The sequence below is a fragment of the Taudactylus pleione genome, unplaced genomic scaffold (genome assembly GCF_031769625.1).
Source record: "Taudactylus pleione unplaced genomic scaffold, aTauple2 ptg000120l, whole genome shotgun sequence".
NCBI classification, from domain to species: Eukaryota; Metazoa; Chordata; class Amphibia; order Anura; family Myobatrachidae; genus Taudactylus; species Taudactylus pleione.
This window is the reverse complement of record NW_028284522.1, coordinates 3,944,512-4,088,690: the sequence shown is the minus strand read 5'-3', so window position 1 is coordinate 4,088,690 and position 144,179 is coordinate 3,944,512.

The following is a 144,179-nucleotide window of genomic DNA, read 5'->3' as shown; positions in this document are numbered from 1 at the left end:
GGTGATCTAGCCTGAGAGCGGTGAGTAGTCCTATATCTTTATAATGACAGCTTATTTAAATGTCAGTATGAGATGTGGGACCACCAGGTATGAATGAGAGACACAGAAATATCACAGACTCCCCTGTTGTTTGTTGGAGCTGTCGGCCAGTTACATATAAGGACACACATTGAAAGCTATTCTCACTATTCTATGCCTTTTTTAAGGAATACACATAAAATAAGTGACACACTTAGGTTGCTAGTCAAAACATAAACATAAAATACATATTTTGCTATAGAAGTGGACCTGTCTCTTCTGTGAGGATCTCTTGTAATACTATATAATATACTGTATATATCTATGGCTTATTTTTCACCGCTTGTCCATCAGACACTCCTGTTGGTTGGGTTATTACCTTGATAACTGTGGTAACTGCTGCCCATTTGTCCTATATCAGGGACTATATTTACAAAAGTGCGGGTTTACAAAAGTGGAGATGTTGCCCATAGCAACCAATCTGATTCTACTTATCATTTATCTAGCACATTCTAGAAAATGTTAGCTAGAATCTGATTAGTTGTTATGGGCAACATGTCTACTTTTGTAAACCCGCACTTTATATCAGGTAGAAGTACCTGCATGGTGCAGTGGGAAGGACACAACATTACTATTAGTGCAGTTATCATACTGACAGTGCTTCCTATCTGTTCCTCTGCTTAAGATCCAGAATGAGGGAGTTATTTTCTTCTCCCTACCAGCTTTGAATAGATGGTAATTAGCAAATGAGAACCTTTTACAGATGTAACAATCCTCTTTAAGGTTAATCTTAATTAGATACATTTCATTTCTGCATGAAAATAATAAAAATAAATGACATGAAAAATTATTTTTCCCATTGATGAAGTCACATATTAGCTATAATAATATTATAAGATTGTTGTGTCTGTCTGTTAGTTAAAAGTTGGTGTAAAAACTACTGAACCAGTTTTCATGAAAACTGCATCACTATGTAGTGAAAACTCCTATAATCTGCACTTTGTTTCATCTCGATCTGTCAAGTTAAAGCTGAGCAATAACAAAAACAAAATGTATCGACATCATCAGTGCAAGAGATAGGTGTGGCACCATGCGTGCAGCCAGTAAGGGGTGGAAGGAGAGGTGTTTTGGGCCGGCATTCACTTGAATGGTATAGGCTGCATCGCAGTCTGTGAACAGGGCACACAGTGACATTGGTGTGAGTGGTGTGTGAATAGGATAGGCTACATCGCAGTCTGTGCACAGGGCACACAGTGACATTGGTGTGAGTGGTGGGTGAATAGTATAGGCTACATAGCAGTCTGTGCGCAGGGCACACAGTGACATTGGCGTGAGTGGTGGGTGAATAGGATAGGCTACATAGCAGTCTGTGCGCAGGGCACACAGTGACATTGGCGTGAGTGGTGGGTGAAGGTTCTGCTGGCACCAGTCTGTATAGCGCTGCGGTTCACATGGGCCACTCCAGCGACAAGGCCCCTATGCAAAGCAATACAACTAGAACTTCTCAAATAATAAAAAATGCTGGCAGCAGTGATTGCATTGTGGGCGAAGCCACGGACAACAGCCAGTGTATAATAAAAGGATACTGTATACTGTGTACCTCCAATGTAGATATAATATAGATATAGAATATAGATGCACTGTTTTTGTGCTTAAAATATGCTAATATCTCTGGTAAATAAATTAGTACCACTGTACACAGAAATATTAATAAAAATAATGGCATCAACAGAGAAGCAGCCTTCTGACCATCAGGGCAGTTGGATCTTGGAAGAGAGGTTGAGTCCATCTGCAGTAAGGGGAGAGTGGGAGCGCTGGTTTGTGAGAGGGTCCAGTGTCTGGTGACAGGCAGCACCGTATCAGGACTGCAGTGCGTCTTTTGCTGCACTGCCACCCCTTTTGCTCCCCCCCACCCCCCCCTCCCCCTGAGCACTTACCTTTTCCTCTGGGAGGTGGGTGGAGGGCGATGATCTTCGTCGGCATTGCTGGTGCGCCGCGCAGCACTGCAGGAGGTCTCTTCCTGCAGACCTCTCCAGAGCCGGGCAGTTCATGGCCTGTGCAGCTAGAGGATTCCACCCTGTGCGAAGGCACCGACCGCACCACCCTCCCTACGTCCCTGGCGACAGGTCTTGCCTAAGCTGGAGGATATGGGGAGTAAACCTGGTATACCTAAAGCCCCCTGAGTTGATTATATCACTGATCACTATCACACAACAGCCTGTATGACCTTAACAATCACATCTGTAATGGCAAAGTCTAGAAATCATCTCACAGAAAACCTAAAAGACAAGAGACACTATACATTTTTATGGTTAATAAACTACTTGGTGATTTCCAGTATAATGTTATCACTATGGGTGTACTCAGAGCCGTAATTAGACATTTTGGTGCCCTGTGTGAGAGAGAGCATTGGCGCCCCCCCTGCCCCCCCACCTCGACCCCACCTGACTACCTAGAAAAGAATCACTAACAAAACCACCCTCTGCTCTTTCTTATGGGATGCCTTCTCACAGACTTAGCACCTTGTCCCCTCTTTTCTCTGTTGGGAACCCTTCTCCCTGCTATAGCACCTTGTTTTTCTCTCTCTCTATCCTGGACCTCTTCTCTCTGTCCTGGCACCTTGCTCACTCTCTTGTGCACAACTGGCTAAAGAGACTAAAGGCATACATCCACTAAAAGACATCAAAATGACTGCACGATTATGACATTGTAATCGTGCAGTTGTTTGTCAGTCTGTGATGTGCCTACATTGAACGAGCAGACGTTCAGTGTAGGCTCATCAATCATCTCCTAACATGCTGAACATGACGTTATCGTCAGGTTGTCCAGCATGTTTGCCCGATGATAGATGTCTAAACGACCAGTGGGAGCGCGCATTGCTGGTCATTTTAGAAAGTTTTCTTAACGATTTGCAAACAATTTGCAAACAAATTATGAACGATTCAATGATAACGATATTGTTATCATTCAATCGCTCAATTTAATCGTCTAGTGGATGTGTGCCTTAAGGCATACTTGCAGACTTGGGGGGCGGGCCGGGTTTCAGCTGGAATTAGGCCCCGCTCCTTTGCTGGAAAGTCCGCGAGGAGGGTCAGGACTAAATGATGGGATTTGCGCCATTTAGCTCCACCCTCTGCATACGGACCCGCAAATTTGTCCTAAAAGCTCTCCATCCTGCCCACTTCACTAGGAAGTGGGCGAGATGCGGGAGATATGCCTACTCTTTTGGGGGTGCGGGGGATTACTCGAAAAATCGGGAGCCTCCCGAGACTCCTGGGAAAGTAGGCATGTATGGACTAAGTGTTGACCTGTCACTCACTGGGAGTGGCACTGGGACCTGGTTCTGGCTGCCTCCGCCATGGACCTGGCTGTCACTCACTGTGACCGGACCTGAAAGTACCATACTCGATACCTCACCACCGCCACCTATTGCACACTTCACAGTGCACCAGACCCAGTGACCCTCACCCAACAGATCCTCACTGTGGGAGCCTGGGAGGAGAGATGTCATGATGTAATGAGAGATGTCATGATATAATAACGACTCTCCCGTCCACTGCTCAAAGTGGGAATTTTATAGTGGGGGTATGGAAATTTTAGTTGAAACCTCCCTCCCCCCTGCTTTAGGGATATTGAAAATAAGAATTAGCCTTTGCTTCCCTCTCCCACCCCCCCCTGCACCTCTCACTGCCTAATTCCCTCTCCCACCCCCCTGCACATCTCACTACTTCCCTCTCTCACCCCCCTGCACCTCTCCCTGCCTAATTCCCTCTCCTACCCCCCTGCACCTCTCACTGCCTACTTCCCTCTTCCACCCCTGCACCTTTCACTGCCTACTACCCTCTCCCACCCCCCTGCACCTCTCACTTACTACTTCCCTCTCCCACCCCTTGCACCTTTCACTGCCTGCTTCCATCTAACACCTCCTGCACCTGAAACTACCTTCTTCCCTCTCACCCCCTACACCTCACAGTACTCACACTACCATGCCCCCTGTACCTCTCATGTTTGTTGTCTGCACTGCCAGACTGTTTCTCCTCTTCCCTGTCCCCTTAGCTGGCAGTGGGCTCTCCATGGGCAGCTTGGCACAAAGCAGGGGCTCAACTTTCATCGGCACTGGCCGAGACCGGCACTAAGCAGGGACACATCTTTGATTGATGCTGGAAAAGAGTATTGGGTCCCAGCAGCGGGGCATGAGGGCAGATATGGCGGCAGTTTAAACTTTGCACCGACCGTGAACAATCGCGGTGCAGACCGGCAGCTAATCAGAAGCAGCAGTGCGGCTACTTCTGATTGGTTAGCGGCCGGTACCAAATTTAAAAGTCCACCGTCAATGATTTTTTTGAATGGCCGCCGGTCCACGATTGTTTTGCTGCCGGCGACAAGTATAAACTGTCGCCGCATCTGCTCTGACTGGCGCCGGAGCTGATTTTCAGCCAGTCAAGCCAGTGCATTGTTATTAATAGTAGCGGGTGCCCGGCGGAGAGATTGCGGTGGGCGGTTCCGCCATCAGGGTTGTTGCGCTCTGTGTGGTGGCACTGGCCACACCACCCTAGTTATGGCAGTGGGGGTACTGTTCTAAGCATGAAAATGTGGCCAGAAATCAATAAATAAAATTTTCAGAGTTTAGGCCAAATTTCCATATGTACCAAGCTCCCGAATGTGATAAATTTTTAGATGGCGTTACCCAAAAGAAGCCTATGGGCTTCTATTCGCAGTTCTTCTGGGAGAGATCCTTCCCGGTGTCCCCAGAGGCAGTGCGTGCCATTCTGCGCATGCGCAGAGGGACTTCTGGGTACTAAACCCGGATGTCCCTCTATTCAACCTTTTATCGGGAGAGCTGTCCTTTGCGATTTTAATCAGATTTCTAAGTACATACCAGTATAATTATCCCCAGTATGTATACGATAAGTGGAGGAATGTACCAAATCACAGATACAATGCATAGTACATCCAACCCTATAGGTGAATCGCTATCTCATATATCATTCCTTATTTGATGCATATGGAAATTTCACTTATGAAATCAAATACCCCAGGAAACACTTCTTTAAGTTTGAGTGCATCACAATTTGGAAGATTGAAATTACTATTCAGATTAATTTCAGCATGTTGTATCTTTACAGCACTTTTAGTTATTATAGTGTGGTGTTATCATAGTGTAGCTTGATTAGAAAGACATATTGAATACTGAATAATATAAATAGAGTTTTGTGATAGTAAATATTTCTGTGTAATAGATAACATACCAAATTAACCAGTTTGTAAGATACAGCACTTTAATGAAACCAATATGTAAGGCATTATTTATTATCCAGGATATACATGTTATCTATGACACAATTATGCAGTATGTAGGGCGGATTGTGTTGACTTGAAAAATACAGGTCATCAAGATGAGTATATTTGCACTAGATATATTCCATAGTATGGATTATATGAGTTTTCTGGTAGTCATGCTGTGTGTTTATGCTTGGTTAGTGTTTGCACTCCATAATACTATTATTTTTTTATATAAAAAAGAGAGGATACACCACAAATGTATATCAAAAGCACATTTTATTACAAATATGCATATTACAGACAAGCACATAAATAACTTCTGCACAGGGAATAAAAACATTCAAACTATTAACTAGAATATATAACGTAAAATGTCTGACTGAAGATTTCTACTATCAGGAGAGGAAGTTGGCAAGAATGAAAGTCTGCGGAGAGCCATTAAAATGTGGATGTAATATTTCTTTAGATTGTGATCCAGACAGGAGCAAAACTCATCTCAGGTTTCTAAATAATGGTCCTAGAAGGTAATTTTTTTGTTTTTAATTGTGTGCACAGATTGCATTTTTTCTAGCATTAAATAGCGAAACTGATTTTAGTCTAGAACAAGTCTAAATCTGAAATATGGTATATGTATATATCTATAAATATAGTAAAGTTTCTAATAATTATGACATCAGAACATATTATTTATTTATACTAGGGGTGTGCACCGGCCACTTTTCGTGTTTTGTGTTTTGGTTTTGGATCTGGATCTTTCTTCGTGTTTTGGATCTGGATTGGTTTTGCCAAAACCACCCTTCCGTGTTTTGGGTTCTGGGTTCTGTGTTTTGGATCTGTATTTTTTTTAAAAAAAGCATAAAAATAGCTAAAATCACAGAATTTGTTGGTTTCTCTGCTCCTATGCTATTATTAACCTCAATAACCTTAATTTCCACTCATTTCCAGTCTATTCTGAACACCTCACACCTCACAATAGTGTTTTTATGTCCAAAAGGTTGCACCGAGGTAGCTGGATGACTATGCTAAGCGACACGAATGGGCGGCACAAACACGTGACCCATCTAGGAGTGACACTGCAGTGGCAGACAGGATGGCAGTTAGAAAAACTAGGCCCCAAACTGTACATAATGCAAAGAAAAAAAAGAAGTGCAAGATGGAATTGTCCTTGGGCCCTCCCACCCACCCTTATGTTGTATAAACAGGACATGCACACTTTAACAAATCAATCATTTCAGCGCCAGGGTCTGCCACACAACTGTGGCTGAAATGATTGGTTCGTTTGGGCCCCCACAAAACAAGCTGGCAATTAATGTGTCCCTGCACAAACTGGCTCTACGGAGGCAAGATGTCATCCTCATCCTCCTCATCCACCGATTCCTCACCCTCTTCAGTGTGTACATCCTCATCCTCACAAAGTATTAACTCGTCCCCACTTGAATCCACCACCACAGGTCCCTCTGTACCTTCTGGAGGCTGGTCTCCCTGGAAGAGCTGATAATTCATTTTGATGAACATCATCTTCTCCACATTCTGTGGAAGCAACCTCCTACGCCTTTCGCTGACAAGGTTCCCGGCTGCACTAAACACTCTTTCGGAGTACACACTGGAGGGGGGGTAACTCAGGTAAAATAGAGCCAGCTTGTACAGGGGCCTCCAAATTGCCTCTTTTTCCTGCCAGTACAGGTATGGACTGTCTGACATGCCTACTTGGATGCTGTCACCGATGTAATCCTCCACCATTCTGTCAATGGTGACAGTATCATATGCAGTGACAGTAGACATGTCAGAAATTGTTGCCAGGTCCTTCAGTCCGGACCAGATGTCCAAACTTGGTCCTGCCTGCCCTGCATCACAGCCAGCGGGTTGCTTAGGATACCTAAGTTTTTTCCTAGCAGCCCCAGTTGCGGGAGAAAATGAAGAAGGAGCCGTTGACGTGTCACGTTCCGCTTCAGCTGACAGTGTGTTCACCAGCAGGTCTTTGCACCTCTGCAGGCTTGTGTCGGCCGGAAAGAGAGACACCACATAGGCTTTAAACCTAGGATCAAGCACGGTGGCCAAAATGTAGTGGTCTGATTTCAACTGATTGACCACCCTGGAATCCTGGCAAAGCGAATGAAGGGCTTCATCCACAAGTCCCACATGCCGAGCGGAATCGCTCCGTCTTAGCTCCTCCTTCACTTTCTCCAGCTGCTTCTGCAAAAGCCTGATGAGGGGAATGACCTGACTCAAGCTGGCTGTGTCTGAACTGACTTCACGTGTGGCAAGTTCGAAGGGCTGGAGAACCTTGCACAACACGGAAATCATTCTCCACTGCGCTTGAGTCAGGTGCATACCCCCTCCTTTGCCTATGTCATAGGTGGATGTATAGGCTTGTATGGCCTTTTGCTGCTCCTCCATCCTCTGAAGCATATAGAGGGTTGAGTTCCACCGCGTCACAACCTCTTGCTTCAGGTGATGGCGGGGCAGGTTCAAGAGTGTTTGCTGGCACTCCAGTCTTCGGCACGCAGTCGCTGAATGGCGAAAGTGGCCAGAAATTTTTCGGGCCACCCAAAGCGTCTCCTGCACGCCCCTGTCGCTTTTCAGAAAATTCTGCACCACCAAGTTTATTGTGTGAGCAAAACATGGGACGTGCTGGAATTTGCCCAGATGTAATGCCCGCACAATATTGGTGGCGTTGTCAGATATCACAAATCCCCAGGAGAGTCTAAGTGGGGTAAGCCACTGGGCGATGATTTCCCTCAGTTTCTCTAAGAGGTTGTCGGCGGTGTGCCTCTTACTGAAACCGGTGATACACAGCATAGCCTGCCTTGTAACGAGCTGGCGTTTCTGAGATGCTGCTACTGGTGACGCTGCTGCTGTTGCTGCGTAAGGTGATACATCTACCCAGTGGGCTGTCACAGTCATATAGTCCTTAGTCTGCCCTGTTCCACTTGTCCACATGTCCGTGGTTAAGTGGACATTGTGTACAACGGCATTTTTCAGGACACTGAGGACACTTTTTCTGACGTTTCTGTACAGTCTCGGTATCGCCTGCCTAGTGAAGTGGAATCTAGACGGGATTTGGAACCGGGGACACACTACCTCCATCAATTGTCTAAATCCCACTGCACTAATGGCGGATACCGGACGCACGTCTAACACCAACATAGCAGTCAAGGCCTCAGTTATACGTTTTGCTTCAGGATGACTGCTGTCGTACTTCATCCTCCTCGCTAAGGACTGTTGGAGGGTCAATTGTTTAGTAAAAGTAGTGGTGTTCCTACTTCCTCTCTGGGATGATGAACGACTCCCAGCAGCAGCAACAGCAGCAGCGGCAGCAGTAGGCGTAGCAATGCAGGATCCTCCAGAGGAATCCCGGATAGGAGAGTCAGTCATGCCAGTGACATGGCCTGCAGGACTACTTCCGATCCTGACTAAGGAGGAAATTGACGAGGAGGGAGTTGACGGTGTGGTTTGCAGGCGCTTGGATACAACAGGACAACGGGATTTAGGTGTCCCTGGACTGCTTACGGTCTTAGCCAAAGTTTCTGAACTTGACAGTAACTTTTTATGAACGCGCTGCAGGTGCCATATAAGGGAGGATGTTCCTAGGTGGTTGACGTCCCTACCCCTACTTATTTCACCTTTACATATGGTACATATGGCAAGACAGTTGATGTCCGGATTTGGATAGAAATATTGCCAGACCAAAGAGGTGGAATGTTTGGTCTTCTGCCCAGGCATGACCGTGATGGGCTTTTTCATCCCACGGACAACAACTGTCTCCCCCAGAGCCTGATTTAAACAAACCACATCACCATCAGAATCCTCCTCGCCAACTTCCTCCTCAGCGCCTGCTACACCAGTATCCTCATCCTGTTGTACTTCAACAGTGACATCTTCAATTTGCATATCAGCAAGTGGACTGTGGGTGCTCCTTTCAGCACTTGCAGGGGGTGTGCAAATGGTGGAAAGAGCCACCTCTTCCCATCCAGTGCTGGGAAGGTCAGGCATCGCAACCACCACCACACTTGGACTCTCCTTGGGGATTTGTGATATCTTCTTAGAAAGCACAGTTCTTCGCTGTGCTTTTGCCAGCTTAACTCTTTTGATTTTTTTAGTGGGAGGAGGGCTTCCATCGTCATGTGAAGCTGAACCACTAGTCATGAACATACTAGGGATCGACCTTAGCCGTTCCTTGCCACTCCGTGTCGTAAATGGCATATTGGCAAGTTTACGTTTCTCTTCAGCTGATTTAAATGTCTTTTTCAAGGTCATTTTCCTGAACTTTGCCATTTGGGATTGTATGTGCCCTCTACTATGACATTGGGCATCGGCCTTGGCAGACGACGTTGATGGCATGTTATCGTCTATGTCATGACTAGTGGCAGCAGCTTCAGCACTAGGAGGAAGTGGTTCTTGATCTTTCTCTATTTTATTTTTATCGGAGAAAGTTTGGTCCTCCATTTATGGTATATTGATTTGATATATACGTGCGGCTAAACACAGAAAATAATTTTTTTTGGGGTTTGGACTGGAGTGTACTTTCGGGGGTTACAGCACCCTTAACGGTCAAGCCAGCCGGCCCTTTACTTATGACACAGGCGCACGCTTGGCACTACTTTGTTGATGCACGTGCGGCTACTGCGCACACAATTCACAAACACAGAAAATAATTTTTTTTTGGTTTGGACTGGAGTGTACTTTCGGGGGTTACAGCACCCTTTAACGGTCAAGCCAGCCGGCCCTTTACTTATGACACAGGCGCACGCTTGGCACTACTTTGTTGATGCACGTGCGGCTACTGCGCACACAATTCACAAACACAGAAAATAATTTTTTTTTTGGTTTGGACTGGAGTGTACTTTCGGGGGTTACAGCACCCTTAACGGTCAAGCCAGCCGGCCCTTTACTTATGACACAGGCGCACGCTTGGCACTACTTTGTTGATGCACGTGCGGCTACTGCGCACACAATTCACAAACACAGAAAATAATTTTTTTTTGGTTTTGACTTGAGTGTACTTTCGGGGGTTACAGCACCCTTTAACGGTCAAGCCAGCCGGCCCTTTACTTATGACACAGGCGCACGCTTGGCACTACTTTGCTGATGCACGTGCGGCTACTGCGCACACAATTCACAAACACAGAAAATCATTTTTTTTTTGGTTTGGACTGGAGTGTACTTTGGGGGTTACAGCACCCTTTAATGGTCAAGCCAGCCAGCCCTTTACTTATGACACAGGTGCACGCTTGGCACTACTTTGTTGATGCACGTGCGGCTACTGCGCACACAATTCACAAACACAGAAAATAATTTTTTTTTGGTTTGGACTGGAGTGTACTTTCGTGGGTTACAGCACCCTTTAACAGTCAAGCCAGCCGGCCCTTTACTTATGACACAGGCGCACGCTTGGCACTACTTTGTTGATGCACGTGCGGCTACTGCGCACACAATTCACAAACACAGAAAATAATTTTTTTTTGGTTTGGACTGGAGTGTACTTTCGGGGGTTACAGTATCCTTTAACGGTCAAGCCAGCCGGCCCTTTACTTATGACACAGGCGCACGCTTGGCACTACTTTGTTGATGCACGTGCGGCTACTGCGCACACAATTCACAAACACAGAAAATAATTTTTTTTTGGTTTGGACTGGAGTGTACTTTCGGGGGTTACAGCACCCTTTAACGGTCAAGCCAGCCGGCCCTTTACTTATGACACAGGCGCACTCTTGGCACTACTTTGTTGATGCACGTGCGGCTACTGCGCACACAATTCACAAACACAGAAAATAATTTTTTTTTGGGTTTGGACTGGAGTGTACTTTGGGGGTTACAGCACCCTTTAACGGTCAAGCCAGCCGGCCCTTTACTTATGACACAGGCGCACGCTTGGCACTACTTTGTTGATGCACGTGCGGCTACTGCGCACACAATTCACAAACACAGAAAATAATTTTTTTTTTGGTTTGGACTGGAGTGTACTTTGGGGGTTACAGCACCCTTTAACGGTCAAGCCAGCCGGCCCTTTACTTATGACACAGGCGCACGCTTGGCACTACTTTGTTGATGCACGTGCGGCTACTGCGCACACAATTCACAAACACAGAAAATAATTTTTTTTTGGTTTGGACTGGAGTGTACTTTCGGGGGTTACAGCACCCTTTAACGGTCAAGCCAGCCGGCCCTTTACTTATGACACAGGCGCACGCTTGGCACTACTTTGTTGATGCACGTGCGGCTACTGCGCACACAATTCACAAACACAGAAAATAATTTTTTTTTTGGTTTGGACTGGAGTGTACTTTGGGGGTTACAGCACCCTTTAACGGTCAAGCCAGCCGGCCCTTTACTTATGACACAGGCGTACGCTTGTCACTACTTTGTTGATGCACGTGCGGCTACTGCGCACACAATTCACAAACACAGAAAATAATTTTTTTTTGGTTTGGACTGGAGTGTACTTTGGGGGTTACAGCACCCTTTAACGGTCAAGCCAGCCGGCCCTTTACTTATGACACAGGCGCACGCTTGGCACTATTTTGTTGATGCACGTGCGGCTACTGCGCACACAATTCACCAACACAGAAAATAATTTTTTTTTTGGTTTGGACTGGAGTGTACTTTGGGGGTTACAGCACCCTTTAACGGTCAAGCCAGCCGGCCCTTTACTTATGACACAGGCGCACGCTTGGCACTACTTTGTTGATGCATGTGCGGCTACTGCGCACACAATTCACAAACACAGAAAATAATTTTTTTTTTGGTTTGGACTGGAGTCTACTTTCGGGGGTTACAGCACCCTTAACGGTCAAGCCAGCCGGCCCTTTACTTATGACACAGGTGCACGCTTGGCACTACTTTGTTGATGCACGTGCGGCTACTGCGCACACAATTCACAAACACAGAAAATAATTTTTTTTTTGGTTTGGACTGGAGTGTACTTTCGGGGGTTACAGCACCCTTAACGGTCAAGCCAGCCGGCCCTTTACTTATGACACAGGCGCACGCTTGGCACTACTTTGTTGATGCACGTGCGGCTACTGCGCACACAATTCACAAACACAGAAAATAATTTTTTTTTTGGTTTGGACTGGAGTGTACTTTCGGGGGTTACAGCACCCTTAACGGTCAAGCCAGCCGGCCCTTTACTTATGACACAGGCGCACGCTTGGCACTACTTTGTTGATGCCGTGCGGCTACTGCGCACACAATTCACAAACACAGAAAATAAATTTTTTTTGGTTTGGACTGGAGTGTACTTTCGGGGGTTACAGCACCCTTTAACGGTCAAGCCAGCCGGCCCTTTACTTATGACACAGGCGCACGCTTGGCACTACTTTGTTGATGCACGTGCGGCTACTGCGCACACAATTCACAAACACAGAAAATATATTATTTTTTTAGCACTTGGGGGGAGCACCCCTGATGGACAGAGCACCCCCTGGACAACACTACAGCACTCCTTTAGGACTGGGACACTGCACAGAACTTTGGAGTGGACACAGCCCCTATGGAGAACTGACTGCACAACACAGTCCAGCCAGCCCCTATGGACTTTGAAGTAGTGGACACAGCCCCTATTAACAACAGCAGCACAGCACAACACAGCCAGCCCCTATGGACTTTGAAGTAGTGGACAACAGCAGCACTACACTACACTACACTACACAGCCCTAACTCCCACCCTCCCTCTTCACTGTCCACAGCCGAGTGAGAAAATGGCGCCGACGCGGGTACCTTATATAGGATCCAAAACCCGCGAGACTCGGAAGGCGGGATGATGACGTTTTGCCTCGATTTCAGATCCGAGTCAGGCGGGAAAAGTCGAGCCTGACTCGGATCGGACTCGGATCGGGGGGGCTCGGGGGGGTTCGGATTTCAGAAATCCGAACCCGCTCACCCCTATTTTATACCAATATTTTTATACAAATATTAGCAAATATATTTGTGTGTGCGAATACAATATATGTGTGTCGGTGTATTTGTACTAATGATCATATTAATTTTGAAGGACCACTCTTTATAATACAGAACGGTGGTTACCACCAATATCCCGTCTCCTCCGGCCTTGGAATCTGTATATACTGTAGTGTAAATGATCTTTCATCATCTGGCTATCTGCTTAAATCATTGTGTTTTGACAGCTCATCTACCTTCATCCTCAATCAGAGCAAAATAGGAAACCTTATGTGAAAGCATCTGTGGAAACCTTCCCCTTATTTATGACAGCATTAGAGAAAGTGTCCAATGTCAGTTACTTTACAATAATAGACGTTCTTTTGTACCTGGGGTGCAGGATTTCTTGGGCATATTCCTCAGTGGTATCTATATACCTATTGCTGCTTGCTTCATTACATACAGATGCACAGCAGTGCAGACAGTAATAGCTTTTCTTAATTAAATAAAGTTAAATGTTAATTAGTCAGAAGATTTGATTTATATCCAGAACATGAAACTCTTTTTTTTTTTTCATAGGCTAGATTACGTTCAAAGAACAGGTTGTATAATCATTCAGGAACTTTCCATATTTTAAGGCTTTCGCTGAGACTTGTGGTAGTATCTAATCGCCATAGAGAAAAGATAGGTCTACAGATGTTTTCAAGATGTTACTCTGTCAGTAGCAGATTATCCCCTGTAGCAAAATCTCATTAAAGTGCAATTTACAGAGCTCTGCTGATGTTGCCATCAACCAAAATTAAACGCATTAATTTTTCAAAGTTCACACAAGTCCTTACATAAATGATGTAGCAGTTTGCTAGAACAATTTACAGAAGTGTTATTTGCAGAATTAACCTACATTAACAGAACAAATGTTTTAAGGGTATAAAAAAAAGTCTGGGCAGTGAAATTGCAGCTGCTCGTGCTTTCTGTTAGGTGCCGGGCACAAAGAGGTGTCAATAATGTACTATGCCTGCCTGCTGGGTGAAGACTTGGGAAGAGAATATTGGAATTTGAACAATCGCTTGAAAGAGTTAAGCCTGTAATAAAGCAATCACCAGTTGGGGGCACCTAGTGAGCCCTTAAATCCTGTTTTGGAACATCTGCAGTAAATGCCTTTTAAAGTATTCTCATTTAGGCAATGTGTTTATGTAGCTCATGGTGTGAATATTCTTCTTCAATAAATTGCTAACATTTTTAGTTCTTTATTGTCACAGAAAGTCAGCACTTGATCCTTTAACTAAAGTACCCTGAATGGCACGCACATTTTCATCTGACCCACGGCTATGAACACCCAATAAAGCAATTACATTTCGGAATGGTGATACCTCGGTGCCTGCATCTTACAATCTTCTGTTTGTGATTAAGTCTTTGTCATGTTTGTATTTTTTATTATTATTATTATTATATCTCTGTGAGCTGTAAACAGTACTAATGGGATATAGTGCAGCCGAGTTAGGATAGAATAATAATGCTGTCTGTGTGCTGAAAATGTATTGGAGTCGCACATTAACAGTAACGGTATTCAAGGTTTCAATTAATAGATTCTTGGTCAGTAAGCATTACTGAAAGTTTTGACAACAATACATTTTTTTTTCAGACCAATATTTTAGTGGAGACTTGTACTATTCAGTGGTACAGCCTAAAATTAATTAAATTAAATAAACTTTCCAAAATATTGGTTGCAATGTAGTCAGCACTGAGGCAAAGGATATGTACTTATATCATTTAATAAAGAGTTTGATTTATTAACTGGTGAGCCAACCAGTACTGCATGAGTGGGTCTCAATGGTCTCTTCTGAGCATCTCATGCCTAATTTCCAGGCTCTAGAAAAGCCTACGCACACTAGGATAGGATGCAGAGTTGTGGAGCATATCTTTTACACTGCACATGCTACAGAACCAAACATGGTTGCTACGACTTTGTGTTCAAATCAAGCCAAAATTGAAAGAGAGTGAGCTGTTACTGTGTACTGGACTGATTGTCCAAATAGCAGGCTGCACAGGGACAGTGTTTGAAGGCTGCATGAGGTCTGTCGTCTGCAAGTTGTGCATTGATGGTTTAGAGTTAAAAGAGAAGCAGGTATATTTGAGTCCAAAAGATAGACAAGTAAGACATATGATAGATATAGGGGGGTATCCAATTATCCCTGAACATTGTTCGGATGCTAATGGATAGCTGTGATCGCCGAAAAACGAGGATTTTTTGCTGATTATCCTCGCTTTTTGCTGATGTTTTTTTTCACCCTATCCTATTATTTTGGTAGAAATAACAGGATAGTTCTCCCGAAAACACATAGGACCCACGATACGCTTGCGGACCTATGTGTTTTTGCCATTTAGGTGGTGGTGGATTATTGTTTGGGAAACATCAGGTCCCGAAAAATATCCACGGTAAGTGCTGGCGTCGGGCGACACTACTGGGCTAATAGGATATCCCCGCCGTGATCAATTAGCGGTGCTACTAATTGGATACCCCCCATAGTGCTCATACTATTATGTCAAAATCAGTAAAATTTTGTCCCATTAATTGGGCAGCACAGATGGTGTAATGGTTAGCATTACTGCATCACAACACTGCAGTTGTGGGTTCGTTTCCCACTAGGACCCTAACTGTGTGGAGTTTGTATATTCTCCGTGTGCTTGCTATGGTTTCCTCTGGGTACTTCGGTTTTCTGCCACACTCCAAACAAAAATTAACCCTAGTGTGTAAGTGTGTAAGCATGTGGTAGGGAATATAGATTGTAAGCTCCACTGGGGCAGGGACTATTGTGAATTAGCAAATATTCTCTGTAAAGCTCTATGGAATATGTGTGTGCTATATAAATAACTGGTAATAAATAAATAATTCTCACATACAAAGAGTAAAATATGAAACCTCAATACAGTATAACGCCTTGAGTCCTATTGGAGAAAGAGTGCTCTATAAATAAAATTATTATTATTAGGATAATATGCATAAGAGCAATGGTTTTGACATGGTGTTCTCTTAAGACCACTACCACTTTCTTTAATAAAGAATTATACAAATTATGTAATTTAATTCATAAGAGCACAAGTTTGCATCATTAGGAGCAGCTGAATAGAGAAAGGGTGTTCCTTGCTAAGTACAGAGTTATACAACGTAGTGCTGTCATGTACCTCTTATGCAACATTGCATGCAATTGTAGATAATGTATCTGACATTTCTTGGCCACAACAAAACTCATAATTATTTTAACCCTAAAGAATGGTAAACGTAAGTGTGGCTTCCAGGGGGTAAACTCACTAAAGTGAGAGTTTGTAGAAATGGAGATGTTACCCATAGCAACCAATCTGATTCTAGCTATTATCTTCTAGAAGGTGCTAGTTAAATGTTAAGTAGAATCTGATTGGTTGCTATGGGCAACATCTCCACTTCTAAAAACTCTCACTTTAGTAAATATACCCCCAGGAGTCAAGGAAAGTTTGTTTGTTCATCTGTCCTTTGTTAATACTTAAGTTGGGTACACACATATCCAATTGTTGGGCGTTCTTTTGATTGTAACATGCTCATTCAATACCACAAGAGTGTGTATGCACCTTCAATCATATTTTGTCGGATGAAAACTGGCCGATTTGAAAGATCGCATCTTATGTGTCGTTTTATATTCATGCAATTCGACTGTGCCATTTCGTACTAATAAGTGTATATGCACTGCCGACCATTCTGCCTATGCTGCTGCTACCTTCGTGTCTTTTCATCTGATATTTTAGGCAGATGGTCATCGAAGTTGGCAAGTTTGATTGTAAAGGTGTACGCATGTATCAGCAGTGTGGTCTGGACTTCCGAACAGGAGTGAAGTCAATTGAAACATTGCATCGAAAGAGTGATTGCAAGGTGTGGACCCCGCTTTATTGTAGCCGTATCACCAGAATCCCCTGACAATGATCAAGAACATTTTCTGCCTCTGAAAATGCATTAGGCCACTCACACCAGAGCACTATATATTTTGTTTTTTACCATCTTTATCACTGGAAGGAAACAAATTGCCAAATCTCAGACTGGAAAATTAAAGTCCACTCCTGACTGATGTCTACAAGCCTTGGGATACTAACAACAGCAAGGGACTGCCCAGGCTGCAGATTATTCCATACCCTGATGTAACTGCTTCTTTATCCCTAAATAAACTGAGTAGTTCTGGTAATTATATCTGTGCATCTTGTATGCTTACTAAACAATATTTCTCCAGTAACTGAACTTTGCATTGTCAAAACGTTTGACTCTGGTGGACTAATCCTCTTCCACATACAATTGATATATAAATCCTGTATTGTATACTTGTTATGCTTTATAATGTGCATTGATATGCAATTTTGTTTTTAATTGTGTTTATTAACTTATATATATGTATATATATATATATATATATAATATTTACACATTTCCTCATACAGTATTATATTCATGCCAATTGGTTTAAGGGTTTATGCACTTTGTGCACCATCAACTTTCTTTCCTTGTCCTCTCAAGGGGAGTCTCTGTGGTGGTTCCAACACGTTTCATCTGTGCATAGAGTGGCTTCCTCAGGGATTAGAGCAGCAAGTAACATATGTGTTTTATAGAGGTAATTTCTTTGTTCTTGCTGCCACCTATTAATTTGACTGATAGATCAATCAAGTGGCCAAAAATCGAGATTCGGTTGCATAGTTGGTCAAGTAGTTAATTTCCCCTTTGAACCTGGGAAGATGTTAATTCCTTTTGGGAAACAAATAAATACTGTGGGGCTGATTCTGAGTCGCATGCAAAGTGACTGTAGTTGTGGGCAGCCCTGAGGTACTACATTATGCTAATGACAATATCTATTTAACTAATGCTGACATTTGGGAAACCAGTGCCGCCCATTGATTTCATACCTGCTGCCACAACCATCATCATTAATATCTGCACTTGCACCAGCCCCATGCTGGGTGCTAGAGATCAGTCAGAAACAGGCTTCCCTATCGCATATGTATGACTCAGAATCACACAGGGCTTTTGATACAGTCCCATGGCACTTCCACAAGTCAGGGCAGTCACATGCAATCACTTTCCTATTTCCCAGTTCCCACCCCGAAAAACCCTATTTTATGAAAAGACAGATCCAGCCAAGTTCCGTTCCACTCAGAGTGGTATTATGCAAAAACTTGCAGTTTGCGTCTGTGAAGAGAGATCCATGCGACTAAGAGACAGCCCGGATGTGGCTAATAGCATTTATGTACTTGACTATATATTGTAATAAAAAAATGTTGAAACATTATGCACTGAGACCCCTGCATCTCACTCCACTCCCAGTCTGTAATGCAAAATGTAAGAAAGCCACCTGCCTTGCAGAGGTTAGTGTATTACCTATACATATGTCACCCCGGCAGCACACTGACATCACCTAGAGTTACAAAGATATAATATCCCATTCAGCAGGTACTGTATTGCACATAGAATATTATAAATGTAAGGTATAATCCTGCAGGCAACATTTCAGAATGTCACGGCTTAATTTACTATAAGTCTATTGTGACCCTTTACTGGAACATAGATCCTTATGGAAGACTGATTTCTGCTTTGTGCTCATCAGTTCCTATGCCTGTAAGCTCCAGGTAAACAATTTAGACTCAAAGGGTCATTAATCTAAATCAATGACCCACCTGGCTCCTCGAGTTGGTTAGATATACTCACTAAGGGTATCATATAGCAGCTGGCTGCTCACAATTTACACCATTTATTTCATGGGAAAACATTTGAAATACAGAGCAAGGGAGTTTAAACTACACAAAACCAATAGGCTTTCACACTTCTTATTTCAAAGCCCGGATACAACAGGAAGATGATACAAAGGAATCACCTTGAGCCATTGTAACAATTTCCAATATAGTGTATATCTAGCCTAACAGGAGCCAAGATTATCATTGCTTTAGATTAAATTATTTTTAGGTTCAAAGGAATTTAGCTAGATAGTGATTGTGTCCTTTAAAATATATATGTAAATACATCCATGGCAAGGTGTTAATGACATTGATGTTACATTAGAATACCTTTTATTGATATTGTGTATATTAATTATATTATTTCAAGAGTCCATCAACATACCTGTCACAAATCTGGGTCTTAGCATGTCTGACAAGCTCAGACACTCCTTCATTGCTGTATCCAGGCCTGTGCGGAACATTATTTGGCAATCACATGATGCACTGATGCACCTATGTGCTTACCTGGTCAGCCAGACCAATGGCTATTCACCACACCCTATTTAAACCAGTTCCTGTGAGCAAACCATTGCTTGAACAACGTGTTCCTTCCCTGGATAGTTCTAGGCTCCAAGTTTACTCCTTGTATCCTGTGATTGTGTTCTCTATGATTTTATCTGCTACTTCATGGGCTCTCCCTATTTACCCCCTTCGCTGAGTATCATTTGCCTGCCGGCATCGCAGACCTACTACTATCAGCCGCTGTGTTCCATGATCTGTCAGTGCTGCAGCGTCCATGCTGCATACATACAGACCTGTTTCCATCTGCCACTGTGTTCCGTTACCTGTCAACGTCAGAGCTCCCACACTGTATACAGACATGCTCCGGCTGCTTTGTCACAGCCAGCAAGTATACTGCCTATCATCTGCTGCTGTGTATCAACACCAATCTGCACGGCAGCTTCCACGCTGCATACCAAGATACTACACCTCAGTGCAGCCGCGGTCTTAATTCCATCAAACCGCTGCGACAGTGCAAGCAAGTTACCTATTCTGTTTTACTGTGTGCTTGGTGGATTTTCAGGTTATTGGGTTGAATTCAGTATGATTGATCCTGACAGCGGCATCCCGGCAGCAGTGAAAATCCCAATCATCCCAAGGTAAGTATTTCCTACCCTATTCTGCCCCCTAACCCTAACCCTCCCTTAGGGGTGCCTAACCCTAATTCCCCCTCTAAGTGCCTAAACCTAACTCCCCCTTCCCCGCCGCCTAAACCTAAGCCCCCCTGGGGGTTCCCTAACCTTCCCCCAGGGTTGCCTAACCCTAACCCTCCCTTACCCTAGCCTAACCCTAAACTCCTGGGGGATGCCTAGTCTTAAGTCCCCCCGAGGAACCCTAAACCTAACCCTCCCCCCCGCGCGGCTGTCTGCACCCGGCGCCCGGCTTACTTTTGATCGATAAGCTGGGTATCTGGCTCCCGGCATAGGTAAAAGGACAGGCATCAGGATTTCGATGCCTGTCATTTAACCCGTTGCCGGGATTAGACTGTCGGGAAGCCGATGGTCAGGATTCCATCCGTCAGTTTCCCGACTGCTTCCCATTTGGTTATACTTCTGCTGACTTTGCATTGGTTTTCCTGTGCTATTGTCTTGGGCTGGTTCATAGAAGGGTGCTGGTTCCAGAGCTAGGGTTCAGTGTGCAGAATACAGTCTGTACACTGAGGTGTTCATTAGCTGTATTACCTATCCTGACTCTCAGTTTCTGAGTTCCTCACTGGTTCCAGTACCTGCTCTTGCATCAGAGCAGTACCAGAGTTACAGCTTCCTCAAGTTGTACATTGACTACATACTCAGATTCCTGGATTGAGTTCTGAGTTCCTATCTACCAGTAGTATACTTTTCTGAGTCTTGGAGTTCACCCTTGTTGCTGGAGTGTATCACTGGTATTGCTTGCCTTTACAGGTCACTAGGCGATGGGTCGCACAGTGAACCTGGTCTGTTTACTCCAGTTCCAGTCCAGTATCCTTGCATATGACAAGTCTGTGGTTCCTACACTAGTGTACAGTACCTGTACTCCTTGTTTCACTCATGAGCAAGAGTTACATTAAGCCTCCTCGTCTCGTCTGCACCTCTGTTCAGTCCAAGGGATCTGAACCGGATCTATAGAATACTCAAACAAAAATACAGATCCAAAACACAAAACCCAGAACCCAAAACACGGAAGGGTGGTTTTGGCAAAACCAATCCAGATCCAAAACACGAAGAAAGATCCAGATCCAAAACCAAAACACAAAAAACGAAAAGTGGCCGGTGCACACCCCTAATATATATATATATATATATATATATATATATATATATATATAAATATATATATATATATACATACAACATTCAGCAACAAAGGGTGGGTGGTACGAATCCCTGCAGCACTTCCACTTGCATCTGAGTGGGTGAAAATGGTCAGGGGCACAGAGTGGGTGGTGCAGCGGGTACTGATTACTTGGACCTGGGCTTGTTGGAGGGCCCGGTTCCACTGCCCACACCCTGTCCCTTACCTAGGTCTCCCCAGCCCTGCACATGCTGCAGCTGTCTCCTCTGTCTGTGCAGAGAGGGGGGGGGGATTTGCAGTGCAGCAAATACATTTTTGTTAAGGAGACGTAGCCATGCTTACTTTTATTGGGCAAATGACTGGGGCCTGGCAAGACTCACTACGGCCCCTGTAAATTGTAAGCAATTAGGTATACACAGGTTGGAGAAGTTTGCCATGGGTCTGACGATGGAATTGTAGGTTATTGAGAGGTGAATTTATGCAACGCTCCAGATTATACAAGAATCTCCAGACTCTTTTACCAAATATAGGGCAGATGCAAATCCTCATTCATAGTGAAGATAAGTACTGTACTTTCACAAGCAGATGTATTGGGATCTCAAAACAGGCAAAGATCTGTATTTTATCCTGAACACACAATGTGGCCGCAGTTGCTGCTGAATTGCGAGTGACTCTAGATCATCCAGTGATCTAAAGTAAGTAAATAGTTCAGTTGAATTTCAAGTTAATTGACAATTAAAACAATGTTTTAATCTCTGCAATAATAATTATTAAAGATAACTATGTTGCTAATAGTAGAAAGATATGATGCTTTAGTTTACAACTAATTTTATACTTTAGAATGTGTTAATATCATTTAGGAATAATCTTATTTTTACTTATTTGATTTTTTCCCTGTTAGGGAAAGTAAATCAGAATATATTTTCTTTCTGATTATGCTGTTACTTTATGGATTTTTAATAAAATATATTGGGGCTGATGCTGCAAGAAGTGTTGTATGCATTTTGATCCTATGCTTAGGCTGTAAGGGAACGTTATAAATGCAGGCAAAGTTTAGCAAGAGATTCAGCGCAACTGCTTTATATGCAGAGTGGGACATAAGTGTAAATATGTCAGTATTTAGACATATATTTGCCTCTAGTATAGGTCTGGTGAAGTGCATACTGATGATGACTAATACATAAACTACCTCATGGCTAAGGGACAGCTGCACCACAAGGAATAGGTGAATATATATATATATATATTTCCATCCAACTCAACATCAGACCCATTAACTGTACTCCTTAGGGTATACGGTTATGATGCCGGCGGTCACAATGCCGACCGCCGGCATCTAGACTACAGAATCCCGGCGAGGGTTAACTAACCTACACTGGGAGACCGGCGCCCGGCATCCCGATCGAAGGGATGCCGGGCGCCGAGCGTGGACAGCCGCAGAGGAGGAGGGTTAGGTTTGGGGTTCCCTGGGGGGGGGGACTTAGGGTTAGGCTAGGGTGAGGGAGGGTTAGAGTTAGGCACCCCCGGGGGAAGGTTAGGGTTAGGCACCCCCTCGGGGGACTTAGGTTTAGGCGGCAGGGAAAGGGGGTGTTAGGTTTAGGCACTTAGAGGGGGGACTAGGGTTAGGCACAGGGAGAGGAGGTTAGGGTTAGGCACCCTAAAGGAGGGTTAGGGGGTAGAGTTCGGTTAGTAAGTACTTACCTTCTAGACGATCAGGAATTCCTTCCATGTTGGGCTGGCGCTGCCGGGATTTGGCCGGCGGTGTATCATACCGAATCCATCCTAACTTACTCCATGCACATGTGGATATAAAAACCTAATTATTACCAAGGCCATTAATTTTATTATGAAAGTGGAAGAGTAATAGAGAACCCACTTTCAAGAACCTGGTACCACTTTTTTTGCACTAAAAGCTCCCATCCAAAGACAGCACCTTCCCCTGGTGAAGTTATTATGTAACTCAGAATTTTTCAATTGCTAATGTTAGCATTCAGCAACCCATAACAATTATACAGTAGCATTGTGTTTTTATTTCATTCAAAGCGGAAAAGATCTTCAAATAGCAAAAAAAAAAAGGTGTTGGTACCCAAACAGCCACACTCAACCTTTCATTAGACTGCTCTGAAAGCCAATAACTACCATTGTTTGTAATAGATATTACAACAGGTGGAAATGTATCTGTTCAAGCTCATGATCCTTATATAATGTAACTATTTTACTATTTACATTTCATATCAACAAATGTAGCAGATTATATTTGCATGTGTCTTACATTTTCTCACATATGTTAATGAGAAGTAATTATTCATTTTTACTGTAGTGTGTTTCATTAAGTCATAATGTCAGTCTAATCTGTTTGAGCTGCATGTACTTCCTATTGCTTTTAAGTTAATTTAAGCCACATTATATACAAAATTAAATGTAACATTTATGACTAGCCCCTTGGGGTTCAAAGAAAATACTTTATTAGATAGAAATTAAAGTACTAGATGCAAATAGTGTTACAGCATAGAAGAGACAATTAAAGTGATTTGTAAAATGTGTGTTACCTTATCCATACACATATTTCATTATTAGTACCCAGCAGTCAGTGGGGCATGTTGTACAGACACTGTCTTAATTTTAATGAATTGACTACATTGGTGAATTACATCCTTCGCTAAATAATTGTATATTTTCACTGTTCATAGGTATTATCTGGATTAATAAGAACATGCATTAGTAAGAATTAAATGGAAATACAATTTTATTGCAGATAATCTATTAAACTGATTAATATCATATTTTCTAGGACATAAATACTTTAATATTTCTAGGGCCACTTTCCTGATCTACTGTATATAATAAGTGAGAAAGCTTCCCTGTCTGTCCATCTTTTGTCCTTTAGGCAAGGCCAGAGTTTTGGACCTAGCTCCACCAAATGTGGCATGGTGGTGTAGCTTGAACAGGATTAGGATTTTGCCTGGGCTTGAACACCCACACAATACATAGGCTGTTATGATGTAAAAGGCTACACATCCCTTAGGAGGAGCTACTGGTCTCGAAGATAAAGTGCTAGTTTGACAGAAAAAATATGCCAACCAGGCAGAAAGGGCCACCAGACTTTCTAAAACAGCTAAAAATCAGGAAGAGCTGTCAGGTTACTTTAGGAATAGCTGCTAGATTCACAAACTCCCAATACCAGAAGAGTCTGTCCTAGCAAAAGATTGTATACTGCCAGAGGTTCTGTACAAGCTGTTAGAGTAACTGAGAAAGTCCATGTCCATACCATAGGAACAGAGGGGGCACAGGTTCAGACCAGAGAAACAGAGGGAGGCTTAGTCATAGGACTATTCATAATAGTAATTATGTGGACTACAAGTCCCATCCTCAATATCTTCTTCACAGTGAGAGTTAGATAGGTCATTATTTTACCTACAAGAGACTGATTACCTACCTAATTAGTATTTTCTCCAACGGTAATGTAGTGATTGTAATCAGGGATGTGCAGTCAGGGTAGGCAGAGGCTCCCCTGTCATACTGCTGAGATTTCATATAATAATTAATAGAATATTGTAAAGAAGATATTTATAACTTTTAAACATCTTCTTTGTTTATTGTAATAATTTTTATAGTTAACACTCACCAGCTGTGTGGAGGTTTCTGGTACTGCAGGGAGATGAAAGATGAGGCACTAACAGCACAGCCTCACTTCTATATTGTCAGACACTGCTTGACGAGCTCGGGGGTGAGGCCACACCATGTGCAGTAAGCTGCACAGAAAGTGAGCTAATAGAAGCATGCCTTTGAGTATGGGGGTGTGCCTTGAGCACTGATGAACACCTTGGATGTGTCATGTGACCAGGAAGTGCACTGCAATGTTTAGAGATCAGAGCTGAAGTCAGCAGCAGCAAGAGAAGACACAGTGATGCAGGTAGGAGAATCAATGGACACTGAAGCTTAGTGTAGTGAGGTGAGTAGGGGGTGAGACAGGCTCTCAGGACTCAGACTCATCTACATGTATGCCTCCGTAGCCATTGACCTCACCACATGTCACTGTTGTAAATTATATATTTTATTACATTATCTTCTTTAGGTTCAGGACCTTATTTATGGTCTAGATATGTACTTTAGCAAGAGTTGCTTTCCATTTCATCTACATCTAAATATGACTCAATTTTTCCACAGATCTGTGCAAAAATATCACAGACTGCAGTCTATTAAAACAAAGGAGTTTCTTGCCAATACTCCAAAGATGACAATTATAATGAAAACAATGTTTCAATATGGTGCTATATGAAATTACTAAAGAGAATACAATGACATCACGTTTGTGTGTATAGTGGACATGAAGTACACATTAGGCAATGATTTAGCAAAGAGTGTAAGTTTTAATATAATACTGAGGGGTCTACTTACTAAGCAGTATTAGGAGACAGAGTGAAAAGTGATAAGAAAGTGATAAGGTGCCAGCCAATCAGCTCCCAACTGTAATTTTTCAAACACAGCCTGTGAGATTACAGTTGGGAGCTGATTGGCTGACACCTTATCACTTTCTTATCACTTTTCACTCTGTCTCCTAACACTGCTTAGTAAATAGTCCCTTGAATGTTTGCCACATACTAGATACCTAGACTATATATATCTTGCTTGTAAAAAACTTAAAGGCATTCTACTGTGACCCTGCCTATGCACAACTATTTAACTGTTATAGGATACGGATAAGTTAAATTGTTATCAGTTATTCCCCTTCACTATATACAGGTTGAGTCTCCCATATCCAAATATTCCAAAGTACGGGAATATTCCGAAATACGGAATTCTTTTGGCATGACTGAGATAATGAAACATTTGATTTTTCATGGTTCAATATAAACAAACCTTGTCTAAGGCACAAATTATTAAAAATATTGTATAAAATTACCTACAGGCTGTGTGTATAAGGTGTATATGAAACATAAATGAATTTCATTTCTGTACACAAACTGTGTTTGAACCACAAAATTATTGAATATATTGTATAAAATTAACTGCAGGCTGTGTGTATAAGGTGTGTATAAAACATAAATGCATTCTGTGTGTATATTTGGGTCCCATTCCCAAGATATTTAATTATGGTATGCAATTATTCCAAAATACGGAATATTCCGTTATCCAAAACACCCCTGGTCCCAAGCATTTTGGATATGGGAGACTCAACCTGTATTGTCATTTTACATTTCACTGTTTGTTATTGTTCTGTTAACTTTCATCTACCAATACTTTGTTTTATTGTTATTGTAATTTCCTAATTTTGTGGTTACATTATTAATTAGATTACCACCTTGAAAAATTGTAATAAGTGACCCACTACTTTTCAGGCCATTATAATACATTGCCTTAAATAAACATGCAAAGTGCACACTTAATTCTAGCTTGTAAATACATTCTAAATTATTATATTATTCCAGGATAACTTTATCATACCAACATATATTACAATTGTTCCTGAAATTAATAAAAATAAATGTACACTATATAATAAAACATGCCAGACTATGGACCTTCATTCTGCTTTGCGATATAGGGCCTGATTCACTACCGAACGCAACTGCAAATGCAATAGCAATTGCGCACGAAGTTCAACTGCGATAGTATGCTAATCCATTGTCATCGCTATAACGCCGCAGTATAACATAAGTACACCCACTTTACCTTACATACATCCGCAATGTTTAGCAGACTGCGAAACCATCAGCAACATCGAGTACCATCGCAGCCTCACACACTTTTGCACAAGCTCTGACCTTACTCAGAAATTGCTAACTTCATCGCACACTATGAGTCCTCAGGCTGTGTAGGGCATCTCAGTGGCTAATTTATGCTCGCCCCTGCAATGACGTTTAAATGCACTGGCGCGCCTGCGTTTCACCGACCACCCCCCGATCACCACCCACAAACGCCACTTCCTGTCAATCACTCTGTTATGGGTCTGCGTGGACACTGTGATCGCAGTCCCATTCGCAGTGGCCAACTCATGCACGCGCACTGCAATGCATCCACATGCGCAGTACGCAACAATCGGCGTAATCGCAGTTGCAATCAGTAATTAATCAGGCCCATAGTTAGAGTAGGACTTGGAACACTTCAGAACTATTTCCATTGGCGAAAACACTGTCGATAGCCAAGTTGACAGCGTTATGTTTACTGGACAAATTCGTCATGGTACATAATGGTAACCGTGTCAACATTATAACTAAAACATAATGCTTTATGATCATGTTTAAAATTATAATGCTGACACAGTTAACATATTATAAGCAGCATTTCTACTGCATCGGCATTGTTCTGTCAACATTACCCTGACGACATTTTGACTGTCGACAACGTTCATGTTGACAAAACATATGTAACCTACAGAATAAGGTAAATTTTCTGTGGAACAGTTTTTAACATTGTCCTTAACTTTCCCACTGCTAAATTTAGTGACATATTGTACACCAAATATTAGAAGTCAACATTGGCAAAATCTTCCTCCATATATACCAATGGAAAACGCCTCAGCGTAATATCATATTTCTGATACATATTTACATAATACATAAACTATGCACAAAAATGACATCAGTTTTGTCATTGTAGTTCATAGGCATCTAGGTGACTTGAAAACATTGTTCAAAAAGGAACATGTTTTAATGATAATTCCAAGACTCCAGGCTCCTGTGCTTAGTTTTGCTGATGTTTGCATTTCCGTATTCAGTTCATCTCGCTGTCCATTGATATTTGTGGTTTCTAATTTCTAGCATGTTATTTATACTATTTTTCTTCAGCTGCACATTTTTTTTTAATTGTATGTCCTCTAGTAGCTCTTCATCTTCCTTTTAGGTCTATATTTCAATATACCGTAGGCTGTTGATCATTAATCTTGCATAGGTTTATACTCATATTTCAATATATCTAGTTTACTATTTATATTGTTTGTGATTCATGCATGAAGTAATACATAAAAAACACTGGTGTTACTATGTAGTGCAAACAAATGAATTGCTAGGAATCAGTTTGAGAACTAGCAAAGGAAAGTGACTTCCCCTAGTACTCAGCACATACCAGTCTTGCAGTTATCTGTGATTGTTGTTTTTTTTACCAACTAAAATATTCTAAGTTAAACATGTAATTCTGCAGAAACCAATGCCAGCACAGTTACCAGACTCTTAATTAATCACAACTAATGAACTGAGTTTTTGAGAAATACAAAGTCTATGAACCACGAATTATATGACTTTTCTGGGGACTAGTGTTAGGATAAAAACATATCCATATTGCAAGGTTACTGTTTGAAAATTAGAATTGATTTGAGGGGAAATAAGAAAGAATATAAAACGAATCCCTTACTGTTATTTTATTATTCCGCCTTCTTTGATTGAAGGATAGCATAATTTCCATTGAAGACATTAAAGGGGTCACTTAGAGTTAGAAACATTTGTTTTGATAAAATACATGTAAAATGCATAACGCAAACATACATGGTACAAGTTATTTTGATCTGCATTTATGTGAAGATACGTAAAACTTCCTTTTTATTTGTTGCAGTAAGAATGACCGGCTTATGCGCTGATAAAATGTAACTAAGTAAACAGCTACATTCTACAAAATACATTTTTAGTTTTCAACCGGTATATATTTTAATCACATAAACAAACAAAAAACAATAACACTTCTTATGTAGCGGAAAGTTAATAAACCAGCTCAGAACTTTTCTGACTGCAGGTAAATATTGAAGGTAGAAATGGCCATTACAATACACAGTTTGGTAGATGTTTAGTACAAGTTTTAGACCAAAATAAGAAGTTAGGAGAGGTCAGCAGATTTGGGCAATTCAGAAAAAGTATAAACCTTACTTGTCAGTTAGCAGCACATCATAGCAATATACAGAGATGATAAGTACTTGCGATTATGTGCACCCTCGGGGGTATAATAATTTCTGTTCAATAGAAAGAATTTGTTCTCTATTCTTATTCTTCTAAATTCCACTTCTCATGAAAGTCATATGGTCCTGGTTTCTAATTTCCACAAACAGGGATTCTCCTCAATCTGTATTCCGAAAGTCCACAAACACCAATTTTTTCGTACTGTGGTATCACTTATATTCCTCCACGAGTCTCGACAGTAATCCGCTCTTTACCACTTGTGTTCTTTGTGCGCCTCTCTCTTCCGGATGGGAGCTTCCGGTTTGTGTTACGTGTTCGCGGCTTGTGTAATGCCACTGACGTGATGTTAAAAGTAAACGTCTTTAAGCCTCCTGGTACCTCTGTGTATAATGCTGTTCACACAGGGCAGTCACCATCAGCAATTCTCCACTGAACAGTGTTCAGGTTTCTCTTTACTATTTTTGTATACAGAGATAAGGAGACCCCCTGCAGTCCCATTTATCAAACTCTTTGGTCACTGCACCAAACAAATCAGAATTCTGTAAATTTGTTTTGTATACAGTTATGTTAAAATACACTTTTCGGGGTTGATTATGGAGGCAATTCAATTGTTGTGTGGGCAGTGATAATTAATTTGGTGCCCAGTGGTGCAATTCAATTGTGCTGGGCGCCCATTATTTATCGCAGACTTTATACCATATTAAACCAGGTTCAGGCATGTTAAATGGCTAAACCCATCTAAAGTGCTGGTTAAGGCACCCAAACTGTAATTAGGGTGAACTAACCAGGGGTTAATTGCACATTTTTGCTCACACCCTACTATGTGAGCAGAAATGCTATCGTGCCTGAATGGGCACCCTAACAAAATAACCACTGAGAAAACAATTGAATCGCCACCATGCATCACATGCTGCTGTGACTGTTTTTGTGTCTTTGCCATAGTTAAGTCTGCAACTTTATGCTAATGCTTGTATCAGCCCTTCCCCTGGGGTACAAGCCTCTGTCTGAATGTGTAAGGCCTGGTACACTCACTTTGAGCATCTTTATATGCTGAAATACTGGATGACATGTCTCTAGACACAACTATTGGTTACTCCATCAAAATTTGCCCCAGCCCCAAGATTGGTGCACATAACAGTCAGAGTAGGGCTTCTCAATGTAAGCTTCTAAGTTCGGAGCAAAACCCTTGACACTCCCATAACACGCCCATTAGAGAGACTATCTTCATGCATCTATAGAACAAAGTACAGCTGTAATCAGAATCTCTGATTCTAAACTTTTCATTGGGTGTTAAAATGCATTGAAAATTATTTTTTTAATTTTAAAGTTAAATGAAAATTAAATATTCATTGTGCTTCGGAGCACCATTTATTTTTTATTTAAGTAGAAAAGAAATTAAATAAAGGGAAATTGTAATAAAATAGAATTATAGCCCCAATATTTGAGGGGGGAGCTGTTGCCCAATCTGTGTTTTCATGACTCGTGGTTGTAAGCTAACACAATGCTAGAATAGCTTTCACTCCCTCTGTAGGGAAGATGATGAGGGAAAGTTCCTACATGCATACAGCATTTGGGAATTGTAAAAATGCTTCAATAGTATTAATCCATATTTATAATTAAAAAGGTTTTCTTTAAACATGCTGCAATAACTACAAAAGCAAATGATGTATTTTGATAACATTAGCAGCCATATTGGTTTCCAGGTATTTATAAAATGTTATATTTCTGGCTAAACCAAACAATAGGCTTTAATTGAAATATTTTGTTTTATAAAAAAATTTCCACTCCCCCAGTGAAACCTCCATTCAAATAGAAAGATAAATAATTCACATGATTTTATACTGAAGGCTCAATTTGTACAGAGAGCTCAATCTTATGCCATTTGGGATTCATTCACCCTCTAATAGAAAAATCACAGCCTATAGCAATTCCAAACGGCTGTAATTCAATCTTTGAAGTTCCACTTTTGTTTCTTCACGTCAATTCACATACTATTTGTAAATGATAATTTTGTATCATTTCCAGTGTATAAGAAGAGATGGGACAATGGCAGATAGCTCATTCTGTTGTGTGGTGCGATTATGGTAAAACTTTAAATTCTAGAATTACTAAAAAATAATATGGGGAATTTTATGCAGGACACCTAAAGCCAGATTTTGCCGCACAGAATTCCTTTGCTGAATACAGAAGAAGGTGAAAATGTTGCTCTCTGTAATCTGTCCTCCTAAGGTGTAGTTCTGATAGCTACTGTAGCTTTGTACTGAGTTGGATTTGGATTGCTAAAAGGCAAACTTTGCCCAACACCTTTTGAACTACAGGGTTCTTAACTTTACTTTAAAGTCTGGGACTTCTGATGACATTAGTGATATACAAAGCTACAACATGCATGATGTACTGGTTGTACATACAGCTTCAGTCTTTTGTAGCAGGGCTCTTCTATCCATAATATCTACTACTGAACCTGTACTGGTTAATCATAGCTTCTATCCCAGTAATTACTATAACACATTAATATAATTTTAGCATGTTATTAAATAAGTCATTAATAATTATAGTACTGTGTTACCTATGTATTGAACTCTTTTGTAAACGCCCTAAATAAAAAAATGGTCTTCTGCTGTATATTTAATGCACTTGGATATCCAGTATTATGGAAAGTAAGATGATAATAATAATAATAATAATAATAATAATAATAATGAGCTATAAATTTTATATTTATTTAAAAAAGTGATTTCATGTACTATTATTTATCCTGAAGAATATCAAATTAACTATCAAGTTAAATATTGTAAGATCTTCTTTGTGGCTATTCACACTTTAATTAAATGCATTTTTCAATATTTAAACATATCAACATGCTCTTATCACTTGGTGAATTGTTGGTAGAATCAAATTCCTAGTCTTACCACTTTGCATATCCACTTGTCTTTTCCCCACCTGCTGTCTTATGTTATATTTTTAAAGTGCTATCTATTTATAAAAATAAATAAATAAATTGGTATCATCTTGTGTTGTTTCATCCTTAAAGTGAAACCATTTGGAAGAAAATTATAGGTCCCAAGTGTTAAACTTCTTTGCATATTAATTTTGTTAGCCTTACCTCCTGCAGTCCATAGCTGTACAATGCCTGTTGGATAATACACAAGCCAAATTCCCTCCCTGCACATTAGTGTAACAGACATATCTGTGGCGTGTATATTATTTAAAATTGAAAGCTGCCTTGATCTTCCAGACTTAATATCATTGTCTGTGAAGCATGCGCTAGTCTATTCATTTTGCATGTATAAATTTTGTGAATACTTATCAATTTAATTCACACTAGAGAATAGTCAAGCTTCTCCTTGTAAAGACATGTAATCTGTGCTACTGCTAGCAGAACCTCCTCATACATATTTTCCAGGTCAGTATTCCTGCTTTATCAGTTTATGTTTACATTTAAACACCTTAATGGAATCTATATTTCTTATTAACAGTTGGGATCATTTCTATAATAGTTGTTTCAATCAGTTTCCAACAATCTCCAATGGGTAATTTACAAGACAATACTTAATGCATATACAGTTTATGGTCAACTATTCCTAATTGCATAGACCTGAAGATATAAAAGTGCACGCCCCATCTCAGCACATAAATGATCCATATGTTCAGCTGATGTACATTGTTATTGTACTTTTGAAGGTACCACTTAAAGTGATTTTGTATAAGGTAAAATTCCTTCAACTACCTACAGTACTATGCTGACTCTCAATAATTTAAGCTTGGGCAGCACTGTTGCAATGTGGTTAGAATTGCTGCATGACAGCTCTGGGGTCTTGGGCTCGATTACCACCAGGGTCCTATCAGCATTGAGTTTGTATGTTCTCCCTGTTTTTGTGGGTTTGTTCCATGTACTCTGTTTTCCTCACACAAAGTCCAAAAACATATTGAGAGATTCTGACAAATATGGACCCTGGTATGTGTCTGTTATAGGGAATTTAGACTGTAAGCTCAAATGAGCATGTATTCAAGTGAATATCGTGGAATAGCAACTGAGTGTATCCAAGGTGGCAGCCTCACCCTTTGCAAAATATGTCAAGTGTTTTCAGTCCTACTGGGAGAAAAACACTACATAAATGAATGATTATTATTGTTGTTATCACTATTATTATTATTTTACATGTTTCCAACATAGCTTTCAGTTTTGAATTACTCCAGAAAGTAAATAGACAACTGGAATCTTTTTAGTGTGTAGAGCTATAGAAAAAATACTCGAATGCTTGCATAAGGTTGAGAGATTATAAGCACACTTTTTTATTGGAGCAAGTCTAGTTAGAGTTGGTTTGGTGTTGAACATTTATAATTGGTTGTTTCAAGTTGTCAATCAGGATAGCTAGCCCATTAGCTGCTCCGTTTTGGCGGGGTTTAGCAGTGTTATATTAAGGCTGGAGGAGGTGTTAATTTCCTCTTTCCAGTTTGTGATCTCAGACTGTTACGTACACTGTGTCACTATATATAGTGTGGTTTTGCTTTCTGTCCACAAGATGTGTTTGCTTTGCCGTACCTTTATTACTTCATATTTTCCCTCTCTTTTCCTTTCATTGCTTTAATTTCATTCCTCCCCCCCCTCCCATATTCTGCTGTCAGCACACCCTCGTTTCTCCACTTACCCCTATTGCCTCACCATGCCCCGTCCCTGCCATAATTCTCCCCCTCCCCGCCACCTGGTAAAAGCAGCGAGACTGCTAATGGTCACCGCTGGTTCATCTGTCACCCGCGGTGCGCATCTGTCTTCGGCACTCACCGGCCCCTGCCCCTTGTCAGCAGCAGCCCGCCACCCCTTGTAGCCAGTCCCATGCAACCCTCGCCGACCCCTTCTCCTTCCAGCCTGCAAACCTGACTGACAAGGAGCTCGGCGGGCGATTCAGGCACCCCCCGCCTGCTCGCATCTTAGGTCACCGCCAGAGTTTTCAGTCAGGCAGCCCCGCCCACCAGGTCGCAGGTTCCAGGAGCTGGGGGGTTAAATATATCGCAATTAAATAGCTATGCAGTCCTCTCCCAGGGGCCATTTTGGTAGGCAGTTAGGCAGCTGTCAGTCTTCACCTGGTGGGGACTCCCTTCACAGGCTAGTTGCTCCACCTGGTGTGGGCTCTTTTCCCAGGTTAGTTGCTCCCATTATTCCCCCTCCATCAGCTGCAGCAGGTGCACAGGTGCATGCTTTAACTTTTGTACCCATGCCCATCTTCTATTGGTCCCCTTATTTTAACCAAGGGATGGGCCAACAGCCTATGCAAACTCAATTTGCGGGTGTTAGTGAGCAGTTTTGTGCCCCCCCTTTGCTCATGCAGAGGGACAATTCACGCAGCAATATATTGCTGCCCCTGCACTTTTTAACCCTTATGCTCAGCAGGTGTAATACGTGTCTGGCCAACATGCAAGCCCGCAACAGGTGGTCCAACACCCCTTCCATAGGCTCCTCCACCAGCATTGCCCCCTGTTCCAATGCAAGCATTACCACCAGGGCGGCCCTAGCCCAAATTTTTTGGTAAGCGAGTATATTTTTAGTCGCCTCCCTATGCAGTGCCCCTTTTACAGTGCCCCTGGAAGTGGTCCCCTCTGTGCAGTGCACCTTGTGCCACCAGTAGTAAGCCCCGTATATAGTGTCCCCAGTAGAAGTCCCCCTATGCAGTGCCCCCAGTAGTGGTACCCCCTATGCAGTTCCCCTTGTGCCCCCAGTAATAAGCCCCTTATATAGTGCCCCCAGTAGTAGTCTCCCCATGCAGTGCTCCCAATAGTGGTACCATTTATGCAGTGCCCTTTAAACAGTGGCCCCAGTTGTAGTTCCCCCTCTATGCAGTACCCCTAGTATTGCCCTTTATATAGTGCCCCCAGTACTGGTCCCCCCCTTGTAGTGCCCCTAGTAGTAGTACCCCCTCTTGTAGTGCCCCAAGTAGTAGTCCCCCCTTGTAGTAGTGCCCTCATTGGAGGTTCCCCCCCTATGCAGTGCCCCCAGTAGTAGCCCCCCCTTGTAGTACCCCCAGTAGTAGCATCCCCTTGTAGTGACCCCAGTAGTAGTCCCCCACTTTTGTAGTGCCCGTAGTAGTAGTCCCCCCAGTGGAGGTTCCCCCATATGCAGTGCCACCAGTAGTAGCCACCCCTTGTAGTGCCTCCAGTAGTAGCCCGCCCTTGTAGTGCTCCCAGTAGTAGTCCCCCCTTGTAGTGCCCCCAGTAGTAATCCCCCCTTGTAGTGCCCCCAGTAGTAATCCTCCCCTTGTAGTGCCCCCAGTAGTAATCCCCAGTAGTAGTCCCCCCTTGTAGTGCCCCCAGTAGTAGTCCCCCCTTGTAGTGCTCCCAGTAGTAATCCCCCATTGTAGTGCCCCCAGTAGTAGCCCCCCCTTGTAGTGCCCCCAGTAGTAGCCCCCCTTGTATTGCCCCCTGTAGTAGCCCCCCCTTGTAGTGCTCCCAGTAGTAGACCCCTTGTATTGCCCCCAGTAGTAGTCCCCCCAGTAGTAATCCCCCCCTGTAGTGCCCCAGTAGTAATCCCTCCTTGTAGTGCCCCCAGTAGTAATCCCCAGTAGTAGTCTCCCCTTTGTAGTGCCCCAGTAGTAGTCCCCCCTTGTATTGCCCCCCCTAGTAGTCCCCCCCTTGTAGTTCCCCCAGTAGTAGTCCTTCCTTGTAGTGCCCCCCATAGTAGCCCCCCCTTGTAGTGCCCCCAGTAGTAGCCCCCTTGTAGTGTCACTAGTAGTATCCCCCCCTTGTAGTGCCCCCAGTAGTAGCCCCCTTGTAGTGCTCTCACTAGTAGCACCCCTTGCAGTTCCCCCAGTAATAGTCCCCCCCTTTTAGTGCCCCCAGTAGTAATCCCCCCTTATAGTACCCCCAGTAATAATCCCCCCCTTGTAGTGTCCCCAGCAGTAATCCCCAGTAGTAGTCTCCCCCTTGTAGTGCCCCCAGTAGTAGTCCCCACTTGTAGTGCTCCCAGTAGTAATCCCCCCTTGTAGTGCCCCCCTAGTAGTCCCCCCCTTGTAGTTCCCCCAGTAGTAGTCCTCCCTTGTAGTGCCCCCTTGTAGTGCCCCCAGTAGTAATCCCCCCCCACAGTAGAGACGTAATAAAAATTAAAAAAACATTTACCTGAAACCCTGCTCCTGCTCCTGGTCCCGCTGCCGCTAACAGTTCCTCCGTCAGTCCTCCGGGCTGCTTTGCATTATGGGAGAGATGTCATGACATCTCTCCCATTACCCATTGCGGGAGCCGGAAGATGCCCGGCTCCAGCAGTGGGAGCAGCAGTCGATGAGAGTCTGTCTGACTCTCATCAGCTGCTAAAGCAAACACACAGCTGCCAGTGCCAGTGGCTGTGTGTTTGTCACTGTGTAGTGCTGACTGAACTCTGTCCGGTCAGAGCTACACACGCGGTACAGCTGTGTCACAGAGACACAGTCTGCCCGCGGCCCGCATGGTACGCAGCTGAGGCGCCCTCCACTATGTGGCGCCCTACGCAGCTGCGTACCATGCGTAATGGGAGAACCGACTCTGATTACCACCTCAGCCCCCCGCAACCCCATTGCCACAGATTGTGCTGACACCATAAGTTGCTGCTAGTGTACTTGAAGTTTCTGTCTCTAATGCGGATGTTTCAAGTTTGCAGGCTCCTTTGGTTCATACGGTCGCGGCTACTTCAATATCCACATCCATAGCGCAGAAGATCAGTTGTCGACGTGTCAAAGTGCGGTGGGTGCAATGAGGGACAGGCTTCTACATCTGCAGTTGGGTCAGTGGTCCCTTCGACATCTGGATCAGGTGAGATAAACGCTTCAGCTAATGTTAGCGTTCCGATATTGCATTCTGAAGAATCTTCTGATTCTTCTAGCTCCGCACAAAAGCCGCGTAAGCTAATAAAGTACTTTGTGCAGCAATTAAAGTGCAAGGCCAAAAGTCCTAAAAGAGCAGGTAGTGTAGCAGCCCGTTCAGCTCCAGGTGCGTCAGAGGATGCGGTTCACTACTCCAACACAGCAGTTTTGAGGGGGGTTAGGTCCAAGGTTAGAGAGCAAATAAGAAAAGGTCGGTATATCGACATGTTCGCAATCACTCATGATGCTAAGAAGGCATTGGATTTGGCAAAATCTGGGGGACTGGCAGCAGAAGAGACCAGGAGGAGTTACCAGAATTGGCTTTCTTGGATGTACGTATTTGCAGCTTGTTATATTGAAACACGGTCAGCTGAGTGTTTGAATGTATTAAAATATTTGCATTCATTCGAAGGCAAGTACGTTTCTGCCAGATTTAATGTCTGGAGGCAATATGACAAGCTTTTTAGAAAAAAGCAAGGTGGGCAAAAAAGTTTTAATTTTGGGTTCAAAGACGTAGAGGTGTGGCTGGAGGTCATGCAGCATGCTCGGCCCATTGTGGGGCGTAAGCAGCTGTGTTGGGCGTAAGCAGCTGTGTGGGGCGTAAGCAGCCCTTTTTGGCCTGACTGGGATTTAACACAGTGAGAAGAGGAAAGTGTTATGTGATTAACAACGCACAGTGTGGCAGAGGGACAGGCTGCTGTTATCGACATGTCTGTATGCATTGCAGGGGAAGTCACCTGGCAAAGTACTGCAGTCGTCCCGGTGGTCACGCAGCGGGAAAGGGAGACCAGCACCCTGCTTCTAAGTATAGCTATGTCTCCAATAAATGTTGATGTTTTAGATTGTTGGTTGAGCCGTTATCCTCTTAGGGAGGAGGCGGAATTTTTATTACAAGGTTTCAAAGATGGTTTTAGACTGCCGTTAGTTTGTCCAGTTTTAGTTCAAGCCAAAAAGAATTTAAAATCAGCTACGGATTTACCAGAGGTGGTTGCAGAGAAAATAGATTCAGAGGTCAGATTGGGTAGAATCTTTTACCTCACCTCCATTGATAGATCTTTGTATTTCACCTTTTGGTGTGGTGCCAAAGAAGGAGCCGGGGAAATTCAGGTTAATACAATACTTGTCTTACCCGAAAGGTTGGTTTGGTGAATGACGCTTCAGATCCAGAGGATTGCAGCATCACTTACCAATCATTCGAGGATGCCCTTAGTATCGCGCAGGGTTTTGGGAAAGGGGCTTTGTTAGCAAAGATAGATATTGAGTCTGCTTTCAGGTTGCTTCACCTGCATCCCTGTTCACTTAGATATATGGGTTTTAAGGTAGGCAGTTCATACTATGTAGACAAATGTCTGCCTATGGGCTGTTCTATTTCTTGCTCCTTTTTTGAGTGTTTCAATTCCGTTTTGCAGTGGTGTGCTCAGGCGGGAACTAAACAGTCAGGTGTTTTCGACTACTTAGATTACTTTTTACTAATAGGGCTGAGTGATAGTGACATTTGTAGTGAACTGGTTTTTTCGGTTCAGACATTTTTGTCAGTAATGGGAGTTCCCATTGCTCGGAAAAAAATGGAGGGGCTGATCACCAGATTGTTTTATCTTGGTATTGAAGTTGAAACCGTTTTGGGCCTGTGTCGATTACCCTGTGATAAGGTGCAGAAGCTTTTGTTTCAGCTAAAAAGGTCTCTTTGAAGCAACTGCATTAATTGCTAGGTTTGCTCAAAGGTTGGAGCGAGCCTACGCAAGTGTATAAAAGCCCCACTATATGATTCGCCTTTCTGTTGAAATGAAAGTTGATTTTAAAATATGGTTGAGATTTCTACTGGAATTAAATGGGGTTCACATTTGACTTCCACATCTGGTGGCCAATTCCTAGCTTCAGTTGTAAACGGACGCATCAGGGGCATTAGGTTTTGTTGCTTTCTTTGAGGGAGAGTGGTGCGCGGAGGCTTGACTTGAGTCTTGGCGTTCTGAGCGTTTGACAGGCAACTTACTTCTTTTGTAACTGTTTCCAATTGTGGTAGCAGTTGAGATTTGGGCTATAAAACGTAGCAATCGTAGAATCACATTTTGGTGCGATAACTTGGGGCTATCAATAATCAAAGGTCAGTTTGTCACCAGGTGCTAAGGCTGCTTAGGCATTTGATTTTTGTCTGTCTGACCAGGGATATTGATTTCACGGCTAAGCATGTCCCGGGTGTTGAGAACGACATTGAGGATGTTTTATCTCGTTTCAATGGGAGATGTTTAGGATGCTCGTGCCTGCAGCGGCGGTTCATGGTTTGTCTTGTCCTGATAATGTTTGGCAGATCATAAGGCATTGAGGGGACTCACATTGAAGGCACTTACTCCAGGTACATTGAGAAGCTATTCAGCGACTTGGAGGGAATGGCAGGCCTTTATTGCAGACAAGGAAGAGGGTAAGAATCTATAGGATGTTATGTTGGAATTTGTCTGGCGTTGGCACGAGAGTTGTCATTGAAAGGCGTCTATGTCAGGTGCTTTAGCAGACATTTCTTACTTTTTTCGTAAAAAACAGTTTGGTCGATCCTACTAAGTCGTTTATTGTTTCTAGAGTGCTGAAAGGTTGGGCGAAGGAGCAGGCAAGGTTGGGTGTTTCTCGTAGGCCTATTGATACAGGGATGTTACAGGAATTGGTAGTAGCAGTATCAGGCATAGCTAAGGATGATTTTGAGTCCATTTTGTTCAGTTTAGCTTTCACACATTTTTTGGGGCTTTAAGGGTGGGAGAGTTAACAGCATTTAATAAGAAGTCCATTAACACAGGGATACTTTTAGATAATGTTATAGTTAAATCCAATCTATTTCTTTTAAAAATACATAGATCAAAGACAGATCAGATGGGGAGGGGGCGTTGGATCTCTGTCCCTTCACATCCAGAGCCGAGCATACGCCCAGTAGCTTTAGCTAGCCATTACAATCAACAGAGACCTAGAGGGGGGTAAAATGGTTAGCACATGCAGATTTTCTCCTCTCTCTAAGTTCCAGTTCACAAGCATTTTCAATAGTTGCCTGATAGCTCTGGGTTTGCCATTGGAACATTACGGCACTCACTTGTTCAGGATAGGCACAGCAACATGTGTAGCAGAGTCAGGTTATTCTGCTGAGGCAATTAATCAATTAGGTAGGTGGAAGTCTTCTGCTTACAAGGGTTATATAAGAGGTGATAAATTGCAGAAGTAGCGGTGCTCCCTGAAATTTTGTTCTTTGGGAAACTCAGGACCTTAAGCTACCCACCACTAGGGGGATTGGAGTTCTTTTCACTTTTGCCTTCAAAAGACATAGAGGTTTTTTGTTGTTCACATCCATCTGGGTCACCCAAACAACTCAGTTTTCCCATTCCTTGGTTAAAAGTTTAAAGATTATACGTGACTAAAGCCTTGTTATAAATCTTTCACATTTCAGGTTTTTTGGGGAAAGCTTGTCGGGTGTGGATTATAGGGCATTTTTTTGTTTTCTGGGCTAGCAGACATCCTTGTGCTAGGTCAGCCCCTTGCGGAATCCGCGGGATTGACTTGAGAGGGTTTAGGTGGAGTGGGCTTTTGGACCTTCTTTGGCATTCAGAGAGCAAGTGGGGGCCCCAGACTGTTTAGTGCTCCACATAGGTGGTAATTATCTGGGTACGTGTAAAGGAGTGGAGTTGATTATTGCCCTTAAGCAGGATTTGAAAATAATTGCAGACCGTTGGCCGCAGGTTAAACTATATTGGTGAGAGGTCATCCCACAGAGGTTTTGGCGTGGTACTCAAAGTGGTGCAGCCTTGGATAGGGTTAGGAGAAAGTTGAATGCTGCAGTGTCCAGGTTTGTAGTTGGTTTATTCAGGCGTGTTATAAGGCACCCTCATCTTCATTATGAGGAGGAACATTTATATAGGCCAGATGGGGTTCACCTCACAGGGGAAAGTTTGGAGATATTTGTCACAGCCATTTTGTCTTGCCTGGAGTAGATCTAGAGGTTAGGATTTTGGTGGTGTTATGTGGTAATTTGTCCACGTTTTGTTTGGCAGAAAGCAGTGCTCCTTGGTGGCTCAATTTAGCACAGCAGAGCTTGGCTAGCATTCCCCCTTTGAGAGAGGTGAGTTGGTCACTACTTTATGGGAGGACCAGGTCTCCATCCTAGGGAGGGACCAGCACTGTGCTATTTAAGGGAAAGTGGTACTACCCAGGATGGTTTGCACACGGGGTGGAAACTCCACACCATTTTGGTAAATAAATCCTTATATGGGCTGTGGACCAAGGGAGCACTGCTTTTTCACCACCAAGCTTAATTCTAATTTTAAGTTGATATTAATAAATTTGTCTGTGACCTCTTTTTCCAATTTATACAGTTGTCGTGTCGTGTTGTTATTTATTATTTAGTTTAAGCTTAAGAATGGTGTTAAAATAATAAAACTAGGGGTGCCCCACAATACACTGCGTTATGTAACACTATCTAGCTGACCTAATGCACTGTGTGATGAGTTTTAAACTATGTGTTCTGAAAGTAAATAACTGAATGAAAATTTTCTATATTTCTTTTTCAGGATTTAACTTTAATTAATGATGAAGGCAAGTTCATGCTGACACTTGTAGAGCCACATGTGTGTCATATATAAGGTGCCTCCATCATTAATTAATTAATTAATTAAGATGGCTTTAAGTTATACATAATGGGCCTGATTCAGAGATAGATGACGAAGCAGGCGCAACTTTATGCAACTGCTGATATAAACTCTTTACCTGGTGTACATCTGTGTGGCCAAATGTGCAAGGACTGAGACGCCCACTTTCAGCATCTGTGCACACTGTAATATTGATTGGCACATCCTTAGACACCATCATCATAGGTCACTCTGCATAGAGCAGCTAACAGAGAGGCAGGCAGAGAAAGATGCTTCCTGGCCATAAGATCAGCCAGGCAGCATTCTCTACCTTCATCTCAGCCTGCAGCCAGACAGCAAAAACTGGCAGCAGGCTGATTGGTGGATGGCTGGTACTATCCATCATTCAGAGTGCTGACAGACATTTACTGAATGGAAGCATGTGGAGAGTTGGCGGGACCACAGGAGGGGTAAGTTATGATTTTTACTTTCATTTGGGGTCTTATTTTTTTCCATTTGTGTGTGTGTGGTGGGGCATTGTCAGACCAGGAGTGTTCTTTTATTAATTGGGGGCGGATGCCATTTGGACATCCGATCTGGGGTCTGATTTTATTAATGGGGGGGCAGTAGATGTCCTATCATAGGTGCCCCAGTGCATTGCTTTGACAAGAGCCTACAGTGCTGTTAAGACAGTCCTGTGAGCAGGTGATGTGACCATTAATATATTTTGGTTAGTACCGAACAAGAGAAATGAATATTCCAATGTATTTAGGAGTACAATAGAAATGTGAATGAGAGATACTGTATTTATTTAAAATAAATGTTTTTTTAATAAATATTGTTGATGTGCTGACTACTGTGTGTTTGTATGTAGTCACCAGTCCTGGCAAAGAAAATGCTAACGGAGGTTCCTACAGGACCTGGTTGCCACAGAGTGTTAGATGCACCAGCATGCTCAAGCAGTTAGGCCATAGGCAAACACAGGGGGGTTTCCAGTTGCCTGGAAACCCCCCACACCATGACCACAATATAAATAGTAATATAATAGAATATTACTAATGCTGAATGTTCTTCAAAATGAAATAATTAGCACCACCTGTGGATCTTTTAACATATGTCATCCAGTAATAAATATACGTGTTCATCAACTAGGAGATCTAGAAAACATGCACTGTTAGGGGTGCACTGCTATAGACCATCAATAGGGTCAATTATTAATACCATATAATAATACACTATCCATTGCATAACAAAACCAATATGTGTATGTATGTCCAAGGCAGAGCTAGGTTCTTCTGCTACTCCCCCAGACTCCCGGACTTGCTCCCATACTCCCATAGCCCTACCCTTCTGCTGCATTTAGTGTGATCACTGATCCTGTATGTGCTGGAATTATGAGATACAATACACTTTGTATGATATTGTATGCATATTAAAGCTGGATTATGTCAACTAAAATCAAGAATTTGGAAACCCCCCTCTGGAAATCCTGCGTTTGCCACTGTAGGCTGCAAAGACTAGTTGGAAATTGTACTTCCATGTTCTTTAATAACATTTATAGTATATAACTTTTACATATTAACCCAACCCACAACGCCCAGGGTGTTAGGAAGGGCCCAGTGCTATTCATCATTATCCTGTTTTTCCCTGTGAGGTTTTGCACAAATTTTGCAGACCAAATTGCCCTGGTCAATTCAGCACTATGCTGACCAGTCTGCGCTTGGTGCATATTATTGGAGGATCCCTCTAAGTGTGACCAGGCTTGCCTGATGTTTGTTGGTTTTATATTGGGGAACCCTTCGCTGTTTGGGCCTGATTCAGACCCGTTTGCTAGGATGCGTTCGCACGCAGCCATCAGCAGCTTAAGTATGCAAAGCCCGCGATCGCTAGTAAGACATTAGCACGCCCACCAGCCTGAAACAAGACACCCACCAGCCTGACACAAGACACCCACTTCCCTCATCACCAGGAAGTGTATTAAACAATCGGTAGCATCGAGTAACATCGGACCCATACGCAGCACTTGTGGCTGACCATACCCTACCACAAGTGCTGCTGTGTTTAATTCAGCCATGTGACATGTATGCTGACCCTGCGTCTTAATTATGCATACCTCTGAAACGGCATTAAGATGCACAGACACGCCTGCGTTTGCACCACCATACCCCCGTTACCATCGACCAACCCCTGTCACCACCCAAAAACGTCTCGTCATGTCATTCATGCCTGCAGATTGCAAACATCAGGATGGCTATGTGCGAACGCAGCCTAACGAATGGGTCTGAATCAGGCCCTTGGTACCCTGGTATAAGCACTGGTGCTAGTTGCAATTTTTTTAAATGTATTATATATTTATTTATTAACGGCTTTAAGCATATCTTTGTGCAGCTGCAAAATTGCACAGTATTTTAATATGTACATACAGTATCTTGAGATATGTGTAAATCAAATTAGGTTGCAATTTTGCAAGTTTTAATTTTACATTTGTGTTCCAAAATTGTGCCCCACTTGACTTCAGGCCCCAATGTGAATCCCACTCTAGTGATCTTACTTGTTAAACTCTAAAATTAACTGTATTTCCCTAACAGTTTGATTATGGTATAGATGCATGTTCTGCTAATTTTTAATTCTCTCTTACATTTCTCATAACTACTGTGCCTGATTCAGACCCGCTCGCTAGATGCGTTCGCACGCAGCCAAAGTATGCAAATTCTGCGTTCGCACGAAAAGGCATTAGCACGCCCGCTATGTCTTGGTGTGCGATTGCAGTATGTATTTAGACGCCCACCAGCCTGTCTTAAGATGCCCACTTTCCCTTAGTGATACACGTCATCTCCAGGAAGTGTATGCAACAATCGGTAACATCAAACAACATCGGACCCATGCGAAGCACTTGTGGCTGACCATACCCTAACGCAAGCACTGTGAGTGCTTCAGTGTGTAATTCAGCCATGTGACGTGTACTTTGACACTGCCTCTTAATTATGCACGCCTCTGAAACAGCGTTAAGACTCTCAGACAAGCCTGCGTTCGCAACACCACACCCCCGTTTCCATTGACCAACCCCTGCCACCACCTCCAAGCGTCCCATCCTGTCACTCAATCTAGAGAGGCATCTATGTATAAGGGATGATCGTTTTGCAATCTCATGGACTGGTTCGCGCACGCGTATTGAATCTTATACGCATGCGCAGATACCAAACATCGGCAGGCTACATGAGAACGCAGCCTAGCGAGCGGGTATGAATCAGGCCCTCAGTTTGTCTTGTCCAGGGGACTCACAAATATAGCAGATTACCCAGATTTGATAAGCAACACTAGATATCCAGGGGTGCAGCAGCACAAATGAGATGATAATTTAAATTAGACTAAAAGACAATTTAAAAGGAACCTACCTACTGTATAAACAATCAGAAACAATACAAAATAACACGTTTCAAACTATTCACTTGTTAATATTATGTACTCCCAGCAAATGTCTCATCATAATTCTTAAGACATGTGAAGTATTTACAGCAGGATTTTTTTTTTCCCATTTAGGGCGGTATTTAATTAGTTTCGCACCCAGGGAAAAGTTTTGCCTGCCTGACTTTTTGCCGACATCGCGTGTTTTAGACGCGTAAACTTATCGTGCACGTCCCCGCTTTCTGCCGTATTCAATTCCAAAACAAGCGAAAACAGCAAGAGGCGAATACAGAACAGGCAGAAAGTACTGTCAGACTTAGGGAAATCAGCCTTACCCCCCCAATAAGATGCACTAACATTGGGGATCAATGTAGAAGTGTTCCAATAGCCCTAATAAAACTAATTGGGGTACTGAAGTTGTTTAAAATCCTTCTTATTAACATCCTTGCAAAAGTGGTGAAGAATAGAATTAAGCAGTATTTTTTGGTGAAAATAATTGGTCCCATCAAATTCGGAGTGCTTGAAAATGGGTACTAGCATATTTTAATGTCTCTACAGTGAAGTTTTAGAAAAGTGAAACTCCTCCATCATACAAGCACCTGCAATACCCAAAACACTTGGCCACTTCTTAGAGCACCCTCAGAAGCTTATTTTGCTAGTTTTTGAAGTTGTCCCCTCACTTTTGGCGATATTGAGGGGCATCCTGGAATTTTTACATTTTTTCTTTGGGTGATATGTCCTTTGGGGGGTTTCCCAACATCTGCACCCCAAAATATAGATTTTACAATTTTTCTCCTGCTATTCTGTGGAGAAAAAGTATCGCCTATTTCAGTGCCTTGACTTTCCGCATAGGCAAAAACGGAATGGAATTGAATATGGAGTAAATAAAAAAGGCGAAATTATCACTAAAAACCATATGAAAATGGCTTTTTGCTTCTAATTGAATACGGCCCTTAGTATATTGGCTAATGACTACATTAAAACTGTGTAATGTGGCCTGATTCAGATCCGGACGCAATTGTCGATGCTTGTCACCTCCAGTACAGATTTCCTCTGCATATATAGTGCCTGATTAAGAGATGTACGTTCATCCGGGTATGAACGCACATCTCTGATGTTAAAGGGTCTGTGCCTGCGCAGTACCTGTTCTGCGCATATGCAGAACGGGTCCTGCGATCTCACTTGCAAACCCCCCCAAGCAGCAGTATGATTGACATGCTGTGGTGCTTGGGGCGTGAAACAGGGGTGTGCCTGGGTACCCTTCCCAGAAATGGAGTCATGTCGCCTCCATTTTCTGGGAGGGACGAGGCCAGGGTCTGTCAGCGATTGCAGATTCCTGTCCTCTGGCATGACCAAGAATTGGCCAGGCTGCAGGAGGCTTCAGCTCCCACAGCCTGACCAACAGAGCAACCATCACAGCAACCAACCTTTGTGGGGCTGTGTAAATCTGTCCATCTATGAATCAAGCCCAAAGTCTGTACTTGCAATAGTTACAACTTATCTATGGCTGTGGGATTCTTACACATACATGCCTACACTCTCAAAGGGTGCAGGAGACTACCAATTTTTTGGGTAGTCCCCCACACTGTCAAAAGAGTGGTCAGATCTGTTCTGTTCCTGGTGTGTGAAAACAATTGCCAGTGTTTTGTAAAGGATTTGAACATTTTTTTTGCATAGTTTGTTTTCCAGTGGCAGTCACTGTGTGCGGTGGTATCCCCCCATCATCTGCACCACAAAAATCATAAGTGGATAAAAAACAATTTTTAGCTGGTGTCAAGAAAAATCTCTTTTAATAAAACTAAATTGATTTAAGAAACAATCTCTCCTTTCTTTATCCCATTGCTGTACATTCACTTGGTGTGGTTAGGTTGAACAAAAGTAGCTTTACTCCTCTCCTGGGGTCAAAAATAAAACCAATCATGAATCAGTCAATAGAAGAGCAGATGCAACCCAATACTAGTGCTGCCAGTCTTAGTACTTCATCAACCTCTACAGTACTAAAGGTGGTTGATGGGAAAGAGGGTTTAAGGAAGGACAACTGAAATCTAAACAATATTTCACAATCTTAAAGAAAACATCACCTATAACAATAAAGGTAAAATTTATTATATAAAAACATAAAATTTCCAAGATGCCATAGAACACATGCAGTAGCATGGAAAGGCTCAGACCATGGTATTTTTTTGCAAGTGGTGGTCCAGTTACTGTTGTCTCATGAACTAGAATGCCGATTGAGGAAGTTAGGGCCAAACACAGTCAGGCATCTTCTGTAACCTCAAATCCTTCTTGCTGAGAGGTGTCACAAATAAAACAGGCAAATCATGGGCAAAAAGAACACTAAGGGGTAAATTTACTAAGAATCGAGTCTGGGAGAGTTTGATTTTTTCAACTCGATTAGCTTCACCTAAACTGGGGTGATTTGAAGCTCCTAGGACTCTCAAATTTACAAAGAAGGGAGTTTAGCTGAGAGTGAGATGGCCGATGGAGAAGCAGAACGAGATTTCTATGCCGAGTAGCAGGGTTTGCAGGAGATTTCTCCACCGAGTAGCAGGTTTTGCAGGAGATGACTCACTCGAGATTGCAGTGTCTTATCTCTGCAAAACTCTCCTGAGCAAGAAGCCTGCACATATCAGTGAGATATGTGTAAGCTGCTTGTGTTGTACCTGTTAAAAAAGGGGTTAAAAGTGTTTTTAAAAAAATGACATAGCCCCCCCCCTAAAGCTTAACCAGCCCCAGGCTTGCCAGCCTGTCCTGGTTTCTAAGATTACGGGGAACAGAATGTGTAGGGTTCTCACATAATTTAGAAACCAACACCAGGCTGCAGGGCCAGTCCTGATTTTAAATATAGGGGGGGGAAATTGCGTAGTGTCCCCCCTATATTTAAAACCAGCACCAGACCCAAAACAGCCAGGCTGTAATGCCACAGCCCAGAGACCCTTTCACCGGGGCTCCGGATCCAAAGCATTAGCAGCCCAAGCCGGTCAGGCCAAGTCGGGGATCTCAGGTGAGGTGGGGACTACCGCTGATTGGCTGGCGGGACATGCAAACCCTGTGCAGTCCCATCAGCTGGCATTTGGGAGGTATTAGTATGTGTGGCAACACACATACTGATACCCGGTGCATGGTGCGGTAAGATCGTTTTTTTGTTTTCAAAAGTCCATGGATTACTACGGAGACCAGTGCCAGGATATAGGTGAGTATGAAATCTGGTATAGGTAAGTATGTGTGAATGGGTAGGTGTGTGGAATAAAGTTGTACTAATCACGGTGTGTGTTTCGTGTTTATTTAACTATTTAATTTACAGTGGGGGTACAGGTGCCGCCCATCTGCTGGCACTTGTAGTTCCACAAGTGCCAAAGGGCAGGCATGCTGGCACCTGTAGTCCCACTGTAAAATACAAGAGTTTACTTAAATTTCCCCACTTTATTACCCCTGTACCCAGCACTCCAGGGGAGCGGGGTAGAGCCACAGGGGGTTAAGGGAAGCTGAAGCCTGGGGTTAAGGGAGAGGGGAGACCCCTTTTTTGGGGGGTCCCCACCTCCCCGGAGATCCCTTGCTTAGCCTGACCAGCTTGGGCTGCTAATGCTTTGGACCCGGAGCCCCGGTGAAAGGATCTCCGGGGTGTGGCATTACAGCCCGGCTGTTTTGGATCTGGTGCTTAAATATAGGGGGGAACCTACGCAATTTTTTCCCTCCTATATTTAAAATCAGGACTGGCCCTGCAGCCTGGTGTTTGTTTCTAAATTATGTGAGAACCCTACACATTTTGTTCCCCCGTAATCTTAAAAACCAGGACAGGCTAGCAAGCCTGGGGCTGGTTAAGCTTTAGGGGGGGGCCTTTGTCATTTTTTTTCTGATATTTAAATTTATTTTCTATATTTACAGGCAGAAACATACATGGATCACAGCGAGCTATGTATGTTTCTGCCAAACTCTCAGATCACAGGCAGGTGTATTTTTTTCATGAGTTTTTACAGGAAAGCAGGAAAGTTTGCCCATCTCATGAGAGTTTAGAAACTCTCTGCTTGGTATATTCCAGAATCCTATCTTCACCAGTGAAAAGGTTCTCAAGTTTTGCCGATGGTGAATTGAAGAGAGTTTGCTAACTCTCCTGTTTTTTCCCGTAGCAAAGAAGATCTCTCTCCTGAGTTTGACATTAGTAAATTTGAGAAGGGGAAAAACTTCCCAAACTCTCCAGAGTTTGCAAACTCTCCCAAACTCTCAGCTTTGTAAATTTACCCCTAAGGCTGGATCCCTGAGGAGAGTGTAAGGGTGTCCACAAGTGTTATGTGTGAGTCTGACATTCCTGACACTGTAATTGTAGAGAAGTCTCCTTCCACCATTTCTGCACCCACTACAAATGTGAGGACAGTCAAGTAAAATTCATGATGACCTAGAAACTGAGGATGCTACTGTGGCTGTGCAACAGGAAGAGGGGGATATTTGTATATCTGAGGAGGTTGATGATGAATGTGTTGGACAAGAAGAAATTGATAAAATTTGGGAGTATATTGTTTGTGTTAATGAAAGTCAGCCACCAGTGACAGTTTCAGTTCTTTCCAGTGATAAAAAGAAGAAGGCCATTCTCATGTCTGGGCATTAGACAAAAAAAAGCCACCTCTTTCATTTGGAATAATTTCTTCCCAAATTCTGACATTTGTAAAGCCATCTGCACCAGTTGTGAGGCCAAAGTAAGTAGAGGTATGGACATTAACAGTCTATGAACCTTCCCCCTGTTTGCAGTTCATGCAAATTATTTATCAAAATCTGAAAAATCTTGTAAAATAATAAGCAGTCCAACACCAGCTACCAGCAGCATGGGAAGATCTCTACACATGCAATCTGCCAACAGCTTTATCATCAACCTCCTCATTAATGATCAGAGGTAGTCCTCCTGCATCCAATTTGCAAAGGGTAACAAACTCCTACCTTCTCCAGGATTCCTAAAAACAATGATTGCACACTAGGGTTGCTGCTGGGGGTGAATCTTCATCACAGAAGGGGACCAAGAAGACTAGTAGTTTAAAACAACAATAATTTGCAAGAGGAATCAAGTATGACATCCACCATCCTGTTGCACAGCAGATAACTGAAGCCATGATGGCTATGTTAGCATTTTATCTGTGTCAAATATCCACCATCAATGCATCTGGTTTCTGGTTTTAAACAGTTAGTTGTGTCCTGCTACTAAATTCCTTCTCAATTCCATTTTACCAGAACAGCAATTCCTCACCTCTACCTGGACATTTTAAAAAATATATTCTTGGCCTAGAAAATGCCATTGTACCTACTTTCCACTTCACCACATATATGTGGACAAGTGGCACTGATCAAACTAAAGATTACTGATGGTGACATCCCACTGGGTGGGTGTATTGCCTTTAGCAGCAACAGCAGTATCTAAAATACAATGCCAGATAATTCACAATCAGGATACTCTCTCTATTATAGGCTTCACTAAGAGCCATACCAATATTAATCTATTGGAAAGACTTCGGGATGTGATAGTAAAATGACTTACCCCACTAAGACTCTCTTGAGGTTTTGTAATTTCCAATAACATAAGAAACATTGTATGAACTTTACAATTGGGTAAATTTCAACATGAACCATGTCTTGTGCAGACAATAAACTTGTTAGTTCAGAATTTCCTAAAAAATGAGAGGTGCATGCAGAACATGCTGTCTATGGCCCAAAAAATGTATGTAGAAGATTGCAGCAACTGCAACAACAGTTCCATTTGTAATGCCATCAACTGAAGCAAGAGGTAGTAACACCCTTTATATGCTTCAGCAACTGGAGAAACAGCAACAAACCAACCAAATGTACAATATAACCTATTACATTTACAAGAGGAGGAGGAATTTTACCATAGTCCAGCAGAGTGAAAAATATTCTTTGTTTTATGTAAGCTACTGAAGCCATTTGAAATAGTAACCAGGTGTTTCCCTTAATGAAACTAATGGAAAAGCAGCTAGAAAAGCTGAAGGAGGAGATTAAACAAAGCGATTCCACTAAGTATTTTGGACATGTACTGTAGATAAAGTTCTTTATTCACATCACAATTACCAAAGAGTTTGCAATATCTTGCAATTAGATTACTACATATAGGCAACCATGCCTGATTCCAGGTGTTTAAATTGTACATAATGTTTTTCTTTCTAACTTGACACAGATCTTAAAAGATGCAAAGAGCTCTTTGTGAGCAAGTTGCAGATCAATTGGGGCATGAGACGACAGTGTCTCCTTCTACAGTTTCTCCTGCAAATACTGCTGCTGCCAGGATTAAACTGACCATTTTTAAAGAGACCCACTGGTAATGAGGATGAGTCAACTTAGTGCACCAGAGTGAAACAAAATTATGACATCTGGTCAGGTTAAAAGAATTGCTCACAATTATTGACAGCTCTACCATGACTCAATCTGATACATTAAGCAGCAATATAATGGTGAAGGATTATTTTAATAACAATGTACAAATTAGCTTATCACTTTCCCTTTAAATCCAGATGTGTCCTCATACATCTAGCCTCCTTGCGCGTTAAACAGCCTTTCTAATTGCACCATGCCATGGCGTCACTCGGTAGCACAGAGCGTCTTTTCATGTGACTTTTTACCTTCAAATGCATTTTATTTGCACAGCAATGCGAATAGATAGCACAAGCAGCTTCTGCTGATTAAAATGATATGCGCAAGATAAACCCGCAGTTGCACACAGAACATAGGCATGCTGCATATCATTTTAATCAGCCGAAGTTGCTTGTGCTACATATTCACATCACTGTGCAAAAAAGACGCATTTGAATGTAAAGAGTCGTACGAAAATATGCTCGGCGCTACCGAGTCACGGAGCTCCTGTGTTATGTGTAGTGCGACTTGTAATGCACGGAGGATAGATGTATGTAGACACATCTGTATTTGAAGGAAAAAAGGCAATTGGAGCCTCTTGTACAAACTAGCTTTGCTCTATGTTAGCTGCCCACCCTCCAGTGTGTATTTGGAAAGATTATAGCACAGCTGGAAATCTTGTGAGTGATCAGTGTTAGGAGGCTACTTCCTAAAAATGTGGAAAAACTGTTGTTCTTAAAAATGAACTACAAATTCTATAAGGAAGACCTTTTGCTGCCAATTGCAAAATATACAATAAAAGGATTATCTGGAGCGATCCTTAATGCCAAACAAAATTTTGGGTCAGTACCAATAATTTGGCATGAGAAGTATATTTACTACCAAACTGAAATCTTGAGATCTAATTATGTCAGTGCTGTTTAAAGTGATTGACTATGTCTAACATTCTGCAAACTCTAATTATACCTGCAAGAATCTCTCCATCTGGTTCCGAAATAATAAAATTAAGACCAAATAAAATTGAAAAATTGATCAAAACAGCAGGTAACCTTGAAATGTGATAGGCAACGGACTGCATCTTATTTATTTTATTGAGGACCCCCTGTGCAGTGTATATGCATTTTTTAATTTTTATACAATATTAAATTGCTATAACACCCATTAGCCCTAACCTAATCAATATAACACTAAGATGCATTTAATCATCTCCTACATTTTCAGTCATAGTAATAATAATGAGTTGTACTATACACAGTGTTTTATATATATATATATATATATATATACATATATATATTTACATACAGTATACAGTATATGTAAAAAAACAGATTACTTAACACACCGTAAAACAATTTAATGATAAAGCACATTTATATACCTTTAAATTTGAAGATGTATGTGTGTTTTGGGAGGTGTTTTCAGTTAGACGAGTGAAAGGTTTTGCAATATGATATATTGTAGTCTCAAATCAATTGCCAACATAAGGGAAGTTATCTCTTTTGGGAAGAAACATATTTTTTGTACAGAATACTACACATAGTATTTATTCATAAGAAATCAAGATGAGTTTATAGAAAAGAGTGAAATATTATTTGCGTTGCCATTCCATGAAATACTTTACTGCACACTACTTGATGTAACTGATCAAAGTGGGATAAGACTGGAAACTCTGAAGACCAAATTCTAAAGGCTAATCATACAAAAAGGTGAATATCTCATGGAATAGTAATCATTTAAGCCCCAACTAAAACTAGGAATTTGGTGAAACATTTGGCAAAACCTACAAATTTTGCAATGCGTCTGACTTTCTGCCTATGGTGTCTATTGTGAACCAGTGGTTCTGTGCATGTAGATAATTTCAAAGACCAGGATCACTGTTATATGACATGATGCAGATGAAAAAAATTAACCACACAAACACTCTCAAGGAGTGCTACAAACTACTAAAATTAAACAACCTTCCTTGTGAAAAAACAAAACAAAATTTAAATACACCCCCCACACTCACCCTTACAAAGTAATCTTTAAGAAATGTTATATAAGTGACCATAGAAGGTGTGGAGTGCTGGGGTAGGGCCTGCAAACAATACACCTATTATATTAATTATTAATTTTAACTTAGATATTGGACAATTAACCACCACACCTGGAAGTGACTTCTACCCTTGAGATTAATCCATTTCCTATATGTTGGGGAATACAAACATGACAAGCTAGGGATATGCTAATTTGGAGCAAATATACATTTGGATAGTTTGGCCTGGAGGAGTAGAAACAGAAGTCTGGGACTGTATCTATGAATAATTTGTAACTAATGGAGACTTGAATGCATTTCCATCCAAGCATACATGTAAAATGTGTGCCACAAAAATGGTGCATTCTCTTGGTTATGTTGAATTGCTCATAAAATACAGTAAACTCAGCATTGTGTTGAATGCATATGCATAGAGATAAGTTTAAAACACATAAAATGTGCTTTAAATGTATGTTTATGGGGGCTAATACTAACAAAAGTAATGTCAGGAACAAGTCATTGAACTATCTTCCCTAAAAATGTCACAAGAATGGCAAAAAAGTTTGAGAAAGATTGAAAACCCCACTTTAAAAGATAGTTTTGAAGAAAAAGAGCAGGACATCAAGGGTTTTTTTTACTAAGAGTTTTAGGAGACAGAGTGAAAAGTGATAAGAAAGTGATAAGGTGCCAGCCAATCAGCTCCCAACTGTCATTTTTCAAACACAGCCTGTGAGATGACAGTTGGGAGCTGATTGGCTGGAACCTTATCACTTTCTTATCACTTTTCACTCTGTCTCCTGACACTGCTTAGTAAATAGACCCCCAAGTATCTTAGGGTATTTAGCAGAGCCAATATGAGGAAGTGACAGCTGTCACTGCAAGGAGACAGGCATGCAAATGTCTTCCATGGTCTTGAAGGATCTTGCAGAATGTGATATATTAAGAATGGATATAAAAAGAAGAGCACAAGTTACACAGCTTAGTCTGATTGTACCAGAAAGAAAGTAAGAAATAATTGGTTTGAACAAAAAAAACAGTACTTGAGCAAGATTTAAGGGGGTATTTAACAAAGCTTGGAGAAGATAAAATTGAGAGAGATAAAGTACAAACCAATAAGTTCCTAACTGTCATTTGATTTTTTAAACACGGTCTGTAAAATGTAAATGAGAAGCTGCTTGGTTAATACTTTACCTCTCACAATTGTATCACTCTCCAAGCTTTAGGGACATACAGGGGGATGTGTCAAGCTTTGAAGAGAGATAAAGTGCAGGAGTTGCTCAAAGCAACCAATCAGCTTCTAATTGCCACTTATTATTTATTTATTATTTATTTATTAACAGTTTCTTATATAGCGTAGCATATTCCGTTGCACTTTACAATTTGAATCAACATTAATAGAACAAGACTGGGTTGTAAAAGACAGACATAAAGGTAAGAGGGCCCTGCTCGCAAGCTTACAATCTATAGGGAATTAGGTGTTGATACACAAGGATAGGTGCTACATATTGCATATTGGTCCAGCCCGATTGCAGATGTTCTTGGTGAGCTGTATGATCCAGTCACACTGGAAAGTTGGCCTAGGGTCAGGATGATGTGAAATTGAAGAGAGAGAAAATGTGATATGTGTAAACTATAAGAGAGCAGTTAGATAGGGAAGCTATAAAGGTTATGTGGGCGGTTCTGGAATCTGATAAGCTTGTCTGAGTTTTCAGAGAAAGCTGGAATGTTTGGAGACTAGCGGAAAGTCTTATTGTGCATGGGAGAGCATTCCACATGGTGGGTGCAGCCCGAAAAAAGTCTTGTAACGCGCATGGGAACAAGTAATGCGTAAGTATGAGAAACAGATCGTGTGCAGAGCGGAGATGTCGGGTTGGAAGATATTTTGTGATAAATGAAGAGATGTATGTTGGTGTGGTTTGGTTAATAGCTTTATGTGTGAGTGTAAGTATTTTATATTCAATACGGTAGAAGACCGGCAGCCAATGGAGGGACTGACAGAGTGGGTCAGCAGACACTGAACACTTGTTGAGAAAGTTCAGGCTCGCAGCTGCATTCAAAATGGATTGTAGTGGCAAGAGTAGTAAGGAGACTATTGCAATAGTCAATGCGGGAAATAAATGAGTGCAAATATTTTGCACTTCACAGACTGTGCTACATAAATGACAGTTTAAAGCTGATTGGTTCCTTTGGGCAGCTTCTCCACTTTATCTCTCTCCAAGGCTTGATACATCTCCTCAAATAAAAGAAAGATTATTTCATTGAACCATTTGTCTGAGAGAGATTGTGCACAAATTGCTGTAACATTAACTGTGATTCAATAATTGCGTAAAGAAAAGAAGATACATCTATTTAGTTATTGCTTACTCATTTCAAATGGGTAAAATGAGAAATAGTGAGATAAAAATGATGAAACAGATTCTTAGATAAAAATCTTGAAAGAAAGCAGCTCTCAGTAATTTCAAATTCCAGGGGAAAGCTGTACCAGAAAAGAAGCTTGGACAGTTACTCAGTGAGGAAAAACAATTTTTGCAATATATGAAGAAGAACTGGTCCATGCAGAAGCAGGGTCTTGTGATAAAGAGTCCAAAGCTCCAGCCATGTGCTGCTCCCTAAAGGCACTGTTGGAACTTAAGGCTGAATAGGAAAAGTGAACCACTGAATGAGAGGACGGAAGACTGTTAAAAGGATTATGTAGTACGAAACTACGAAAACATGAAACCAGGCGCTTATAGAGAAATATGTAACTTCAATTTGTTAATAGCCTCTCTGAGCAAAGTGTGTCCAAGACAGGTGAATGATAATGTAAAATAACTCATCCAGGCTTTGGAGAGTGAGTGTAATAAGCTAGTCAAAGAAAAGTGTTTGAGTTTCAACTTAATGCACCAAGCCATGTCACAATAGGCTGTGTCCTCATACAGCAGAGAGCAGTGTGTCTACTGAGAGCGATCAATCCCATTGACTGAAAATATAAACTGTTCATTCCCTTTCTGCTATAGCCATGCTGAAGTTGTACTCTATCTAGAAATGAAGCACATTAACATAATACTTTACTTTTAGCAGACCACACTACTGGTGCTTTATGATATGCTGCACGCACAAAATTAGTCTCTTTCCATTTTATTAACTAAACTACATTATTAATATTTTGTTTATGCAATTTAAAGATTAGTTTGAGGAATCTCCTATAGCAGAATTAAGGTAGCAAAATTGTTATTTGGTGAAAGATTATTGTCTTTTAGAAACTCGGTAAAACCAAAATATTGGAACAATTGATTGTTTTAATTATTTAATCAAACACAAAGCAAAATATTTGCATATCTTTATTACATATTATCGCTCTTGCTGGACTTTTCAACAGAACCACATAAATAATTGACACAAACCAATGGGCAAAACTGTAAAATAACATTACACAACAGCCATTTTGCAAATGACATGATATATATCAATCTACATGTAATGTTGTGCATAGAATCCATATATAGCATCAGAAATGTGATATCTCGTAAAGTTTTTGAGATATTTTAAAAATTAGAAATGTGAAAATGAAAGTATTTAATCACAGCATGTGCTCTGCAAGACTCCCTTCTGTCTGCGCTATGTGGTACGCAGACTCCTCATTCTCTCTGTCATAAGAATCCTCTTCTCAGCTTCCTCATTCAGAGGGGGAACTAAGCAGGAAGCTCCACAGACTATACAATGACCAGTATAAACCAGGGGGTGTTCTCACAGTGGGCTGCTTCGTGACGGAGCCTCTGTATCCCAACACTCTGGCTGATGGCTGATCACCATGTGGAGAAATTTTGCCCTTACATCACTGCCAGTGACCAGTGCAAGTGGTGATTTTACCTTTACTTTCATTTCTCCATTTTAAATCAGTGGTGTTGTTTTCTTCTGTTTGTTTTTCTGCATTGTAATGGCAGCCGCTAAAATTCATGGGTGTGTAAACCCTCCTGATAACTTTTGTTATGGTGCCTTGATAAAGAAGGCTTGTAAAATATACTTTGACTGTGCTCTTGGTAATAGGATAAAATATGGGGACTTCATATTTCTTGCATAACTTGCACAACTAATCTGACAGAATTGTTGAAAGGAAATTTGCTGTATGATGCCATTTGTTGTCCCAATGGTATTGCATGAGCCTTGTGGGCATATTCAATTAGGTGCAAAAAAAGTCCTGTACCTTTTGCATGCCTGACTTCTCACCGTCAGCACTGGTTTTCCATGCGGAAGTATCACGCACGTCCCTGTTTATCCCCGTATTCAATTAGATATCAGCGAAAACTGCACCCTGCGAATTCGGACCTGGCGAAAAGTACTGTCAAAAATTGGGAAAAACCCTCTGTACCCCCCAAAAAACTATCTACTAACTACTAAATATCATAGGGGATCACTATAGGGGTGTTCTAGTACCCCTAATGAAACTATTCTGGGTTTGTTTTTTCTTCAAAAGCTTGCTATTAGCGTCGATGGTGAGTGACAGCACGCCCCCTTTGGTGGGCATGCCGGGGCGTGGCTGCCAGACAGAGGCGTTCCCATGGGAAAGCCTACCGGCCCCACTGACATCAGTAGTCACCGAGACCCTACCGCAGGGTCTCGTCGCAAGCCCGATGGTCGTGATGGTCTTGACCATCGCGACCATCATCATGGACGCTCGCTATAGCTGTGGGTGGTAACCCACAGCTATGCAAGCATCCACGAGGCCGCTCCATTTTCAGGGAGGAGGGCCCTGATTCAGAGCGAGCGCTCTGGTCAGAGCGTCCGGCTCTGAATCAGGCCCTAAGCACGCTATCAAATATTCCGTGTATTAAGTGTCTTTAACGCTAAAGCCTGTTCCTGTACCTCATGTGTGTACCAGTGAATCGGGGACATCAGAGGAAAATCAGAAGATACAGAAATTACAGTGGATTATCACCCAAAACTCAAGAAACATCATCTCATAGCATAGAACAGGAGTAATTAAATGATTTGGGTAATGACTTCTCCGCTGAGCTCTAGGCTGCAACAGTGGAACCTTCTGGCTCAAGGTATGACAATTTCAAGTTTAAGAACAATAAACTTTTCTTTGGTCACATTTTTTGAAAAGAAAAATTGTATGTGACTGTGTACTGATGTTAATGATTTAATGTTTGCGTTTCTTGTTCAGAACAAAACTAGTGAGTGGCAACTGTTTATTGATTCCTCACAGAACAGTCTGAAAGCAGCATTACTCCACAATGGGAAGAATCTCCCTTCAGTACCTCTGGCCTATGCAGCGGTCATGAAAATTATATAAGTATAGCTGTATTGTTGGAGGAAATCATAAGGATCATGGATGGAGTAAAGCAGCGTACACACTTGGTGATTAGGAAAGACAGTACGATTACGACATCGTAATCCTACAGTAGTTTCTGATCCCCTGTAGTGCCTACACTGAATGATAAGTTGTTCAGTGTAGGCACCCTCTATCATCCCTGAACATGGCCAATCAGTCGTTATCAGCAGATTGTCCTGCATGTGCAGGCGATGATAGATGTCGGAAACGACCAGCTGGAGCGCGCATCGCTGGTCGCTTCCGACATTATAGTGCGCGATTAATAAATGATTGAACGATTACGATGTTGTACTCATTCAATGGCTCATCAATATCGCCAAGTTTGTATGCTGCTTAAGGATCATGGATGGAATCTTAGTTGTGACTTAGGGGGAGATATATCAAGCCTTGAAGATAGATAAGCTGGAGAGAGAGATAAGGTACCAACCAAACTGCTTCTGTCATTTTACCTAATGTGTTTGAAACATGACAGTTAGGAGCTGATTGGTTGGTACTTTAACTCTCTACACGTTATCTCGCTCCAATCTTTGATGAATCTCCCAAATCTCCAAACTGCTGTTAGTTTTGAAAGGTAAATTCACAATGTACCTACCAAAAAAAAACCCAAGCGCTGTGAGAGAGCAGCTGGAAAAAGGGGGTGTCAGCCCCTAAAGATATACACAAAAGAAAATATATATAAAATCCAGCACTAAACCTAAAAAGATCAATGGACAATTTGAAGATAAATGCACAAATTTAATACACTAGCCTTATAGGCATATAAATATATAACACAATCAAGAAATACATAAAAATAAAAATATAAAAAATATATTAATTTAAAAACCATACACTAATGTGAAGAAATCATTGTTCATCTAGTAGTTAGATGGAAGCTCCTTCTGTTATTTTTCACAGTCAAATGGCTATAAAAAATCAATATAGGACTGAACTTATCCTTAGGCGAATTGATTACCGGGATTTGAATTAGGTATTTATCCCAGTTCCTGGGCACATGCAGTGTCCTATGCAGTTGTAAATGGGGCTGTTGTCCTCCTCCAGAACATCAGTAAAATGCCAAATCAGCGGATGTTGGAAAGTCCAAAATAAGTAATCGCCAGATGACTGAAAAGGAGTGTCTCCATGTAGAAAATATAGCTCAACGCGTTTTACTGGTTAGAAATCTGTCCAGCTTCCTCAGGAGCATATCTCAGAATGATCCAAAAAGACATATATATATGGTTCGCAATTAAAAACTGTGTGGCACATGGTGGCTTAATTAATCAATTAGAGCAATATGACAAATATAAACATCAAAACAAACTGTCCATTAATTTAATAAAATCCATACATCAATGATTCATAATCCTGCATGTCACATATAAATTAAATCCCAAACAAAAGATATATTACCTTGTATCTCATTCATAATCAGACCTCCGTGTCACGTGACCGAAGGTCACATGATGCGGAAGTCAAACAAATAAAGATCATACAATACACCGCACAAGAATAGAGAAATAGTTTCTTAAAAGAACCAACAACGTTCTTAACAGAATGAAGAGGGGGACATCCTACTTACGATAATGTAAGCACAACACAAAATAATCTTACAAATCTACATTATTATGTATCATGACATCATGACATCAGGACGTCTCTCCCATAATGCAGAGCACGCCAGCCCGGGAGGACTGATGTGCGGATGGTGGCAGGAGCAGGAGCCAAAGCCGGAGCATGGATTCAGGTAAGTGTAGTTTTCTTCATTTATTTACTGTTCCTGTTTTACTTATGGTGTGTATTTGTCGGGGGGGGAGGTGAACTACTACTACTGGGGACACCACTGGGGGGCTACTACTGGGGGCACTGCATTGGGGGGGTGGACTACTACTGGGGGGCACACTGGGGGGACCTCTACTGGGGGCACCACTGGGTGGGGCTCTACTAGGGGCACCACTGTGGGGGACCTCTACTGGGGGCACCACTGTGTGGGGACTACTACTGGGGGCACTACTGGGGGAGACCTCTACTGGGGGCACCAGTGGGGGAGACTTCTACTGGGGGGGACCACTATTGGGGGCACTGCATTGGGGGACCACTACTGGGGGCACTGCATGGGGGGAAGTTACTACTGGGGGCACTATATAAAGGGCACTGCATTGGAGGGGACTACTACTGGGGGCACTATATAAATGGCACTGCATAGGGGGGATCTCTATGGGACTGCATAGGGGGGTCTACTACTCTGGGCACTATATAAGGGGCTCACTACTGGGGGAGGGACCACTAATGGGGGCACTGAATAGGGAGGACCACTACAGGGGACACTGGATAGGGGGGACTGCTACTGGGGGCACTATATGAGGGGCACTGCATAGGGGGTCTACTACTGGGGCACTATATTAGGCATTTACTACTGGAGGCACAAGGAACACTGCACTGGGGGGACCACTACTGGGGGCACTGGATTTGGGGGACCACTACTGGGGGCCTGCATAAGGGGGACCACTACATGGGGTACTGCATAAGGGGGATCACTACTGGGGGCACTTTATAAGGGGCACTACTGGGGGCACTGGATATGGGGAACCACTACTGGGGGCCTGCATAAGGGGGACCACTACATGGGGCACTGCATAAAGGGGTTCACTACTGGGGGCACTGTATAAGGGGCACTACTGGGAGCCTGCATAATGGGGACCACTACTGGGGCACTGTGTAAGGGGCACTACTGGGGGCCTGCATAAGAGGGACCACTACTGGGGACATTGCATACTGGGGGTACTGTATAAGGGGCACTACTTGAGGCCTGCATAAGGGGGACCACTACTGGGGGCACTGCATAGGGGGGACTGTAGAAGAGTATATGGAATGGAATAGAATGTTCAGAGTGACGAGAAAAGGGTGTGTGTCATGTTGACATGCCCCATTTTTAAGTGATAATGCCCATTTCCGGCACGCGCCTTCACCACTTGCACATGGGGGGGTCCTTTTTTACATTTGCCCTGGGCTCCAAATACCTTAGTTATGCCACTGCTTCCTAGATATGTATACTTAGTTATAAAGCTAAAAATATACTGTAAACTGAATAATAGCAAAAAATATTTGGTTTTATTGTATTATATATTGTATATCCATCCTTTCTCATACATTATGTTCCTAAGTCTGCTAAAACCATTAATACAGATTTTGAAGTTATACATTTCAATTTTTGTTTGCTATAATAACATCTGGCAAGCAGTGATGGATCACACATCTGGAGGGGCATCATGCAAAGTAATGCATAATATTAGCTTTGATGCAATATCAGACAGCTTAGCTGCCTCCTGCACCTTGTGAGGCTCGTCAAAATTTATCACCGCTTTGAATTTTGTAACATCGTCAGCTGTTTTGTCCCTCATAGGCAACAGCTATGTGGTACAAAGAGCCCACCAAACAGCAAAGCAATCATTGTAATTCTGCAAATGTTTTTACTTTTAGGAGTAATTTCTTATCTGACAATGTGTAATACTCCTCTTCTGCCTATGAACAACATATCATCAGGAGAATTCACTTTCTCTGTATAATTGTCATTGCATAGGCTCTCTCCATTCTGGGGCATGCTGGGGAAATGTCAAGATTAGATAACACACTTGCCAACATTTGAAAACAATATGAAGTATAATTATTGGAAGAGTGCAGCAGTGAGGTAACAGTCTATGCTGACCTACAGCTTTAGCAATACCACATCTAGTAACCACCTATGCTCAAATTCCTCTTATTGTTTCCCAAGGTGATCCAGGATCTTTCATACACACTTCTAGGGTTTCAGCTGAAATATATTTCAAAGTATATTTTAAGTTACAGGTTTTACTGATAAAAACAGACATACACTGCAGAGTCTGGAAATAGTGCCCTCCATGAAAACAATATCTAGAGGTTGGTTGCAATGACCTAAGGGGATGTACAGTAGTTATGAGACCAGCAGCCGTGATGCTGCCGGTCTAAATCCCGACAAAGGGAAGCCCGACAAGGGACTTGAACTATACGTCGAAATACCCACGAGTATCTTAATCGTGATGCCGGAATCCAGAAGGACATCAGCCTGAACGAAGGTAAGCTGGGTGTCCTTGGTGAAAGCCGGGGGGGGGGTGAGGGTTAGATTTAGGTTTTGGGGGGGAGGATAGGGTTAGACACCCCTAGCGGGGAGGGTTAGGCACCACTGGGGAAGGGTTAGGTACTAAGGGGGGAGAGTTACGTTTAGGCACGAAGGGGTAAAACTTAGGTTTAGGCACTAACATGGAGGATTGGGGTTAGGGTGCGGGGTAGGGAGGGTTAGGGTTAGGCTGCAAAATGGGAGGGCTATGTTTAGGGAGAGAAGGGGAAGGGTAAGTATACTTACCCAACCCCTGTTGGGATACCAACCATTGTTATTTTAACAGGAGGCATCCCGACAGACGGCATTACATACCAATTCCATCCTTTAGACAATTTGCATGTTGACCATTAAAACTTGGTGACCTTTTAACCCTGTTGACGTTTTGTCAGTCGATCTTTTGTCCTTGTTGGCCTATTGCATGTCGACCATTTGGTGTTGACCTTTTGAATGACAACCTTTATTTTGTCGATTTTTTATTTTACACCCGTCCTGAGAATAGATAATATGTGTAAGCTAGAATAGTGTTCTTAAAAAAATAGTATTGGGAAGCTAGAACAGTGTCCTGAGAATAAATCGTTTAGGGAAACTAGAACAGTGTCCTGAGAATAAATAGTATGGAATGACCAGTGGTGAAATGAGAGGGTAGGAAGGGGGCTGTCGGGGCCTGTACCCTGTGCGCTGGTTGTGAGTATAGACACGTCCCTTTGAATGACTTAGGCTAATCTGACTCCCTGGATCATTGCCTGATCAATCTGTCAGGCAGCCTCAGAACTCAGGGCCTCATTCAGAGTCGGTCATTGCGGCTGCACGGTCGTAAGGGAAAAGGGGCTGGATATGCAAATGATGCACTCACAAGTTGCGTCCCTAAGATCGGATCGTTAGCTGGCCGACCAAGGGGAGGATGCGGCCGTAAGACAAAAAAAACGCCCCCTTCTCGTAAGCATTACACGTCATCTCCGGGCATATAAGGATTAATCGAGGCCATCGGGAACCATCGGAACTGGTCGTAGAGCTTAAGGTTGACCATACCCTCTCGTAAGCACTATGATCAGGTCAGTGTACAAACCACCCATGTCACGTGTGCCATGACACTACTTTGTTAATTATGCACTCCCATAAAACGCCGTTTGCATAATTAGGCACGCCTGCGTTCGGATCTCCACTCCCCCTTTTTCAAGCACCTTCCCCTGTTACCACCCACAAACGCCTCATTCTGTCACTCAAACTACCAAACTGGCTGTGTTCAAAGAGAGAGAAATTTCTGATCGTAGCAGCTAGTTTGCGCATGCGCATTGCAAACTTTACGCATGCGCAGTTTAGCGAACATCGGTGGCGTACGACTGTGCGGCCGAAACGACCGACTCTGAATGAGGTCCTCAGTGCTGAGTGAGGAAGTATGTTCACTTCCTATCTGAGCAGCATAGGAGCCCACAGCGGAGTGGTAACAGAAGCCTGACGCACAGCAAAAATAAAAGAGGGGAAAATGAAATAAATATGGAAGTTGGAGGCAATGACCATGATATGGAGGGAGGGGACAATGAGAGATATATGGAGAGGCAATGTGAGATATAGAGGGACAGTGAGATAATTATGGAGAGGCAGTGATAAATATGGAGGGAGGTGGCAATGAGAAATATATGGTGGGGCAGTAAGAGAATTATGGAGGGAGGGAGCAATAATAAAGATTTGGGAATAGAGGGCATTGGGGTAGATGTATTATAGCGGCACATAACGTGCCGCTATAACGCTTCCCGCTTCGCCTCTTTACCGAGGCGAAGCAGGAAGCACTACCGATGAGATGTATAAACATCTCATCGGCCGGAGAGGGGGAGCATTAACTCCCCCCTCCGGCGCTACCCGCTAGAGACAGCAGCGCATCAGCCTAGTGCTGATGCGCTGTGTCTCTGTCCCGGCCGGCTCCACTGAGCATGCGCAGGATCTCGCAAGTATCGCGAGATTCCCGCGTGGAGCCCTGGAGCCGGCAGCCACCGCAGCAGGGACAGCGCTGTCCCTACTGTGGGGATAGGACAGCGCCAGGCTGTAGCTGTCGATAACGACAGCTACAGCCGGCCGAACGGTCATGCGTTATGACCGTTCGTACATGGCCCTGCCGTCGGCGCTGCTATCTTGTAGATAGCAGTGCCGATAATGACAGGGGCGCATAGCGCCCCTGTCATTTACCGCCCAGACCCCGATCATACATCGGGGAAAAGCGGTATCAGTGTGCTGATACCGCTTCAGGGCTTCATACATCTCCCCCAATGAGAGCTATGGAGGGGCAATGATAGAGATAAGGAGAGCAGTATTTGGGGATGTTACAAATGTTTGTACTGTCTTACATGTTGATACCTATTGGTTGGTGACAGCTTTAGCCATCTATTTAGAGGCAAACAATATAGTATCAGATATAGACTTAGGGCTATATTCAATTAGAGGCAAAAGTCCGAGGTCGGACTTCACGCCATCATCACCGTTTTCCTGGGGATAAAGTATTGGGCGCGTGCCCGCATATCCCCGTATACAAACAGGAATCGGTGAAAACGGGACCCGGCGGAAAGGTAAGTATCGAAAAGTCCTGTCACTTTTAGCGAAATCAGCCTGTCACCCCCCAAAAGATGGTATGACAAGGGGGATCACTATGGGTACCCCCGAATTGGCCAGCTAAAGGTATTTGAGCTTTTCAAACGGTGTCGGCAGGTGTTTTTATGCATATTTGTAAAGGTGGTAAAGAATAGCATTTAACAACATTTTTTGGGGAAAACAACTAGTCCCATCAAATTTGGGGTACATGAAAATGGGTGCAAGCATATTTTGAAGTCCCTAAAGCGAACTGTTAAAATTCTTCAAAAATCCACCTGCCACAACCAACCTCATTCTAGAAAACACCTGCCGCATACTTGGAGACCCCCCTGAGTCTATTTCGCTAGTTTTTAAGTTTATCCCCAAACTTTTTTTTTTCGTCCCCAAAATGAAACCACTTTTTTTGGGGTGTCCTATGCTAATTTAAAAATTTTTTTGACACAGTTAACTTTTAGGGGACATTCCATACTTTTTTAAAGTCTGCACCTCAAAACCCAATTTCTGCACTTTTATCCGCCACCTATTCTATGGTGAAAACTTATCCCTGTTTTTTGAATATGGGGATAAGTGAAAATGGCGAATAAGTGAAAATAATTGAATACGGCCTTTAGTATCACTACACACTACATTGTATATCTGATTAGTTGTCCTTACGGGTTGTGTTATGTAGGGAAAATGGATAGGACACTACGGGAAAGAATGGCTGTACATCGCTCGTCCATCTGTATGGCAAACTCCTCTGGACAGAGGTACCAGCCTGTGGCAAGGCATTTTGCACAGGCTGGCCACAATTTGGCATCCCTCCAGTACATGATTATTGACCATATCCCATCCTCATTGAGGAGTGGCTATAGGTCATTGTAACTGCTCAGATGCTAATCGAATTTTAATCTTAGATTAGATACATTGACACCCAGGTCTGAGTCTGGGATTGCACTGTTTTTTGGTTAGATGCTGCTCGGGCATTATAACCTGTTGTTTAATATGTAATAGGCTTAATAATTATTAAATATATATTGCAACATTTGTATACATATACGGATATGGGACACATATTAGCTGTTATCTTTGTCTATTATATGTGATTAGGCATATCTATGTCAGGTATATTTATGATATATGGCTATGGACACTACATGTTACTCTGTTGCCATTCAGTTTGTTGTTATGTGTCTATGACTTCGCCAGCCGATGGACCGCATCATCATTTGGCGCGCTCTTTGGCTTCCTGCTTACTGCTATTACACGTGGGGTGTTCGGGTATTTAAGGTGATTGGCTGTATATGTATTATTACCCTGATGACTATAGAATAAAGCTATCGAAACGTTGGAATATTTCTGTCTAAATTTATTACCTGACTGCCGCCGTGTTTGGATTGTATATATAAGAAGACAAATGTGCATGAAAGATACTGTATCTGAAATTACATTTTTATTCCAAGGTGTCAGCTAACAGAGTATGAAGAGCATCAGTCGCCTTATTTTTTCAAAACAATATGTCTTCTATTCACTGTCATGCATGGTGTGATATGACTTCTGCTTAAATAAATTGCAGCAAGTACCTTTACCCCAGTGTGACTTGAAACAGGGGCATGACATGTGGTCACGCCTCCAATTCCTCATACTCCAGGGGGGTGGTCATGAGGCCATGCCCCCTTTCATGCACGCACCTTTGGTGTGCACACAATGCCTTCTTCATGATATTCCAATGTTGGGGGATATGTGCAAGCAGTATGGGGAGATTGGAAAAGGCGTCCTGTATGCTTTCAGCAAGGGGAGATTGGGAAGAGTGTCCTGTACAGTATGCTAGCAGTATGGTAAAGCTGAATCCTGCAGGGTCAGATTGACAATGGCACAGATGGAACTACAGCCCTGGACTTCATTTAAAAATAGGCCCATCATCATGACGGCATTAAGATGACCAGCTGTCCATGACAGCACAGTTGGACATAAATCATACATTTTAAAATTGTTTTTCTAGTTTTCTCACAAAAATATGTTTTTTTAACATGGCAGAATAAATATATGTTAATAACTGTAATTATGTTAACTCCTTTGTGTAAAATTACTTTTATTTATATGTAAAGAATGAAAGTAAATTGTCTTTATAATTTAAATAATTACATATTCCCCTGATCAGTGTCTAGAGCAAAACATAAGTAATAAAAGTCTGCTTACAATATTTACATCACTTATTTTTAAAATCATATTTCCCTATACATTTCTTGATGGGAACAGAAATTTATGGTTAACAAAATAAAAATAATATATTGTAAATATAAACTGATACTTTGATAAAGTCTCTAAGACTAAGGGGTCTATTTATTAAGCAGTGTTAGGAGACAAGGTGAAAAGTGATAAGAAAGTGATAAGGTGCCAGCCAATCAGCTCCCAACTGCCATCTCACAGGCTGTGTTTGAAAAATGACAGTTGGGAGCAGCTCCCAACTGTCATTTTTCAAACAAAGCCTGTGAGATGGCAGTTGGGAGCTGATTGGCTGGCACCTTATCACTTTCTTATCACTTTTCACTTTGTAAATAGACCCCTAAGGGGTCTATTTACTAAGCAGTGTTAGGAGACAAAGTGAAATGAGATAAGGTGCCAGCCAATCAGCTCCCAACTGCCATCTCACAGGCTGTGATTGAAATTAGACAGTTGGGAGCTGATTGGCTGGCACCTTATCACTTTTCACCCCTGTATGAGTCAGCAGGACTCCAGTTCCTCCATTAACTGCTATAGGGATTAGGGCTATAGGGACTAGATGAGCTGATCTTCTGGATTAAAAATATATGTCTGCTTTCTAGTATTACTATTTGGGATGTGGGGGAAATTATTTGGGTTGCTGGAAAAAGTCAAGGGCATGAGGGGAACAATTTGAGGTGTGAGGGGAACAGTATGAGCAATAAGGGGAGCAAGTGTGAGGTGTGATGGGGCAGTGGGGGAGATGTACTAAGCCTTGAAGAGAGAAAGATAAAGTACCAACCAATCAGCTCCTAACTGTCACTTTACAGGCTGTGTTTGAAAAATGACAGTTAGGACCCGATTGGGTGGTACTCTATCTCTGTCCACTGTCTGTGAGCTGTGGGGGAAGGGAGTCAGCTGTGGGGTGAGCGGTGAGGTGTGATGGGGCAGTTTGAGCTGCGGGGGAGGGAGTGAGCAGTGGGGTGAGCAGAGAGGTTTTATGGGCAGTGTGAGCTTTGAGGGGAGGAAGTAAGTGACATAAAGCCTTTAATCCCCCCATGTGTAAGTGTATTTGGTTTCCAGAAATTCATAACAGTAATTTTTAGAATAGCTCATAACTTTCAGCAACAATACAAGAAAGATATTGCCCAAGATTTCAGTGGCGAACTCATTTTCCTGAAGTGAATTTATAGTATACAGTAGTTGGAAAGCACGCCAAAGGAACGTCTTACAGAAATCCTAGAACTAGGACTTTATGGGATGTTTCCCAACATCACAATCACAATTGCTCTGCACATTTTCCTCAGTTTGCCAGCATCTGTTGCTTCTGGTGAATGAGCGTTCAGTGGGCTGAAGAATGTACAAACTATCATCACTTAACTCTGGGACAAGAATGATTGACTGGGCTGGTCATGCTCAATATTAACTGTGACGTGGCACAAAAGTTGGATATTTCCAAATTGTTGCTGCATTTGCAGAAAAAAGCTAGAACATCACTTCTAATCTGAAATCTCCAATAATCCTTTACATCAGTATGTATACAGTATTCTTTTGTACATTTTAATAAGGTTAACCATGATTTAGGTGCATTTTTTATGTTTTTTCAAGAAAGAAGGAGTGGGGGCCCCTTAATTTGGGTTTCCCCGGGATTCTATGAATCCCTGAAAGGGCCTGTATGTCACTATAATCAGAGGCATAACATGCGGATAGTCATCGGTATGCTAAGTATAGCAAAGTAGTACAAAAACCTCTTAAATGTAATAATGTGCAATCCTATATAATAGCTTATTGTTATTAACATCTTAAAAACATCTTCTAAGAATCACAAGTGAGTGGTAAATATGTTTGGAAGAATGCGGTGCATTTGAACTTGGGCACTTGCATAACATTTTATAGTGAGCAGCAAGGGAAATATTTGTGACAGCAAACTGAGTAAGACACGCATTAATGCAATGCAAAGAATGTGTTTCATCTCAAGGCTCTTTCGCAATAGGAAAGCCAATGCCCTTTAACGATAATAGTGATTATCATTTCTGATTTACAACATGTGGCTTGTTTATGAGCTGTTAGACAAGTAATTAGTCCACCAATACAATATTTTAAATTGCTCCAGTCAGCACTACTGAACTGTGATAGTTACTTGCAATATTTATTACACATCTGTAATGCAAAGATCAAGTGGGTACAGTCATTTATTTCTGCAGCCAGGAAAAGGTAGGATAAAGTCATGTCGCATTGCATTCCTATAAACTTAGGTTTGTGTTCTTAATGTAGTAATTCAAAATACTTGATAGTTGCATTAGTTTTAGTTGCATTAGTGATGCTTTCCATGGCTTCATTAAAGAGAATAAAAAAAATGGACACACTGTACATAAAAATGAGAAGCAATAAAATTAAGTGTACATCAAATGTCATAGATGAAGGAAAGCACACAAATGTTAAACAATATATGTGCCCTACTAAATAAATATTATAGCTTAACTTAAATGTACGGGTAAAATAAGTATTGAACACATCAACATTTTTCTCAGTAAATATATGTGTAATGGGGATATTGTAATTAAATTTTCACCAAATGTCAGCAACAACCCATGTAATCCACATATGCAAAGAAATCAAACCATAGACAGGGGCGCCGAGAGGGTTGGAGCGGGTACTTATTACCCGGGCACGGTCTTGCTGGAGGGGCATGGCGGGGGCCCGGGTCAGGCACCGCTCCCCCTTCCTCTTACATCACACTAACCTAGCACACGCTGCTGTGTGCTGGGCTGCACTGGAAGACTGCTCGCAGCTGCTAAGAAGCAGCCACAGCAATCTCCTATGCCTATAGGGGGAGCGATGAAGTTGATTGCGTCCCCCACTGGTTATGCGCCAGCCTGAGGGGGCTCACTGCACCCCCTTCGCCAGCGCGCAGCAGCGCTGCAAAACTAGTTTTTTTTAGACCTAAGGGGCCATGGCCACGCATCCCTCAATTAGACCACCCCCCTTATTTACCGGGGCCCGGCGCAGCTCTTGGCGGGCCTGACCATAGATGCCCATTAATTAAGTTATGTGTAATAATGTGAAATGACACAGGGAAAAAGTATTGCACACACTTAATGACATCTATTTAATACTTTGTACAAAAGCCTTTGTTGGTAATGACAGCTTCAAGACGCCTCCTGTATGGAGAAACTAGTCACATACATTGCTCAGGTGTGATTTTGGCCCATTCTTCCACACAAACAGTCTTCAAATATTGAAGGTTCCATGGGAATCTTCTATGAACTCTGATCTTTAGTTATTTCCATAGATTTTCAATTGGATCCAAGTCAGGTGATTGGCTGGGCCATTCTAACAGCTTTATTTTCTTTCTCTGAAACCAATTGAGTGTCCTTGGCTGTGTGTTTGGGATCATTGTCTTGCTGAAATGTCCACCCTCGTTTCATCTTCAGCATCCTGGTAGATAGCAGCAGATTTTCATCAAGAATGTCTCGGTACATTTTTCCATTCATCTTTACTTTAATCACATGAAGTATGCCAGTACAGTATGCTGAATAACAGCCCCACACCATGATGTTCCCTCCTCCAAACTTCACTGTTGGTATGGTGTTTTTGGGGTGATGTGCAGTGATATTTCTCCTCCAAACATGCTGTGTATTCTGGCATCCAAAGAGTTCAATTTTGGTCTCATCTGACCAGACTATATTCTCCTAGTATTTCACAGGCTTGTCCAAATGTTGTGCAGCAGCCTGGGTTGTTACTGATATTTGGTGAAAATGTTATTACAATATCCCCATTACATATATATTAACTGAGAAAAATGTTGATGTGTTCAATACTTATTTTATCTGCTGTATATTGCGCAATGCCGATATTCACACAAATGGTCTATATCTTTCAACTGTGAATACGACTAAGTTCTAAAAATCTGCTTACTGCCAGGCCCGGCGACAGGGGAGGAAAAGGGGACACCAGTACTGGATCCAGGGGTCAGGGGGGCCCCGAGCATTCAGGGACAGAAAAAAATGGGGCTGCTACAGCTATTAATACTTTTTAAACTGCTGTTCTGTTGTAGACAGAAATCTCACAGCTGCAGCAGCAGTCCAGCAAAAGCTCCTCCCACTGTCACCCTTCCTTCCTTCCCCCCAAGTCAAACACTGGTCACACTGTGACACGCAAGGGCCGGTGTACCTCTACCTGAGCTCCAGCAATGACAGTAACCTGTTCTCACCCCTCCTGCTTTCTGTTCCTCTCCTCTCCCTTCAGCTTTCCTGCTGTATGTCTGCCAGTCTGCCACCCCACCCTCACAGCACCCACGACCACCCTTCTCGCGGGACCCCCCATCCTCCCTGTGAATCGCTTGATCTTCCGTATTCCCCACACTCCACCTCTTTAGGTCTTCCAGCTGAAAAGTGTAGAAAGGGTAAGTGACTATGTTATTGTAATTTTTTATATCATATATATGTATGTATCTGTATTTATACATTATACATATATATATACATATATATATATATATATATATATATATATTATATATACATACACCAAATAGATTGGCACTATACATAAAATATAGAAGTGCTCACCAAAATGCAGTCACTCCGGGTGCTCACCAAAATGCGGTCACGCCAGCATACATACAGTTCAGAACAACGGGCGCCACTCCTTGGCTTTGTACAACATGACAACCGGACTCTTTCCCTTTACTCCAATGTTTCAGAAATGTATTATTTCTGTTATCAAGGGTGAAATAATAAATTTCTGAAACGTTGGAGTAAAGGGAGAGAATCAGGTTATCATGTTGTACAAAGTCCAGGATTGCTGCCTGTTGTTCTGAACTACATATATATAATTATATATATATATATATATATAAAGAATTGTCATAGCACATGTAGACAAGGGCACTCTCCAAAGTAGAATGCTGATAATTGTTTCTTTATTTTAAACAGGTGAATCAGACATAATTAGTCATCTATCATTTGATAGATGACTAATTATGTCTAATTCACCTGTTTGATGTAATGGCCTGAGGAAGGTCCATAATGGACCGAAACGTTGACATATAACCTGAAGACTTACTGTTTCTTCATTGAGGATGGCTTTGTAGCCTAAATAAACAGTTATCTGCATTTTACTTTGGAGAGTGAACTTGTCTACATGTGCTATGACAATAATTTTTTTATGTGGATTTCAAATAATCCTAGTGGCACCCCCACCTCTAACACCACTACTTACCTTTGGGATCTCAGCTGTCGGGATATATATATGTATATATGTGTATATATATATATATATATATATATATATAATTGCGCTAGTGCCTTCCTAGGGGATATCAACTCCAACATACAGCTAATGGTGGCCCACTCAGAACATCAGAATAAATTACAGTATTTCTGAAGATGCTGAGTGCCGCCATTCCTTTTTGCTGTGTGTGTATGTATATATATATATATATATATATATATAGTAGGATATGTGTTTACAGGCAGGATTTGAAATACAGTGACCCAGTTCTGGGTTTACATACCGGTGTATGAAATTTTGACAGGATGTGGTCATAATCCCGACCGCGGACATTCCGGCGTTCAGAATGCCAAAGCCGGAATCCTGACACTTGTCAGAATCCCGGTGCCGGCATCCCGACAGCTGAGATCCCAAAGGTAAGTAGTGGTGTTAGAGGAAGGGTTAGGGTTAGGCACTAAGGGGGGAGGGTTAGGTTTAGGGTGTGGGGAGGGGGAAGTTAGGTTTAGGCACTAAGGAGGGAGGTAAGGTTTAAGCAGCGGAGAGGGAGGGTTAGGGGTATGGAGAAGGGGGGAGGGTTAGGATACTGACCGACAGGTGTAGGTATCCTAACCCTGTCAGGATGCCAGCACCGGGATTCTGACCACCGGAATCCCAAGGGTGGGATTGGGAGCCCCAGAGATATCAGTGTATCATGCCCCAAGGTTTCTGCCAGACCTGCTTACCGTGCATGCGTACCCTGTCTAGGAGATGTGCTGGGCGTTTCTCAGTGGTGACTGGGAGGAGGCAATTCATTCACTGAACTGGTTGTGAACTCAGACGCTTAAGTGTTCACATTGGCGGTCATACTCTGACAGAGATTCTGCACCTAGCTTGGGGTTATGAGATTCTGCACCTAGCATGGGGCTGGTTCAATGGTTCGATGGTGTAATCGATGGTTGTGTCTAAAGTCGCACCAAACGATATTTTAGCTACTAAAGAAGACACTCAAAGTGGGCTTCTTAATCCTTGCACATGCATATGCATGGATGTACAACAGGGAGGGCTTGTAGCAGTTTTAGCATAAAGTTGCACACGCAACAATGGCAAAAGATGCTAAACAGGCAGCATCCAACTCTGAATAAGTCCCTGTATGTAATTTAGGGGTCTGTGTACTAAGCCTTGGAGAGAGATAAATTAGATGGAGATCAGCTAGGAGCTGATTGGTTGGTACTTTATATTTATCGACTTTCTCTCCGAGGCTTAGTACATAAACTAGTTAATCAGCTATCAGCTTCTATATTTGTGATACCAAGTACATGTATGGTACTTTTCATTAAATATTTTGCTACCATGTAAAAGGGAGTTTATATTTAAGGGGCCACACAGCCACATCACATCACTTATATTTCTCCCCCCAAAATTAAATTTTTCCTAGCTTTCAAATATTCAAATCATATTGATTAGTATTTACAAATGTATATTGGTTATTTTAGAATTGTACTAGTGTACTAGAGCGTATCAATTTTTGTTCAATATTCATAACATAATTTACATGTTATACTCATTTTGGGACAATCTAATCTAAATCTCATTAGCTCTGCCATTATCTAGGTTTTACCATGTTCAATCATCTAATTGCAAAGTGGAGGTTCTAGCCATTGTTGATACAATCGAGAGACATCAGAAAGGTAACTTCAGGGTGGGGAATAAAGATAATCGGCTGGTCCTTACTTGGGTCCGGTCCTTTGCCATTATCTGTTGGGCACTGCAGGGAAAAAATCACTACAATAAAATTATACAGTCACAACCACTCTACAATATTACGCAGTGGGTAGTTTAAATTACATATTTTCTGGCTTTAGTTGTAGATGTTTATGTACTCTGTGTGGATTAAAGATGCCCCCAGTATATAAACTGTCACCTGGTCTTCTGACCAAAATGCTGGCTGCCTGAAGCCTGAGTTGATATGTGCCCCCGGTGCTGAGTGTGACTGGGGTGCCTAAAAAGCACCTGGTGATAGCATTTCACCTTTGCATTTAGTATGGCACTTTGCACAGTGCACTTTTTTTTATCAGGGAGCACTATCTTTCCTTTGCACTAGGCAAGGATAACTTTAATATTCTTGCATTTTTTTGCACCCTTATCACACCTTTTCACATTTTTAGTATGTGAAACATTTTTTGGAGGGTTTTGGCTGCAACCCTTATGGGCCATATTCTCCCCATGTTTTTGGAGGTGCTTTCATAAGTAGGAGAACTGAAGATTTACAATGCACTGGGTCAGGGCCGTAGCTAGGGTAGTGCAGCCGGTGCCATCGCACAGGGCACCACAGGTCAGGGGGCGCTGTTTGGGCTTGTCAAATTTCTGTTTATTATCATTCTCACTTGTAGCTTACTCTTATTCATCCCCAGCATCTCCTGGCCTCCCCTATCTCTTCCCTGGCCCTTCCCCATGAGGCCATTCCCCTTTTTTGGGTGCATTATGTCCCTTTGAAAAATGAGGGGGGTACCAATGCTCTTTCTGGCACAGGGCACCAAAAAGTCTAGTTACGGCTCTGCACTGGGTGATAGTGGAGCATGCACCTCAGTCTTCAACAATAATAAAACAGTCTGTACAGGGGTAGATGCGCTAAACCTTGGAGAGTGATAAAGTGGAGAGTGATAAAGAACCAATCGCTGGGGTAAGTATGGGAGCTGGGGTTGGATGAATTGACAAGGGGTGTGAACAGCAGTGAAGGGGCAGGGCCAACGGGGGAGGATACTCAGGTTACCCAGTATATGCTGGGTCTAATAAACTGGACTATTCATCCATTGTTAAATGCAAAACAGTTTTATTAGTATTCGGACTTTGCAATAATTTCTGCAATTTAATGAAGGGAATTCCTGATCTAGTCACCATCAGTTTGTTCATCCACTGGTAAACAGATATTAAGGTAGTCTTTTTTTCCTTAAGTTTTAATTGAATGTGTGAATACATTTTTTACAGATATTCAGCTGCAAGCACTAATCAAACATTTACTGTAGTAGCGCGGAAAGGTCACAGAGAAGGTGGTCTTAATGTCATACTGTGCCTGCAGTTTGGAGGAGAGAGTCTGGGTAGCAATCGCAGCCTTACTAGACTTACCTTAATCTTTGCATAATCAAAGCTAATTGAAAATTAGGTTGTACTCTTAAGACTCTTAAAAATATACAAATTATGATAGATTCAGCAAGCAAGTCATGAACTATTTGAAGTAAATAAAGAGTGACATCTGCTGGTTTTCTTAGCAAAATGCTCAAACTGTATTTATATATAAATAATATGTGTTTATGTATGTTGTTAACGTTTATTTATAGGGCGCTACAAGGTGAAATTACGTAAATACTTATGTTATGATGGAGGTTTATTTTACACATGGAAGTTTTGATTGTAATACATGTACAATCACCAGCTTTTAACTTACAGTATCACAAGTTCTGTGAATAATTCTTTGTAAAAAACACTTTGGTTATTTTCTTCTTCATTATTGACTATACTGTATACATTTGTATAAGTTATTCATCCCTTAACACATTGTACATTTTTAAATGAAATATAATTCTTCCCCAATTACAATGTACAGCAAAGCAATTAATGAAGCCGATTGTCAATTTATTATTGATTTCACAGCACATAAATTCTGAATTGTTTTGCTTTATGACTTCAACATTTTGCAAGTAAAAATGCATCATCTTATTTGAATATTAGTAAATTATGTCCCAGAATAAGATGATTATCAAGGTCATTTTTAATAAATGACACCATTTATGTTGACATTTTCGCATATATGTTTTAATATGCACAATTGCTATTGTCTGGGCTCCTAACGGTATAATATGACATAGGAAATACTGTAAATACTGTAGTGGCAGAGCCTGACAGCACCTTGGCATGATGCCACCCCTTGTCTTCCATTGCTGCCTTTTGACCTTTGTGCTCACTGTACAATGTGATCCATATGAAAACAATGACACATTGGAGCTCAGCGTACTATCACCCCTAACACAATGAAAATCCTTGTGCTAGTGCTGTACTTGAGACCTATTACACACTAGTCACCTACAAAAATACCTGGGACTGTAGGTCTAAAGTGATACTGTATTTACTATGTACAGTGCATCCGGAAAGTATTCACAGCGCTTCACTTTTTCCACATTTTGTTATGTTACGGCCTTATTCCAAATGGAATAAATTCATTTTTGTCCTCAAAATTCTACACACAATTACCCTATAATGACATGTAAAAAATTTTTTTTAGATTTTTGCATATTTTATTAAAAAAGAAAACTAGAAAATCAAATGTACATAAGTATTCACAGCCTTTGCTATGAAGCTCAAAATTGAGCTCAGGTGTATCTTGTTTACACTGATCATCCTTGAGATGTTCCTACAGCTTAATTGGATTCTACCTGTGGTAAATTCAGTTGTTTGGACATGATTTTGAAAGGCATACACCTGTCTATATAAAGTTCCACACTTGACAGTGCATGTCAGAGCACAAATGAAGCATAAAGTCCAAGGAATTGTCTGTAGACCTCCGTGACAGGATTATCACGAGGCACAAATCTGGGGAAGGGTACAGAAAAATATCTACTGCTTTGAAGGTCCCAATGAGCACAGATGCCTCCATAATCCATAAATGGAAGAAGTTCGGAACCACCAGGACTCTTCCTAGAGTTGGCCGGCCATCTAAACTGAGCGATCATGGGAGAAGAGCCCTAGTCAGGGAGGTGACCAAGAACCTGATGGTTGCTCTGTCAGAGCTACAGCATTCCTCTGTGGAGAGAGGAGAACCTTCCAGAAGGATAACAACCATCTCTGCAGCAATCCACCAATCAGGCCTGTATGATAGAGTGGCCAGACGGATGCCACTCCTTAGTAAAAAGCACATGGCAGCCCACCTGGAGTTTGCCAAAATGCACCTAAAGGACACTCAAACCATGACAAACAAAATTATCTGGTCTGATAAGACAATGATTGAACTCTTTGGCTTCAATGCCAGGCGTTATGCTTAGGAAACTGGGCACTGCTCATCACCAGGCTAATACCATCCCTACTATTATTCTTTAACCCTCACTTTAAATTTGACACTAGTGTGATGCCATGGGGAGGTTCTACTGGGTTGGCCAGGGGGATCCCATGCCCTATATTTGTTCCATGGGAGTGTTAGGGACCTGCCTGATAGAGGTCACCTGGAAGCGGTGGTCAGGCCCATAATTATGGCCATTATAATGCAAAGAACCTCGTTGATGCTATGTAGCAGTTATATTATTAGGTTCCGCATGGTTAGAGTGTGCACTTGCATTTGTCTCTTTGTGCTTGCAGCACTACAAGTCTCAGCACGTAGCACCTCACATTGTGCTTAGGGTGTGCAATCTAGGGCCCCTCCCCCTATGTATATGCATTCCTACAGTGAAGCATGGTGGTGGCAGCATCATGCTGTGTGGATGTTTTTCAGCGGCAGGAACTGGGAGACTAGTCAGGATAGAGGGAAAGATGAAAGTAGCAATGTACAGAAACATCCTGGATGAAAACCTGCTCCAGAGCGCTCTTGACCTCAGACTGGGGCGACGGTTCATCTTTCAGCAGAACAACGACCCTAAGCACACAGCCAAGATATCAAAGGAGTGGCTTCAGGACAACTCTGTGAATGTCCTTGAGTGGCCCAGCCAGAACCCAGACTTAGTTCCAATTGAACATCTCTGGAGAGATCTGAAAATGGCTGTGCACCGATGCTTCCCATCCAACCTGATGGAGCTTGAGAGGTGCTGCAAAGAGGAATGAGCAAAACTGCCCAAAGATAGGTGTGCCAAGCTTGTGGCATCATATTCAAAAAGAATTGAGACTGTAATTGCTGCCAAGGGTGAATCAACAAAAGCTGTGAATACGTATGTACATGTGATTTCTTAGTTTTTTTTTTAATTAAATAGGCAAAAATCTCAAAAAAAAACTTTTTACACGTTGTCATTATGGGGTATTGTGTGTAGAATTTTGAGAACAAAAATGAATTTATTCCATTATAGAATAAGGCTGCAACCATAGGCAAATGCAGGGGGGGTTCCATCTGCCTGGATCCCCCCTCCCCAGTACACACATGACCACAATAGAAATAGTACATGACCACAGTAGAAATAGTAATATAATAGAATTTTGCTACTGTTGCATGTTCTTCTCAGTATCACAAATGAAATAATTAGCACCACCTGTGGATCGTGTAACATGTATCAGACAGTAATAAATAACCTGTGCACCAACTAGGAGATCTGGAAAACATGCACTACTAGGGATGCACTGCTATAGAGCCCAATATGTACATATATGTCCAGGGCAGTACTAGGTTCTTCTGCTGCTCCTCCAAGCTCCCGGACTTGCTCCAATACTCTGGAATGGTGCCCACATCTAAAATAAAAACATCCAGCTCAGGAACGATGGCCTACTGCTGCATCTAATGGCTTATTGTGATCTCTGGTCCTGTATATGCTGGAATTATGATACACAATACACTTTGTATGAGGCATATTAAAACTGGTTGAGAACTAATTCTACCCTCTTCATAGACTGGCCACACTCACTCTAAAATCAAGCATTTGGAAACCTCCCTCTAGAAATCCTGCATTTGCCACTGGCTGCAACATAACAAAATGTGGAAAAAGTGAAGCACTGTGAATACTTTCCGGATGCACTGTACAGTCACATTTCCTTTGTAGACATAATAGTCCAATCAGTTCATTTGAAGTGAGTCCCAAATCTGTCTAAGTAGGCCAGCTTTGCAGACTATACAGTGCAGAGGGTACCAATATAGGGCAGAACATTACTGTCAAATGTAGGTTCATGATTTAGCTGCAGTCAGAAACAAACAAATATACCACAGGCACAGCATTGGAAAATAGTCACTGCAGGTTATAAAAAGAGGTAAGGGAAGTTAGCAATCAGCAAAGTCCGTCAGAAGCAGTTATAACAAAATATTCTGCTCGACTGATAATTGTACCCTGCAACAACTATCAATGGTATGCGTGATTGTGCCATGCTTGGCTATTTGTTGGACAGATCGGTCAAAATGATGGAAAGCAGCATTGTGATATACAGTATGTGATAACAACAGGTATGGTAAGAAGAATAAGATGAGAAGGAGGTGTTGCGGTATGGGGAGGATTGTTACAGTTACACATAGTAGATTTTGGATTATAAGACAAAATGGCCTTTATGGCTTATGTGTTCACTGATGAGCTAAGCTTGAAAGTGATGTAGCTGCTAATGCTGCCCCATTGTACATCACTTTAATTTCTTATGCCAGTTGAGCTGGCTTTCTGCAGAGGGCATAACAGCATAATGTCCTTATAACTTTCTACATTAATAGGATCCACTAATAAGATCATGGATATCATTACGATGATGACAAATATATGCTGAGATCAGATATCTCACAAGGGAAATTTTAAGTTCAAGCATTTATCATCCTACTGGTTAGAGGTTAAATATAATTAAGGTCATCATCATCTTAAAAAGCTAATTAAAGCTATTTTTTTTCAGCCAGAAAGATGACCAGTAACCCTAAGAGCACACATAGTTCATTCACATATCACAGCAGAACTATCATTTTCTGTTTTGGAAATTAGCAATTTTGTTGACCTAGAAATAGAAACGCCAAAAAGGTAAAAGCAGCCCCTAAGTGAATGATATTGTATTTATCAGAGGGTCTAAAGAAAGGTTTATGGTCATGGTACAGGTTTCATCTCAGCAGAGGATACAGTGTTGCACTTTATTCTCTTTCTTCCTGGAGAAACATAATAAGAGAGACATTCTGGGAGAGTCACGATGTCTACATTCAAAATGTCGCCATTGTCAAAATGTTGAAATCGAAAATGTCGCCATTGTCAGAATGTTGAAATCGGAAATGTCGCCATTGTCAGAATGTTGAAATCGGAAATGTCGCCATTGTCAGAATGTTGAAATCGGAAATGTCACCATTGTCAGAATGTTGAAATCGGAAATGTCGCCATTGTCAGAATATTGAAATCGGAAATGTCGCCATTGTCAGAATGTTGAAATCGGAAATGTCACCATTGTCAGAATGTTGAAATTGAAATGTCGCCATTGTCAGAATGTTGAAATTGGAAATGTCGCCATTGTCAGAATGTTGAAATCGGAAATGTCGCCATTGTCAGAATGTTGAAATTGAAATGTCACCATTGTCAGAATGTTGAAATTGAAATGTCTCCATTGTCAGAATGTTGAAATTGGAAATGTCGCCATTGTCAGAATGTTGAAATTGGAAATGTCGCCATTGTCAGAATGTTGAAATTGAAATGTCGCCATTGTCAGAATGTTGAAATTGGAAATGTCGCCATTGTCATAATGTTGAAATTGAAATGTCGCCATTGTCATAATGTTGAAATTGAAATGTCTCCATTGTCAGAATGTTGAAATTGGAAATGTCGCCATTGTCATAATGTTGAAATTTAAATGTCGCCATTGTCATAATGTTGAAATTGAAATGTCTCCATTGTCAGAATGTTGAAATTGGAAATGTCGCCATTGTCAGAATGTTGAAATTGGAAATGTCGCCATTATCAGAATGTTGAAATTGAAATGTCGCCATTGTCAGAATGTTGAAATTGGAAATGTCGCCATTGTCAGAATGTTGAAGTTGGAAATGTCGCCATTGTCAGAATGTTGAAATTGGAAATGTCGCCATTGTCAGAATGATGAAATTGAAATGTCGCCATTGTCAGAATGTTGAAATAGGAAATGTCGCCATTGTCAGAATGTTGAAATTGAAATGTCACCATTGTCAGAATGTTGAAATCGGAAATGTCACCATTGTCAGAATTTTGAAATCGGAAATGTCGCCATTGTCAGAATGTTGAAATTGAAATGTCGCCATTGTCAGAATGTTGAAATTGGAAATGTCGCTATTGTCAAAATGTTGAAATTGAAATGTCGCCATTGTCAGAATGTTGAAATTGGAAATGTCGCCATTGTCAGAATGTTGAAATTGGAAATGTCGCCATTGTCAGAATGTTGAAATTGGAAATGTGGCCATTGTCAGAATGTTGAAATTGGAAATGTCTCCATTGTCATAATGTTGAAATTGAAATGTCGCCATTGTCAGAATGTTGAAATTGAAATGTCGCCATTGTCAGAATGTTGAAATTGGAAATGTCGCCATTGTCATAATGTTGAAATTGAAATGTCGCCATTGTCATAATGTTGAAATTGAAATGTCGCCATTGTCAGAATGTTGAAATTGGAAATGTCGCCATTGTCAGAATGTTGAAATTGGAAATGTCGCCATTGTCAGAAAGTTGAAATTTGAAATGTCACCATTGTCATAATGTTGAAATTGAAATGTCGCCATTGTCAGAATGTTGAAATTGAAATGTCTCCATTGTCAGAATGTTGAAATTGGAAATGTCGCCATTGTCAGAATGTTGAAATTGGAAATGTCGCCATTGTCAGAATGTTGAAATTGAAATGTCGCCATTGTCAGAATGTTGAAATTGGAAATGTCGCTATTGTCATAATGTTGAAATTGGAAATGTCGCCATTGTCAGAATGTTGAAATTGGAAATGTCACCATTGTCAAAATGTTGAAATTGAAATGTCGCCATTGTCAGAATGTTGAAATTGGAAATGTCGCCATTGTCAGAATGTTGAAATTGAAATGTCACCATTGTCAGAATGTTGAAATTGGAAATGTCACCATTGTCAAAATGTTGAAATTGGAAATGTCGCCATTGTCAGAATGTTGAAATTGAAATGTCGCCATTGTCAGAATGGTGACATTTCATTAGCCTTAGGGTTTGGGTTAGAGATAAAATGATACTCATCAATGTCGACATGCTCAATGCTGACATTATGAACATGTCGACATGTTCAATGTTAACATTACGATCACGTTGACATTCACATGTTGACCTAATGAACGAGTGAACATGTGATTGTTGATAAAACATATCACACCCTACATGGGCCCATTTGGGCGCTCTGGTTTCCTCCCATAGTCCAAGTAGTAGAGAATTTAGACTGTAAGAAACAGGGGCAGGAATCAATGTCAATGGTTAAATATTCTCTAAAAAGCGCTGTGTACAATGCTGGTGCCAGACAAATTAATAATATAATAATAATAATATAATAATTTCAGCGTTACGTGGCCAGATCATAACAATATTGTATTTTAAAGTGTTTTTAATACTGGTTAGTGCATCTTTAAATGTCACCATATGTCACACCAACATAACCTGCACCAGCCCTATGCTAGGTGCTGATATGAGTAATGAGCTATGTGCGCATTTAAGTTTCTGTGTACACAAAAACTGCGGTACACCTGCAACACTCCCAAAACACTCCCATAACACTCCCATAACACTCAAATAATACTCCCATAACACTCCCATAACACTCTCATAACACTCACATAACACTCCCATAACACTCCCATAACACTCTAATAACACTCACATAACACTCCCATAACACTCCCATAACACTCCCATAAAACTCACATAACACTCACATAACACTCCCATAACACTCCCATAACACTCACATAACACTCCCATAACAAACACATAACACTCCCAAAACACTCACATAACACTCCCATAACACTCACATAACACTCCCATAACACTCCCATAACACTCACATAACACTCCCATAACACTCACATAACACTCCCATAAAACTCACATAACACTCCCATAACACTCCCATAACACTCCCATAACACTCACATAACACTCCCATAACAATCACATAACACTCCCATAACAATCACGTAACACTCCCATAAAACTTCCATAACACTCACATAACACTCCCATAACACTCACATAACACTCCCATAACACTCCCATAACACTCACATAACACTCCCATAACACTCACATAACACTCCCATAACACTCACATAACACTCCCATCACACTCCCATAACACTCCCATAACACTCCCATAACAGTCATATAACACTCCCATAACAATCACATAACACTCCCATCACACTCCCATAACACTCACATAACACTCCCGTAACAATCACATAACACTCCCATAAAACTCACATAACACTCCCATAACAATCACATAACACTCCCATAACAATCACATAACACTCCCATAACACTCCCATCACACTCCCATCACACTTCTATCACACTCCCTTAACACTCACATAACACTCCCATAACACTCCCATAACACTCCCATCACACTCCCATAACACTCACATAACACTCCCATAACACTCCCATAACACTCACATAACACTCCCATAACACTCACATAACACTCCCATAACAATCACATAACACTCCCATGACACTCCCATGACACTCCCATCACACTCCCATAACACTCCCATCCATAACACTCCCATCACACTCCCATCACACTCACATAACACTCCCATAACACTCCCATCTCACTCCCATCACACTCCCATCACACTCCCATCACACTCCCATAACACTCCCATCACACTCCCATAACACTCCCTTAACACTCCCATAACACTCCCATAACACTCCCTTAACACTCCCATAACACTCCCATCACACTCCCATCACACTCCAATAACACTCCCATAACACTCCCATAACACTCCCATCATACTCCCATCACACTCCCATCACACTCCCATCACACTCCCATAACACTCACATAACACTCCCATAACACTCCCATAACACTCCCATAACACTCCCATCACACACCCATAACACTCACATAACACACCCATAACACTCACATAACACTCCCATCACACTCCCATCACACTCCCATAACACTCCCATAACACTCCCATAACACTCCCATCACACTCCCATCACACTCACAGAACACTCCCATCACACTCCCATCACACTCCCATCACACTCCCATAACACTCCCATAACACTCCCATAACACTCCCATAACACTCCCATCACACGCCCATAACACTCACATAACACTCCCATAACAATCACATAACACTCCCATAACACTCCCATAACACTCCCATAACACTCACATAACACTCCCATAACACTCACATAACACTAACATAACAATCACATAACACTCCCATCACACTCCCATCACACTCCCATCACACTCCCATAACACTCCCCTCACACTCCCATCACACTCCCATCACACTCCCATAACACTCCCATCACACTCCCATAACACTCACATCACACTCCCATCACACTCACATAACACTTACATAACACTCCCATAACTCTCCCATAACACTCCCATCACACTCCCATAACACTCCCATCACACCCCCATAACACTCCCATAACACTCCCATAACACTCCCATAACACTCCCATCACACTCCCATAACATTCACATCACACTCCCATAACACTCCCATAACACTCCCATAACACTCACATAACATTCACATAACACTCCCATCACACTCCAATCATACTCCCATAACACTCCCATAACACTCCCATAACACTCCCATCACACTCCCATAACACTCCCATCACACTCCCATCACACTCCCATCACACTCACATAACACTCCCATAACACTCCCATAACACTCCCATCACACTCCCATCACACTCCCATCACACTCCCATAACACTCCCATAACACTCCCATAACACTCCCATAACACTCACATAACACTCCCATCACACCCCCAAAACACTCCCATAACACTCCCATAACACTCCCATAACACTCCGATAACACTCACATCACACTCCCATAACAATCACATCACACTCCCATAACACTCCCATAACACTCCCATAACACTCACATAACATTCACATAACACTCCCATCACACTCCCATAACACTCACATAACACTCCCTTCACACTCCCATAACACTCACATAACACTCACATAACACTCCCATCACAGTCCCATAACACTCACATAACACTCCCATAACACTCACATAACACTCCCATCACACTCCCATCACACTCCCAAAACACTCCCATAACACTCACATAACACTCCCATAACACTCTCATATCAATCACATAACACTCCCATAACACTCCCATAAAACTCACAGAACACTCACATAACACTCACATAACACTCCGATAACACTCACATAACAATCACATAACACTCCCATCACACTCCCATCACACTCCCATAACACTCCCATAACACTCCCATAACACTCCCATCACACTCCCTTAACACCCACATAACACTACCATAACACTCCCATCACACTCACAGAACACTCCCATCACACTCCCATCACACTCCCATCACACTCCCATAACACTCACATAACACTCCCATAACACTCCCATAACACTCCCATAACACTCCCATCACACGCCCATAACACTCACATAACACTCCCATAACAATCACATAACACTCCCATAACACTCCCATAACACTCACATAACACTCCCATAACACTCACATAACACTCCCATAACAATCACATAACACTCCCATAACAATCACATAACACTCCCATCACACTCCCATAACACTCACATAACACTCCCATAACAATCACATAACATTCCCATAAAACTCACATAACACTCCCATAACAATCACATAACACTCCCATAACAATCACATAACACTCCCATAACACTCCCATCACACTCCCATCACACTCCTATCACACTCACATAACACACCCATAACACTCCCATAACACTCACATAACACTCCCATCACACTCCCATAACTCTCACATAACACTCCCATAACACTCACATAACACTCCCATCACACTCCCATAACACTCCCATCACACTCCCATAACACTCGAATCCATAACACTCCCATCACACTCCCATCACACTCACATAACACTCCCATAACACTCCCATCACACTCCCATCACACTCCCATCACACTCCCATAACACTCCCTTAACACTCCCATAACACTCCCATAACACTCCCATCACACTCCCATCACACTCCAATAACACTCCCATAACACTCACATAACAATCCCATAATACTCCCATAACACTCCCATCACACTCCCATAACACTCACAAAACACTCCCATAACACTCCCATAACACTCCCATCACACTCCCATCACACTCCCATAACACTCACATAACACACCCATAACACTCCCATAACACTCACATAACACTCCCATCACACTCCCATAACTCTCACATAACACTCCCATAACACTCACATAACACTCCCATCACACTCCCATAACACTCCCATCACACTCCCATCACACTCCCATAACACTCCCATAACACTCCCATCACACTCCCATCACACTCCCATAACACTCCCATAACACTCCCATAACATTCACCTCACACTCCCATCACACTCACATAACACTCACATAACTATCCCATAACACTCCCATAACACTCCCATCACACTCCCATAACACTCCCATAACACTCCCATAACACTCCCATCACACTCCCATAACACTCCCATAACACTCCCATAACACTCCCATCACACCCCCATAACACTCCCATAACACTCCCATAACACTCCCATAACACTCCCATAACACTCCCATCACACTCCCATAACACTCCCATCACACTCCCATCACACTCCCATAACACTCCCATAACACTCCCATCACACTCCCATAACACTCCCATCACACTCCCATCACACTCCCATCACTCTCCCATAACACTCCCATCACACTCCCATCACACTCCCATCACACTCCCATCACACTCCCATAACACTCCCATAACACTCCCATAACACTCCCATCACACTCCCATCACACTCACATAACACTCCCATAACACTCCCATAACACTCCCTTAACACTCCCATAACACTCACATAACACTCCCATAACACTTCCATAACACTCACATAACACTCCCATCACACCCACATAACACTCCCATAACACTCCCATAACACTCACATCACACTCCTATAACACTACCATAACACTCCCATAACACTCCCATAACACTCACATAACATTCACATAACACTCCCATAACACTCACATAACACTCCCATCACACTCCCATCACACTCACATAACACTCACATAACACTCCCATCACAGTCCCATAACACTCACATAACACTCCCATAACACTCCCATAACACTCCCATCACACTCCCATAACACTCACATAACACTCCCATCACTCCCATAACACTCCCATAACATTCACATAACACTCCCATAACACTCCCATAACAATCACATAACACTCCCATAAAACTCACAGAACACTCACATAACACTCCCATAAAAATCACATAACATTCCCATAAAACTCACATAACACTCCCATAACAATCACATAACACTCCCATAACAATCACATAACACTCCCATAACACTCCCATCACACTCCCATCACACTCCTATCACACTCCCTTAACACTCACATAACACTCCCATAACACTCCCATAACACTCCCATCACACTCACATAACACTCCCATAACACTCCCATAACACTCACATAACACTCCCATAACACTCACATAACACTCCCATAACAATCACATAACACTCCTATGACACTCCCATGACACTCCCATCACACTCCCATAACACTCCCATCCATAACACTCCCATCACACTCCCATCACACTCACATAACACTCCCATAACACTCCCATCACACTCCCATCACACTCCCATCACACTCCCATAACACTCCCTTAACACTCCCATAACACTCCCATAACACTCCCATCACACTCCCATCACACTCCAATAACACTCCCATAACACTCACATAACAATCCCATAATACTCCCATAACACTCCCATCACACTCCCATAACACTCACAAAACACTCCCATAACACTCCCATAACACTCCCATCACACTCCCATCACACTCCCATAACACTCACATAACACACCCATAACACTCCCATAACACTCACATAACACTCACATAACACTCCCATAACACTCACAAAACACTCCCATCACACTCCCATAACACTCCCATCACACTCCCATCACACTCCCATAACACTCCCATAACACTCCCATCACACTCCCATCACACTCCCATAACACTCCCATAACACTCCCATAACATTCACCTCACACTCCCATCACACTCACATAACACTCCCATCACACTCCCATAACACTCCCATCACACTCCCATCACACTCCCATAACACTCCCATAACACTCCCATCACACTCCCATCACACTCCCATAACACTCCCATAACACTCCCATAACATTCACCTCACACTCCCATCACACTCACATAACACTCACATAACTATCCCATAACACTCCCATAACACTCCCATCACACTCCCATAACACTCCCATAACACTCCCATAACACTCCCATCACACTCCCATAACACTCACATAACACTCCCATAACACTCCCATCACACCCCCATAACACTCCCATAACACTCCCATAACACTCCCATAACACTCCCATAACACTCCCATCACACTCCCATAACACTCCCATCACACTCCCATCACACTCCCATAACACTCCCATAACACTCCCATCACACTCCCATCACACTCCCATCACACTCCCATCACTCTCCCATAACACTCCCATCACACTCCCATCACACTCCCATCACACTCCCATCACACTCCCATAACACTCCCATAACACTCCCATAACACTCCCATCACACTCACATAACACTCCCATAACACTCCCATAACACTCCCTTAACACTCCCATAACACTCACATAACACTCCCATAACACTTCCATAACACTCACATAACACTCCCATCACACCCCCATAACACTCCCATAACACTCCCATAACACTCCCATAACACTCACATCACACTCCTATAACACTACCATAACACTCCCATAACACTCCCATAACACTCACATAACATTCACATAACACTCCCATAACACTCACATAACACTCCCATCACACTCCCATCACACTCACATAACACTCACATAACACTCCCATCACAGTCCCATAACACTCACATAACACTCCCATAACACTCCCATAACACTCCCATCACACTCCCATAACACTCACATAACACTCCCATCACTCCCATAACACTCCCATAACATTCACATAACACTCCCATAACACTCCCATAACAATCACATAACACTCCCATAAAACTCACAGAACACTCACATAACACTCCCATAACATTCACATAACAATCACATAACACTCCCATGACACTCCCATGACACTCCCATAACACTCCCATCACACCCCCCTCACACTCCCATAACACTCACATAACACTCCCATAACACTCCCATCACACTCCCATAACACCCACATAACACTCCCATAACACTCCCATCACACTCCCATCACACTCACAGAACACTCCCATTACACTCCCATCACACTCCCATCACACTCCCATCACACTCCCATAACACTCCCATAACACTCCCATCACACTCCCATAACACTCCCATCACACTCCCATCACACTCCCATAACACTCCCATAACACTCACATAACACTCCCATAACACTCACATAACACTCCCATAACACTCCCATCACACTCACATAACACTCACATAAGATGTAGCATTTTCATGCATCTGAGTAGCCACCACACAGTCACCACTGAGGAACACCCATCACTTCTCCAGTACATTTCTGATACCGTGCGTCTCAATGACACCTGCGGCTCTGTGTGTAAACTCTGTATAACGCATTAGCCATATGGGTTTTTAGGGATTTTTCTCATACCTGCAGTAGCAAAATATCACTGAGCTCCATGAACACTGGCATTGTGGACGGCTCAGAATCAGACCCCACCTGCAGAACAACAGGGCTTTGCCAAGGTGCAAAGTTACTTGCTTTTTTTGTTTGCTCCATACAACAGAAACATATTATATAACAATACATTGGATACATTTACACTATTAACTTTGTACACCATTAAAACATATTCCTAAATTACTCTTTTCTTTAAACCAAAATTGGTAATTGCCAAAAATGGAAGTTAATAAAACATAGAATCATGATGTGACTATTGGCTTGCTGTATTTCAGGTTCTTTATACTGTACAGCTTGTTATGTTGGGTACACACTTATATGACTAATTATTAGATCAGCCGACCCGCTGGCCTAGCTAACGATTATATGAAAGCGACCTTGTGCATACACACTTGCCAGTTGGCCGCCATATATATCTGGCCAGGAGTGCCAGGTGTGATGTCATTATCTCTGGTTCCTGTGGCCAGCATATGGGTCGCTCGTGTGTACACACAAGCAGGTGTGAAAGATATATCTTTCAGATATGTCGCATCTGCCGTGCAGCACGGACAGGGGCGTATTTATAAAGGGTGCAGGGAGTGCATTGCACATGGGCCCCTGGGTCCAGGGGGGCCCACACCACACACCCTGCACCCATATTTAGTTGTACTTACCTTCCTGTAAACTCCTGCGTGCTGCTCTGCAGCACCAGACCGGTGGTGCAGAGCAGCTAAAAATCACAGGGAAAGATGTCTCCAGGAGGCCCACGTGTGCGCAGTAGGTTCTGGCATCAAGGCAGAATCCACTGCGCTGACAGAGAGGAGGGGGCTGTTACTATCACCTCCACACCGTCTGCCACCAGGGGTGCGGGGAAGAGCCTAGGTTGGTTGTCCTTGGGGAGGAGCGACCATATTTTTTGGGGGGTTCCCAATTATCTAGGGATTCAAATCCTGAGCTGAAATGTTTGTGGCTGGTTGCCGTTATGGCAGGGTGACCCCACGCTGTGTCTTAATGCTGGTTATTTGAAAATACGGGAAACCCCACACAGTTTTCCACCCTACTTTCCAATACTGGTCTAGGTTGAGAGGTACAGGGATGGTTATGGATTTTGTTTGGGGGGTACACTCATTTATTTTCTGTTTTTAACCATATCTACAGTTCTTAAGCTAATTAAGCATTCACAGATCATAGTAATCTATGCAATGCTTTGCCCAAACTCACCTGCCACAGACAGGTCTATTGTTTGGGTGGATTTACTGTCGTTTTAGGCTTGATTTTGGTAGGCCTACATTTTATGCTAGTAAATCTTTTTTCTTTACTAATCTATGTAAAATAATCGATATTTGCTCCAATGTTCTAAAGTGTTCTAAAGTTGGTATTTTGGTTGTTTTGACATCGGTTTTGCCTTTTGTAAATGGACGGTTTACAAAACCGCTGGAAAAAGAAACAAAATACCAAAATCTTTGTGCAATAATTTAATCTCTGGTTGAACTCAAATTAAAAAAAATATGTTGGAATTGCTTCCTGTAGCTTTTTTCTTATTTGGAGGAAAAGGATTGGGTGAAAATGTGCATAATGGTGTGAAACCGACCAATTTGCTAGCCACAGGAAAAAACTTTAGGCCACATGCAAGCCCCTGTTTATCACTTCAAAATGAAAGGATCTCTAAGCAAGTAGGTTTACTATTGCATTATTAATATATTGATCAGTGGCTGGGAATGTGGGGTTAGATCTTGCCAATATCTGCTGGTCACTTGAACATGCAGAATTTTTTTAAAAAATTAAAGAAACTACAAAATAAATAATACAGTTCAGCCTTGTCTGCAACCAATGAAGTCAAATCACACCAGGGTAGAAGAACTATAAGGAAATTCAGTCAATACAGTAACCTCCATGAAGCTATTGTGGCACCAGGACACCTTTACACTAGAGCATTTGCTTTTAGTTGTTGGGATCAGGTGATGAAAACAGCCTTAGTATGTGTTACACTTTGCATTTTAGGTTGGTGTAATCTGTAACTGGTTTCATCTTGTTACATTCACAGGAGATATTGTGACCTAGCTCGAGAACAATATCGTAAATTCAACGGCATCAGCACGAAAATCACAAGGAAGCCACTTGGCTAGTGAGTGTTCTGTGTTCAGTTTCACACCATTACGCAATGTGCCATTTCTAATAACTTGTGTGATATATATAGTCAACATACAGTGATATTCAGTTGGGTCACGTAATCGTATTTAATATAAAATCAGTCAAAAAAGACAAAGGAATAGCAGAAAGAATGAGATGAGAGAACTATGACAGTACTGGATGGAGACAGAAAACAAATATGAATTTCAATGAGGAGTAGATAATGTATTTCTTTAGCTTATCATTTATTATCAAGCTCATCCAGTATATGAAATGCTCGGTCTGATGGATACTTTAGTCAGGCATTATATTATTAATTAGGCAATTTTGGTTCATCTCATAATTTTTGCTACACCTTGTGGACTCCTTTGCCTGGACACCATATTTCTCATGTATTACATAAATTTGCATGCAAAGTGCTCTTTCTTATTGCTGTCGACAATTTATTCTTTGTGATTTGCAGCAAAATTCAGCAAATTATAATTTACATGTAAATGTGACTGCGGGGAGATGTCATGAATTGTGAAAAGAATTGGTGTGTTTCTTTAATCGTCAATAAACACAATAAATATATTAATGGCATAGCATTGTATAGGAAATGAGCTATTGGTGGCTAGCACCTAATACCTGATATTAGATTGTTATATTGAGGTTAACAATTTGTATTTGATATATATGTGTCTCTAACATTTTTCGTTGGTTTTAGGTTAATGGGGTCAAGTTTTAATTGCTCAAGAAGAAAATATTTGTAGCCTTCTAAACCGACTACAAATGACTTTCTACTGTTAATGAGAGATTGGGCCTTGACAAGATCAAATTTTTTATATAAATACCTCCACTCAAAACAGATTTTGGATACAAGCAAGGCAGAGGTATGGGGTCTGGTGCCACGGTAAATATAGAGTAGCGATTGAGGATTTTATTTGCTTGTGTATTAGGATAATGTGATGTTTGTATCTAATATATAATCTTCTAGAGCATGTGTCTAGCTGCAGGGAGTCTCCGCCCACTCCATCCTTTAATAGCTCTCACTGGCTGGCAGACTTTCAGATACAGCTACACTTATGTCTTCTCTCTCCACCGCTGTTAGGACTGAACTGTTCATTCCTCTTAGCACCTGCAGCCAGCACTGCCCCACTTGTGGGGACACAGAGATGAGAAACAGTGGCAAGGTGAGGGCAACAGAAATGAGACAGTGAAATGGGGGGAGGGGCAGAAATGAGAAATAGTGATTGGGAGGGGCATATATAAGAGACATTGGAAGAAGAGGGAGGATTGGGAGGGGATTGAAGGGGACAAAAATTAGAGACAGGAAGAAAAAAACCCTGCAAAGTCTGGAACAATATAATAACACGATGTGTGTTGCGTTCAAAATACTAGTTTATATCTAACACTGTTAAGTCTCATCTCTACGCTACAGATGGCATAAGCATTTACATTTGTACACTTGACATATACCTGGTGTGGGATTACTGTTATGTTGGTATCTTGCATCAAGCTCTAAATCAGACCCCATTTTTGCTTTTTTAAAAAAATTATATTTTATGGGATGGGAATTATATTGCATGGAGTCTTTGGAATACATTAATCACTATACATATAATTATCCCTATTGGCATGGGAGACAAGTAGGCTTGTAGAACTGGCCTTATTGCTTTTTTTACTTGAGTGCACTTGATAGAACCAATTTTGTAGAATGTTCACCCTCACTACACTTATTTATCAATGTATGGAAACTACCTATTTGTTTTTATGTTGCTGTCATGTGTTTAGAAGTACTGTCATTGAATGGAATGTTACTGAACACTGCATAATTGTATCATACCTGCAAGTACATTTTAATGCAGTTCCTCTGCTTTGATACCTGCACATGCACACTTTAATAAAGTAAACATACAGACATTTGGGAGATCAAAATACAATATTCACTGACACATTACTGAAACATGGCCAATAATAATTTCATTGTTTGTGAATAGTAACCCAGTTTATATAGCAGCCACCTCACACCTGTTTTCTTGATAACAGAAGACTGTATGTATGCATTATTAAAACATGTATTATTGCCTTCAAATGTTCCAAGATTAAGCTGTAAAATAACTGTGGACATGCAATTATCAGTATTCAAATAAATGGTTTTGCACTTTCATCTCAGTAAGTGATGAAGAAGATGTGGAACGTGCTTTACCTCCTGTGTCTCATACATTTGTAATTGGGGAATAATATCATTGTTTAATCCCTTTCTCCATTTTACAGATGTGAATGCAAAATATCTAATCAGACATTCATTATATAAAAAAAACTGGGACCAGGATGACAGCATAGATCTCAAAAGTGTAATTACAAAGGCCTCTCAAATAAAGATCTGTTAGTATTCTCCACAGCTTTCTGTGGAAACAAAACAAATGGAATCTACAAGTCCCGTGTACCTACTAAATCCTTTTAATATAAATGAGCTCTCTGAGTCTCTGTAATAGACAGTATTTCAGACCATACGCCATTTTTAAAAATATATATACTTTACATATATTTAATATACTATAAAATGATGTTAGAAATGTCCAATGTTGATCTATTTTAAACAGTTATTACGATAAAATTATAATTGTGTATTGGATATATACGGCATCTCGGCTGTCGGGATGCCAGTGGCCAGAATATCGACAGAGGCATCCTGACAGTCAGAATCCTGACCCACTAAGGTAAGTGTCCTAACCCTAATCCTCCCCCAAACCCACCTTTCCAGCAGCCTAACTCTGACCCTCCCCCCTGCTGCCTATCCCTAGCCCTCCCCCCGCAGCCTAGCCCTAATTATCCTGCTAGTGTCCTAACCCTAATCCCTAACCCTCCCCCAAACCCACATTTCCAGCAGTCTAACCCTAACCCTCCCCCCTGCAGCCTAACCCTGACCCTCCCCCCCTGCAGCCTGACCCTGACCCTCTCCCCCGCAGCCTAGCCCTAATTCTCCTGATAGTGTCTTAACCCTATTCCCTAACCCTCCCCCAAACCCACCTTTCCAGCAGCCTAACCCTGACCCTCCCCTTGCAGCCTAACCCCAACCCTCCCCCCAGATATATTGCTTTATAGATTATTGCTCCTCATAGTAAAAGCTACAAAAATGTGAAAATGAAAAAGCAGTATTATAATATGGATCTGGGTTTTTCTTTTTAGGGGTGGACATATTTGTGCTCAGACTGTACATAGGGAAAATACCCATGTAAGAACATGCAGCTGTTCAGTCAGTCTTACACATCTTAGTAAAAAATAGCATCTTTGCCAAGTGTCAGTCAGACATAAGAGGTGGGTGTACTTGAGCCCAACAACAACATAGAGATGCAGCTTGACAGTGTTTGTACTATGCGAATGTTATTGTGCTTGTACATGATAATATAATATACAATGCATTGTCATATACACAAGAGAGAATAATGCCTTCACAGCATTGTTGTTAATAAAAAATAAATAAAAATAACATCTTCAATATAAAATTTAATTTAACACAAATAAACTCAGTACAATCTATTTGGCTTTTTGGCAGTAGTTCAAACAAAAATGTCAGTTGTCTTGTAAATAAATGGTCACATCTTGATATAATATAACTGTTATGGTAATTAAGTAGAGCTGTATCAAGTGCAGAGGTTATTATGCAATCAGCCAATGAGATGTGGGTAGATAGTTATCATCATTATCATTGCATATCGTTATTATTATTATTTATTTATATGTTGCCACAAGTGTTCCGCAGCGCCTTACAAAGTGCATAAACAAATAGGTGACCAGTGACTTACCGTACAAAACAATACAATGCAGGATAAGAACATAGATAATATACACATTAGTAACCAAAGGTGCATTTGGGGATGTGTAAATGTCTAATTGTGTCTCAATTACATGAACATGTCGTTAATGTAATTGCTCTATGCTTAAATGCCAGGGCTGTAATCAGAAATTGTGCGGCACAGTGCAAATGAAACAGCTAGAGCCCCGTCCACATACTCCTACACACACCCCAGAAGTGGCAGAATGAGTCAGAATGAGGCTGCTTTCTCAAACACAGAGATATAAGGGGTCACCCTCGTCTTTCTATGTTCTGTTTCTCTATTAGACACAAGTCAATAATATGCAAATAAAGCAATTTTATAAATAAAATGAGTTTTCTAAAACAAGTGTAAAACATATAAAAAACCTGGAGTAACAGACAGAGGGATTCCACTTACAGTAGGCAGCATAGAACCCCTTAGGTATTAGTGTTATGGCTCAGAAAGCAAAATAGTTGACTTTTATTCATCATTTACCAAACCGCACCACTTTACATTACAAGAGTAGGATTGTATACTTCTGAAAATGTGAACGACACAAAATTGACAAACTGCAATAATTATAGATGAACCAAGAAATGTCACCTCAGTCACATAAAATTTTCAATTGTTCTATTAAGTTTAATGCTGCCATCTGTCCAATATTCAATCAGTCTGCACTGTATTTACTCTCTATTAAGATCACTTTTTATTTGTGTTCCTTACAGTCAAATCTTTCTTCTGCTCATACATCCCATAGGGTCTTACAACTATTGGTAAGAGTGCTGCACATGAAATATCTAAAACACATGTATGCTAATTCAAAATCATTCAGAGAGGTGATTATCCAAGTTTTAAGAGCCGGAATGGGGAGAGGAGGGGCGGGCTGACATAGGCCAAGCACCGTAATGTACCTTATGAGGAATGTAGAGTGGAAAAGTCCGCAGATACGCCTATATGTTGCAGCTGCTTCCCCCTAGTGTAACATCCGTGCTTATGATGATGATCAGCCCGTATCTTGGATATCTATAAATAAATAAGAAAGAGTTCCACCTAAAAATTACACTATTGGCACTAGGCTTGTGGCTGTATAGCCAGTATGCACGGGGCTGTATTCCCTAGGGGTGATATACATGCAAAGAAAATACAGGCCCATCTCACATTTTATAAAAATATTAACTGTTAAATTTCATACAAAAAAACGTTTTTTCCACTTTCACATATTATTGCTATATCGGATTGAGTGTTAATTGGAAAAAAGCATTTCTATCAGGTAGTGAGTTCAATGCTTTGAGGAATATTTTATCTATATTGGTGGGAAAAGTGTGCTAATAAATTGATGATAATCCATGTGGACTAGGAATATTTCCAGAAGATAAGGAATGTATTGAGTATGGTGTTTTCCTCTAGTTTTAGTTTGTTTGAGATATAGGGATATTCATAGATAATCTGAGAGGACCACAGTCATTTTAGTTTGTTTCTCTGTTTGATAATAAAATACAAATCCCTTTCACTAAGCATGGAAAGCTTTTGTGATACCATCTTCATGATGCATATTATTGTTCTTATGTTTCCTTCCTGAGATTATATAGGATATCATGTGTGCATGTGTGTTTTTTGAAGATTGAGCTAAAGGTTCATTACACTTATTGCTAAGTATAAAATTGGTTTTACAAGCTTTTTAAGCCCTTCTCAGTTGTGAATTAAATTGAAAATTCAATGTAAGTAGATCACAACTAAGAGCCCTGCTTGCCAACACCAGCATGAACTGGCGCTCGAACACAAGGGGGAAACTTTTATATGCAATCCAAAGCATGTGAGATCCGATGCCGAGAAGATGTTATTTTGTCTCATTTTGGGATTTGAGCCTGACGGAAATAACCAAGTTAGGGCTCAGATCCCGTCAGAAACCTGGAAATTGGGTGGGTTCGGTTTTAATGAAACCAAACCCGCTCATCTCTAGTAGATTTGTTATTAATTCCATGTTGAAGGATAATTTTTTATTAATTTCAAACATCCAAAATGAGTCTAATATATTTGTACTGAATATAACCAACAACTCGACCATGTCTCAAGTGTTAATGGCTTGGATGAGACCATCTGCTATGAGCAATCCCATTAAATGACCCTATTGCCTTTACCTTTATTATTTTAATGATTATTCTAAACTATAAAATTTTTGTCACTCAAGAGTTGCGTCTGTAACTGTCTGTAATAAAGTCCAGTTTGCTTTTTTTGGGGCACTTTATTTATTTTTTATTTTGACCAGCTTTAAATTAAGCATTTATAGTAAATTGAGCGCTGAATCATGTATAGCAGTTCGGTTTTGTTGCAATCAAAACGCACCCAAATTTAGCGGTTCCGAGGCAAACCCAGGCATGCCTCGATTCCCCCAGCCAAATCTGTTATTCAAATCACTGCAAAACTTCATAATACGTGTTTTGTATTGAATATAAATTACACCCTGTCTACTTCCTAGTTTCTATTCCTCCCTGAAGCAGGTTTGCTTTTGTGGGTGGGTTGAAAGCACTGCACAGATCAGTATTATCTGTGCAGGCTTAGTTATGTGTTAAAAAAAAATAGTTAATTTATAAAGAAAAAAAGATTAAGGTTCCCCACCAAATCAATAACCAACCCTGGGGGGTGGGGGGGAATGGTGTTGGGTTCCCCCTATTTTCCAATAACCGGCACCAGACTGAACCAGCTTGGGGACTGATGCTATAGCAGGAAGACACACTGGGCCTAATTCAGACCCACTCGTTAGATGCGGCCACTCGCTCCCTGCTTATGTAAATTCATCTAAGTGACATCAAGGCAGGTGCTCACATGGCAAGGCATAAGTATGCCCACTATGTCTTGGCGAGCATTCACTTTGTGTTTATAGACACCCACCAGCCTGTCTCTTGCTGCCCACTAGCGAACGTCATCTCCAGGAAGTATATGCAACCATCGGTACATTGGGTTCCATTGGATCTGACCGCAGCGCTTCCGGTTGACTGTACCCTACCGCAAGCACTGCCAGCAGTTCAGTGTGAAATTCAACCAGGTGACGTGCACTATGAAACTGCCTGTTAATGCACATCTCAGAAACGGCGTTGAAACACTCTGGCACGCCTGCGTTCACAAGTCCACTCCTCCGTTACTACTACCCTGCCCCTGTTACCACCCTCAAACGACCTCTCCTGTCACTCATTCCACTTGGCTGTCTTTGCAGGGCAAGCGAGCACATTCCGATTGCTCGTATTAGTTTGTGCACGTGCACTGCAAACTACATGCATGCGCACATTAGCAAACATCATCTGCAGCGAACGGCCGCTTGTTAGCGAGCAGGTCTGAATCAGGTCCACAGTGTGGGGTTCCCCTGCCATACCATCAACTAGCTCCAAACTGGTCAGCCCAGGGCTTAAATTCCTCAAAAAGTGCGGACTCCAAAAATAAAATGGGGACCCCATCCCAAGGAATTACCAGCCCTGAGCTTTCTCTTCCACGCATCCCCTGGGATTTGAGTCCAGCCCCTGCATGCCAGCACTTGTGGAACAACAAGTGCCAGCATTCCTGGATCTTAGGGCAAACGTTGTCCACCTGTTAAGAAAGTATTAAAATAAAGACAGGACTGCACACCATATGCTTTAGTATTTTATTACAAAAAAAAGTTCATACTTACCAAACCAATGGGTGGTCTTTTGAAAAGATAAAACCTAATACCGGACCCCACAGATAAAATGTACATACTGTACAAGTGCCTAAGCATGAAATGTTTCATGCGGTCACTCCAAAAGATTAAATGGGGGAAGCGCGGAATAGCTGAGAGCATGGGAACGATTGCTATGGCAGCTCTCAGTCAATCAGCCCTTCCCCATGTATTCCTATGGCAGTGTCCGTTATAAATGCTCATTTAGCATTAGCATCTGTACACAGTGTACAGTGCATGCTCGATGGGCTCTGTGCAGTTTTTTATTTTACCAAGACCATTGGATTTCCTATTTGGACCGAAAGGAGGCCATCCAAGGGTTTGGTAAGTAAGTAAGTAACTGTTGCATATGTGATTTTTTTTTGCAAAAAATAATACAACATGCAGTTTGCAAGTCCTATGTTTATTTTAATATTTTCCTTACAGGCAGACTACAGGTGCCAGTATGCCCTTAATGTCAGGGCATGCTGGCATTTGTTGTTCCACAAGTGCTGGCATGCTGGGACATGCTTGCTTAGCTTTATTGATAATTATTAATTATTGATTTCTCATACTAGCCTGTTACTCTGTTGTTACTTTAGGTTGAATCACCTGTATTGGCCTGTGGCCTGTGATTTCTGATTTACTGGTTGGAGAAGTGTGTTGGTAATATATTTTTTCTACTAGGTTTTTACCTTTAGACAATCAGTTCTTGATTAGTGAAATTAAAAGCATTCTATAGTGTGCATAGTTTATTAAACTGCCATCCAGACTGCCAATGCTGTGACACTATTGGTTATATTTGCTAATGTTCAAGTTTGGTCGAGTTAGCATTCTCTGGAGAGTTTGCCCACTTTTTACAGTTTGATCTGTGTATGTTTCTGCCTGTAAATAGTGTTATAATGGGTTAATTTAAAAAAATAAATTATGTGGGGTTCTCCCCCAAATGCATACCCAGCCCCAGGCTCCTGGTTCTAAAAATACAAGGGACAAACTGTGTAGGGGTCCCCCATATTGTATGAACCAGCACTGGCCTGTTGATTGACAGCCATGCGGCTTACAGCCAATCAGTGGTTGCTTACTCTAGTTCTGCTTCTGTTTGTGCATTCTACTGGAAAAGGGGACCAAATGCCTTGGAGAAGGTAAGTATGGGTGAGTGTGTTTAGCATGTAATAAAACTTTACTATCTATGGTGAGTACTGTCATAATTTCACTATTTTTTTTACAGTGAGAGTATGGGTGCCGGCCGCCTGCTGGTACTTATAGTTCCACAAGTGCCAAAGGGTTGGCTGCTGGCACCTGTATTCCAACTGTAAAAACCAATAGTATCCTTGTATTACTCCGTCTATTGTCCCTGCACCCACCGGCCTGGGATGCAGCGAAGAGCGCCGGGCTTCAGCCTAGGCCTAAGGTGCTTAGGAGTGGGGGAACCACCATTTTATTAGGGGGTCCCCACCTCCACTGAGATCCCCATCCTTGGCTTACTAACTTGGGGTGTTACTGCTTTGACCGGGGTGACTCGGTGAAAGGGTCCCTTTGCTTTGGCATTACACCACGGCTAGTTTGAGTCCTGTGCTGGTTTTAAAAATACGGGGACCCCCACGCCATTTTTCCCCGTATTTTTAAAACCAGTACTGCCTCACAGGGCCCCTTTCTAGTTCATAAAATATGGGGGAACCCTACATGTTTTGTCCTCCATATTATCAAAACCAGGATTGGTTCAGGAGCCCAGAGCTGGTTATGCTTTGGGGGGGGGGGACCCCCACATATTTTATTTCCTAATTAATTTGTTACCCTTTTTAATTCAGAACACACAAATGTAGCCTGCACGTATCTCACAGATATGTGCAGGCAGAGTGTTTGGCTGCAGCCAGACACAGGAAACTTGCCAGAGAAAACTCAATCTCATTCACCAATGGACAACTCAATTCAGCTAACACTTGATTCTGTGTAAATTTGAGATTTGGATTTTACAAAACTCTCCCAAGTTCCAGTGAAGCTCAGAGTGTTTGTTCTCAAGCAAACTCGATTGTTAGTAAATTGCCCCTATGTTTCATAGATGTGCTCTATTCTTTAAATTGCCATGTGTTTGTGCCATTGCTTGTCACTTTAACCTTGCTTCAGCCTTTGGCCAATTTTGGTGAAAACAATATTGTGAGGTGGTAAAAATTGATGAATGTTATTGATGTAATAATACTGTAGGAACAAAAAAAACCTGGTCTTCTAAATTACATAATTTTACATGTTTTTATCAATTGTTAAAGAAATCCAAAACCAAACATTTGAGTGTGATTTTGCGAAAACCTAAACAGATTTAGAAGAAACATGGCTGTTCGCGCACATCTCTATTTGAAATATATTGTTGTTTACATAAATGCTATGTCTATGTTTACACTTATTTGATGTTATTATGAAACAATTCTAATGGGAGCTCTTGACTCCAATAATCCATTGATCCAGGGGCGCCGGTGTCTGCACTGTAAAAAATGGCTGGAAAATGGCCACCGCGCCCATTTTCCGGTTATTTGCACATGCGCAGTTCAGGGAAAGTGGCTGCCGCGGCCATTTCCCGGTGACCCGTGCATGCGCTATAGACTCTGGGCACATATGTAAATGTCACAATAGGCTTGGATAATAATAGACCTCAGGTTTGGTTATTAAAAAGTCTGTACACAAAATAATTCATATGTCCACAAGTTTTAAGACACTGTTCAGCTATGAAGACTTATTACCGGCTCTGTGAGACAATTAGATGGATTCCTTTTATTAGCAGAGGTCCAAGTTGTAATAAATCCCAGCACAGATGTACAGGCTCCTAGTCCTTGGTCTTGTAAGTTGTAGGCTGGTGGTCCCCAATACGGACAGTGGTAAAGTTTGTATGGAGAAGCTTCTCCAGTTAAAATCCAATACCTGAGTCACAGCAACTAACACATTTCACTGCTGTGTGGCAGCGTTTTCAAAGATCTAACATCATTCAGAATGGCCTTAATATAGGGTCCTTCATTATTCATAGCACGATACATATGTGAATATCGTTTGCCTCCTATATACATTTGTACATTATTATATGTCATTATGTCTATGATTAGTGATTGATTAATGATGTGAACAGCTGATCGTGTATCTATCTATCTCTATCTATCTATCTATCTATCTATCTATCTATCTATCTATCTATCTATCTATCTATCTCTAACCTACTATCTATCTATCTATCTATCTATCTATCTATCTATCTATCTATCTATCTATCTATCTCTAACCTCCTTTCTTTCTATCTATCTATCTATCTATCTATCTATCTATCTATCTATCTATCTATCTATCTATCTATTTTACCTTGGTAAGAAAGAGAGCAGACAGTGCAGTGTAAAATGAACCTAATGGACCCTGCTATGCTGAGTACTCCTTTTTCGGTTTCCTGTCTATGGTAGCCTGATTTCAAAAGAGGTCCACTTTGGTACAGAAGAACAGAGTCCCAGAGAAGATATCCCCATTATAAATGTTAGGGAATCAGGGTTCATTTTATGAGGACATTTTGCAAAGTGTATTCATGCTTTCATTTATTCATTACATATTGTCCTTGTCATTTTTGTTTTTTAAACACTTATTTTATGATCCTATGTTTTGGTTCTCTTATATTTGTTTTTTTATTTTTAGAAGACAACTGCTCCCTCAAATCATTCCACATATACTCAAAAAGGAGTACAAGCCACTTTTATATAAGGTTAGGATTCGGGCTAAAGTATAGACAATACACATTGCATGAAATATTAGCTACAATTTTCTTTTCTAAGTGGGGTAATTTACTCCAAATGACCTTTACATGTGACTCCTCATTTATTTGTGTTCTCAGGGAGGTTCTCTGCATTTAATACAGAAGCCCTGTACCCTAAAATAAATATGTCTCAAATCACAGCCGATCGGAGGCAAATTAAAATAAGCGTCCATGCTTCATTGCTAAACTCAGTCAGGCTCATGAATATAAGCTTACTTTCTAGTGAGCTTTGCTGTCTACATAATATATGTAATTATTCTCATAATGTTCCCTCTATCTAGCTATATTTGTGTTTATCTGCATGGCATTATATTAGAACACTCATTTTATGGCATTATCATGAAGTATGAAGCTAAATCCTTTACATGAAAAACTTGTGTAAACTCCCATATGAAGATAAATAAATATATGTAGCTCTAAATCAGTTCCTCATCTTCTATCTCTATAAATATATATTTTTTAATTTCATTGCCCACTGCTCAGGAAGTTATAATACATAAGGATATGTTCTATTTTAATCCTTATTCTGACTTACCTAGGTATAAAATAAATGTCAAAATAAGAGGATACAGTAAGTACTTTATCTTCCCATACAATTCTTCTCTGTCCATGTATTTTATATATCACTGATTTTAAACATTGTTCTATACAAACTAATAGAGGTTATATTTAACACTTTAAAATCAAGCATTACATCCAGTGGCATAACTTTAATGGTTGCCGAGTGTGCAGTGCACATGGGGCTCTGGCTCAAGGTGGGTTCCATACTGCACACCCTGCACCAGGAATACACCCCATAGTGTGCCTGCAGTGGTTCCCCCTTACTGAATTTATGGGTGATATCTTCAGAAAGATGGTGCCACGGCTAATGTAGGTTTTAGCAAAGACTTTGTTACTTTCTGTGCATGCACTATCTTTCTGAATATCACATAGAAGATGGCGGAGCTGGCAGTATTACCAGCACAGAGAAGGGGAGGTGGGCATTAATATGTCTCTGATGTCATTCCTAAAGATAACTTATTTATTTTTGAAGTTGAATGCAGTTATTCCCAAAATACCTGGGAATGTTGGAAAAGATGAGGTGTCTCTTGATCATGATGTGACTAAGGTATAAAAAGAGGATCCCAAAATACACCAATGCATTTCAGACCCACTTCTTAGGAGGAGATTTTGATGTGATCTTTTTCAGTGTGACTTTGGTAAGAATATAGGCTACCCTTTTGAGGATTTGTTTTTAATCACTATATGTATGTTTATTTTTATGTAATGTTTATTCTTTTGAAGTGCCCTTAATTGCATTTAAAAAATTATTTTATAGTGGTAATGCACTATTGGTGCTTACTTCAATTCTCTATGAGATGTTTTCACAATTTTTGAGAATTTGAGAAATTGGATTTGGAAAGGAGCATAAAGAAACCTGCTGGGGCATATTCACCACCTACTATAGGTGCATATATATTTTTTATGTGTGATAATACCTCTCACAATCTTCAGGATTACACTTTTGTGCCTCTCTTTTTGTTCACATGTATTAACATGAAGGAAATAAGATTTAAAAGTCTACTTCTACACTTTGGCTTGTACTTGAGATTGAGAGAACACAACCTTGTAGATGTGACATATACTTTACTAAATTATATTTTATTAAGATGACCTGCTGAATCCAAGTGATTGCTGATAAATCAATGCCATAAAGCAATGAAATTATGTTTTAAATGTTCTATATGATGTCATTAGTGGCATACTTAATTGTACCATTTTTATGATATTTTATGAATGATGCAATCAGAATATTTAATTATGATTGTTTTCTGTGAGGAATGCAGAACTGGCATGGAAGGTAAAACAAGCCTGTATAATACAATCACACCATGCATGCATCTTGCTGTATGTCCTAATTGGAATTTAAGTGTGAATAAGAATATTGTTTTACCTTACTTACAAATAATAAAGGATATTAAATCTCCATGGAGTTCAGTGACCAACTTGGCTTGCTGTCTCATGTTTTTATAGAGCTATAAGGGCATATTCAAAAATACCGCACCTGGGAGGTTTTTCCTGCAGGTGGGGGATTTTTGATTTCAGTTAGGTGCACGGTTTTTCCTATTTTGAGCGCCGGGAGGTATTATTTTGCGCACCTCCAGAGCACGACCAATTTTTCCTAAAATCCACAATTTTAGGAAAAAAGGTCGGGAAATGTTCTGTGACCCCGGCGGAACCCCTCCTAATGACTAATTAAGCAATTGGAAGTTTTCAATTAGCTTAATTAGTCAGTAATACTCACCTTCCGAAGTGCTGTCTCTGCATCCAGCGTCGGGACCCGTTCTCCTGCAGCAGCGGTGAGTATGTCAGTTTGTGTCATAGTTTGTAAGTGTGTATGAGTGAGAGTGTGTGTGCACGAGTATGTGTGTGAACCCCGGTGTGTGTCCCGCCCAGTGTGAGTATGCCCCCCGTAATGGGCGCTGGGAGAACTACATCTCCCAGCAGTCCCCAGGACTCCCAGCAGCCCCCTCCCCAGTAAGAAGATGAGGGGTGGACACCGAGAGCGGAGACCCCCGGCCAGGTAAGTGTATTTTTTTATGCGGCGCTGGGTTTTCTGCTATGAAAACCCTGCAACCACTTTTTTTTTTATTGGATACCGCGGGTATCGGGAGCGCGCATACCTGCTGTAATCTAAAATTGGGCGTGAGGGGTGCAAGGTTTTTTCCTCGCTAAACTTCGTGCCCAATTGAATATGCCTATAGTGTTCCTTTCTGTAATATCCTTATATTTCACAGTGGAAGGTATATTATTTATTGTGAAAGGAAAAAAACTATTTGCAGTCAAAGCTGCAAATATCCCGGCGCTCAATACAAAAATATTTTGGTTATAATCAGTGCCAGCTGCAAGTAATACAGGTTTGGTCAAAAACCTAGAGACAAAAGTCTCCACAAAAACAGAACGCCAGTAGTGATTGCATTCTTAGCAGTGCAAGTGAGCTGACTCACCATTGGAGACAAATCGCTACATTTGTAGCCACATTGGTGTAGGAGCTGAACATTAGAATGCTATGCTGTAGAAACCTCAGTGATACAGTTACACTCTCTTAGCAATGCACCTAAGCTAGAGAGTCATTTGATCTTTGCTATTACATGATTGATATATCTTGTTTGATTTTATATATGCATATTTGATTAGAAATATATTAGTGTCTATCTGTGGACCATTGTATTAAAGTATCAGATTTATTTAATTTTTCAAGCCTCCTGTTTAATTAAACAGACAGCAAACCTTATATAGAGTTTTCTAATCCGAAAATCCAACAGTGCATAGCGCAGTAAAACAATTTTACACTTTCTTATATTATTCATTGTATAAATAGATAATATTCAAGTGATGTTAATATATGTATAAACTCCTGGAAATCAGATCTCTATAATCAGTGAGTACTGATATAAAATCGGTGACTTCTGATCCTCACTTCCGTTATCATTAAGAAAACTTGTATATTACAGAATAATGAATGTCCTACTGAAAATTATGTCGGACATCAGAAGACAACTTGGATTTCTGTGACTTGTAAAAAATCTCTCCTACTAACGTAGGCCTTTTAAAGAGACACCGAACTACAGTACTTCGTAACTGTTATATACAGTATACATAAATAGAGAGATTACGAACAATGGCATAAATAAATATAATAATAACTTGCATTTCTATACTGACAAATAGGAGACATGAGCTAAGGGGAATAGACTTTTCTCTATATCTATTCATTATATATTTAAATAAAAAAAAAAAAGTTTATTCGCCCGTTTAAATGGCCACATTAGCTCAATGAAATGTTAATATTTACCTTTTATTTACTATCCATTTAAAAACTGTGCACATGAAATGGGAAATACCTAAGGGATCAGCGTTTGCTTTACAGACATTAAGTTTTAATTAGTGAGATTTACATTCAAAGCTCTTGTGTACTTTTCATCAAAGCCGGTGTATTTTATTAGCTTAATCTCAATTAAAATATAGCCCATAAGGATTTTAAAAACTTGGAATGATATTCACACAGAAACAAGGGTGTACTGAATTGTATGTTTTTTTTGTTGGAAATTAGGCTAAAAGTATGTCATTAACCCTAATTAAAGAACTTCCTGCTATCACTGTATGGTTGTAATCTCTTTACACAAAATTCCTATCGCTACCAAATACTGAAAATCATTTTTTTATATCTATTCATTTAATGTTTTTGATTAATCTGATCACTGAGAAACTCTGCTTATTAGGGTACGTCTGTCACACAGTTTTGAGAAACCCTACAGTAGACAAAATTAAAACATAATTGCAATGAACAGTCATTCAAGTGTTTGTTTAGCCTTAAGTAAAAACAAATAAAGAGCATTCCAGCAATAATAAATAATATTTCTTCCAGAATGGGATGTACTAATAATAAAAATGCAGTAGAAAGGTTTTATGCACTCTTTTCCATTGCATCTTGTTTCGTCATGCTCTGTCGGCACCTAGACACTGACACTTAAAGCTGGGTACACACTGGCCAATATATTCGCTGATCAATTGATCGGCCCATATATCATGCCCCGTCGGCTAGTGTGTGCAGATGATATGTCTGTGAATGACGTCGTTCACAGACATATTGCATTGGCTGTGCAGACATATCTGTACATCGGCAAGTGTGTACGGGTTATCGGCCGATCGCCCATACACAGGGGCGCCAAGAGGTGGGGGAGCAGCGAGCAGGTACTAATTACCCGGGTCCGGCACCGCTCCCCATCGCTCTTAGGTCACAGCAGCCCAGCATACGCTGCTGTGTGTTGGGCTGCACTGATAGACAGTCCGAGACTGCTAAAGCAGCAGCCGGAGAGTCTCCTATGCCAAAGGTGGGGAGCGATAACACTGATCAAGCACCCCATTGGCTGTGCGCTGGGCTGAGGGGCACACAGCACCCCCCTCCCCAGTGCGCAGTGCCGCAACGCAAATGTGTTTCTTATTTTTTTTCCCCTGAAGGGGGCATGGCCACGAGTTCTGCTATTCGGCCACGCCCCCTACCCACCCCCAGGCTGGCCCGACCCACTGCAGCATGCAGATGATGGTCGTTCACTGTGTATGAATGACTATCATCTGCAGATATATCTGCAGATCACTCAATCTGCAGATATATTGCTATAGTGTGTACCCACCTTAAGCCTGATGGATCTGTTGTGGAAGGTGAGTGGGGGCTTTCCACTATTGATTACAAAATGTTATTGCATAATGTATTTATATATAAACAGTAATTTGGAGTTGTGCACCTATGATCTGTCTGTTTCTGTGCCTGCAATAGGTCTCAACAGGTAGCACCTCCCGTTATATATATTCAGGTTGTGCAGTCCAGGAATCTTTCCTATACACTCCATTTAATGTGCTTTATTGCACAACTGAAGGAAAGGAGATGCCTTCAGCCTGGACTAGCACCCCTCCCTTATTGGTATAAAAGCATGGAGTCTGGTTTGTATATGCACACTAGTAATAGGCACAATTTTAGGTAAGTCCTACAAGTTATATACTGTAGTGCAACTTTGGGTTGATTTTTGGGGCATGGGTCCCCTGGATTGCTTTGGTTGGTCTGCCTCATGGCATCATATTATAACACATTCTTTCTTTTTTGCACAATTTTAACACTTTATGGTTTGTTTCTGTATTATATTTGTATTTTCACCTTTCTATGCAGCCATAGCAGCTCTTATCTTTCTTACTTCACATTTCACTTTTCTCATCATAGCGATACTCTGGGGTGGCCCGGCTGCTCCGATTTAGGGGTGACCTGCGCTCTGGATTTGAACCCTAGTATGTTAGGGACCTAGCATTCAGAGGTTACCTGGCTATGGTGGGTAGGCCCATAACCTTGGCCATGATTATGCTAAAAATCTCTATTGATTGCAAAATTTTATTGCATAATGTATTTATATGTAATCAGCAATTTGGAGTTGTGCACCTGTGATCTGTCTGTTTCTGTGCCTGCAATAAGTCTCAACAGGTAGCACCTCCCATTATATATATACAGGCTGTGCAGTTCAGGAATGTTTCCTATACAATAGATAAATTAGATAGGGGCACTAATGACTGTGGGGGTAATGACATATACGGACATTGTGGGGCAATGATATGTAGGGGTAATGGGTGCGTTGTTTGATTAAATACTAGGAAATATTTTTACTGTTAATAAACATAGTTGGATGAAGAAGAGGGGGATTGGGGGGCTCCAAAAGGCGGGTGTCAGGGGAAGTGACAGGGGTGTCAGTAGACCTGGGGCCGGCCCAGGTGTAACCAATTGTGGAGAACACAAGCTATCTTCATTGCTGTATGCGTAGTACCTCACCCTATTTTTCACACTGATATACCTTGATATACCTTCTTTTTTGAGTTTGTATGGTATTTTTGTCTGCACTGCAATTCTGCTCTTTTTCAAGGTGGCTTGTGTCCCACTACATGTTTTTGGCATTGTGTCAAGGATGTTGCCTACTTGAACAAAATATAGGGCCAAATGTAATAGGGTGTCAGTTTTAGTAACAGTACAAACTCGCATCTTCTCACATTTTTTGAAGGTGGGAGTTGGTGCTGGGACTCGCAAATGTAATAGTCTGCAAACTTTTCAGCTCGAGGCTACTACACTATGCAAATCTGTGCAAGTATTTCCCTATGTAAACTTATACCATTTAATGCGACTAGCATTAAAAGGTGCGAGTTATACAGAAGCCATCACAGATCAGTGAGATCCGTGAAGGCTTCTGTCTGTGTGTTTAAAAAAAAAAAAAGACGTGCACCCCCTCCCAAGAAACATAACCAGCCCCGGGCTCTGTACAGCCTGTCCTGTTTCTAAAAATACAGGGGCCAAAATCCGTAGAGGTCTTATATTAAGTACCAGCACACGATTTTGCAGAGCCAGTCCTGTTTGCGGAAAAAAGGGGACAAAATGAATAGGGGTCCCCTTGTAATTTCCATAACTAGCACCGGACTCTTTCTAGCGCTGGGGTAATGCCACAGCCAGGGAAAACCTTTCACCAGTTTCCCTGGCCAAATTATTACCCCTGACCACTAGTTAGCCCAGGTCGGGGATCCCTGGGGAGTTGGGGACCAACTCAAGAAAGGAGTCCCCCTCTCCAGGGCACCCCAGGCCTAGGCTGATAGCCTGGAGCTATCCCCGGCATCCTTGGCCATTTTTATATGTACACACAGAAACATGCACGTATCTCATGGATATGTGCATGTTTCTGTGTTACTCTGACCTGCTCAGGATAAACTCGCTATCCTGAAGCTGGTCTATTGTTTTTTCGATTTCTCAGGCAGTAATATGTACGAGTGAAGCACTCGCAGTCTATTACATTGCCCGAGTTCTATCTAGAAAATGGAAAAACATCTGGATGCGAGATGTTTTTTGCGAGTTATAGTAAAGCCCGAAAAATGCGAGTTTTACTATAGTCGCATCCTATTACATTTGCGAGTTAGCAAAAAATTAGAGTTAAGTGCAAAACTTGCATTTTTAACAAATTCGTAACCTATTACATTTGGCCATAATCTAATTTTCTCTAGTACATCGTCCTCGCTCTGAAGCAGGTAGAATATTGTGTATCCTAAGTGAGCATAAATAAAAATTAGAAAATAATTCTTCCTGTCTGGTATCTCAAAGATCATACATTTCTCATAGCCATGTGTAACATGTGTATCAGGGCCAAATACTGTTCAGCATTGCTATTGCTGGTTTTTGGAAAACATTTTCTAGTTATTTCCCCAAACAAGCAGATAGTAAATTTCAAAATGTCCTAATTTGGCTGAGTTGATAAATCTTGATACTGTTAATGAGCTGCTGTTAGCTAGCTTCCTGAGTATTATTACTATCACTTATTCATTTACAGCCAATGTGCACCTCAATGCTGGACAGTGGGGAAAAAAGAGTACATTTAATAAGGACACAAAAGCCAGGCAATATCAATGCAGACATGAAAAAAAATGATGGGAATTACTCTTATTCTTTAGTGGGAAAAAAGGAATTTGCACAAAGGGTGTGTGTGATGCAGATTGAAGATTGGGATAGTAGAAAAGGTGAATCATTGTGAGTAGGATACTGTAAGAAGAGGCAGTGTAGGTTCAGCAGAAGTGACTGAACAATGAACTTAGGGCCCGATTCAGACCCGCTCACTAGGAAGCATTTGCACGCAGCCAGCCAATGTCTGCATTGTGCGCATGCATACGCTAAGCAGTGCGCATGCGTGAACTGGTCCATGCGATCGGGAAGCATTCGCTCGCTGCGCATAGACAGCCCAGCTGAATGAGTGACAGGACAAGCCATTTGTGGGTGGTGACAGGGGTTGGTCGATGATAACGGGGGAGTGGTGGTGCGAATGCAGGCGAGCCCGAGCGTCCTAACGCCGTTGCGTGCATAATTAAGAATCGAGTCATAGTACACGTCACTAGGCTGATTTTTACACTGAAGTGCTTGCAGTGCTTGCGGTAGGGTATGGTCAACTGCAAGTGCTGCGTTCACTTCCGATGGTACTCGATGTTACCGGTGGTTGCATACTCATCCTGGAGATGACGTGCATAAGTGGGCATCGTAAGACAGGCTGATGGGCATCTGCATACACAGCATGATAGCATGCCAAGACATAGTGGGCATGCTAATGCCTTGCTGTGCAATCGCCTGCCTTACCAGATTTGCATACGCTGGCTGCGTGGGAACGCATCTAACAAGCGGGTCTGAATTGAGCCCTTAATCCCAAGAAAAACATTTCCACTGCATTTCAGTCCTGCCACAAAAGGACCAGCTGACATTATGTCAGTGATTCTCTCGTTAACACAGGTGAGAGTGTTGATGAGGACAAGGCTGGAGATCACTCTGTCATGCCGATTGAGTTAGAATAACAGACTGGAAGCTTTAAAAGGAGATTGGATGTTGAAATCATTGTTCTTCCTCTTTTAACCATGGTTACTTGCAAGGAAACGCTTGCAGTCATCATTGCTTTGCACAAAAAGCGCTTCACAGGCAAGGATATTGCTGCTAGTAAGATTGCACCTAAATCAACCATTTATTGGATCATCAAGAACTTCAAGTATAGAGGTTCAATAGTTGTGAAGAAGGCTTCAGGGTGTCCAAGAACATCTAGCAAGCACCAGGACCGTATTCTAAAGTTGATTCAGCTGCACGTTTGGTACCACCAGTGCAGAGCTTGCTCAGGAATGGCAGCAGGCAGGTGTGAGTTCATCTTCATGAACAGTGAGGCGAAGACTTTTGGAGGATGGCCTGGTGTCAAGAAGGGCAGAAAAGAAGCCACTTCTCTCCACGAAAAACATCCGGGACAGACTGATATTCTGCAAAAGGTACAGGGATTGGACTGCTGTGGACTGGGTTAAAGTTATATTCTCTGATGTATCCCCCTTCAGATTGTTTGGGGCATCTGGAAATACGCTTGTCCAGAGAAGGAAAGGTGAGCACTACCATCAGTCCTGTGTCATGCCAACAGTAAAGCATTCTGAGATCATTCATGTGTGGGGTTGCTTCTTAGCCATGGGAGTGGGCACACTCACAATTTTGCCTAAGAACACAGCCATGAATAAAAAATGGTACCAAAACATCCTCCAAGAGCAACTTCTCCCAGCCATCCAAGAACAGTTTGGTGATGAACAATGTCTTTTCCAGCATGATGGAGCACCTTGCCATAAGTCAATAGTTATAACTAAGTGGCTCGGGGAACAAAACATCAAAATTTTGGGTCCATTACATGAAACTCCCCAGACCTTAATCCCATTGAGAACTTGTGGTCAATCCTCAAGAGGTGGATTGACAAACAAAAACCCATACATTCTGACAAACTCCAAGCATTTATTAGGCAAGAATGGGCGGCCATCAGTCAGTATGTGGCCCAGAAGTTGATTGACAGCTTGCCAGGGCGAATTGCAGAGGTCTTGAAAAAGAACAGTCAACACTGCAAATATTGACTGTTTGCATAAACTTAATGTAATTATCAATAAAAGCCTTTGACACTTATGAAATGCTTGTAATTTTACTGCAGCATACCATAGTAACATCTGACAAAAAGGTCTAAAAACACTGAAGCAGCAAACTTTTTGAAAACCAATACTTGTGTCATTCTCCAAACTTTTGGCTATGGCTGTATATCTAAATATTGAATGTACCCACCCCTTGACCCTGGTATCCACCATTCATCCATTTCACTCACTGCTTAATATGCTGCATAAATGGTACCATATATGTGTATATTTTACCAGATATTTAGAAAATATAGGTATAATTCAAGAATATTTGGTATAATTAACAGTTAATAAGCTAAGTGGGTTTTAATGAAAGTATTGGTGTCACTTTTTTAGGATCTGTGAGTCCCCACTATCATATGGTGAGCTTGATAATTATCTCTGTTATTAAGGATCTCTGTGCTTATCTAAGGGAGAGTAATGAAGTCAAGCTAATTAAGTTTAAGCTCTTCTCCAGTGATAAAGACCTTGGAGAGGTGTATGCCCTCTATCCAGTCAGGCCCTATCTCCAAGCAGCAGGAATAGGAATATTGGAGGATATCTCCTTCCAGCTAGGTGGGTTCAGCTTGGGATTCCTGCTGGTTTAGGAAGGGATCTCTGTCCATAGATGACCTCTTCAGTCATTGGGCTTGTCTCCAAATTTCTACCCTATAGCCTCAGTTCAAAACTTCAAAGTGACACAGTCTCATAAAAGCGCCTGCAATAGGGATGGTCATCGGAAGCTCACCATCAAAACTTTAGTTGTGATGGTATGTAACCATCGCATCAAAAGAAATGTATAAAAAAAAATTGCGATGATTTGCAAATGCGCGAAAAAGAAGGTTGGCACATGTGCAATAGCAACCCACGGTCATTCTTATTGTTAAACAGCTGAATTCAGCTACTGTATATTTTAACATTGGATGACCATTGCTTCCACACCATTTGATGATGGGTGCCATTGGAAAGATGCCATCAAAGGGTAAAAACACTACCATTGTAAGAAAAACATAGATGGTAATAAAACATCAGCCATCGATGTACATCCCTAGCATGCAGTACACATCTATCCTCCTGATCAGGTATCTCCTCAATGTTTGTTTTGCTTCTCCTTATATGCCCTCATGCCACTCCAATCTCACACTCAGGGCATGAGACTCGGGAACAGTAGGGGAATTCCTCATCTCTCCCAGTAGCAGTGAGCTTTGAGCTAGTCTGTCTCAATCATTTTATTACACGTGCATCTAAAAATATTGTATATGTTATTGAATGTGGGTGTGGTTTATTGTATGTCAGAAAGACGTCAAGAAGGTTGAAGATACCTCTTTCCGAACATATATATAACATTCGAAAGGGTTTAGAAACCCATATTCTATCTTAGCATGTTAAACAGTATAATAACTCCAAAGAATGTGAAATAAAAAATTTTGGGGGCTTAGAACAAATATCACATACCTTGAGACTAGGTTGGAAAAATCAGAGATGCAATGGCTATTTGCATTAAATACCCTGGTACCCAACGGCCTCAATGGTGAATTCGAACTCAAATGGTTACTAACTTGATTTTATTGTTTATAACTTATGTAAGTTTTTTACCTATTGTATTTTATTTTTTATGTTTCATAAATACCACCATTATGAGGATAAAACACCTTCAATATAAGGTTGGACATCTAATTTGCTACCTTGGACACACTATAATAATGTATAATCCTGTAAACCATTAAATTTGGGATACTTCCGGTCTAGTGCTATCTGGAACGCATTTGGAACGGAAAACCGGAAGTTACGTTGGCCATGTTGGATCGCAATTTGAACTCAAAACTGGACGTTACGGTGGCCATATTGGATCTGGCCTGTGGAACACATAGGAGAAAACAGCGTCATTCATATTGGACCCGGAGAAACAAATCTTATATTGTTAATCGCATACAGCAGTTTAGGATTACTTAATGAAGGTGGGCAGTACCTTAGGGGTATATAAGACCTCAACTTATACAACAGCCACATCCGCTGTTGAAAAAGGAGATATCCGAAACGTGTTAAGTGGTGGCTGCGGACTTCTACAAATTTGATTATGTGGCAAATTTCAATCTATTGGCCTCCCTGTGGTGAGCTAAGTGTCCAGAAACTGTGCTTATCCTGGCTGTTTGTTACCATCTCAGCAATCGTGGGGGAATGCCATTGCCAATATAGCAGATGTACTGCTTTAATATGCCTATGTTTACTTTTAAAATATGAGTGCAATTTTAGACTATTAAATTGTATTGTTTACTTGGAGGTCTCTGCACTACGGTGGTAAATTTACTAAGATGGGAGTTCTATTTAAGAAGAGATGTTGCCCAATCAGATTCTACTTCTCATTCATCTAGCACCTTCTAGAAGATAATACCTGGAGTCTGATTGGTTGCTATGGGCAACATCACTTCTTAATAGAACTCCCATCTTAGTAAATTTACCCCCTGGTCTCTTTTTTTTGTCTCCCCCTGTTCTCACATATATGTGAGTTTGCAAACAGGGTGATATCTATTTATAGGTATATACTAGAAATTGGCTACAGATCTATTCCTAAAATAAACCATTGATTATGAAAATATATTTATTTACTACAAAGACTGAGGATTTCATGATAACCCTAAAGAGCGCCTGAGTGAATGACATAATCTTTATTTGAACAAATCTATTATATAATATTTTTCTGCTGGCTGATCTTTTGGGACTTATTGCACACTGTTTCTACCCTATTTTGTTATACTGTCTCAGCACAGCCCAACCAGTTTCCCATGGATCTTATACAGTTATATACAGTTATATTATTATTATTATTATTATTATTATTATTATTATTATTATTATACTTTATTTATATTGCACCGCAGGGGGTTCGCAGCACCTTACAAAGTACATAAACAAATGAGCACGCAAGAAAAACAGTTATTCACAGTACAAACCAATGCAGGACAAGGACATGGTTTATAAACATTGCTGTATAACACTTAAATAAAAAGCAGGGTGTCAGCAACAAGTGTTAGGTGCCTTTGTGGGGAGTTAGGAGTAAATGATAGTATAAGTAAGGGAAGGAGAACCACGTGAGGGAAGAAGGCCCTGCTTGTGAGAGCTTACATTCAAAAGGGGAGGGGCACACAAACAGCAGTAACACAGATGGGATAGATAGTGAGGAAGGCTGCCCACCTTGTCACATAGCAGGGATGTCCATCAATGTGTGAAGCCATTAATGGTTTCCCACCAACCTTTTCATGTCATCGACTTTAGATGGTTAACACTCCGATGGCCAACCCTAATGGGGGGCATCCACTAGACAATTTTATCCCTGTCCAACCTCTTAACGATTTTCCCTTGAAGTTTCCCTTGAAATTTGATCTTCCACTCTGAACAATTTGCAAAAGATTTGTAAAAGATTTGCAAAGGATTTGCAAACGATTTGCAAAAGATCTAACGATAAACTATGTTGTTTCAATCTGTGATTGAGAGCTTTCAGCTATAGTGGGCAAATAGTGGTTCATCGTTTGATCGTTCAGCTTGAACGATGTGCAAACGATGTGTAAACGATGTGTAAACGATTTGTAAGCAATCAAGAGAAATTGACCTGCATGTTCAGTCGATGGAGGAGACGATCAAACGACCAGCGCGCATCGTACATCGTTAGAAACAATTACTGCATGATTTGCAAACGATGTTCAAATGATGTTCAAACGATGTTTGAACGATTATCGAACGATTTTATCATTACCGTTCAATCATTCAACTTTTTCGTCTAGTGGATACCCCCCTTAAGTTTCCTGTCTTCTATTTTTTTTTAATCAACCTAACAAAAGGCATACAACATACTAGTTTATGCAATAAGCCTACAAATAACCATTTTATTGCTACAGAGCTGAGGTTATTTAAAATGCAGAGAGGAGTGATATTCCATGCTGTAGCAATTAGGTCAAAATCAAATAGATACAGAGTTATTTGAGCATAAGGTCAAGGGCGTTTGGTATGGGATGCCAGCGGTCAGGATGCCGCCAGTCAGAATACCTACAGCAGCATCCCGACAGTCAGAATCCCGACACCATTAGCTAAGTAAGCTGACACTAACCCTTACCCCTACCCCTTACCCCCTATCCCGGTGCCTAGCCCTAACCTCCCCCTCCCTAGTGCCTAACCCTAACCCTCCCCCTAGTGCCTAACCATAAACCTATCCCTCCCTCTAGCCCCCGATACTTACCTTTGGGATGATGGCGGTCGGGATTCTGGAGACGGGATCAAACGCTATTGGCATTCCGGCACCAGTATTTTTACCGTCTGCATCCCACATGCAGGGATGCTGACTACCTACCAGCCAAAGTTAACGTATCATTAAATGTTGGGCTGTATTTCACTCCTTTGCTCATGTCTCCAAATTAGGGGTGTGCACCGGCCACTTTTCGTGTTTTGTGTTTTGGTTTTGGATCTGGATCTTTCTTCATGTTTTGGATCTGGATTGGTTTTGCCAAAACCACCCTTCCGTGTTTTGGGTTCTGGGTTTTGTGTTTTGGATCTGTATTTTTTTGAAAAAAAGCATAAAAACAGCTAAAATCACAGAATGTGTTGGTTTTTCTGCTCCTCTGCTATTATTAACCTCAATAACCTTAATTTCCACTAATTTCCAGTCTATTCTGAACACCTCACACCTCACAATAGTGTTTTTATGTCCAAAAGGTTGCACCGAGGCAGCTGGATGACTATGCTAAGCGACACAAGTGGGCGGCACAAACACGTGGCCCATCTAGGATGACACTGCAGTGGCAGACAGGATGGCAGTTTGAAAAACTAGGCCGCAAACAGTACATAATGCAAAGAAAAAAAAGAAGAGGTGCAAGATGGAATTGTCCTTGGGCCCTCCCACCCACCCTTATGTTGTATAAACAGGACATGCACACTTTAACAAACCAATCATTTCAGCTCCAGGGTCTGCCACACAACTGTGGCTGAAATGATTGGTTCGTTTGGGCCCCCACAAAACAAGCTGGCAATTAATCTGTCCCTGCACAAACTGGCTCTACGGAGGCAAGATGTCATCCTCATCCTCCTCATTCACCGATTCAACACCCTCAGTGTTGTGTACATCCTCATCCTCACAGAGTATTAATTCATCCCCGCTGGAATCCACCACCACAGGTCCCTCTGTACGTTATGGAGGCTGGTCTCCCTGGAAGAGTTGATAATTCATTTTTATGAACATCATCTTCTCCACATTTTGTGGAAGCAACCTCTTACGCCTTTCGCTGACAAGGTTCCCAGCTGCACTAAACACTCATTCGGAGTACACACTGGAGGGGGGCAACTCAGGTAAAATAGAGCCAGTTTGTACAGGGGCCTCCAAATTGCCTCTTTTTCCTGCCAGTACATGTACGGACTGTCTGACATGCCTACTTGGATGCTGTCACCAATGTAATCCTTTAACAGACAGACGCACGCTTCTCGCTGCTGTTTTGCAGATGCAGGTGCGGCTACAGTCCACACAATTCACAAAGACAGAAAAAAAAGAATTTTTTATTTTTTGTGGGGCGCACTTTGAGGGTTACAGCACCCTTTAACAGACAGACACACGCTTGTCGCTGCTTCTTTGAGGATGCAGGTGCGGCTACTGCGCATACATTTCACACTCAAACACAGAAAAAAAGATTATTTTATTTTGGTTGGAGCGCACTTTGGGGGTTACACCACCCTTTAACAGACAGATGCATGCTTGTCGCTGCTGCTTTGAGGATGCAGGTGCGGCTACAGCCCACACAATTCACAAAGACAGAATAAAAATAAGAATTTTTTTATTTTGGTTGGAGCGCACTTTGGGGGTTACACCACCCTTTAACAGACAGACACACGCTTGTCGCTGCTGCTTTGAGGATGCAGGTGCGGCTACAGCCCACACAATTCACAAAGACAGAATAAAAAAGAATAATTTTTTTATTGTTTGTGGAGCGCACTTTGAGGGTTACACCACCCTTTAACAGACAGACGCACGCTTGTCGCTGCTGCTTTGAGGACAGTATCATATGCAGTGACAGTAGACTTGTCAGAAATTGTTGGCACGTCCTTCAGTCTGGACCAGATGTCCAAACCGGTCCTTGACTTATGACACAGGTGCACGCTTGGCGCTGCTACTGTGTTGATGCACGTGCAGCCACAGTGCACACAATTCACAAACACAGAAAATATTTTTTTATTTTGTTTGGAGTGCACTTTGGGGGTTACAGCACCCTTTAACGGTCAAGCCAGCCGGCCCTTTACTTATGACACAGGCGCACGCTTGGCAGTACTTTGATGATGCACGTGCGGCTACTGCGCACACAATTCACAAACACAAAAAAATATATTTTTTTATTTTGTTTGGAGTGCCCTTTGGGGGTTACAGCACCCTTTAATGGACAAGCCAGCCGGCCCTTTACTTATGGGACACAGGCACACGCTTGGCGCTGCTCCTTTGTTGATGCACGTGCAGCCGCAGTGCACACAATTCACAAACACAGAAAATAATTTTTTATATTGTTTGGAGTGCACTTTGGGGGTTACATTACCCTTTAACGGTCAAGCCAGCCGGCCCTTTACTTATAACACAGGCGCACACTTGGCACTACTTTGTTGATGCACGTGCTGCTACTGCGCACACAATTCACAAACACAAAAAAATATTTTTTTTTCTTTTTTTTGGAGTGCACTTTGGGGGTTACAGCACCATTTAACGGTCAAGCCAGCCGGTCCTTTACCTATGACACAGGCGCACGCTTGGCGCTACTTTGTTGATGCACGTGCGGCTACTGCGCTCACAATTCACAAACACAGAATTTTTTCTATTTTTTTTGCACTTTGGGGGAGCACCCCTGATGGACAGAGCACCCCCTGGACAACACTACAGCACCCCTTTAGGACTGGGACACTGCACAGGACTTTGGAGTGGACACAGCCCCTATTGACAACTGACTGCACAACACAGTCCAGCCGCCCCTATGGACGTTGGAGGAGTGGACACAGCCCCTATGGACAACAGCAGCACAGCACAACACAGCCAGCCCCTATGGACTTTGGAGGAGTGGACACAGCCCCTATGGACAACAGCAGCACAGCACAACACTACACTACACAGCCCAGCCAGCCCTAACTCCCACCCTCCCACTTCACTGTCCACAGCCGAGTGATAAAATGGCGCCGACGCGGGTACCTTATATAGAATCCAAAACCCGCGAGACCTGGAAGGCGGGATGATGACGTTTTGCCTCGATTTCAGATCCGAGTCAGGTGGGAAAAGTCGAGCCTGACTCGGATCGGCCTCGGATCGGGGGGGCTCGGGGGGAGGTTCGGATTTCAGAAATCCGAACCCGCTCACCCCTACTCCAAATTAAGAAGACATGAAACTAAGGTTAGTGCTGTCAGCCTTAATCAATTCTGTAAACATGAGCAAATATGTGGACATCAGCAAAGCAATTAATGAAAAACTAGAATAACTATATAAGTATATATAAAAATGTTATAAGCAAGATATGTTTTTAATTCTTGACAGCCTATTATGTTCACCAACTATTGAATAAATATTGCAACATATAATTATATGTATTCAAAAAAATCTGCCTGCTCTCCAAATGCGTCCATTGCAGCATTTATCATAACAGCAGCCATCTGTGCTTTTGTTAATGCAGTGTATGCAGCCACAGTCCTTAAGCTTGTTTGGATCTTGCATTCAGTGTTTCTGCATGTATCTATGTATTTCTCCATTGTGGTTGGTCATTAATCTAATAGTCATACTTCATATGCTGAAAGTGTTACAAGGAACGTAAAAAAAAGTAGAAATGTATTTTCTTTCAGAATGCAGCCAGAACACCGCAGCCTCAGACCATAACAATTGATGCTACTGGTTCATTTGTCTAATGGCCCGTCTATGTTATAAGCAATGGGAGATATATGCAAGTGCTAGTGAATTTTTATCCAAAGACAATAAATAAAAAAATGAATACATAAATATATATATATATATATATATATATATACACACACACAAAACAACCCATACTTTTCATACAGCTTGCTTTCATATTATGGTATTTCTATTATATCTCATATATTTTACTCACATGACTAGCTGTTTATAAAATAACATTTTACTGGGTACCCATGACTTTAACATATATTCTTCCACTTTATCATAACATATCTCTTTTTCCTCTCTCTCTCTCTCTCTCTCTCTCTCTCTCTCTCTCTCTCTCTCTCTCTCTCTCTCTCTCTCTCTCTCTCTCTCTCTCTCCCTCTCCCTCTCCCCCTTCCTCTCCCCCTCTCTCTCCCTCTCCCCTTCCTCTCTCTCTCTCTCTCTCTCTCTCTCTCTCTCTCTCTTTCTTCCTCCTCTTTTCCTTCTCTCATTTTCTCACTCTGTCCTTCTCTCTCCTTTTATCTCTGATCCCCTTCACTTCTCTCATCTGCTCTCTCTCTCTCTATCCCTCTCTACCATCTCTCTTTTTTATATATAGATGTAGGCCATTATATTGCACAAATTAGGCATAAAATTTACTTTCCTGCAAAGTCCAACTTATTTTTACTATTTAAGACATAAAAAATAATAATTGTAATTTAGAAGATTCACAAAAAAAATTATTGCTACAATAAAGCAGGCAAGAAAAGTTTTATGTACATCTAGTAGAAGAGTTTTATGTACATCCAGTAAAAGAAGTTATATTGAGATGCAATTGTTCTGCAGATACTTGACCTAACAAATGTGCATTAGTATCTATTTATCTGTCACTAAATTTTGCATAGTGCATATTTATAGTTCACTTTTGGATGCGCAAATTATTCTAAATGTGTTTTTTCTTTGCTGTGCCATTGATTTTAATGTTTAACAGATACTAACAGATAAACAGTAAATTTAATTTACATAATTAAGTTAATCTTTTAAATTTCAGTGTAGTGTATCATGGGTTTTGTGGGCATCTAAATTGGATTATACCATTAAAACTCCTATTAAAATAAACAAAATAGGATTAAAAAAAGACTTTCTTTTAACATCACTCAACACCATCAATCTACTATCTCGCTTATTTTCAGTACAATAAAGTGGCATTTGTATCTTTTTCACAGTTGCCTTTAAAAAAAACCTGGTAATAAAAAAGGGAAGAGACTGCTGTGAAATGGTTGAGAGTCTATTGCCTTATTGAAAAATAAATTGTTCTTCTAAGTACCCTCAACCAGAATGTCTATTTTAGAAAGATTTCAGCCTTTCAAATTCAACTTTTTTTGTGCTGGATGAACAGACTAATGTACCATGCATTCTTCTATGAGTATCAGTTTATGCAACATTGAAAGAGTCAATTCATTTACATAATTCCAATGGCATTACTATCACTTTAAGGTAGGATGGCTAGAACAGGAGTAATGTCTACTCACATTTGATTTTCCATTATGTTTGCCATTTTGACAAATTAATCATGGCATGGAAATAATTAATAACACTTATGACAAACTAAACCTTATACCCATGGGCCTCCACTTTTTACATCAGCAATCTGATATTAATGCGAATAAGATTTAGTGATTTAGTGTGTACCTTAACAGTTGACAATGCCTAAGGCTGAACAAAATTAATATTTTGTTTCCCATCTGGAGGCTTCAGTAAAATTAATGAGGAATAGCGATCTTTTGTAATGTATGGGTATATTCACAATTCATCGGCTGTCTTTTGTATGCTGCTTAGAACATTTATGGTGGGAATTCACAGTGGAGGTATGAAATTAAACTGATGAAAACATTGGTGTAGGGGATAAAGCTTGACATTTTTTTTTATTCTATTTCATATTCATTTTATTTTGAATTATGGTGACCAAATAAATCATTTGTATGTTTAGTTTCTAAAATATAATTATTGGAAATTATATGTATGCAGGTGTTGATACTGCAGAGCTATATAAACCCACACCAGCAGATGACTCAAACTATACACAGCCCAGTTACTTAACCAGTGTTGTTGATTTATTAATAGATAACAGATACAGCAGTACTCATTGTTATACACACTGGTAATGGAGCAAAGCTTGAGTGGAGCAGGGTCCTATACAGCTCACCAGTCAGTGAGTGTATGCTACTTCCGGATAGTGGTGCAGGATGCTGGAACATCTCTATGCAGGTATACACTGGGATCTCTCACATGGAGCTAAGCATTAGACAGAAGTCTCCCACCATGTCATTCTACACAGAGTACTAAGATGATTGCAATCACATGTGCAGGAGCACATCAGGTTGAAGGACAGACCTTCCTGCAGACTCTGTGTCCTAGTGCCCAGCATGTATGCAAAGTGAGGAGCGCACTACTTTATAATAATAATAAATTGTGGAAAAATTATCTATGGTGAACAGCAAAACAGGTTATGCAATGAACTCTCTGTAGACTTTGCTAAGCATGATTGGCATAATAAAGTTTTAATTGTCTCTATGTGACATATTATCATGTTGTTTATTTTTTCCTTATTTTTCCTTGGTGCACAGCATAATACCTCATCAGGGCATACATAAACATCCTGCACATTCAGTTTGTGGCACACTCCTATTGCCTATACCCTCCACTGGAAACAAAAACAGTCCATTGTGCAATTGCATCATTTTAGAATTGCTTGGCTATTGTCTATGAGAGCACTGTACAGCACAGAACACGCAACCTCCAGAGGAATTAAGAAAATCATCACCAGAGTTCATATCCTAATAGAGATCCCTCTAGCAAATGTTCACTTACTTACTTACCTGCAATAATTAAGGAGCAATTTCTGTAATGCAAAGCAACATACTACTACTGGCTCCTACCCCCTAGCATCCTAACTCCATCTTCAAGCTCTTACTTGTAACTCTAACAAGCCAACTCCTGCAGACTAAGCCTAACCTTCACTTCCACAGCTTAACTTTACACAGAGGCATTACTAACTATTATTATCTTTTATTTATGAAGAGACTTCGGAAGTTGGAGACATGAACTAGTCATTGTCAAAGTCTTGAGACAGTCATGTTTCCATTTATGAGGGTTGTCCAAAATGTAATGCCTAAATGCTCATAACTCTAAAATAATATGCAATATATATTTGAAACTTTGTCAGTTTGTAGTTTAATATGTCTGCTAGCTATATATGTATTTTTGTTTAGGTAGTCCAAGAAATACCATGGAATCCAAGATGAAACAAAGAGCCGTCATTGAATTTCTGGAAAAAGAAGGCTGCAGTGCTACAGAAATCCATAGAAGACTGAAAAAAGTGTATGGTGAGCGTACAATTGACTATAGCAATGTCAGAAGGTGGATGAAGCTTTTTCAATTGGGAGAATCATCCGTGTGCGACAAACCTCGTGGTTGCTGACCATCAACTGCAGTGACAGCAGAGAACCGACATAAAGTCGATGCCATAATTCAGAAAGACTGTCGTGTGACCATCAGAGATGTCAGTGATGAACTTGAATGTATCCATGGCACTGTAAAAACACTAATCAATGATTTGGGATATTGTAAAGTGTGTGCTAAATGGGTTCCAAAGCAATTAACCAGGAATCATAAGGCCCAGAGGGTGGAAGTGTGCAATGACCTTTTGACCAACTTTGAAGCCAACCCTGAGACGTTTTTGGAAAATCATTACATGAGATGAGACCTGGGTATTCCTTTATGACCCAGAAACAAAGGCCCAATCAAAGCAATGGAAACACCCAAGTTCACCTAGACCAAAAAAGTTTAAATCACAGCGATCCGTAAACAAAGTCATGACCACATTCTTCTGGGATTGCTGAGGTGTTATTCTCAACGATTACTTGGAACCAAACCAATCAATCAACAGTGATCGACACATTATTACACTTAAGAAGCTGAAAGAAGCCATCTGCAAATAAAGGTCAACAATTCCACTGGCAAATGTCTTCTTACGCCACGAAAATGCCAGACCTCACACTTCGATGGCAACATCTGCGGCCATTGCCAAAATTGGGTGGGCAATAATGCCACATCCACCATACAGTCCTGATTTGGCCCCTTCTGACTTTCATGTGTTTGGCCCTCTCAAATATTGTCTCCGGTGTCAACATTTTGAAGACATAAAAATGCCATACGTTCCTGGGTCAAACACCAACCACTGGAATATTTCCAAAGTGCATTCACAGCTTGGGTTGAGAGGTGGAGAAAATGTTTGAGGGCAGATGGTAAATATTTTGAGTAGAGTCATTCTGTTACTAAGACTTCAAAGTATTTTACTGCAAATTTTAAAATCTGTATATATAATAAAATTTGAGTTGTGAGCATTTAGGCATTACTTTTGAACAACCCTCGTATATTAACCCTAATAATAATTATCCTTCATTTTTGGCACTGGAGAAGGCTTTACGCTACACCAGCACTCTTATAGTTGTTTGCTAGCTCGGAGTAACTGTCTGCCAGGTATATTTGTTTGGCATCAGGCTCATTGCTGGCGGCATAGCTAAACCAGCACAGGAAATAGCAATGAAGAGAGAAGAAAAGAAAAGAAACAAGCATTTAAAATAGATGAGGGCATAAGACTTTGTGGGAGATAAAGTGGAAAAGTTACCCATAGAAACCAATCAACTTCATTTTATAGACCAGTGATAGGCAACCTGATACACTTGGGGGTTGCATTGGGTGGCACTCTAATCTTCAAAAGGGCTGCACATTACTCTTAATTTCAGTTGTATGTTAAATGAATACATTTAATGAATGAAAGAGGCACCTTTCTGTAATAACCTATCAGCAGGCCAATTAAACAAGTGCTATAATCTATAACAAACAAATATGATTACAAAGCAGGAAGGAGCTGGGTGCAGCAAGTGAAGGCTTAGAGGACTACGTGCAACCCTAGGGCTGTCTGTTGCCCTCCGCTGATATAGACTTTGCTAGATAAATGATTGGTAGAAGCTGATTGATTTATATTGGCAACCTCTGCACTTTGTCTCTCTCAAAGGTTTGATACATCTCCCCTGCAGACTGTAGGCTTGGTACCCACATCAATGTTGGAAGTCTGCCCATTTCCCTGCCATTTCCCTGCATAATCCAAATAAAATAAAGAAACATTTATTCAAATACAGTATCTTACAAAATGGGGCTGATGCAGGGTGAGAGCTATGATAGGTTGCCTAGCATGATATCAGTAAAATGGCTCTGAGCAGAATACTGTCTGCAACCAGAAGTGCTTTCACAGATCTGCCTGATTCTGACATCTACATTGCTTGTGTCTGGAGGTGAGGTAAAGGAATGCATACATACTCTACCCAGGGCCGGTTCTAGACATTGTGGAGCTCAGGGTGAAAGTTCCCAGTTGCGCCGCCTCCCCCCCCCCTCCCCCCAAAAAAAAGAAAGAAAGAAAGAACTTTTTTATAGATAACATAACATTATGCCACACGTAGTAATGGCCTTTATAAAACATTATGCCACATGCAGTAATGCCCTTTATAACACACGATGCCACACGCAGTAATGCCCTTTATAACACATTATGCCACACGCAGTAATGCCCTTTATAACACATTATGCCACACGCAGTAATGCCCTTTATAACACATTATGCTATATGCAGTAATAACCTGTATAAGACATTGTGCCACACACAGTAATTACCTTTATAATACATTATCCCCAATTCAAATTACACCACACAGTAGTCCCTTATGTTATGACACAAAGTGGTGCCCCTTTTACATAATGCCAAAATGTGTGTATCTTATACACAAGGCCCACAGTAGTAGTGCCCCTATACAATGCCCACAATAGTAGTGCCCCTTATACAATGCCCACAGCAGTGGTGCCCCTTACACAATGGCCCCAGTAGTGGTGCCCCCCATGCAGTGCCCCCATTAGTAGTACCCCCAGTGGTATTGCCGCCTATAGTAGTTACCCCAGTAGTAAAGCTCCACAGTAGTAATTCCCCAATTAGTAATGCCCCCTATAGTAGTGCCCACAGTAGTAATGCCCCCATTAGTAGTGCCCACAGTAGTAATGCCAGTAGTAATGTCCCTTATTGTATTTCCCTCAGTAGCAATGCACCCCATTAGTAATTCCCCCATTAGTAATGCTCCCCAGTAGTACTGCCCCCATTAGTAATGCTCCCCAGTAGTAATGCCCCCATTAGTAATCCCCCCCATTAGTAATGCTCCCCAGTAGTACTGCCCCCATTAGTAATGCTCCCCAGTAGTACTGCCCCCTTTAGTAATGCTCCCCAGTAGTCCTGCCCCCATTAGTAATGCTCCCCAGTAGTAATGCTCCCATTAGTAATGCCCCCATTAGTAATCCCTCCAGTAGTACTGCCCCCATTAGTAATGCTCTACAGTAGTAATGCCCCCCCATTAGTAATCCCCCCATTAGTAATGCCCCCATTAGTAATGCTCCCCAGTAGTACTGCCCCCATTAGTAATGCCCCCTATAGAAGTCCCCACTGTAGTAACGTCCCCAGAAATAATGCCCCCTGTAGTTGTGCCCACTAGTAGTAATGACCCCTATAGTCGTCCCCCAGTAGTAATGCCCCCCCAGTGCTGGTGCTTCTGACTGTAAGAAAAAAAAAAAAAAACACAATACTTACCTTTAGCCGCGCTCCTGCTCCTGCTGCCACTGCCGTCTGGTCCGACGGCGGCTCCTCGGATCTATGGGGAGATGTCATGACATCATGACGTCCCTCCCATAGTACTCTCTCTCTGCCGGAAACCGGAGCTCAGGAGTGAGCTCCGGCTTTTGGCTGCCGCTGCAGGGAGGGAGCTGGGTGCCTGCTGATAACAAATATCAGCAGGTGCCCGGCAAATGCAGCCTCCCGGCAGCGGCAGCGGCGGCGGCGGCTGGGGGGGGATTGGACCGGCGCATTTTTTTTTTTCCCTTCTGTTTTTTTTTTTCGGTGGTGGGGGACTCAGTGGCGCCCTCTAGGTGTCGGCGCTCCGGGCAACGGCCCTGTTTGCCCGCACCTAGAACCACCACTGACTCTACCGGAAGTTGCAGGAGACTCACAATTTTTTGGGTAGCCCCTCCCGGAAGAGTGGGTGGATCTCCCGCATCCAGCTCTCTTCCTAGTAAAGGGGGCAGGATGGGGAGATAATACTATGAGTTGTGGTTCATATAGACATATAGAGGGGTCAGGGCTAAATTGACGCAATCATGGACCTTCAGATCGTGGCATTTTTCTGCGACTGGTGAGGGGCCTAATGATGTGACTGCCTGGCTCAGCCACCCAAAGTAGCCAGCTGAATCCTCTCTCCAGGCTTTTCCCAGAGAGGAAATAAAAATGTAGGCAAGTATGGGGAAGGGGCGCTCTAACGTATGCCAGGTAAAGTAAGGGCACGTTGACACAATTGGGAACAGATGCAGGTCTGCACACAGATACTTATCTACCACTTCTGATTCAATAATTGCTAATGATCCACTAATGCTCACAAGTTCTTTCTTCCTTGCCTGTGAGTATATTAAGTTTTTGTATTTAGCAAATTGCTTTGATGTCCTACACAAAATGTGCAGTTACTTGTATCTGATGTGCCTGATGTATCAGAGAGATGTTTTTAAAGCTTTATTGAATCTTAATAGCAAATGCGTATTCCTCAAACAAAATAAATAGTTATAAACATGCATGTATGTGTATGTGACAGATACCAGGCACAAGCATGACACATATGTTTTTGGAGCAGACCCATACACATCTTACAATAGTTGCAGCTTAGCATATGCACACAATTGTGGAGTTCTAGTGAAGGTATATTATGTCTGCGATTTGGGTGACAATCGAATGTATCTCTGCCTCATGCTCAGTATATCCTAAAAGTACATAGTTACAGAGAGTGGGGAAAATATAATTGCTGGCTTATCTGGCATAGCACAAAATGATGGAATATGTACCCCATATATATACCCTAAGCATTGATGAAGAGTTGGAAGTAAATTGGGTATGAAGTGTGCACAGGCAAAATGTCTTTATTTACCCATATGCAGAGATGCACACATCTTACATGATGACCGCCACCTATGTGTAAGCCTGATATGCCACGAGCCAGCATCATTAGTGTGCACTGGCACCTACCCCATACTATGTGCAAAAGATGTGCCTCCAGATAGACATACATATGCTTGCATCCAACTCTGTGTAGCCAACAGGTGCATTGATGTGCCCTCACTGAGTGTTGCCTACCTCAGAACACTCAGTTACTTACAACCCAGTCCTGTCTTTTGGTTGGAAGTGTAGATGCAACAGAAATGCATATGATTCTGTATTGCCTGTGCTTGTGCATGCTCAGTTCTGGAGCATGTGTAGTGCAAAATCACACAGGATGCTCTCCGCAAACCGTCATACGTTCAACCCTGCATCTGTCTCTTAAAGTTTAAAAAACAAATTATAACTAGAGATGTGTGCTGACCCCCATGTTTGAGTTTTGTTTGTGGATCTGGATTCATCTTCATGTTTTGGTTTTGATTTTGGATCTTAAAAATTATAAAAAGTATTTAAAAACAGCTAAAATCATGTAATTTTTGTAATACAAAACCCCAAATTCAGATTTAAAATCTGAATTCCCACCCTGTAAAAATCAGAAATGCGACTCGGATTTATCTGGATTTCCTCAGAAGATTAGAACCGCGATTCAGATCTGTCTGGATTCACGAAATTCTTGTGGATTTGGATTTCTGGAGAACCGAACCACTGATCTCTAATTATGACATAAGATAAATTTGCCACATGAATGCATTGCCATGAGCAGCACATAGTACTTAGCTGCAGCCCACTTGTCAGAATCACCTTGTATGCAATCTTATGTAATTAAATCTTATCTAGAAAAACTCAAAAAGAAAAAGAAACTAAAAACAATTCAGCCTATGATGGTTCTGCAGATATGCAAACATGGTACAGTACATCTATTTCAGCAGGCTTACATGGGCTTAAAGGCATAGAAGAATGTTATAGATGATCTGTGATTAATAGCCTCCAGGGTTTCTGTTTGACTGTGATTTTATACTAAACATTTTGTGGAAATAACAACAAAAGCACATGTTATTTATGAACCACAAAAACTGTACACTGACGTTGATTCTTTACATGCACAAGTGTGCAGTGCCCAATTCCTGGTTCTTGCAAATGCCCCTTGAAACTTAGGGCCTGATTCAGACCCGGTCGCTAAGTTGGGCTCGCTTGCTTTGAGCGATGGTCGCCCGTCTGTGCATGCGTATGCATCGCAGTGTGCAAACCAGTCACTGCAATGGGGAAGTAATCGCACGTTGCCTGGCTATAATATATATATATATTAGGGGTTAGCGGGTTCGGATTTCTGAAATCCGAACCCCCCCGAGCACCCCCGATCCGAGGCCGATCCGAGTCAGGCTCGACTTTTCCCGCCTGACTCGGATCTGAAATCGAGGCAAAACGTCATCATCCCGCCTTCCGGGTCTCGCGGGTTTTGGATACTATATAAGGTACCCGCGTCGGCGCCATTTTCTCACTTGGCTGTGGACAGTGAAGAGGGAGGGTGGGAGTTAGGGCTGGCTGGGCTGTGTAGTGTAGTGTAGTGTAGTGCAGAGTAGTGTTGTGCTGTGCTGTGCTGTGCTGTGCTGCTGTTGTCCACTACTTCAAAGTCCATAAGGGCTGGCTGTGTTGTGCTGTGATGCTGTTGTTAATAGGGGCTGTGTCCACTACTTCAAAGTCCATAGGGGCTGGCTGGACTGTGTTGTGCAGTCAGTTCTCCATAGGGGCTGTGTCCACTCCAAAGTCCTGTGCAGTGTCCCAGTCTTAAAGGGGTGCTGTAGTGTTGTCCAGGGGGTGCTCTGTCCATCAGGGGTGCTCCCCCCAAGTGCTAAAAAATTTATATTTTTTCTGTGTTTGTGAATTGTGTGCGCAGTAGCCGCACGTGCATCAACAAAGTAGTGCCAAGCGTGCGCCTGTGTCATAAGTAAAGGGCCGGCTGGCTTGACCGTTAAAGGGTGCTGTAACCCCCAAAGTACACTCCAGTCCAAACCAAAAAAAATAATATTTTCTGTGTTTGTGAATTGTGTGCGCAGTAGCCGCACGTGCATCAACAAAGTAGTGCCAAGCGTGCGCCTGTGTCATAAGTAAAGGGCCAGCTGGCTTGACCGTTAAAGGGTGCTGTAACCCCCAAAATACACTCCAAACCAAATAACAAAATATTTTTTCTGTGTTTGTGAATTGTGTGCGCAGTAGCCGCACGTGCATCAACAAAGTAGTGCCAAGCGTGCGCCTGTGTCATAAGTAAAGGGCCGACTGGCTTGACCGTTAAAGGGTGCTGTAACTCCCAAAGTACACTCCAGTCCAAACCAAAAAAAAAAATATTTTCTGTGTTTGTGAATTGTGTGCACAGTAGCCGCACGTGCATCAACAAAGTAGTGCCAAGCGTGCGCCTGTGTCATAAGTAAAGGGCCAGCTGGCTTGACCGTTAAAGGGTGCTGTAACCCCCAAAGTACACTCCAAACCAAATAACAAAATATTTTTCCTGTGTTTGTGAATTGTGTGCGCAGTAGCCGCACGTGCATCAACAAAGTAGTGCCAAGCGTGCGCCTGTGTCATAAGTAAAGGGCCGGCTGGCTTGACCGTTAAAGGGTGCTGTAACTCCCAAAGTACACTCCAGTCCAAACCAAAAAAAAAAATATTTTCTGTGTTTGTGAATTGTGTGCGCAGTAGCCGCACGTGCATCAACAAAGTAGTGCCAAGCGTGCGCCTGTGTCATAAGTAAAGGGCCAGCTGGCTTGACCGTTAAAGGGTGCTGTAACCCCCAAAGTACACTCTAAACCAAATAACAAAATATTTTCTGTGTTTGTGAATTGTGTGCACTGTGGCTGCACGTGCATCAACAAAGGAGCAGTGCCAATCATGCGCCTGTGTCTCTTAAGTAAAGAGCCGGTTGGCTCATTTCTTAAAGGGTGGTGTAACCCACAAAGTGCACTACTCTCCAGCAAAAATAAAAAAATATTTTCTGTGTTTGTGTGCGCCTTAGCCGCACGTATATATCAATATAACATAAATGGAGGACCAAACTTTCTCCGATAAAAATAAAATAGGGAAAGATCAAGAACCACTTCCTCCTAGTGCTGTTGCTGCTGCTGGGAGTTGTTCATCATCCCAGAGAGAAAGTAGGAACACCACTACTTTTACTAAACAATTGACCCTCCAACAGTCCAACAGCAGTCATCCTGAAGTAAAACGTATAACTGAGGCCTTGACTGCTATGTTGGTGTTAGACGTGCGTCCAGTATCCGCCATTAGTGCAGTGGGATTTAGACAATTGATGGAGGTAGTGTGTCCACGGTTCCAAATCCCATCTAGATTCCACCTGCATCCTCAAAGCAGCAGCGACAAGCGTGCGTCTGTCTGTTAAAGGGTGGTGTAACCCTCAAAGTGCACTCCACAAACAATAAAAATATATATATTTTTTTTCTCTTTGTGAAATGTGTGGGCTGTAGCTGCACCTGCATCCTTAAAGCAGCAGCGACAAGTGTGCGTCTGTCTGTTAAAGGGTGGTGTAACCCTCAAAGTGCGCTCCACAAACAATAAAAATATTCTTCTTCTTTTTTTCTGTCTTTGTGAAATGTGTGGGCTGTAGCCGCACCTGCATCCTTAAAGCAGCAGCGACAAGCGTGCATCTGTCTGTTAAAGGGTGGTGACACCCTCAAAGTGTGCTCCTCAAACAATAAAAATATTGTTCTTTTTTTCTGTCTTTGTGAATTGTGTGGGCTGTAGCCGCACTTGCATCCTCAAAGCAGCAGCGACAAGCATGCGTCTGTCTGTTAAAGGGTGGTGTAACCCTCAAAGTGCACTCCACAAACAATAAAAATATTCTTTTTTTTCCTGTCTTTGTGAAATGTGTGGGCTGTAGCCACACCTTCATCCTTAAAGCAGCAGCGACAAGCGTGCGTCTGTCTGTTAAAGGGTGGTGACACCCTCAAAGTGTGCTCCACAAACAATAAAAATATTCTTCTTTTTCTTTCTGTCTTTGTGACTTGTGTGCGATGTATCCTGTGTCATAAGTCAAGGGCCGGTTTGGACATCTGGTCCGGACTGAAGGACGTGCCAACAATTTCTGACAAGTCTACTGTCACTGCATATGATACTGTCCTCAAAGCAGCAGTGACAAGCGTGCATCTGTCTGTTAAAGGGTGGTGTAACCCTCAAAGTGCGCTCCACAAACAATAAAAATATTCTTCTTTTTTTTCTGTCTTTGTGAATTGTGTGGGCTGTAGCCGCACTTGCATCCTCAAAGCAGCAGCAACAAGCGTGCGTCTGTCTGTTAAAGGGTGGTGTAACCCTCAAAGTGCGCTCCACAAACAATAAAAATATTCTTCTTTTTTTTTCTGTCTTTGTGAAATGTGTGGGCTGTAGCTGCACCTGCATCCTTAAAGCAGCAGCGACAAGCGTGCGTCTGTCTGTTAAAGGGTGGTGTAACCCTCAAAGTGCGCTCCACAAACAATAAAAAAAATCTTCTTTTTTTTCTGTCTTTGTGAAATGTGTGGGCTGTAGCCGCACCTGCATCCTTAAAGCAGCAGTGACAAGCGTGCATCTGTCTGTTAAAGGGTTACATCGGTGACAGCATCCAAGTAGGCATGTCAGACAGTCCGTACATGTACTGGCAGGAAAAAGAAGCAATTTGGAGGTCCCTGTACAAACTGGCTCTATTTTACCTGAGTTGCCCCCCCTCCAGTGTGTACTCCGAAAGAGAGTTTAGTGCAGCCGGGAACCTTGTCAGCGAAAGGCGTAGGAGGTTGCTTCCACAAGATGTGGAGAAGATGATGTTCATAAAATGAATTATCAACTCTTCCAGGGAGACCAGCCTCCAGAACGTACAGAGGGACCTGTGTTTGTGGATTCCAGCGGGGACAAATTAATACTCTGTGAGGATGAGGATGTACACAACACTGAAGAGGGTGAGGAATCGGTGGATGAGGAGGATGAGGACGACATCTTGCCTCCGTAGAGCCAGTTTGTGCAGGGACAGATTAATTGCCAGCTTGTTTTGTGGGGGCCCAAACGAACCAATCAATTCAGCCACAGTCGTGTGGTAGACCCTGGTGCTGAAATGTTTGGTTTGTTACAGTGTGCATGTCCTGTTTATACAACATAAGGGTGGGTGGGAGGGCCAAAGGACAATTCCATCTTGCACCTCTTTTTTTTCTTTGAATTATGTACTGTTTGGGGCCTAGTTTTTCGAACTGCCATCCTGTCTGCCACTGCAGTGTCACTCCTAGATGGACCACGTGTTTGTGCCGCCCACTTGTATCTCTTAGCATAGTCATCCAGCTACCTCGGTGCAACCTTTTGGATATAAAAACACTATTGTGAGGTGTGAGGTGTTCAGAATAGACTGGAAATGAGTGGAAATTAAGGTTATTGAGGTTAATAATAGCATAGGAACAGAAAAACACACAAATTCTGTGATTTTAGCAGTTTTTATGCTTTTTTTCAAAAAAATACAGATCCAAAACACAAAACCCAGAACCCAAAACACGGAATGGTGGTTTTGGCAAAACCAATCCAGATCCAAAACACGATGAAAGATCCAGATCCAAAACCAAAACACAAAACACGAAAAGTGGCCGGTGCACACCCCTAATATATATATATATATATATATATATATATATATATATCTTATGGGATGTTTAACCTTTTCCTATCTTTCTATGTTCTTTTTGAGGTAAATATGTGTGCAACAGGAAGTAGTTGATTGACAGCCACGCAGCTCACGGCCAATCAGCCGCTGCTTACTGTAGAGTGGCCTCTGATTCGTTGGTGCCCAGAAGATGATGGAGCCCACAAGGTTTCCATCATTTACTGGGGAAGAGATGTATGTGTTAATGCATACATCTCTTCACTGTCAGTGGTTCATGTTACTCAGTTTGTTGTTTTGTATGACCGGGACTCTACTGAAGTAAAAGATCGACCTGCTCCAGGAGGTAGGTAAGTATTATTATTTTATTTTTTTTAGGGATAATCATGCAATTCTACTGGACAAGGAGACCAAACACTGGGGACAAGGTAAGTATAGTATGTGTGTGTTTTGTGTGTAATAAACTTATATGTTACACATGTGTTCTGTCATTTTTGTTATGTTTTTTACAGTGGGGGTACCAGTCCCGGCCACCTGCTGGAACTTGTAGTTCCACAAGTGCCAACGAGCAGGCATGCTGGCACCTGTAGTCCCACTGTAAAAAACAATAGTATATATTTAAAATATTATCGCTGTTACTCCCGCACCCACCAGCCAGGGGTGCAGGGAAGAGCCCTAGGCATCAGTCCAGGCCTGAAGTGCTCAGGAGTGGGGGAAACCCCTTTATATGAGGGGTCCCACCTCCCCTGGGATCCTTGGTTTGGGCTGACTAGTTTGGGTTGTTAATGCTTTGGCCAGGGGACCCGGTGAAAGGGTACCCTGACTGTGGCATTAAACTCCAGCTAGTTTGAGCCTGGTGTTGGTTTTAAAAATACGGGGAACACCACGCCATTTTTCCCCCATATTTTTTAAACCAGGACCGACTCACAGAGCCCAGTGCTGGTTCATAAAATACGGGGGACCGCTACACATTTTGTTCCCCGTATTTTTAGAACCAGGACTGGCTCATCGGGCCCCTTGCTAGTTCATAAAATATGGGGAAACCCTACACGTTTTGTCCTCCATATTATCAAAACCAGGATTGGTTCAGGTTATGCTTTAGGGGGGGAACTCCACGTAATTTAAAAAAAAGAAAAATAACTCTTTTTTGTTTATTTTCAGGCAGAAACATACACAGATCACACTGATCTGTGTTTGTTTCTGCTAAACAAGCAGCTCAGGAGCTAGTCTACTTAAAACTTCTATTTAGGACCGAGTTTGCTAAAATTACACCTGTGATTATAATCACGATTCTTGGTAAATTCCCATGTTGTATTCCTGTCTATGGAAAGTACCTGTGAGTTTGGCCAATGGTGTACTTATTTCTATTTGTTTTTTCACCTGTGTTTTGCAGAAAGTTTCATGATTTCTCACACTAGTTTGACTTTAGTAAATTTGCGAGTGGTAAAAAATGGCCAAACACACCCGTGATTGACATCTCGGCCAGACACGATTCTTAGTAAATTTACCCCCTGGACTTGCTCCAATGCTTCTCAGAGAAGGGGATTGTGAAATGATTGCCAAATTTGGGAAAAATACATTCAGCTCAGCCTACTGCTGCATTGGTTACTGTTATCGCTTGCCTTGCATATGTCTGAAGTATTGTATACAGTGCACTTTGTATGAGGTAGACTACAACTTGTTAATTGCCAATTATGCCCTCTTCATGGGCTGGCCACACTCTAAAAGTAAGTATCTAGAAACCCTACACTTGCCCCTGGGCAGTGTAGATTTGTGGATCCACCTGAAAACCAGCATACTGAAAAAGAGAAAATCACTCTGTTTGAAGGTTTTTCTAACATTAGTCAAAGTCTATCTTCATATGTTCTTTTCTGTAGCGAGGAAACTGGACGGTGCTAGTAATTGTACTGGACTGCTCTTTGGTACCTCGAACCTACTAGGTGCTGGAAGTAGTCCCCTTCAATTGTGACCTCTCATTACCTTTATATTATTTAAATCATTTTCTGCAAATCTAATTTTTGCCTTTGGACACCAAAATAAGAAGAGATATGGAGGGGGCAAAGTGAGAGACATGGAGGGTGAAAAAATGAGAGACATGGAGTGGGGCAAAGGAAGAGACATGGAGAGGCACAAAGGGAGAGAGATGGAGGGGGCAAAAGGAGAGACATGGAGAGGGCAAAGGGAGAGACATGGAGCGGCACAAAGGGAGAGACATGGAGGGGGAAAAAATTAGATACATGGAGTGGCACAAAGGGATAGAGATGGAGGGGGCAAAAGGAGAGACATTGAGGGGGACAAAGGGAGAGACATGGAGGGGGCAAAGGAAGCGACATGGAGGGGCCAACAGATTAGGGTGATAAATATTTATTATTTTTGCTTAGAGGTGCCTTGAAAAAATTATGAATACCCTAAGGGTTCCTTGAGCTGAGAACGTTTGGGAACCACTGCCTTAGGGAGAATTTATTCTTGTGCCATATAAATTATATATATAATGCCATAATGCCAAATTTACATCTGCATCGTTTGTATTTTGAGTAGGATTCATCTTACAAATTGTGGAGCTTTAAATATAAGACATTTCATTTGCTATGCAGTGCTTTCCAGGATACAAATACAAAACATTTTGTGTGCTTCTAGGTGAGCCCCTGGCTTTTTTGCTGCAAACCCACCTCTGGACCAGGCGGAATTAAAACCCCCATCCCCAGGTTCAAGTTCTCCCAGACAGTTCTCCTAATGCTCTTTAAATATTGGAGTAAAGCCAAATTCTTACCACAGCTGCCATCTTGGTCTTAGACACCAACTTGGAGAGCAACTCCAGGCACAAAATACAGGTGCAATTATATAAAAACATGCAATTTTGCTTTTTCATAATACACTGCCATTGTACAGTAAAAGATCCCCATGGTGCTTTAGTGTTACATGTTCCTTTAAAATTGTCTAGTTTCCTTGATCTACACAGTTCTCAAATAACAGCTTTGTAGCATCAATGTAAACAGCAAAATAATTAAATCTCTACAAAGCTATCGTGGAGTCTACCGACATTATAAGGATGCTGCCCTATTTCTGTCTGACATCCAAACAAGATGCTAAGATTCTGTGTTACTGTGATCTTAACAATGAGTAGTTTATGAAGATTAATGGTTGTCATGCCACTGCGTCTTGTGGAGTAAAAGGTCTTTCACTTTCTCTATTCTTCATAAGATGCCCACACATTTCTGGAAGCTTGTTTCCAACTCATCAATCATTTCAATCTTTTTGGGTAATGTAGCTTTAACTAGGAACTGTGTAGTAAATGGAAGTCAACAAACAAATACATACATACAGGTGCAGCCAGTGTCCATACAGCATTTGTCACTTTTTTAATCAGCTGTAACCATTTTTCATTAAAGTTTAAAGTAGAAAATGTTGCTATTGTGAAGTCAAAGATGTCCCTTCTTTCCTTTTCTCATCACGTGGAAAAGGATACTTTTTATGCCTATGAATATACTGTATAATTTCAAATAAAAACCCATTTATACAGCATAGTACTTTATTTTTCCATTTTATCTATTCAATTCGCTTTTAAAGATATAGGGATATACAATACATGAAACAAAGCAAAGTACATCCTAGGGTAACAATCATGATCTCAAAATTTCAGACCTCTTTACTAATTACTTATCATAAAGACAGTCTCATAATTCTGGATATTGAACCTTGCCACATGAAAAGAAAATTATGTTTTGCATTGTTCCTTAGGGTTCTATTCATGATATTAATTATCAGGGTCCGAACAGACCCTGATAATTAACATTCTAACTCGACGTGAGTGCCGGAGCAATTCATCATTGCCAAAAATCTACTGTCTCCCTGAAGTGTTTCACTGCTCCTTTCAGAGCTGCAAGACAAGTGCGCATGCATGACCTACAGGTCACGCAAAGCCCCGATGTCCGGCAGAAAGAGCTGGACAGGGGCGGAGGGATCCAAAAGGATACATATTCACAACCTGGGACTCCTTCCCATAGGGAAGGAGAAGGTTGTGAGCCCTGAGCGGGAGCACTCACCACCTGAAGATGGCGAATGCTCCCGCATTTAAGCTCCAAAAGTATTGTATTTTCGGAGCTTGATGAATTCTGTCTCCATACTAGTTTATGGAGACAGCGGGCCATTCCGCGAGAGGAAGGTAAGCTGGAGATATCTGTGATATCTCCTTCATTAACTTCTTGATGAATGGCCCTATCACTTCATTTCTACAATTGCAGGGGAAAATTTTCATTTTCACCTGCTGTTGTAGAAATTAAGTGATGATGAATAGGCACCTTAATATTATAATTACTTTAGATTTTTTCATAGCACTGTAACATTTGTATTCACATTAGACAGGTCTAAGTTTTCTATCAGGATGAATGATTAGTAATTGGCCACCATTGGTACAGTCTGCCAATGACAGAATGTACCAATATTGTAGCATTGCAATAGCAGTCATTAATGGTTGATTAAAATGTAGACAAAGTATACAAATTTCTTAATAATCTTTAGGCACATTTCTAAGTAGCAGTCCTATTGGTACTCCAGGTGCACATGCACATAGAACATGGCCAACAGTCACTATTGTGTCGCAAAGAGAAAAATGGGAGTGTAACTGTTAATACAGGGTGTAAGGAGAGCGCTAAGCCTCTGCTTTGGATTGTGCGCTCGCTATGTTTGTACTGGCCCTTCTACTGGGCCTCTCCCCTTGTAAGCATTGAGATGCCTGGCATGGAGGCTCCTGAGAGGCTGCAATCTCATTGGTGATGAGTCTGGGTTCTGATGACATCATGTGGAGACAATCATGCTGAGTGGGTGAGATTTTTCATGGCCTGCAGGAGAGTGCACGCAGTCCGGCACCTCACCCACAGATCATCTGTTCCACATCCTGTACCTCCTCACCGTACAACCAACACCCCTGATGCGGAGAATGTAGGAGTACCAAATCAAATACAGTTGGTGCAGTGCTGGATTTCTACATATGCCATAATTTGGGGTAACTTTAGTCTAAATCAGCCAAACTAGCTAGCAATGGCACTTTCAGGATGAGCTCTATCAAACCTTCTAAAAAGTGGAGAAGTTGCCCATAGCAACCAATCAACTTTTACCTATCATTTTATAGGATGTATGAGATAAATGCTATCTAGAAGCTGATTGATTGATATTGAGAATCTTCTTCACCAAAATCAATATAACTAGGCCACTAGCACTGGTTGATTCTTTACACTGAAATGCAGAAAGGATACCAAGACAATTTAGACACTTTAAATACATCATTTTGTGCTGACTGGTTGAGAATCACTGACATACAGTAAAAGCTAGCTGGTTGATGTTTAGGTTAAGGCTTAGTAACCTGGTTTGACTTGTTAATCCTATAACCATTTTATTGTAAAAATAATTCTTAACCCCAATTGTTCAAAATCTGTTGTGCATGATGTTTTCACAAGAATATTGCAGCTTTGTGAGGAAAACTCAAATTTCTTATTGCAATTTTTTATTTATCAGCAAAGTCAGAGTTCAGAGTGACACGACAATTGTGAGACAATATAACTGTTTGTCAAAATCATGTTGATTCTGCTTTTTAATTGCAAGGGCATCATTATTCAACATGAGATGCCTAAAGGATCTATTTTAAATACAGAGTACTGTGGGAATTTGCTGAGGAATGATTTGTGTTCCATTAAGATAAAAAGCAAGTTTAAATAATAACAAATGTAGCTGCATGACAATGCAAGACTATGACAATAAATTAAAATGCATACCCTTTAAGTTTAACTCATATGATCTTTTGGCCTTTTCTGAACCAATTGCCTTTATCCCACTTCTTAAAATAAATGTAAAATAAACAAAAACAAAACACAAATGCCATAACTAATTTTTGGTTGACGGAAAAAAGCTACAAGACACAACCACTACATTTAAGAAGTCATCAATACATTGCTTATTACATGCTGATAACATACTTTTGGGATGGTGTACTAAGTATGCAGCTTTTGAAAGAGGGTGTTCTTGTTGAGAAGAGTGTTCTGCGCTGTCTCCCCATATCTGCTGAGGTTCCCATAGTAATGGAGGTGCACTACTGGGCATGAGCAATCTCCAAGCCAATGCACTTACTGAACATGCATGGCATTACCACGTGTCTTCTTCTCCATCCTCTGGACTTTAAGGACATGCCCCTGAGTGTCTCCTAAGAATGACTGTGCCATAGAGAAGTGGTGGTGCCAATACACACCACAGTGCCACCACCACTAGCCTATCTGTGTATTCCAGCACTACCACTGCATGTATCTGCAGGTGCATGCTCCAGACACCGCACACTACAGTACCTGCATTAACCAGCTCCTGGCTGGATCTGTTCATACTGCATGTTCCTGCATTGTGCTGCATTATCCCTGTGTTTTCTCACATCCTGCTGTTGTAACTAGTTAAAAACCAATCCATGACTAAGCTATTCATCTTGTGGAGTAACCTCCATCACACACTGCTGACACCTATTAACATAGATTCTGCCAATAATTTTGAAAGAAAAAGTTCTCAGAACATAGGAATACTCTGCTTCAGAGTTACAGGTGTAGGTTCTTTACTTTTGAAACACACCTCATATATTAATAACATAGAAAACATGAAAAAGACCAGTGCAGGCAGGTAAGCAGCCAAATAGATCCCTTGGTGTGGTCAAATCACCTTACATTTTCCAAAATCAAGATAAGTAAATAATATCAGCAAAATTGATCTGTAGGTGCTGAAGATCTTTTGTAGAATATTCATTAAACCTCTAGATGACGTATTCTTCCCCTTGTTTTGCTGTTATGTGATGACCATAGCTCAATGGTATATCTCAAAAATAGAAAAGCATCTCATAGGGTAATATTGCCATGTATAAAACATAGATAATACACAATGTCTTAACTCCCTATCAAAGATAGTGGTCTACATAGATCAGTAGACAAAAGCTCCTTTGAGGGGAGAGGGTAACACACAATCCTGGAACAGATATTCTGACCATAACTCCTCCTTCACAATGTCACTTTTATTATCATTTATCATTTACTCTTCAGTATATGTACAAAAAATGGAGAGAAAAGCTCCAAATGGTGTAATATAGTTTTCATTCAAAAAGTGTTAGTAGAGTCACCAACCAGGCGTCCCCAGGTGACAGCAACCACAGGCTCATGTGAGGTCCAATGTGACCCAAAAACAGCTCCTCCTAGGCTTACCCTATGAGATGCTTTTCTGTTTTTGAATAACTAAGGTCATCACATCACACAAACAAGGGGAAGAATACTTTGTCTAGAGGTTTAATGAATATTCTACAAATGATCTGCCAACAGATCTGTTTTGGTGATTTTATTAACTTACACCTCATATATTAATCTGAACCACTAGGATCGGTTTGTTCTGCATGAAGAATGAACTTCTAATTAACATTGGTAGTTGATAATTGTAAGAGGACCACTTGACTCCACCAATCTGTCATTCTGGATGAATTACTTTAGTTTGCTGAATCCCTGCACTGTGATAGCCCAGCCACTGCCACCAGGAGGACTGTGTGCCAAGAGACTCATGTGGATATTTAAAACTGGCAGACACTGGCTGAGGAGTGATGAGAGATAAGGGAGGGAGGCTGTATAACTGGTTGTACCTGTGGGACTGCCATAGGTAGTGGATAGGGCTTACTGCATGGGAGGGATTGTAGCTGGTGGAAACACAGTGATAATCAAAATGACAGATGGGTGGAGTCAAGTGGTGACCATATAATTGACATGTACCATAAAATCTTATATTTATCTTATATATGAAATAATTGCGCTCAGATAATCTATGTTTCTGTTCTTATACTGTATACTCAAGAAATTGGTCGCAATCACTTGCCAGTGTACTCATTTGGAAGATTTATAGTACACTAATAGTAAAACACATCAAAATATGCAAATATCTACAGTATATGTTGCTTTACCATTTTAGTTTGCCATGATTACACCCAAAATTACCTTCATGATATAAGTTATAATAGATTTATGAGTGGCAAATTATGACATAGATATGGATATACAAGTCAATGACATCGGTTTCAGATTTACAATACCTTAACAATGTGAGTGCGAGAAAGCTGTGTTGTACTGTTTTTTTGGGTCTTAATATAGTGTATTGATGGTGGCAGGGTGGTGGCACTGGGTAGGAAAATAATTGAATTTATGTTTCTGACTGTAAAAAGTCATCTAAATTTATGTCTCTAACACATTTATTTGTGAATCAGCAGGGATGTGTCCAAGATTCTGCCAATAAAATATGAATTGAATGAAGGAGAGGCTGGCTGTGCCCATCCTGTTCTTCTATCTACTCATGTACCCCAATATACAGTATATGATGTGTAAATTGAATTTAGTGGGGTGTAATATGGGGAGGATAGCAAGTGCTTTGGAAGGATTAAGTGTTATCGGTTATTATACTCTCAAATTACTAAACTACACTTTTGGCCTGGCTATTCCTACTGATGAACTGAAACTGAATATTTCATCAAACACTGCTTGATCTCTAAATTTTCTTGAATCTGACCCAACATATGTCTTTGTTTATCTATATTTAAGTTCTGATTATTTGCTTTGTTTTCCAACTGAATTGCAGCTATTACCCTTAAAAATATGCTAATAGCAGAATTTATCAGCTCAATATGGGCCTGATCCAGAGTTTTGTGTATGCAGCTGCTATGCGAAAGTATGCAAATGTTGCAGCCACCAGAAGATGTAATGAGACGCCCACCTGTGGCTTTGCAAAGCCAGGCATCTGCTTAAA